Source organism: Poecile atricapillus, chromosome 5, assembly GCF_030490865.1.
Source record: "Poecile atricapillus isolate bPoeAtr1 chromosome 5, bPoeAtr1.hap1, whole genome shotgun sequence".
NCBI lineage: Eukaryota > Metazoa > Chordata > Aves > Passeriformes > Paridae > Poecile > Poecile atricapillus.
This window is the reverse complement of record NC_081253.1, coordinates 22,408,289-22,552,467: the sequence shown is the minus strand read 5'-3', so window position 1 is coordinate 22,552,467 and position 144,179 is coordinate 22,408,289. Positions and strand designations below refer to the sequence as shown.

The 144,179-nt window shown below is 39.7% G+C and overlaps 3 protein-coding genes and 1 long non-coding RNA gene across 25 annotated transcripts; 2 read left to right on the top strand and 2 right to left on the bottom strand.

The window, feature by feature from the left end:
- Positions 1 to 23,420: 23,420 nt before the first annotated feature.
- AGPS (alkylglycerone phosphate synthase) lies at positions 23,421 to 100,860 on the bottom strand. 9 transcript variants are annotated; one of them, XM_058839386.1, is made up of 23 exons: positions 100,728 to 100,860; positions 98,920 to 99,134; positions 90,474 to 90,539; positions 84,179 to 84,278; positions 62,021 to 62,110; positions 58,317 to 58,407; positions 53,898 to 54,018; positions 53,742 to 53,816; positions 52,022 to 52,093; positions 50,426 to 50,505; positions 48,747 to 48,827; positions 47,580 to 47,705; positions 45,461 to 45,569; positions 44,909 to 45,036; positions 42,265 to 42,316; positions 39,979 to 40,055; positions 38,740 to 38,852; positions 37,175 to 37,244; positions 36,189 to 36,250; positions 34,334 to 34,423; positions 33,831 to 33,930; positions 32,118 to 32,175; positions 23,421 to 24,984 (listed from the first exon to the last, which is right to left on the bottom strand). In XM_058839386.1, exons 2-23 carry the CDS (start codon positions 99,110 to 99,112, stop codon positions 24,863 to 24,865), a joined length of 2,076 nt encoding a protein of 691 aa, XP_058695369.1. In that variant the 5' UTR covers positions 99,113 to 99,134; positions 100,728 to 100,860; the 3' UTR covers positions 23,421 to 24,862. The 9 variants fall into 9 exon arrangements, with proteins under 9 accessions (XP_058695369.1, XP_058695366.1, XP_058695368.1 ...); XM_058839383.1 differs by having other exon boundaries at positions 98,920 to 99,130; positions 100,728 to 100,859; XM_058839385.1 differs by having other exon boundaries at positions 98,920 to 99,130; positions 100,593 to 100,732.
- Positions 73,355 to 84,417, top strand: LOC131579450 (uncharacterized). Its single transcript, XR_009277715.1, has 3 exons — positions 73,355 to 73,575; positions 82,892 to 82,938; positions 84,197 to 84,417. It is a non-coding gene; the product is annotated as an uncharacterized LOC131579450 (long non-coding RNA).
- A 304-nt stretch (positions 100,861 to 101,164) lies between the features above and the next one.
- NFE2L2 (NFE2 like bZIP transcription factor 2) lies at positions 101,165 to 124,566 on the top strand. 3 transcript variants are annotated; one of them, XM_058839394.1, is made up of 6 exons: positions 101,513 to 101,642; positions 107,283 to 107,332; positions 119,356 to 119,625; positions 119,785 to 119,880; positions 120,222 to 120,401; positions 122,289 to 124,566. In XM_058839394.1, exons 2-6 carry the CDS (start codon positions 107,321 to 107,323, stop codon positions 123,495 to 123,497), a joined length of 1,767 nt encoding a protein of 588 aa, XP_058695377.1. In that variant the 5' UTR covers positions 101,513 to 101,642; positions 107,283 to 107,320; the 3' UTR covers positions 123,498 to 124,566. The 3 variants fall into 3 exon arrangements, with proteins under 3 accessions (XP_058695376.1, XP_058695378.1, XP_058695377.1); XM_058839393.1 differs by lacking the exons at positions 101,513 to 101,642; positions 107,283 to 107,332 and adding an exon at positions 101,165 to 101,296; XM_058839395.1 differs by lacking the exon at positions 107,283 to 107,332 and having other exon boundaries at positions 101,483 to 101,642.
- Positions 120,287 to 142,921, bottom strand: HNRNPA3 (heterogeneous nuclear ribonucleoprotein A3). 12 transcript variants are annotated; one of them, XR_009277713.1, is made up of 14 exons: positions 142,777 to 142,921; positions 138,942 to 139,053; positions 138,424 to 138,447; positions 134,615 to 134,737; positions 134,378 to 134,524; positions 134,086 to 134,296; positions 133,760 to 133,849; positions 133,592 to 133,699; positions 133,359 to 133,439; positions 132,503 to 132,649; positions 131,534 to 131,659; positions 131,378 to 131,449; positions 128,242 to 128,317; positions 120,287 to 120,418 (listed from the first exon to the last, which is right to left on the bottom strand). XR_009277713.1 is itself a non-coding variant. In XM_058839396.1 (13 exons), exons 2-12 carry the CDS (start codon positions 139,005 to 139,007, stop codon positions 131,397 to 131,399), a joined length of 1,176 nt encoding a protein of 391 aa, XP_058695379.1. In that variant the 5' UTR covers positions 139,008 to 139,053; positions 142,777 to 142,921; the 3' UTR covers positions 129,410 to 131,291; positions 131,378 to 131,396. The 12 variants fall into 12 exon arrangements, 7 of the variants coding, with proteins under 7 accessions (XP_058695379.1, XP_058695384.1, XP_058695381.1 ...); XR_009277711.1 differs by lacking the exon at positions 120,287 to 120,418 and adding an exon at positions 125,457 to 126,464; XR_009277710.1 differs by lacking the exon at positions 120,287 to 120,418 and adding an exon at positions 125,457 to 126,110.
- Between the last annotated feature and the right edge of the window lie 1,258 nt (positions 142,922 to 144,179).

Sequence of the window (144,179 nt, the reverse complement as noted above, 5' to 3'; positions counted from 1 at the left end):
ACACAGGCAAGCAGAGTAGTCTGAATTCTGCCCTCTGCCTGTGTAACTTCACTGCAATGTTCATGGCTGTCAGTGGAGTTACTTCTGAATTACTTCAGTGCAACCGAGGAAAGAGTTTGACCCAGTTTGTCTGTATTTATGGAAGGAAGCCTAGAGAACAACATCTGTTCTTGTTTAAAGTGCAGGAGAAATTCCAGCATTGCTGAAGGAAAGCATGCAAGCCAAGACTGCAGCCAGCAGCACTGTTGCTATGGCACACCATCCTCAGGATGTTCTTAAAATGCCTGGAAGTTTGGTACCTTGCCCACTGTACCTAAGGGACCAAGGCAAATGCTAAAGCATTTATGTTAAATGACTTTTCAATTCAACTTCGACCCAGAGGCACCTCTGGAGAGACTGGGTGGAGGAGCAGGAACAGCGGATGGGAATCTGAAACAATTAAAGCTGTTCCATGTTCCCCTAGTCTGTGAACTGCCTCGTATCATGTTGAAGCCAGGAAAGTTTGGTAATAAAAACACAGCAGTTCAATTAAATAAACTCTTAAGGCACAGGAATGTAACAAAACTAGGGAGTCACCTAAACTCATTACTAGTCCAGACTGGCCAGCACTGCTGCAATGATAAACAGTCATTACAAAAACCTGTAATTTATTTTCTGTGACTTATCTTGTAAGAATGGTCAAGGGATCCTTCTAGCAAGCAGTGCCCCATTATCCACGGGAAAATTGTCACTTGCTAAGATTCTACACTCTGGATTCCCTCTGGGTAGGAACAGACACCAGTCACAGCACCCAGTGCTATTATGCATCATTGCAGCCCCTGCTAGCACAGATCCAAAGGCAGTACTGGCAGTACTTTCAATCAAATAACTTGTTTGAGGGGCTTGGAACCTGATTATAAAAATTTGTTTATAGTTAAAACTTGGTGTTCTGGCACTAGAAAAGGGAAAAAAAAATAAACTAAGAATTGAAAAATAGAGTTAGATACTTTCAAGGTAACAATGCAGAGAGAAGGAAAATGGAGCCAATCTGGAACTGCACAATTTGGATTCAGGGCTGCAAAGCTCTGACATCAGTTTTTTTCATTCAGTCCTTGACAGGAAGAACTTGAACTCTAGAAAAGAGCTGCCTTAAAAACTGAGAAATATGTACCTTGAAATCTTTGTTTAGACTTTACCACCACACTCCCAAGTTTACAAATCTCCTGAATTTTCTGGACTTATATTTGCTCCTTTCCACCAAAATTTTCTTGGCAATATGAGGAGAGGAAGCCAGTGTCCTCCTTCTGCTATGTTATATTTGCATGCTTTTCCTCCAAGTATCAGTTCTTACTATTCCCTAAACATCAGAAATGAGTGTTTGCAATGAGTGCAAAATGAGGGCTTGAAAGATTCAAAATAAAAGTTTTGCATGTGCATGTACATACTCCAAGGTGGCTTTTCCCACCCACTCTGTTAGTCCCTGCTGACTTCTTTGACACCAGTGAAGCTCAGCCAAAGCCAGCAGCATACCACCACCACCACCACCTCCAACTCCAACTCAGGCAGCCCCCACCTGAATTCTTACACAGCTTCACAACTGAGCCAAACTTGGACAACTACAAAATCCACCCACAGCTTTTCACCCCAAAATAGCTTCTCCTGACACTAGTTATCCACTCCTCAGCTGTCACCACTCACATTTCGTTCTGGAGTTGTGGCTGGGTGGAGTCACCAACCCTGGTGACAAAACAGAAATGCTCCCTCCAGAGCAGTACGAAAGGTTTCCCTGTGTGTCCCAAACATCAGTGAGTCTTCATGCTGCTAGTTGTGTGATTGGAAACAGCCCCTGCTGCACTGAGCTCACCAAGGAATGCATATAAAAGAGGCACCTGCTGAGAAAATGCCTCTCTTGGTCCCAGTAACCTTCATGGGCAGCCAGGAACCTGAGAGAGAGCTGTCCATGGGTGTTCAGGGTCAGTATAGAGTCATAGGGTGTTAGGGTACCATGTTTGCCCGGTATATTCAAGTGCTATAAAATCGTTTCAGGAATTTACTGGTGCAAATTTTCAGGTGTCCAGTTATTTTGATTTAGAGGTACTTTACTTCAGTGCAATCCTAATCCAGAGAAAAAAATGAATTGAGGTGAAAGAGTAATGCAAAAGGAGATTTAAAACACACAGCTTTTCCCTGGAGCATTATCACTTACAGCCTAGTAGTAAGAAAAATTGAACAATGGAAAATAAAAATATGTCAGTGCACATCATATCTCTGATGTTTCCAGATCTTCTGATCCCAATTAGTCTGCCTGCATAACTATGGAGACTTCTTACGGTTTTATTAATCAGAACCATCCTCACACCTGACTTGCTGTGCTCCCATAAAAGCACACTATGGTTTGGGTGGGCTGCAGGTAATTGGCATCAGGATCCCTGCAGACAGATTTGAAGTCGCTCCTGCCAGCTCAGGGTTTTTCACAGAATTTCCTATTCCAAGACCTTCCAGTTCTCCTCAGAACAACAGGCAACCTGCAGCTCTTACAGAGGATTTTGGCTAAACAGGTTTTGTTCTGCTCCCAAATGCATCAGGAGATCACACACCTTTTCCTCCATCCTGTAGCAGCACCCAGGTATGGGCAGGACCTGAAACCAAAGCACTGGGCCAGGCTGGAGCTGAGGGAAGAGGTGATCAGGAGGAGGCCAGGGAGGACCTGCCTGCTCTTTGTGTCTAAGGCCACACTGTAACTCAGCATCACAGGGAGGAGTCAACAAATCAACAAATGCCTCAGAAGAGAAACTTCATGCTTAAGTGGAGTAGATACTAAAAAAACCTTTAAAGCAAGGAAATTAAAATCTTTAGACTTAGCACAAAAGCTATTTAAGAAACTTGTTTGTGATCATGCAAAGCGCAAAAGAAGAGGTGTTCTTTAGAGAGAGGAGGCAGGAAAGTATGGGGGAAAGCAATAAAATGGTTAAATTGCAAGATATTGTTCAAGCCAAACAGGTGCCTTTCCAAAAAAAAAATATGTATATATACTCAATTTCAGCTCAACTGAAGCCAATAGAAAGGACATGTGAACTAGAACAATAAAATGTTGGATCATGAAACTTTGGAAGACAGAGTGATTATGAACAACCAATAATGAAAGACATAAAATTAAATAACTAGAAATTCTTTCAGCAAATCATCCGGTTTACCAGGGATTAGAAGCAGCATTTTGTAGTAAGGAGGCAGCAGATTTTCTACACAATTCCTTTGCACTGGGGAGAATTTCAGAAACACCTACTGCAGCTGCAGCCTTACCCATTGCTAGGCTGAGAAGCTGTCAAGAGTGGTTAATAAAACTGAAGCACTAAACCACATGGGTGCAGGCAGAGAGGCAGGGGTTTGCAAAACTCTGCTCTGGCACAAAAGGCTGGGGTCTTTCCCCTGTGGTTGTTAGTACTGCCTTAGTAAGTATGGGCAGGTTTACTGGTGTGAGCTGGAGAGGTTTGAGTGATGATGATTCATATTAGGGCAAGATGATTCATATTAGCACTCTCTCAACAGCACTTCTATCCAGAAAAGAATAATTGCACCCGGTATTGCTTTGGCAGCCCAGAAGCACACCAGTCTCCTTTCAAGAGTAAAGAACAGGGTCCATCAAGAGGCTGAACACTAAAATCAACTAAGAAAAGTCTCCAGAATGGCATTGAAAGTAGTGAATCATAACAGCACTCATTCTTCACCTACTTCAGATAACCTGATCTCAACACCCAGTCTAGAAAAGAAACCTGGTTACAAGACATCTTACATTTTTGCTTTTCCTAATTCTCTGTATCTGGTAACAGTAGTTTATTGGTAAATTCATGTCAATGAAAGCTTGGCTGCTCCACTGATCATACTGTTTAATGTATCTGTATCTCCTAGATGGTCTAGAAATAAAAGTAATCCCTTATCAGCAGTATTAAAAAAGCAATATGAATTCACAGATGATCGAAATCCTGCCAGACATAGGCAGCCAGGCATGCTCTGTATCCATTGTCACTCTGATTTCAAATTAGGTGAAATGAAGAAAAGGTGAAACAGACACAGAACATTTGGTCTGAATATCTGAAGAAAATAAGGGTTTCTGCATAATAACTTATGGTCCTCATACTTGCAGCATTTGGATTGAGGTGGCCACAAGGTGTGATTCAATTTGGTTTTTAATTCCATTTGCTATACTGTAAATGCAGGCACTGCTACAGGTCTCTGTAAAAATCAAAGGCTGGTGTGGGTAGGCAGACATGGGTAAAACATTCCCCTGGGATCTATAAGTGTGGGGACTGGATTAAAAAAATACCAAACAAGAAAGCCATCAAAAAGAAATGAGTGTGTGGGAAGAGAGAGAAACAAACCTATCCCTTAAAATTACATGAATATTTAAGAGTAGGCAGCTTGTAACTTTTGTTCAGGTTTCACTGAAATTGAAGGTCCAAAAATCTTGGTGTTGGAGAACACAACTGGACCCACACACATTCAGCTCTGAAAAGGGGGGTTCAGCTGTGGGCCATCAGCTTCATTCCTTTCTACCTGACCCCGTGATAGAAGCAAGAAAAACTGAGCAGAGGGAGACTTTTTATTTTTTTTTAATAACTTCATCTATTCAAGTACTTCAAGATTTTGAAGATATGCCAGGCAGAAGAAGGGGCTTGAAAAAGGTCACATGAATTGCAAATATCATAGCCAGCTTTAAAGCTGAAATCAGAGCAGACAGGAGAGGACTGTAGGATTTTCCCATTTGGATCATTTGTCTGAGAAGAGCAAAAAGAGATATAAATCCCTCTGGGCTTGGAATTAACCCAAATGTTAAAGGATTTTCCCTTATGTTGAAGATTAATGAGAATATTATCTTTAGCAGTAGGATGCATTATGTGTAGGCCACACCAGATAGGATGTAAATCCAGCACTCAGGCTGGAAAATGCCTAGAATTGATCACTCTGGGAAGTCAAAGTACAGAGCCAGGTATGGGACCAAAGATGACAGGAATCCTCACCTTTGCTGTCATGCTGTGTAGAGTAGAGCTCAACAGCAAATCCCACAAAGTCTGTGCTCTGTAATGATTCATGAACATTATTAGAAAAGAGGTTTAGCTTGCATTTCTACTCCATTCTGGAATTATTCTAGCTCTTTTATTTAATATAAAAATTCAGAATTAAATTTTTAAAAAAACAGCCAGGGGTAGGTTACACCTCTGCAGCCTTTGAGCTCAGAATAAGTCACCTCCAGTTGGGTTTTATCTCCAGAGAAGGAGACATCTGCCAAAGGGCACATAACAAAACTGGCTTGAAGATCAATTGTTGCAACTCTATTTACACTTAAAGAGTTGCAACAGGGATATGTCAACAACATCACTTAATTCCTGACTGACTGATTGCCCTTACAACTGGTAACTGAAGTCAACCACAGTTTAAAATTTGATGCCTGGATGCAGCAAGCTGAAGGAAGCGGCTCATTAGTCAATCTCTGCTCACTGTTGTTTAAACAGAGACAGAGCATTGTACAATACACAGATGCAAACTAGAAAATTCCTGAGGCAGCATGTGGTATCCTGGCATGTTGCTGCTTCTCAAACACCTAAGCATCAAAGACTGAATTCAACTGGCACAGCCCTTTTGAAGAAGCAGTTATAAATAGCACAAGAAAATGATTGTGAAAGACCAGTCCTGATATGCAAGCTAGTTGGCCAAAAATACCACCATGGAAGGGAGAGCCAAAAGGGGTGATGGAGAATTCATTACTTAGCAATGGATCACTCCAAATCATAGAGCTCTCTCGTTCCAATTCTCCCTTGAAGATATACAAAACTGCCATTTCTGGTACATCCAGCTCCACAGTACTGTTCCTAAGCCTGACATTCTCAGCAGAAATTGCTGCTACTCCTGATAGATGTATTACTGAGAGGAAAACTACCTACCTTACAGTGAGACTTCATGAAAAAATATTAACTATGAATCCTGCTGATTTGTTGAGCAATGCTGTGTTTTCATCAGCTAATCAAATTGAGCAAAGTCTTCTATATTAGAATAAGCCAAATCATTACAATCGTATTTCAAACGTGCACGATGTGTTTATACCTCTCATGAGACACACTGTCCACTCCATTAAAACTAACAACCTTTGTAGTTATGCATGCTAAAGTATCAGTAATCAAATCTCATGCTTCATGGTGTAAGATGATCACTAGAAGTGTCAGGAAGAAATTATTTCCTAAGAAATGGCACAGCAAGATGTGTTTGCTGCCTTTGAATCATCACACGTTGTCAGTAACAGCATACTCATGTGTTAGATCATTGATCCAACAATTTGTTATAGCAAATTCTATCTTCTGATGTTCAGCAAATCAGTCACTCCAAGACCAGCAAAATATAAATCTGCTTTCACTCAAAGTAACCAGCACTAAATGTTGAGGTGGTGAGGAACGAGAGGCTACCTTCTATGCAAGTTTTAAAGTACTTCTAGAACTGGCTAAATCAAATCTCCAGATTTAAGAATGTTCTCAAGTTTTCAGCCATCAAGATTTGGCTCTGAAATTTGCTACTTGGTGCCAGTCTCTCAGTATACAATTAACTTTTTGTGACAATCTCTATGTCTGAATCAATTTCCCTTTGTCCCCTGATTTTCTGATGATTCCTAGGGAAATTAAATGTAGTAGAACTGTCACTCCCATGCCAGACTAACACCATATAACAGCTGGAAGTAGGCAGGGGGAGGATTGCTGACCTAATGGTGTATTCCTTCACACTTCACATTAGCCTCATTTGCTACTGATGAGCTTTTGGTATCTACAGGAGTCAAGACATAATCTGTAGCTGATGAGATCCTTCCCAACAGATGAAGATATCAATAACAAAGATGCATGATTTTGTTGCTGTAATACAGATGTTATTAATCCTATTGTAAGTCTGGTATTTTAAATTCATCAATGAGTATATCTAGAAGAGAATCAGAGCATTTGATCTTTGGTAAATCTATCCCAGAAGTCTAGAAATTACCCTTAGAAAACTGTCAGATTTCTTAAATTTAGAATAGATTGTTAATTCCTGGAAATGCCTTCAGAAGCAGTGTTTTATTATCATCCTGGAACTTCTTGCTCTCATTGGCTGCTGCTCAAAACCACCTTGGCACCAGAGTGCTGGCCTAGCTGTAGCTTCACATCACCTGCCATCAGTAGTCTGGAAACTGTCCTTTGAGATAAATTACTACAGCACCAAAGAGTGGCATAAAACTGGACAATAAAATGTTTTCCTTTCAGTAAATAACTCTGATGCTATGAAGCTTTGCTGTCCTCTCCTGCCAACTCTCCAGAAGTTGTCCATGCACAGTCTACTCACAGCAGACACCCTTGCAGAGCCTGGAAACACAACTGCCCTCCAAAAAAAAGGTGCTCAAACATTACTGCAGCAGCGTGGCCCCATGTGGCTCTTCCTCTCTCACAGACTTCCATGAGGTAGAAAGTTCCTGTGGCTTAGTTTTCAGAAGATCCATGAAAAGGCTTCCAGTCCAGCATTTCCCTTCCAGCTCACTGCCAGTAGGCACTTCACTGCCAGAACGTCGCACCCGCCTCTACACCCAGTGCTTGGCTCATGTCACCCCCCATCCCCTGCACCAAGGGGGAGTGCTCTTAATCTTTCCAGTTTCCTATCCTATTCTGGGTTGTGGGCAAGAAGCTGCCTGCTTATGTGTGCTGGGCTGTCTTGCCTTCAGCTTTACATTCTTTGGTACAACTAAGAAAAAAAACCACAGGTTTGGTATCATAAGGAAATGAAGAGACATAACTCAGGCTCAAGTCCATGAAGACAAGGAGCCTAGATGTATGCAAGAGGGCTTGTCTCTGCTGAAACACCACTATTCTCAGTCTTTAGCAGCATTTCTCTGGGCTAGCTGGAAAGGCAGCTCTGCCTGGAGCCCGGTGTGCAGCCCCACACACCCACCCACGCTGGCGTATGGTCCGTACAGCTGCTGCTGGCTACCAGGGCCAGTGTCTGGCGAGGATTATCTGTAACTGCAAAGCCTTTCTGTCAGCCCACCCACGCCGGCCAGAGCTGGCAATTACATTGTTTATACAAAATACCTTTTGATTAATGGTTAGAGAAATAAAAGCTGCAGCATATGTTGCTCTCTGTATAAAATCATAAGTCTGTCAGGCTTACAGTGCATCTGGCCAGGAAAGGGGGGACAAAGATTTATTCTTCCTGCTATACCCTGTACCCCCTGCGTTTAAGTCTGAACTCCCTCCATCATTTCACTTATTACATTCTCATCTAGTTCAGCAAAGAAATCTAGGCATGGCCTCTGCAGCAAACCCCACCAGGTGTCAGAAAACATGAAGAAGGTGGGATGTGTTTATGCTGACAGACCAAGTGGTAAATCTTCAGTAGAGAAGCACAGCTGGGACACCTGCTGGCAGTGGCTGATGAGGATTCCTGGAAAGGCATTATTTCGCTCACTCCTAGGGAAACTGAGGAAGTGGTTGCCTTGCTTGTTTATGAAAATCCTCCTTTATATATGGGACTCTGAACACTTGGGGTGCACAAGCATTGAAAGGCATTGTTGTCATCTCTGCTTCATGGGGCTCAGTTATGCTCTGTCATGGCAGCCAAAATCACACACCGACGCCTGGTGTTCACACACGCTCTAGATGTCTGGAGAAAACAGACAGCAGCCCTCATCTCACTGTATCCTGAGGGAAAGCTCTCTGTGGTGCCACCTCTGCTGAACCCACACCTCAGAGGGGACCTGGCACTGCCTACCTGTTAAAACAGTCCTGGCTATCTTATTTTCAAGCCCTCTTTGAAGAGGTCTTGGGCTAGTAGTTCCAAAAGTGCATCCAAATTAATATTTTCTAATTGCATCTGATTAGTTGTGAGGTACAAACAGCAGTGCTGGACACGTGATAGCACAACAAACCAAGACTTACCTGAGGACCTGGTGGAGAGTGTAAAGTCACAGGTCCCAGCCCATCTAAGTAAACCCATTGAGATGGTTTTGTGTGCTCCCTTCTTTCAAGGGAGGGGAGAAGCAGCACTGCCAGGGAGGCACAACCAGTTACCCCACCAACCCTAACAAACAGATCAGTTTGAGGAAGAAGTAGGGTCAGCTGAATGGGGCAGTGTCAGATCTGGGGAGAGATGACCACAAGTCTTCTGTTCCCCAGGTAGACAGCTGTGACAAAAGGGGAAGGCTCAGTGCAGAGAAGAGTGCAGGATCCAGGAGAGAAAGCTCAGTGCTTCACCATTATTCACACTTTTTTCATGCATCTCTTTGCTGTGAATAGACTGTAATAACAATTTCTATGGCATCCTCAGAAGGTGAGGATACTAAAGATGTTTCTCCCTGAAAAGAATTTTGCATGCCAAAAAAATTCTGTTTCCCACCTCCCCTGCACTCTATCCCCAAATAAATCAAGGGGATCTAATAAAAGGTTTTATCTCTCTGAAAATTTTATCTCAGTTATAAATAAGACTTTGGGCCAGATTCTCAGCTGGTATATATTTTGGGTCACTGAATCGAAGCTCAGGAGAATTGCACTGATCTGGCCTTTTGTCTCTAATGCAGATTAATAGAGGGATGGGGCTCTAAAACAGTATCTGCAGCCAGGCCACAATTTCAGGCACTTCCTTGCCAGTTCCTTGTGCCGGGGGCCATAGATCACAGAAAGTTACAATGAAGATCAGAACAAAGTACAAATGGACATCCCAAGCACGGTAATTTTTGAGCAAATCTTTACAATGAATAGAAGAAACCCAAGAAGGAAAAAGAGTACAATCGACTGGCATGAACAATTCAAACATAGGACAAAGTTAGGATCAGAACAATTCTGCCCATACCCTAATGGAATACATTTATTAGCAAACCCCTGGTAATGCTGCCTCAAGACTCCACAGAGCTGCATTTCTGCATGGGAGAGGTCCTGCTAAATTTCTCAGCCTGGCAGAGCAGAAAAGCCAGCGAAAACAATGAGGTGTGTGAAACAAAACCACAAATGAACACATATTCAAGCTGTATTGGAAACAGAATGAGGCAAAGCCCCAGAGCAAACCCTAAGGCACTCCAGGGCACAGCATTGCTCTGCCAGGGCCCATTAATGCTGTGTAATCATAACCCAGCACCCATAGAAAGAATTGTGATTTTCTATAAATCAACATGAAAACCTATGTAAGCTCAGCAAACCATCGAAAGATAAATCAGAGTAGCTAATAGAACACAATTATTTAAAAAATAAAAATAAAAATAAAAATAAAAAAAAAAAAAAAAAAAAAAAAAAAAAAAAAAGAAAAGAAAAAAGGATGCAGTACAAAGAAAGAAAAACATCCCAAAATTCTGGACTGGTAAATCTGAAAAATCTCAGGGATAGTCCTTGATCCAGAGCCACTTATTATTACTATAGCTGCACAACTTGGACCTGTGTTTTTGTATGGGAAGGGAAATATCCCACAGCAGGAAATCTTCTCTTGGGGGCTGTGTGCCTGCTTGGCAGTGAGACCACAGTGTGGGAAAGACCAGGAGAAGAAACCTAGAAGTGACTATGGTGAAACTGAAGGACTCCTCGGCAGAGGTGACATCCTCTGTCACTAGGGACAGGGGAACACAACAGGCTAGCTCTTCTTTCCAACTGAAGCCTTTCTCCAGGTTTTTGTATCATCATCCCTTCAATGTGGCAGCCTTGCATCTTGTGGTTGCACCTCTAATTCCTCCCTCAGCCAGTGATTAAAAGATAGCCCTGAAGGGCAGTGTTTGTATGAAGACTTTGAATGTCTTGGAGTTTGGGCTCTTTGGAGCAGATCCTTTGGCTAAGTCTGTGAGTGAGATAAAGATACCTGTCAAAAGGGGAGCCAGTGAATTTCTGTTTATAGCAAACTGCCCTGTGTGGGCTCAATTCACAGCAGAGTTTGTCAGGGACAGTTCATTACTCACAACTGGGCTAGGGGCCCACCAAACATCTGAGGAGCTGCTGGCCTTTAGTAAGGCCATTAAAAACAAAAAGCAGTAATAAATACTGTTGTTATGCCTCCAGAAAGCCCAAAGGTTAAATGAACTGGGAATCTTCCTGTCTGACTAGAGTTCCTCCTGATCCCAACAGCCTCTGTAACAGAACTGACTGAAGCTTGCCAGCCACAGCTGGCACTTTTCTAGGGTACGCTGGCATAAGCAGTGACCAGTTTTTCCTATGAGATGCTAAGATTGCTATATAGTAGGCAAGCAATGGGAAAAAAAGGACTTTGAAAGACATTTATTAAAAAAAACCAAACAAACAACAAAATCGAAGAAGCTTGCTAATTGTCTTTAAAACTTTTGTGCTAATCTTAAGCACACTAAGTCCATTTCAGAAAACTGAAATAACATTGGACTAGTCTTTGTTGCATGGTGGAAATAGAAAATGGTTTTTAAAACCAGAGAAGTCCACCTACTCTGAGTAAATACACCATTATCCAGTTGTTGTTCAACATCTTTCCTCTTAGCAATCAAATCTGCACCACCTGACTTTAAGTGGCACTAAACTTCCTCTGGAGTTACAAGATGATCTTTGAGCTAGAGTTAAATAAAGATTTACTGTATTTTCAGACTGCTTTTGGCCAGCACTGGAGAAGACAGAGGAGAGAGATTCATTCATCCATCATGTCATTCCAGCATGGCTGGTAGGAGACAGCTGCAGCTTTATCAGTCAGGGAGAGCTGAGCTCCAGTGCAAGAGACTGGGCTTGCTTGCTCTGCCAGTGAGCCTTGAGACAGCTTTTCCTGTAGCTCCAATTGATACAATTTGGAGTTTTTCTTAAAGCGGCTCAGGAAGTAAACAGGCCAAGCTACACAGTTATGTAGCACTTGCAGGAAAGAGCATACCTGAGAAAGGGAGCAGAAATGTCCACTTTAGCTCAGGCTGGTGCATGAGAAAATAGATACATGCATGTGAAGGGGAGGGAGGACTGAGAGGCTCATATGCCACCCTGAACCACCACTGCATGGACCCATAGGAGTGGCCCAGAGCCCACCAAGCAGGACTCTGCTCCAGACACTGCTCAGTGCAGTGCAGGCTTGAAGTATGTTGGTGTATATTGTGATTCTGGTGTATATCACTTGTTTCTTTGTTTTTAAGGAAAGCAAAGAGGTCAGAAAAATAAACAGCAGTGAGTAAGCATTGCCAGTCTTTTCACAACAGATTTGTATCACATAACAGAGCTCACACCTTTTATTCTTGCTGAGCTTTGGTCAGCACTCTTCTCTGAAAGCAGTCATTTTGCATAGCAGTTAATCTTGATCACATTCATGGCTGCTTAGATATTTTCAAATCTGATTTAAAAAATAAAAATAAAAAAATCTACAAATCTTTCATGGGTAGAAATATGTTAGGCAATTTTTTACAATTTATTTTACAAGCTGGTTTGCTGGTCTGAGTTAAAATGAAAAAAAAAAGGGGGTGGGGAGTGAGAGGAATTTTCCACCTAAGAAATGTGTTTTCATTGTGGAGCTATCCATGAGGTACATTTTGATCCCAAAGTTTCCTAGTCTCAGAGCTACCAGTACTTTTTTTAGTAGGAGATACAGATCACAGCAGAAGTGCAGCTCTGTGCCAAAAGAACTTGCCATCTAAGAAACACGTACACAACCCAAACTGGTTGTTTCTGGCAGCATGGACTTTGTGATTTTGTCCAGAAAAAGGCAACAAAGCTGGTGAAGGATGTGGAACAGAAGCCCTGTGAGGAGCAGCTGAGGGAGTTGGGGTTCCTTAGCCTGGAGGAGGCTCAGGGGTGACCGTACCACTCTCTACAACTTCCTGGAAGGAGGCTGTAGCCAGGTGGGGGTCAGGCTCTTCTCCCAGGCAAACAGCGACAAGAGGACACAGGCTTCAGCTGTGGGATGTTTAGGCTGGGCCTTGGAAGAAATTCTTGATAGAAAAGGTGCTTAGATAGTGGAATGGGCTGCCTGGGAAGGCAGCCAAGTCACCATCGCTGGAGGTGTGTAAGAAAGACTGGATGTGGCACTCAGTGCCATGGTGCAGTTGTCAGAGCAGTGTTTGGTCACAGGTTGGACTCAATCTCAGAGGCCTTTCCTAAACTAATAGATTCTGTAATTCTGTAATACGGTGCCAGGTAGAAAGTTTGCTGATGTCCCCCAGTTCTCCTAGTCATTTATACCTCCTGGACAAACACTTGGAATACTTGAACACTTCAGTGTCGCTGTGCTCAGTACAGCACTCAGCTCCATGCAGCCAGGTTCATGTGCTGACTTTGTGGGTGCCCGTCTCCCTGCAGACCTCTCCCTAACAGCCACTGCCATCTCAGATGCACCTTCAAAAACAGAACTGCGCAGTCCAAAATAGCCTAATATCACCTTAGTTAGACCCAAACTGCATATTCCAGTACAAAAATCTTACCCGGTGTACATTTGTACCATTTCTCTTCAGCTGTCTCAAGGAATTTGCCAAATATATACTGAGATTTCTTGGTCTTATAAGAGAATCAACTAGATGTCACACTTAGATATCAATATATTTAAATCAGATTTAGTGAGCTTAAATTTGACATAATTGCCTTCTTTTTTTTTTTTTTTTTCATATGGTATGATCATTGGCATCTGTCTTAGCTTTTAATCTGTTTAAAACTTTATTGGCATAGTCATATGAGGTAAGTAAATATTTTTTTTCATGAGCCTATAAAACATTATTAGTTTATTTTTTCATCATGTCAGGTTGGATAAGTATCTCATGGTGCCTGTACATCTTCATGAGGATTTTATTATTTATTTTGATTTAGACTAAACTAAAATAAAGACCTGTGCCAAAGCTCTGAGCTTTTTTGACAGTCTTTAAAATATACAGTAATAAAATTGAATTAACAGGCTCCCTCAGTGATTTCCAGATGGCAATACATTGGTAACAGCAGAGAAACCACAAGAGCTTTAGCCCCCTTTGTTCTGCCCTAGCACTGCAGCCCACAGATCCATTGCATCTCTCCCATTCCAAAGTACAAGGGCCTGGGGGCAGTGGGAATGGGTCAAGTAAAAATGGGATCCAGTCATCACAATAATAACCTTGCCCATTCTCAAATGTCACAGTGGAACATGAGCTTTGTAGGCCGGTGCTGGGCTTTGCAGTTTTTGAGAAACAATAGCTCCAGAATAGATGATTTAGCATTTTACTCACACAGAGAATTAATACAGATTATCTTCAGTAATGCATCAATTGTGCTGTCATTCATTCTCTAGTTTACAAATACAGAGTTAATGTGTCTGTGTAAACTATCTTGATGTGAATTAAGAACACCACAAAGTACAGAGTTTATCCCAGATCTGAGGGGAGAAGAGCCTACATAGGTTTGTTTTCCAGCTGATGAATCCTGAGTGCTCCAGAGTAGACAGTTCTTACTCAGGACACTTTATTATATATCTCCTTTTTGTCCGGTTGAAGTAATTAGAACTATTTCTCTCCAGCTTTATAAACTGGTCAAAACAGACACATTTCTTTCTTTGGATTTATCAAATGCTAAAAAAACCAACAACAAAGGAAGATGTTGTCCTGCATGAAAACATCTGCATGACCTTGCCTTTGTACACCCAGCCAATGTCCCTGTCATCCAAAGAAGAATGATGTAACCTGCACAACAAACTCAGAAGAGTGCAGTGTTATATCCACATTGAGCAAACATGATCTGAGACCTTAAAATTGCTGCATTTCTCCTGCAGTCTTTGCTAGCCAACTCCTTATAGGAATAAGGCAATATCCAGTCTCAAAGAAGTGAAAAATTGATTTTTGTGCTTGAAAGCGACCCTTGTACCTGTGAAAGAGGTGACTAAGCTTGCTCGCCACCTGCAGATGGCAGCACTACAGATGCAGAGTAGCCTTTTGGAGTGATTGTGATGTGTGGGCTTGATCCATTACAATTACTTTGTCTTCAGAAACAAGAGTGATTGTAGGGGCTTGGTAATTGCAGGACTGAGCCCACAGTCCTACAAATAAATGGGGTAGAGACAAAGAATAAGCAAATTAAACAGAGTTAAACACTTTTTCTGAAGTAATTTTTCTATTCCACCCCACATGATTCGTCCTTTTGCATCTATGGCAAACACAACATCCGTTTTTGGTAGTAGATGCATCCTGCCCACTTACACACCTGCTCCTCCCTGCCCTCCAGCTTTCCTCACACTGGGAAGTGCACTTTTACAGGAATTCCAGTTTCTTCAATGCAAAGATAATATATTCAGAAGAATCCAGAAAGGAAATTAGGGTTCTCCCTCCTTACCCCAGCAGGTCCTGAAACAAGAGGGAAGACTTCCCCTTCATTCCCCTTCATTAAGCAATACACAGTATCAACAGGTAAAGCAATTCAATAGAATCCAAATCACTCCTGCTACAATTGCTGTTGAAGTACAGAGAAACTGTGCTCTGGACACTATCATTTAACTAAGAAGATTTGATTAACTAATAGTTAAACAGCTCCAGTGCCAGCAGACAGAATCCTTGCCCATGCAGTTTTCCCTTTTTTCCTCTTGCCCCTGTGCCACGTGCAGAACACCTGGAGGGGCCTGGGCCACCACCCATCTGCAGGACAGAGGTGGAGATTCCACAGCTGGGGCAGCTGCCTCCTCTTGAGGGCTGGGGAGGTCTGGGAGGTGTGGGATACTCAGCTCAAGGCTTCCTTCCCTGGGGTAAAATAAGGAGACTGCTGAGCTACCCTACATTGCATCAATGCCAGGTGGTGGCAGACCAAGGAGCTGTAACAAGCTCTCTGTGGTTTCCCTTTTCCACTATATTTCCCCTCCTTTCTCCATGGCATCCCAAAAGTGAAAGTCATGAAATGCACAAGCCCCTATCACAGTTGGAAAAACACTGGTATGCAACTTCAGTAAATATAACTCAGTTGTACCAATAAAATTGAAAACAGAAATGACATAAAAAAGAATGTACATTATTTTAAATTGCAATTTTTATATGTTCACTTTTATTGCCTCACTCTTTAAAATAAATCCAGGACCTGATTTACTTTAATAAAAGTTTAATTTCACATCTTGGTTTCAGTTCTGTACTCTTAATTTATTCTATGGCCAGCCTTCTGACAGGAAAAGAGCTAGAGCAGCTGGGGAGTTTTACAGTCAGGTTATACTCAAGTCACTGTAATACAGTGGTTAAAAGCAAATTCAGTTGTAGCTTCCACTGTAAAGGAATGATTTTGTCTTTCATTTTTCATATGTGTTGTTTTGAAAAAGTAGCAAATGGAAATGGAGCCATTATTTACACTTGAAACTGTTAAAGAAATGCATCAACATTTCACAGTCACATTTCAAAGTCAACAGCAGTGGCAGACAAGATGCTGAACCCAGAATACATTATACACAAGTGTCCCACAGCAGCACCAGAGAAGCCTCCTGCTTTCAGAAGCCTCAGCCAAGTGATTTCAGAGCACAAAGGCAAATATCAATTTCTCGCCTTGCTCCACAGCTGAGCACACCTCAAGCTCATTCAACACACGTTAGGAAAGCTGTGTCGAATACATGTGGGCTGGCTGCTTATAAACAAGGCCGCAACATGACTTGCTGAATGACTATCAGAAGTAACTAAGACAACTGCACAGAAGTGAAATTGCCTCTTTAAGCCATTGGAGACTCACATTTAACCGCTGCCTCATCACATCTGAAACATGAGCAAATGCCAAGACATGCCCACGGGCACTGCACCCTGGGGGAGACTGGACTGCACACAGCCACGTTCAGGGCTCCCGGTTCTCCCGGGAGCTCCTGGCTGTCCCAGCCTGGAATGAGGAGCCCCCCGAGCCCCTCTCTCAGGGGGTACCTCAGGCAGCTTCAGCTTGGCCTAGGGAGGAGAATCCTCGCTGCTCTCCATCACCTCCGAGCCTCCTGGACCACAGGGCTTCCTCAAGGCAACCTATCCAGCCATGAGTGGCCCCACCACAGACCTCCATCCCCAACCCCCACTAACCACCGGCTCCAAGCCCCCGTGTTACTATCAACGCATGGCCATGGAGGCAAAACAATCGCCAGCATCCTCATAAGCGTGTGCTCTTCCCTGGCAGAGGAGTGTGGGCCGGGCGCTGCCCTCACACGGCCCGGAGCGGGCACAGGCCCCCAGCGCAGGGGAGGAATCTCCACCTGCCCCCGGCCTGGCACCAGGACACAGCTGAGACCTCTTGCTGTCATTGGGGATGGGGACACATCAGTGGGAAAGGGCTAACAGCCTTTCAAACTGCAATGATTTTTCACCTCCTTGTCCTCTGTTTAGCCACCCCCTCGCCTCAGGAAAGAGCTGTTCCCCAGTGGCTGCCAGGACAGGACAGGGGTGCATGTGGCATGCCACTACCAAGGCGGGTGAGATTTGCTCAGGCAGGACTGGAAATCATGTGAAGGACAAAGCTGGCTCTCTCAGAACTAGAATATACACAGCCAGAGCAAGAAAAGTATATGTGGAATAAAATGGCAGGAGTTTGCAGATGCAGAAAATGAAAACAGCCCTTGTGAGGCAGCTAAACACACGCACACGGTCCAGCCTGGCAGGAGATCAGCAGACCTCTGCTGTCTTGGCATGTGACTCCTCAGCCACCGTCCTGGGAAGCCAGCACACACAAACATCCTGTTTCTGAAGAGTTTATGTGCAAGCCGTGAGCAGATTCCATCCTTCAGACTCACAGTGGAAGCACAGCATCATGCTTACAACGCGAGACGCCAAGATTCAACACGGAACATGTGGCTCTGCGGGCAGGGGGGAAGAGATGCAAGCACAACTGCTTCTGGACACTAGTCCCATGTGCACAGCTCCCTCTCAGGGAATCTGCATTTAACTGCAGTGGTGGGTATTCGTGCTCTGGCTGCTGACGGTCTTGCTCATTGCTACAGCATCCCTACAATTGCTAACTCATCACTAACGTGGCATTCACAAGGTTCCCTACCCAGCTGCTCACAGATGGTTTTAACTTTGCTCTGACTGATCTACAGCTGTAGCATATCAGCACGTGGTTTCAAACAAAAGAAAATTAAAGTGACCCTATTGCTCTTCTTTTTTCAATATTTTTGGAAAGTGGAATAGCCTATACTTTCTGCAACAGCAACAAGAATTTTGGTTTTAGTCATGTAAATCATGCAGTGACAGAGGTGAGGAGGAAGGGCCCAAAGCGCTGAAGCATGGCTGAGCAGGCAGCCCACAAAGGCTTAGCTGTAAACACCTACTTGAGCCCTGAAATGCACAGGAGTCTTATATGAACTACTGAAAAGAACAGGAAATAATGTTTTATTTGTGTGTGCAGAGCAGCACACAGGTCTACAAACAAAGATATAGTGATTCCCTCTCATCAGCCTTAAAAAAAGTACTAAATTGTAACCAAGGCAGCAGATTTGTTACCATCTGAAATTTATCATTTCTCTATAGCAACCAGCTCCCTTCTACCTGGCTGTTGCTGCCAGATGTTCATTTCACTGTAATTTAGCCATACACACAAGACACTGGCTTGCACTACCCTTGCTCTGTTTTTCTCATTAGCAATTCTCTTTGCTTCCTGGTCATGATTTCATTAGCAGTAAGTCATGCAACAGCCAGGTGAAGTTGTACAAAGAAGTTTTTATTAAGCGTGCTGGTGGGCTGTGCTGCCTGCTGAAGCTTTGCAGAGGGACAGCCTCTGTGTTCTAGGGTGTGATGCTAAACCTACTGCACAGGAGTAAGGACCTTCTTGACAGCCTTTCTCCACTGCCTCTTGGGCAGCTGTCACTCATCTCCTCTGTCTACAACAGTAACCAGTAACAACATGGACATACTCCACCCTTGTAAAGCTACAGTGGCATCCTCCAACATCTTTTCTCTTTGGCCTTGTCTCTCCCCAGTCCCTTTTCACAGCTTCTTTTTGTTCTCTGCAGACTTTTTAATGCTGTGCTTTAAAGGGATCTCATCTCTTCAGGAGAAGGCTACCAATCTCAATCCGTAACTTTGAGACACTTTGGCACAAATAAACTGAGCTCTGACACCATTTCAAGGAAGCCAGTGGCTACTAGTCTTCATCTTCCTGCACTAGAATGTGCTAACCTGTAAAACTGAACACAACTGAGAATTTAGGTATAACACAGTCACAAGACTGAACAGAGAAAGACAAAATCTTCATTTTGTAAGTGAAAATCTTAATTAAAAAAAAAACAAACAAAACTTGACTGAAAGAACAGTGTTGCCCTGTACTTCCAGAAGGAACAGTACTAAGAAGGTAAATTTGCCTTGCGGCTTACCCACTTATCAAAGTATTACATTCAGCTCACCCACACCTTGCTTTCTAACATTAGCCAGATTTACTTTCCTTAATAACCAGCTTTTATGGCCTCATCTCTAGATGTATTTACCCAGCTGCTATGTATTTGCTAGGTGAGCATGTGTGTCACTTCATGTTTCAGAAGGGTTTTTAAGCCTCGCCTCTGGGCAGTCAGGATTTCCTGCTCCGTGGCGGCAGGAACAGAGCGAGACAGGAAACACTGCTGCTGCCACGGGCTGCCAGGGACTAAGGTCAGCGGCTGGGTTTGTGCCTTCTCATTACTACCACAGCCTCAGGACCGAATCTAGTCAAGAACTAAACTTACAAAATTGCCCTTTTATGTTTTCAGTATTTGCCACTTAATTTGATTAAGTAACGTCAGTGATATTCCTTGTCTTTAAAATACTCTGAGTATCGTGTTGCTGATCCAGCACTGACTGATGCAATGGCAGTGCCGGATATCCACATGCTCAGTGTCCATGTCACTTCTGGGAACAGAGCCAAACCTTTCCAGCAGCCTGAAATGGGAGCAGTTGTATCATAACCCTGTCTGGAGACCATCCATTTTGTATTTTCCTACATAGAAGCATTGTGGGAAGCTGGTAACACTCAGACAAGCCAGATGATACTGAACAGCAGCGTTGTGACAATCACTTTACATTCTTCATAAGTTAAAAATATAAAGTATCATTTTTAAACAAAACCATTTTTCACTTATTTCCTAATTTGATCTGATGTTTTAGAAGCATCACCTTTACATGATTAGAGTCACATCATCAAATTTTGTCCATGTCTTTTAGAGCACACACAAATCCACTGCTGTAGTCAACACTTCTGTTTCATCCTTTAGAAGGCTGCTATGATGCTTTACAGTACTACAACAAATACATTATTGTAAAAGCTGCTGTGGTTCCCATTTTGGGGGAAGACCATACTACCATGAAGGTGGGAACAGGCAGAGTGCTACTGAGATATTGTTATACTGGAAATTATGAACAGTCAATTGAAATTTAGATTTATTCTGAATCAAAATGAAAAATTCATAAACTTTCCCATAAAAAGATCAATGGGATCAATGGCTTTTCCAAAGTGCAAAAACGAATTCATAAATGAAACATTTCACAGCATTTCAGTAAAGGTACATATTATTGCAATTTGTATTCTTAAATAGTGCAAATAACAGTACAATTTAAAATATTGTAGCCCCGTTTTTGAAATGGAATCTTTAATTCCAAACTAACAGCACTAGTATTTTTCAGAGACAGCACAGCAAACATCTTTGAACAGTATTTTTGACCACCTCTGCCCTTTCAGCAAAGCAGATCTTAAAGCTGACACTGAAAAAAGCAGCCACCTGCCAATCCTGGTCTCAATGGAGAGCCTGAGGAAAGACATCAATTTATGTTAAAGGTAATGTGGAATTCAAAGTCAGTGTTGGGACTATAAAACCATAAACAGTGAGCCTGTAGTATTTACACAGCTGTTAGTTCAGATCCTACTTTTTATAAAATTTATGTATTTCAAACAAAGAGAGCACTGATGGGGTCTGGCTGTCATCCTGAGACAAGTATATCATCATCTAAAATCTCCTTCAGATTGAGACTGACTGGATCCAAGTAAAAATACTGAATTTTAATGCTGTTAATAGAAGGAAAGCAGAAATCAAATGCTTGACGATGAGGTAGTCTCCTTCCTGTGAGCAAGCACACCAAAAAAAATTGGATCACATTGAGGAATTGTCATAGTTCTACATGGTGAACCATACCATTAGTTCTGTGCCCTGCATGCTGACTTCTGCAGGTTTTGTGCAATGTGTTAAGATTGAATAATGGTGCTAACACAAGACAATGCAACATGTGATTTCTTTAAAGCAACGTCTGATTTCAGCCAGTTTTGTTTAAAGGCACAAAGTCTTTATAGCAATGGTGCAGATAACTGAGAAATATTGCTTTTGCTCACATGTGATGCATTGCTGCACACAGAACTTTAACAGATTCCAGGACCTGTAAGAAGGAGGTTTTACATGAGAGATGAGCACAGCAGCAGGAAATGATATACCTATTGCAACAGCTTAATACAACAGGGCTTTGAAATATGGGGAAGCCAAGTAAGACAAGGTTTGCTTCTGTATTATATTGAAAGAACTTTCAAATAAGCAGCTGAATATTGTCCCCATCCTGCCCTCACCAAAGATGAAATTCTGAACCAAATAGCCTGGTGGTGTTGTGCCCTTCCTTCTCTGAAATTCTCTTTCCTGTTGTGCTTTACATGGGACACAAAAGCAGAGCTCCTATTAGCATACATTTATAAATTCAGTCTCTTCTCTCCCAGCAAGTGCCAAAGCTTTCCTAATAGTTTTCCTTATGCAAGAGTTCATCACCAAATTAAAATAAAGCAATATGACAAGTTAGTAGAATGTATTTGTTTAGTTTCATCACAAAAAACACATACTGGTTTAGGCTGATTTTCTTTTTATTAATAATATAAGGTTCTGTAATCTCTTAACATTACAACTGAAGCTTTACAGTTAATCTCACACTAAAATGACAAACACTGTTTGGCTTTATTTGCAGAAAATTAAATTACAACCTTGATAAATATACATTTCCAAGACTGAGAAGCAATTTGTGTTTTCTGGATTTCAGTGCTAATGTATCCCTGCCTTTGAAATTGGTTTCAGTTAATTAACATTGCTATGGAAGAACTATTTGGCCTGGCCTCTGTTCACAGCTATAAGGCAAAGATGACATCTCTAACTTAACCACTATACTGTAAGTCAAATCAAGACACGTTTTTCTTTGACTGTACGATTTAGATCCTGGATCAGCTTTTAACAGATTTGCTTCTTTTCCCTCCAAACTTTTATAAAGGTCTCTCTAATGTAAACATATTTTACAGTCAAGCCACAGTCACTCTTTGCACCTTTCCTCCTTCAAAGGGAGCAGAAGCTGTGTAATTAGAAGTTATTACAAGCTTAATTAAAACTGCTTGTAACTTACATATGGCCAAAATAGTCAAGGAAATGCAAAAGTTGTGTTTTGCATCAGCACTTCTAATCTGCATGGATCAAACTCCATGTCTGAACAGGCTGCAGCTACTGGAAGTGAAGTCTGTTGAAAGGAAGTAGGGTGTACAGAAGGAAGAGTGGTGGAAGACTATAGTATTAGAGAAAGTAAGATTTTGTTTAAATGGTGAATGATCTCTATCTGGGTCTTCTGAACTTACATTTTTTTCTATTTTCATTACCAATGAGAAATTAAAGACAGTAATAAATGTTTCAACTGCAGTTTCAACTAAGCTCTGGCCAGTTCATAAGATAGTATTTAGGAAGACGGCAATATTCATTACATTTGCAGTTAATCTCTTCCTCAGAGCTATCCAGTGACAGTGCTTTGGGACCCTTGTAGCCTGTTATTTCACCTTCCCATAGGACAACTGACATACAGTAAAAATCTTTACTGCATTTTAAATCACTTCAGAAGTCAGTGGCTATTTAAAGGTTAGAGTATAAGGAGTTTTTACCTGTGTACTTTCAGTACAAAAAAGGATGACGAAACCATAGTCAGAAAATTAAAAAATGGGGAGGATGTTATAGAGCTGTGCTGTACTTTAGTTAAAATCTTAAGAGATCAGTATTACTAAGCTATGGGTACTTGTTCTACTCTTTCTGCTGTCATTCTGCAAAAAAAGCTTCACATGCTTTCCTTCAAAATTAATTCTTCATAGCTACACAAACTTTCATTGAGGCACATAAACACCCTTCATATTTCCCAGCTCCTAGAAAGGTCTCCACTGGGGTGTGACACAAGCCATCAGCAAGAGGCCAGCCGTGGCCACGGCGTCGCCAGCATGCAGCTGAGGAAGTCCCTGCACCGCCCTGTGCAGATTCACCCATCGAGACACCTTTGTGTACTTAAGGAACACTTAACCACAGTGTGAAGGCTCAGTTTCCTACAACAGACCACACCTGCTGTTTTGGTTACTGCTGAAATACAAACTCTGGGGACAAGAAAAAATAACAGATTTTTATACTGAAATGTTGTGAAATAAAAACCATTCAAAATAAATCCAGCTGCATTAAAAATATCACATGAACATTCTTATGATCTGCAAATCATAAAAAGTTTTCCTAAATTACCTTGACAGCATTCAATTTAAAGTCATGGTTTGAGTGTCCATGTTTTTCAATCATTTGAATTGTTGCATTGAAATTAATAGCTTAGAACAAGTTCAAAGTTGTCTGATATGCAGTATTTTTTCAAGCATTTTATACTTTTTTTTTGGTATATTACCAAAATTTAAAGCTAATTAGACAGTATTCTAAAATAGTTTAAAAACAAAAATGCAGTTTTATCATTTTCTCCTCATTAAGGGCACTACCAATACAAAAGGTGTCCAAACTGACACTACAGAGCTGTGAAGCAGTTGACTAGAATAGTGTCCTCAAAGGATAATCTGTATTTTTTTCTATCTTATGCATTTACATTAATTATCAAAAAGTTGGATAATTTGCTTTAAGAAAGAACCCACCTTAAAAATGGATCATGAGTATTGACAAATATTTTGTTTATTTTACCGGTAAGTTTCAATGTAAAAATGCTTACTCTCACATGACACTGATCAAGAAAATATTTCATTTTCATAAAGTTCAATGGACAATTAAAATTGTGGCTACTTGTGAAGTAAATAAATGATTCATAAAGGCCATAGGAAACTGTACAAAACTTAAATGGGAAATCTCACTTTCAGGATGACAGTAGGTTGTCCATTTAAGTGTTTTATTAAACTGTTGTGACTGTTTCAAAAGACAGTGCTGGGCAGTTTCATTTGAGTAACTGAAAAAGATATCTTGCATCTGTGCAAAACAAACACAACAGGAACAAAACCCATACGCACTAGGACTGAAGTACAGATGAACACAAAATTTTGTTACAAACCTGTTTTCAACTTACAGTGAGAAATGTCCGTTGTACAAAACTTAGTGACTGACCTACAATTAATTTAAGATTATCCCAGCAATGCAAATACAACTCAATTGTGTAAGATTTTCCAGTACTACAGTGAGAGACTACTGAATTTTTAGTAGGTTGACTTACACTGTCTCTTTTGCTGAAAGCCTACATTTGTACTCTTAAAAGTATTTGCTGGTTACAAGTCTGTTACATACTTAATCCAGTACAGGGAGGTACTCCTTGGTGTTCTCTCATCTGTCTCTTAGCAGCTTTCCTTTAGCAGGAGGCTGGGCTGTGCAGCTGCTTCTGTAGAAAACACGGCTGTCAGTCATTGTCCTCCTTGCAGGGGATGCTTTAAGTAAGAAACATCTGGCAGTATCCAGCACTGAAAATACTGTCAGCTGTCCTGCCTAGCCCAACTTGGAAACCCAAATTTGCATTTCCTGGTTGGTACTTTCTGCCCAGTAGGTTAGAATATTGTTAAGTAAAAGTCCATAAACATTAACAGTGATGTTTACACTTTATTGGGGGAAGGGGGAAGGGAATAGCAAAAATCAATGTAAGTTACTAGTTTTTAAAGTTTAGTCTATGTTATATTTGATTACTGGGATATCAATACAATTAAATTGGAGGAATTTCAACAGTAATTTTTAATTTTTAGTACATCATTTGTGCAGGGCTTTATAAAAGATTTTTGTTTCCAAAGATGTTATTGGGGTCCACATATTCTTTAACAGATCTCAGCATTCCCAAGCCAACATCAGAGATGCTCTCCTTCATCCAGCGCTTCCGCAATTTGCCTACTGGAAAAACAAAAACAAAGTGTTTCAATATATGGCAGGATTCTAGGAGCCAATCAATCTTGTGACCATGAATGAACAAACATTGTGTGATAAATGCTTTTATTCAAAAATGAGAAATGTTTTGCTTTATTTGATTTATTGAGCCCACCAGACTATCAAGCTCATTAAGCTCAGCATACTCCCAGAGGAAGACTGTGTTCCACACTGTCTACTTTCTTTAGAAACTATGAAATTTAGATGAAGCTTAGTCTGAAATCACATGGTCTATTAAGACAAGGAAACAGTAGTAAGTTTTAAAAAACCACAAACTAATTTTAAGTTGGAAACTGTAGAGGAGATTACTAAAAAGCAGAACCCCACATTTCTTGATTACTTTAAAGTGAAAACATAACTCAATAATCAAGCTTAAATCAGTATTGGTTTAAATAGCAAAAAAATGTTTCTATGAAGAAGGCTTAATATGTTATTTAAAACCTTCTATGCTGGCTGGTAATTGCTCAATACCATTACATAAGAGCTTTGTTTCCCATGTAAAAATGGTATGCACAACATATACCAAATACAATCAAAGCTGAAACAATCTTTTAAGAACTCATTTCCTAAATTCTTACAATAGTCCTGTTAAATGGCCAAGTGTTCACATGCTAATTAACCAAATCATCAACTCTGATTAACAGATCATTCAAAACTGAGGACATTTTTTTCATTAAAGACACTCTAGCATTTAACTTGTCAGCCTGAAACCCAATCCATTTGTCAGTATGATAAGACATAGTAAAGGTTTGAGAGACAGAAGCTTTAAGAGTATCTGAAGCTAAATTCAAGCCATCTTTTGTGCCCTGTTTCAGGGTAACCATCAAACTGTCATCAGAATAATAAATTACAGGGACACCTCTGGAGAACAGAGTGTATTTGTTTATACCTTAAGGAATACGAGCCAGTCACAATGCCAACAGAAAAAGCAAGTAATGTGAGACAGAATGAAATTTGCAGTTTGCTAGAAAATGACTATTAGCAGCATGTGTGTCAAGATCAAAGATCACAACTGAAGGACAAAAAGAATTTGTCATGTGGTAGGAACCCTGGCTGTATTTTGCAGCACCAGCTCAAGAGAGAATCCCCATCTGTGAATATACTGTCACTACAATGGGACTGTCTGAGCACACTGACGTGGTTGAATTTCATCTGTTAAAACTTTAATACTACTACAAAAGACCTGAATTGTGGATGTGGCTTGACCATCCCCTCAAGTCACTCATGCTGGCTCTTACACAATTTTTAGTCATTACTATTCTCAACTGTTATCTGTAATATAGTTTCAGTGAATGTGTTCTGTGGTTATGGATGTAATTGTCCTGAAAAGACTGCAAACAACTGCTCCAACAAGATGGAGCACATTAGAATCACAGCAGGATGCCCAACAGCTAGCATGCCTGCCTCTTTTACACCTCCAGTAATAATGCAATTCCACAAGGAACTGAACTACTGTCTGAGCAGCACCAAACAGTCGTTGCATATTTAATGAAGTCGCTCACCAAGTGCTGGAAAACAGAAGGTGCTTGGAGTGCATCATTAGTTCTGTCAAAGTGATAATTTACACATCTATCTTGTCAAATTTTCTATGGTTTATACTTTTGCAATAATAAATCTAACATACATCTGATTAGTGAACTGGAAAGAAAAAAAGCTGTACTACAGTTACCAGCAGTCCTTCACAAACATGCTCAACAAAAAGATTTTAACCCCTTGATAACAGCAAAGTTGATTCCCTGCTCCTACTGTTTGTGTTGATAAAATATACATGGAGTTTTCAGCTACTCAAATTTTCACATTAAGAAAGAAAAGCTAAAAGTTTAAAAGTTTTGAAGCAATCTCTCGTAATTCTAAGCTGGTCCATCAGATAAAATGGAAAACAGACTAAACAAAGGAAAGGCTCTATGAAAATGAGAGCAGTACTTAGAAAGGTCATTTATAAATTGTTTCACTTCAGGTTAGTGGTGTGCTATACATTTTCTGGTCCTTCTTTTCCACGGGGCAACCTAAATGGCTTCAAGGATGAGAAGAGAAAAAGAGGAAGAAAATGCCATAATAGTAAATGATGTTAGTGTGAACATAAAAATAATTCCAAGTGACCAAGTTGCTTATCTCTAAGCCTAGCTAAAGAACAGCTCTGTGCTCAAGGAAGCCTTCCCTAACAATAATATCTCAGTTAAGCCTGATCTTATCCCAGACTACAGAAAAACAATTTCCTATCTCTTGCCTAGAGAAAGTAGACTTTTCAGTTTTAGCCCTACATGATGGCACTTATCTAGAACTGACAGGAGACAGTGCACAAAACCAGAACTGATACAAGCATCTACTACTTACAGGCTTTCAGCACAGTATACTTTTCACAATTAAAAAATGAGATCAAAGTCACCTGATTCTGTATGCTGCATCAAAACATTATTAACAATATATTTGTAGTGGCTTAGCACAGCAGGTTACTACTTGTCCACTCACGTATACACACCACCACATGCACAATCCTTGTGCCCCAGATGGAAACAAACACAGCCCTTCCTTCTTGCATCTTCTTCCTCTGAAGACACTTAATCTTGCATCTGAAGGGATGGTGCCAAGAGGATGGAGCCAGCCTCTGCTTGGTGGTGCCAAGCAAAAGAGGTAATGGGCACAGGAAATTCCATCTAAGCATGAGCAGTGATATCTTTACTGTGCAGGTGCCCAAGCACTGGAACAGATTGCCTAGAGAGGGTGTAGAGTGTCTCTCACTGGAGGTATTTGAGAACCTTCTGGATGCAACCCTGTGCAATGGTGCTCTAGGATGGCCTTGTTTGAGCCGGGAAATTGGATGAAATGACCCATTGTGGCTCCTTGCAACCCTATTCTGTGATAATCTTATGTATCCAAGATGAGATATGAGAGAATCAGTTCTCAAGTTTTACAGGTGGTAAGTGGCCTGTTCCTGAAGTGGGCTGAGCAGTCTAACAGTGCCATAAAACATTCACTGCTAGGAAGCCAAAAACCTGTAATCCAAACCCCAGCCTATTACACTGAGTACAAACCCCACAGAGTGGCAGGGAGCCTACTTCTCACAAGGTACGTCAGATCAGAAAGCCAAGGAGTTTGGTCACTAGCAACTCCCAAGACAGTCCAACACCAACTTTATTTGTAGGTTTTTATCTATCATTCTAGTCCACATACAAAAGAGAAACACGTAACTAAGTATTTTATATTTATGACTAAGTAACTTTTTCCCAGGTCTGATACATGCTGCTCCATGCTGGTTCCATTGGAAAAGTTGTTCATCTTTCTACTGCCCTTTCTCACTTGCGGATCTTCAAAAATGCACCTGGATGGCTACAAAAAGTCTGGCTGCTAAAAATGGAGCGAGCAAACAGCAGGCAGCAGTTGGTTTTCTCCCTTTAGGAATATGAAGTACCAGGGCACACATGAACGGTTTTGAAAGGAAAGTTTTCATGTAGCTGATTGATTCCAGGAATTACTCCACACCCATGCAGAACAGATTTATAGCACTGTGTGGTCCCAGTGGAAATAGGTTCTGGTGGCACTGCACATGGCTCTGGACTTCCTCTGCTCCAGCCCTTTCAACTTGAAAAGTCACTTACTGCATAACAACAGCTTTGCAGAAGGGGCAGCAGTGACAGGTCCTAAGAAGGATGAGGCTCATCCAGCTGTTGCTCTTCCTGAAGCTAGCTATCCCTCCAGAAAGCAGCTCTCTCTGTCCTTATAAACTGCTTAAAATGCTAGTTCAGTTCCAGGGAGAACTCCGCAAAACTGAGAAAGGTCAGTGCAGTAATGTAAAACATGACAGCACTGGAGTATATTGGACCAGTGTACACCAAGTCTACTGCATAATTAACACCACCACCATAACACCTTGCATATTTCCACTTGGTATCTTAATAGCTGAAATACTTTCAAGTTTGGTATTGATGAATCAGGAGATCCCTTCCATTTTTTGGTTTTTTAAAAAAAACACTGAAGATGACTATTCTATTAAGACTTCCAACAGACCAAGGAGGAAAATACAACTGTGTTACTGTATTATTTCACATGGGGTTATACTCCATGTCTAACAAATGTATCAGTTTCAAATAATTTTAATGAGTAGAGCAAACTCTAGTATGCTTAAGGGTAGAAGATTTTTTTCTTTTTTCCCCCTGGGTAGAAGAGAAAAGAATGTGTTCAACTCCTCCTCACAAAAGAACTTTATAATTTCAGAATTTTGTAGTTTGCCTGAGTTAATTACTGTAGTGTACACCTTAAGCCACAGCCTCTTAATGCCAAAAAACTGCAGTGTCAAACATGTAATTGAATGCAAATAAGGTGTAAGGTTTATTTTTTCTTTTTTTTTTTTGTTTTGTTTTGTTTTGGGGGTTTTGCTTTGGTTTTTAGTGTTGTGGGATTTTTTTCTTATCTTTTGTTTTCCTACTTAAACTGCCATTGATACTATAGCTAAACCCATGCAGCTCAGGATACGCGGTTAACCTTTATTCTAATCAGTTCTAATCAGTTGTCTAGAAAGTAGAAGGAAATTAGTTCTATTATGTTAAGTGGCTAAATGGGGCTATCTTCCTCAATCCCACAATCTGATAATTGTTTCCTTAAGCAACCAGCTGTAGTTAAAACAGTCCATCAAAGGTAAGCAATATATCATTACTTTTTACATTGTTCTTTAGTTTTACATAGGTCCTTGGTTTGGTAATATGAAAGGGATCAGGTACAAATCCAACCTTCCCCCTTTCTGACGGAACCAAAAGCAGTTTCTAACCAAAGGGGTTAGAGTTGTATTTACACACTAGGCATACTTACTGATACTTCTTCAGCATGTGCTATTTCATGTGTAAAAAAAAAAGGCATGTTTGATAACAGAGAAGTTCAAGTTTGACACATCATATGGGTGTTTTTAAGGCTTGCTATAATTTATTAGAATAATTATTTATCTGAACTTAAACTTGTATCTACAAGAAATTGTCATTCCTAATGCTGCTTCTTAAATGCTAAGTTTCTAAACACTATCTATGACTCTCAAATCTAAAGATACCCAGTGCCCAGAAAAGCAGAAGGATAAAGCTATGCTTGAAGATGTGCAGTGTCTTTCTGAGCATAGGACACAGTCCACAGCTATAATGGGGGGTAGGGGTAAGTAAATCCCCACACCGTATCCACAGTAAAGTCCTTCTGAAGCTACTCTTCATAAAATTAAAAGTACCATGATTTCAGTTCTCACTGTGCACCTATCTGTAGCTGGTACTTCCCCAGATGTAAAGTAATTTATACATTTACACAACTCAAACTGTCATATGTGACCATTTCTTCACTCAAGGAGTATATGAAGATTGACTTAAGCAGGCTTTGTATTTCCTATAGCCTCAAGTCCCAGACTACATCTGTTTTCTTTGATACACAAACCCAGAGTTAAAATAGGTCCATTTATCACAGTGTGATTGTAAGCAGACAAATCAGCCAGTCTGTTTCCAGATAGTGAAAACAACTGTTATTAATCACAATTACAAGACAAACACCAAAGGAAATTGCACCAGTATTTTCTTTTACCACACACAATAGACCAGTCAGTACTAAGAGTGACAAGGCTTGAAGGTCAGTAAATAAAACTGACAATATTAGGCTAATTTTCAGCACCACATCTACTAAGCACTGGAAAAAAATAATCTTTAATATTGAACACAATGAACTGCCACACAAAACCACTCAAAGTGGAAAATATGTATTAGTATCAGAGGCAGTCATGCATACAACAGGAGCACACATAGTCAAACAGGAACCCGGTTTTCATAGCTGTAGAGTCACAAGCTTCAAGCATGCAAGGGTTTGAAAATGCTACATAATTTTTTTTTTCTGGTTCAACACGTGGTAAGCAAGGTTTTATACGGTGAAGGCAAATACGTCCAAGTGACAAGCTCCAGTTGCATGTGAGTTGGATGAAATGCTAGTTACAGTGAAATAGAGCTGCCACAGCAGGGAAAGCATGGGAGTGAGTACATCAAGGGGTTAATTCCACATCAACACGTCCACTATATCACCATATTAAAGATTTAATCAAAGGACCATAAGAGCATATCAAACAAAAAATACTGAAACCTTTTCACACATGTTATTACCTACACATCCTTCAATATCCTGATACTGCCAAAGCAGAGTCCATTTCAGTTTCTATTACAAAGCAAGATGCCTGAAAACAGCCCTAGCTAAAATCTTCAAGTCTGGGAAGTCACTGACACTTTTTAAAGCACAGCTTCTGCCCTTTAGTTTTTTTTCCCACACAAAGCTTTTAGAATTACAGATTTTTTTTCTCCAGTTTTAAACCGTTACCCTTCTTTTTTGCTCTTATATCTGTGACCAGGCAATGCCCCAAGAGAGCAGAGAGATGAAATGCATTAAGATAATCAGTTTCAAGAAGGTAGCTGCACAAATCACACTGACTTCACAACGAGTCTTCCTGACATCCAAGGTTATAGCATTATATAGGACGCATGCAATCAAATTAGACTATCCATGTATGTGGGAAAAGCACAAGGAAAGCATCAGGAACAGGAAGTACTGCTTACATGTGACACTGATTCTTAATATTAAAGCACAAAGTACCTTGTGAAGATGCTAGTAACACAGGAAAAGTAATCCCCAAACTCTAAGAGAGAAACTAGGTAACTAGAACTTATCAAACAACAGGCCAGTAAAGTTAACACTTATATAAATCAATTATGCAACAAATGGTAGATTGCAACACAGTCCAGTTTAAAGTTCCTGGCTCTTTTATTCAGACACTTTACCTCAGTGCTCTGGAATTTGGGCTAACAGCATTCACAAAGCCACAAGGGACACAAAACTGTGAAACTCCCATTTGAATTCTTTGTAACTGAATATGTATCTACACAAGGATCAGTAAAAGTAGTTTAAGACAAACTGATCAAACTGGAAATAGAGTGAGAAGTTTCTAGATAAAATGCCAGGAGATCTTCTCCCTTGAACTTCCCCCAGCAACTTCAGTTAATGTCATGAAATCTTTTTCAGAATTCTACTACAAACTATTTTGTACTTGCAAATATTCAGTGGTTTCAGAGAGACTAATATTAGACTGAGAACATTACCTCCATGGTGATGTGAAAGACTTCCTCCATTGGCAAGTATTTCTTCTCTAGCAGCCCTCTAAATTTGAAAGATACAGTATTTATTCAACTGCAATTGCACAAGATTTTTGGATTTCATGAAATGCGTGCTATTGAACTCATACACACAGGTGCATAAAAAGTTTCTGAAGTAATAAGACTACTTTATGTAGGTAAACATTATAGTTCAAGCAGATAAAGGTAAGTAAGAGTCTTCTAATCAAACATTATCAAACCCAAGACATTCCAAATGACATCTCTTGTAACAAATGTATTACTCAAGAATAGAATATTCTGGATCACTTTCCCCTTGCCAAAACTTAAAATAGTCCAGTGGCTGGGATGCTCATTTGGAAGATGATTAAGTCTCAATAAAGAAGTCTGAAAACAGTCTCCTCAGAGTGATTCAAGATCCTTATTCACATCAGAGTTCAACCCAGATCTTCAAGATCTGGTTGAGGCAGTGAGGTACTTTACAACAGACAACCCTTTCATGGGTGCAGTTTGTGGCAGAAAACAAAATTTAGATTTTATGTTAACAATGTTCAAGTTGTAGAATCTTCTTTGCCATTCACTTCTGAATAATTAGGAGAGCTTATAAGGTGTAACAATGAAAGTTTTTGTAAGCAGAAGGACTACTTTTTTATTTTTTCGAAAGAGTGCACTTTTTTAGGAATAACATATATAACTGTAGCTATACCACTAAGAGATTTTTTCAGTCTGCCTTAGAGTATATACACTCAGCAAACTCACTTTGTCAGGTTAAATTTAGTCACTATGATGGAAGATGTGCATCCAGGTCACCACACAAACTAATTCCAATAAAAGTAATATCTAGGTATAAGTTTCATTAAATGAACTAGTATTACATTCTTCAGTGCCATAGATGCAATAGCATGGAAGCATCTGAACTTGTTGATAAAACTTTGCATCCACTTGCCAAATTAATGAGAAATTTCTAAAGAATAAGCATGAGAAGAATGATATCCCAGTTATAAATAGTATTTCTCTACAGTCCTATTAGCAATTTTCTGGTGCTGAAGTTTGAGCTAAGGAACCAGAAGGTAGGAAAAAAAGCAGTTTGGCAATAGTCCTAAGAATTACATCTTGAAGGTAACAAGGCTATTAGTTTCCCCTAATTAGGTAAGTACAGCATTTCAGCAGCTGAAGCATTACAGCAGAAGTTTTGCAGAGCTCGTTGGCCAATGCTGAAGCAGCTTACAACTGGTCTAACAGACTGGACTTAGAGCAGTGTGTATCTGGGCTTAACAGAAATGGCACGAGACAGTACCATTCCTTATTCTCTATATGCAGCACTATTAATTAGGTATGATAGTTTTACCATGCATTTACAGACTGAGTATAAAGCAGAAGAAGTAGCTTTGTAAATAATGGAACTAAGGAAGACTAGTTTCCCATAGATTTGGAGTTTAAGGTTTGAAGTTTCTGCCATCCATGAAACTCCAGGTCAAGCTTTTCAGAACTATTGATTTACTGGTATCTAAAACAATCACCTGGTAGTGTTTACTTGATGAACAATTAACATGGCCCTCTTATTACCGATAATGATCAAAGCTTTACAAACAGACTTTCAAGATCTTTCCTGCAAAATCCTGTAAGCTTGGCCAATGGGTTCAGAACAAAATACAGGTCATCAGTTTTTCCCCCTTTAACCGTTGTTCCTTCATACATTACCTCAATTTGTTCATAGACATGAATAGGATCACTAATTCCTCTGTAGTTAAAGGCAAAGTAGAAGTAGACGCATGCACCTGCATCATAAGTCTGTGTCACCCTGTTGAAGAGAACTGCATTACAAACAGAGCTTTATGACATTAAGCCAACCACTGTGTGACATTATAAAATTCATAAGATTATTTCCCACCTTATTCAAAGACACAGCATATTTTTAAAAAATTTTATTATCCTTTTTGCTCCTAATCCATGAGCGACTCAATGCTATGACTTTGAAAGTTGAAGCTCTTAAGTCATTACACTTGACTCTTGTCCATATAAGCAAGAGTCTAAAGTCTAAGCAAGTGCTACTGATCTCTTGAATTCTCCACTCTTCCATGAAATCCATTTGCAGGTTCAAGAGGAAAGTCAAGGGTAACTTGTAATAACTTTGTAATAACATCACTAGATCTCTTACTAAATAAGGATTCAAGAAAAATTATTTAGATTACTGCATGGCTTACCTACAGGTGGAAAGAGGAGCAAACTGAACACCCTTTTCTTTGCACTCTCGTACTATCCTTTCCTTTACATTTCTACAAAGGTCCAAAACCCTGTAACAGGAAACACATTAAAATATAAAATTTTAGTAAGAGATTTTATACAACTCCTAAAAAAATGAACTTCATCAACCTTTTTAAAAAGCATAATCTAATGCAATGCAAGAGTACCTTCAAAATCAGTGTTAACTAATTTAGACTTTGTTCTAAGAATAGTCCGCATCACAACTCAACTGCTTTTTCTGCACTTCTGAACAGCAAGTTTACTCTGAAAGAGAGAACCTGAAAGTTCCTCTTCAAAAGAAAGTCAAAAGTGTCAAAAGTGTTCAAAAAAAAAAAAGGAGGTTACCTACTTCTGCATGTCTTTACTTTCTTAGCAAAACAGTCTCAAAGTTTTGGCAAAGTAGTTAACAAGTACAGAAGAAATCTTGAGAACTCATAGGTCTGGAAAAATCTGCTAACACCATACCTTTGTGTTGCTGCAAGGCCAAAACTGGAGATCTTTCAGCTGGGAAATATGCTGCCAACTTGAAACACTATAATTCTAATATGGCAATGAACTATTAGACCTTGTCAGAAGCCATACTTGTTCTGCCTTTTTTTTAGGTTCTTCTTTGCCATTCGCCCAAATGCAAACAAAGTACTAGGGCAACCAAAAGAAATCACTGTTTTTCAAATGACCATTTCTTCAGTTACACATTCTCCCACAAAGGTCTGCAGTGCTATAATTCAGATTAAGATCTTTTACACAGATTTAAAACTACGATTTGTGAATCTTTAGATTCACAGAACACAAGAGAATTTAACCATTTAGTGAGTAAGAAAGTCAGCTAAATATTTTATTCAAGTATTGCCACCCTTCAAGAACAAGTTAATCAGTTTATGGAAAGTTACATGGTCCTTAGGAGTAAAAGAAAAAGGTTTTCAAAGCACTTGCTTTGGTGAGAACAGTAAAAATTTACTGTCTTCTGAAATGACGGAGAGGCAAAACAAATTGGTGGCTAAGAAGTTAGCATGCTTCAAAATCTATAAAGCTAAAGGAAAAGGAAGAGCACTTTTGCTTTAAAATTGTCCTCAAATTTCTTCTACACTCTTGGCATGCTTCGCCAATTTTCACATAGGCTGGAATTTACAATTGCCACTATTCAATAGCAAGGGTATAGGGCTGCCAGCTTAAGTCATCAGACTTCACATTGAATTCTGTAAAGCTTTGATTCAAATCACTTTAGATCCTATTTAAAAGATTTCAGGCTTACCAAATGGACAGGAGCATCCAAAATGATTTTGTATATTAAACTCTATTGTGGTCAAATGTTTCTCAACCATAGCTAACAGATAAAATACCCTTAGGTAAAAGATTTCAATCTCGGGCAAAAGTTATCTTTTCAGTTTTCATTTCCCTACATTACTGGAAAAAGAGAAAAACTTATTTAAATATACTTCATTTTTTTCATCTTCACTACAGACTAATCTGTTTGAAATACACTGCTGATCCCACACACGTAGCTGCTCATCCCCCACTGCAATTATTGTCATCAACGTCTTGCCACCTAAACAGGGCAATTTCAAGTCCTAAATTTGTTACAGTAAGCTAACCTAAGATGAAATACTACTGAATGCTTGACATACTGCATTTACAAAATTCTGGTATGCAAATTATCAGCAACTTTAGTAAGAACAGCTGCAAGACTTGAGGTATGTCAGGCTGCATTCAATACATGTAAGGCCCAAAATAAGCATCCTCATAAGCAAACATGAGTTAGGAATAATTTGAATGAAATCAAGTTTTAAGAAATTCTAAAGAGTAGTTAGAGTTTACCTATCCCAAGGAACAGATGTCTCAAATGATTCTCCTATTACGTAATAATCCAGGCCTAGGTCCTAATAAAAAGAGTAAGAAAATTATCAGTAACATTCAGCATCAGCACCTGGGATTCCAGTGTATGCTACACAGCTATTAGGTGAACAGCGTTTTAGCTTGCAGGAGAAAAACAGAAATTCTGATTTAGCAAAAACACCCATATGTCCCAAATTTATTATTATGGAAATAGGGAAGCTCTTAAAAGACAAAGATGACAAACATTTTGATGTCATGGCTACATTGAGACAACTTGTCAGACTGTCAGTACGTCTACACTAATCAAATATTTATATCACTATAGTAGCAAGCCAAGAGTGTCACTGTGCTCATCAGTACAATACCTAGTAAAAATTTTTTTTGCAATGAAGTCATTGTTTAGATAGAAAAAAGACAAACATCTTCCCATCTTACACACAGCCTGCTGAAATAAAGGGAGATTCAGTGATTTGTCCCTAACAAATCAAATACTCAGGATGCGCATATTGTTCTGAAAAATACAAAAATCTCAAACAGTAAGTCTAAAATTCATAAGAACAGCTGCAGCAGTTTAAACTAAAATTTGTTATGTTGGAATTCTGATTTAAACCAGTCATAAAAAGATTGCCAATGAAGAGTAAAAAGACAAGTGTACACATGAGTATTTCAAGTACACTCCAAGCCTCTGATTTCATTCATCCTGAAGATTCTTTAATCTCCCTATCCTTTATAAGAAACTATTTTCTTAAAAATAATATAAATTAATGTCTATAAGGTGTTTTGCAGATTAAATTCCATGAATAATCACTGCTCAGAAATAGAAGAGATACAACCTCTGGTAGAAGTCTGAGATACCATCCAAGGCAGCCTGCATTCAGATTTCAGAGAAAGCATCTTCAAAGAAACATCTCTATGTTTTGCAACATTAATTAACAGAAGTTGCAGCAGACAGACAAAAGATGACCTACCCGAAGGTAAGCAATGACAAATGTCAGCATGTATCCTCTCTGTCCATTATCTTCTCCTGCTGCCAAACCACTGCAATTTACAAGAATTTAATTAATTTTCAAAAAAATTAGTCACCAGTTTACAAAAATATTTATAAAGTAACTTTGATTATTAAACATATGTGCAAGTTTAGCTGCCTAAGCTGTGTTAAAATAGTTGTTAATAGTAAGGTCTCTTCACTAGAAATCAGAAGTTACTCCAGACCAGACCTTTATTCATTTCTCTTTTCATTCCATTACCCAGAGATGAACTTGACAATCTTAAAAAACTGTCTTCAAAACTCACAAAAGAGTGGAGAAACACAAGTAGACACATATTATTGGATATTAATGGGAACATGGGTAATTACATTTCTAAGCATGCTGAATTTGTGCACTTCTATGTGCACAGGTCATGAGACCTCAAGACTTAAGATCCCCAAAGCATAAGAGATCTGAATGAATTAAAAAGCTACAAAAGCTGTATCACTAAAGAAAAAGGAAGCCTTGCTTTCACTAATCTATCAAGGATTATCATGAAAGCATTTGTTTTTAGCTATTGGTTTCTAAGAACATGAAAGTTCTATGCATCTGGAATCAGTCTTCCTACAAGCTCCCAAAATCTGAGAGAGGAGAGGCTGTGGGTATGAAATCAGAAACCCCGAAGAAGCATAGAATTATAGCATTTAATACTATAAAACCATTAAATGGTTTAGCATTTTAAACCAGGTTAAACTACTAAAGACTTCACTAATAGCCTTAATATGGCACAGACAGCACCATCTTCTAATGGATCTAACACCAACAAGTTTCCCCCCTTATCAATTCACCATCACCTTGACATACCAAAATACAAAAGGATTCATGGCTGAAGTAACAGAAGCATAATAAAAGCACAGATTTCAGAAACTACAGCATTGAAATGGATAAAACAACACGTGTATTTGAATAGCTGAGACTAGTATTATCAATAACAGTACACTCTTGGCAAATCACAGTTTTAATGATGGTTTTCATCAATCACGCTTAATGAAGGCAGAAGTAAAGAAGCTACCTGATCCTTACTCAGTCTGCCACTTCAATGAGTGTTTTCTGTCCCTTTGTGGGACAGAAAGTCACTGCACTCTTTATCTAAACAAGTTTCTTGTATTCATATACTCACATGAATTCTGCAAAAATTTAATATCACCCTTATGATTTTGCCTCCCTTTCTGTAGTCAAAATATAGAGTCTAGTACTGCAAAACAAGCTGCTTCTATGCCTGTAAGCAATTAAAAGGGCTGGTTTCCACTTTAATAACATTCATTCCATGTTTAGTGAATATTTTTCACAGACAGCTGAAATTTTTCAGTAAAGTTACCTATGAGTTAGTACAATGAGCCATATGTATCAAAGGGAACATTCAGTAGCTAATTGACTGCTGTCACTTCAAACTAGTAAATTAAGAACATATCCATACAGTAACCACTACAAAAATATGGTAGGCATTTTTTTCCCGGACGGTTCATTCCCAGCTTCATATTGAAAATGTTCTTTGAAAAGCATACCCAAACTTGGTGGCAATATCATAGACTTGCTTCTCGTGCTGAAGAACCTTCTCTCTGTCACCCTCAAAGAGCAAGGTAGCTACACACAGTATGTTGGGATCAAATCCTTTAAACTGCAAAGAGAGACAAACTTCCCATTAGTCAAAGTCTATGTGGTAGAATACAAGGAACAGGTTTTCACATGGCATGTGCCCTGGTCTATAAGTGTTGCTGCAATTAATGATTGGGAAAAAAATCCTTCAAAAATTTACTCCCAAAACACTGAAGCTTTTCCTTGACAGAACAGGTCAACTGAAGTAACAGAAATTATCTGTCTGCTCTTTCCTCCTGTTAAAAAGCAGGATAGGCATAACAGCTGTCTACCTATGCTGCGGAAAAAACCCCAGGTCTTAAATGTTTTGAGCAATAGAGGCATTTATGTTCAATCAACTATTCCTATCAGTTATAAAAGCAGGAAGAAAACTATGACCATCACAAATGTGGAGGGAAGGAAAAAACTGGTCTATCTCTGAACAGTCTTCCCTAACAAAACAAGTCCCAAGACACATGTTACTTCCCACTTCAATAGTCCAGGAAAAAGCAGCAAAATCAACACTAGTCACTGTCTTCCAGAAGTATGCCCAATCTTGTAAGACAATGAAATTTTCTACATTTGAATACCCACAATTGCAGAAACTCTCTAGGTAATTTGGAGGAAAAATCAATAATAAGATAAAATATTTAATACAAAAACTGAGGTGACATCATTTTAGCGCCAAATAATTTGTAGGTTAAAAAGGAATGAATTCCAGAAAGACAAAAAAAAATTTATATGGGAAAATCTGCCAAATATCTTGAGGATCTTGCAAAATTCTAGCTCACTGTAATAACAAGGTAGATCATGCCTACAGAACATCTAGGAAGATAAAAATACAGTAGAGTATTGGCCTTGCTCCATCAGTATTCAGTGATTATCACTGGTATGCAAGATGGGTAAACTTGTTCCAGTCTTCCTCTTTCACCAAGTTTACCGTTAGACATGGCACATTAATCTCTTCTACAGGCATGACCAGTGACAACAGCTCTCTTGGCTAACTCCTCAAACACAATTTGAATTAAACCACCTTTGAACCTCAAGTTCTTATACTGTAGTATCAGTTACACTCACACTCAGCTGCATTAGAAGCAGTTTACAAAAAAATCTTGAAATTTATGAATAGCACGCAAAATTCAAACCAGTATTAAAAACCCCAAAATTACCTTTGTGATGTAGAACTTTTTCAGTCCATCCAAAAATGATGTAAAAATGGAAGCAACTTGTGGTTTAAGAGCATGACCTTTGGCAAAAAGCAGAAAAAGGCATATTAAGGCAAACAGTGTTTTTAAGATTCTTACTTCAAGGGACAAATAAAAAGTGGCTTGGTAGTCAAAATTACCAGGACTGCTCGGAGCACTTTGATTATCAAAATTAAAGAGAATTCTCTCTACTCATTTGGAACATGATTTAGGAAAAGGTTTCATTAATTTTTGAAGACATATGTACAACTGTGCACAAATATTTGATACTTTTATTAAGGCTGCCTTAGTTTAGATTTCACAAGCCTATGGCACGTGGAAAATTTTTAAGAGAGCACTTCATTAGTTTTTACACCACAAAACTGAGCAAAAATCAGTGACTTGTTTTTAAAGTTATACCAAAACCACTGAAACAAGCAGCCAAAAACGGTGCAAGTTAGGAGTTAAGCTATTTTTTCCTTAACAGTTATATCACTTGTGTGAAGTTTTCTACATAAAGCTAGTAATTGCTTCCTTAATGACAAACGGGGAACTAAAATTACCAGGATATATAAATGTGTCTTGGAGCCTGTTAAATTAACATCTCTGCCTCAGGACTGGGTTTAATTGAGATGAAAGTCTTTTACTGTTTGTTCCATTGTTTTCAGTCTCAAACAACTTCTGAACTCTCATTACTGCTTCACTTTAGCAGCCTGGCATCTGGCCTACATGCTGTGAGCCCAATTCATAAAAAGTTATGCACCATTTACATGATACATCCTTCTAAAATACTTCAAAAAGCATTTCCTCCTGAAAAACACATGAACTTCAACAACTGATTGCTCTTTTTTCCTCTTAAGCAAAGAGGGAGACTCTCTGCAGATGCAAACCCCAAAGAGGTCTTCAGTAAGCACACAGAAATCATGAAAAGTCATGAATTTATTAAACTACAATCTAAAAAATTACTTAATAATGACTACAAGAAAAATCCATATTGTCACACCTGAAACTAGGTTTACAGCTTGCAATTGGTCAAATTCCCTAATAAAAAAAGAAATGCCTTCTGTTGGACACGTCTGAGCAGGATAGTGTAACACAAAAGAGAGCAAAGCAAGCAGCTTTGCAAGCTTGCCCAGCAAGCCCTCTCAGCTCTTACAAATCACAATTTTCCTGGTTTGAAAAATGAAGTTCAGCTTTCTCAACACCATTATATTAATGCCATTTGAAGCTGAGATTCATCACTGAGGCTTCTGTGCAAAAGAAGTTCCAGAAAATCTGACTAGTTGAAGTATTATAGTAGAGGTTTTCAAGGTCAATCAACACTTCCCATTTGCATCTTCTGGGTACAATCAAAATAGCATGGTCTCAGCAAGTTCTGCAAGCTATAAGCTTTTGGGTTGTGGAACTCCAGGGTCTCCATCAGAGTGTCTTGAGACAGAACATATCTTCTGCCAAATTTCTGAGAGTTTAAAACGACAGCTTTCCCTAAGAATTGCTGAGAAATTAGTGTTCTGCATATTTGACCTTGTCCTATTTAGGTGTTTGAACTAGTTGAAATTTTGTAAAATCTTTTGTCTTCAGGAATCTTCTGGTAGTTTCATTGACTTTTGATACTTAAAGCCTAACAGCTTAGATGTACTTGCACACAGTTACAGCATTTACAACATCTGATCTTTTTTTGAAAACAGAGAGATCACTTTGAACAAATATGTCATTGCTTCTCCCACCCAATCAAACATTATGGTATCAGAATATTTTCAAAAAACCTACTACTTCTAAGGAACCTCTGTGATGCTTTCATGAAATTTAAAGGAATCAACGCACTTACCTTAAAAACAAGGTGCAGGCATTCTGATTTTTTATGGTTTTTTTCATATTCAACTTCTCATTAATACTCTCAGGAAGAAAATGTTTCAAGTACTGTATTTTAAAACTGGAATCTCTGCTCCTTTACAGCAAAATAACAGAAGTGATTCCAGAATTTCAATCTCACCAACTGACTAATTGTCAAGAATGGAAACATAGCAGAAAACCCATCTCATTTACAGGCAGAGTGAGGCTCTTTACTGACTCAAGTAGCTGATAGTGTTTCCTCAGAGACAGACAGGCTTCTGTTTCTGAAGCTCACATTATGGCACTATCTGGAGTTTGAACTCTGGGTTCACTGCCTTCTGTCTAAATTTGAGCAAAGGAATTACTACCCAAAACAGACTTAAGCTACTAAAAACCCCTTGGAAACAGATGATACTCCATGATGATCTACATACTTACCAAACTGAAACTGTGCATTGTCGACAAGGCGAATTGATGCAGGAGCACATCTCTTGGAGGCAAAGTTAGGGAAGTAAGAGAGGAAGAATAAGAAGATAATTAGTTGGTTTTAAAACTAGTTAGTTTTAAAATTCATTACAATCAGATTTTCATTTTAAAATAGCATATAAGAAAGCACATTTTGATACCAGAGACCTCTGGCCACCATCATAATTGAAACAGGGTGACTAGAAGTTTGTTTTCACTGGAATAGCAACATCTGCTAGGTATCTCTACATATAGTGCATTGAGAATTTTCAGTTTAACCTCAAGCCAACACAGCAATAGTCTAAGAACATTGATCTTCAGATGCTGAGGGTTTTTCTAAAATGGCATATGCACTAAAGATAGTACACGTGCTTAGTACATCAAGCTTATGTTTCTGTGTAATCAGAGATACACACATAATAAAAATCCATTGAAAAAGTTTAATTGTTGAGGGTCACCCTAGCATGCAGCTGAGAACTACACAGCTGCTCACTCAGCCCCCTCCCTAGTGGGATGGGGAAGAAAAATCAAAAGGGCAAAAGCAGAAAAACCCATGGGTTGAGATGAAGACAGCTTGGTAAGCAAAATGGGGGGAAAAAAACCCACAAAAGCACAATGCAAAAAGCAATCAATTACCATCAGCTGACTATGCAGCCAGTCTTCAAGCAATGGCAACACCTAGGAAACATCCCCCTCTAGTTTTATTTATGATATTATCTGTTATATGGTATCTGAATTTAGTCAGTTTGGGTCAGTTGTCCCAACTGTGTACCCTCCCAGCCTCTTATCTGTCCCAACACACTTGCTGGTCGGAAGAGAGGGACAAACAGAAAAAGCCTTGACACTGTGTACTCACTGTTTAGCAATAACTAAACCACTGGTGTGTTAACACTCTTTTGGTTACAAGTACAAAAGCTAGCACCACACGTACTGCTATGAAAGAAGTTGACTCCATCCTGGCATGAGCAGACTCATGCTCTGCTGTCAGACTTCAATTAAAATCTGTACTTGGGTGTAATCTAGATTCTGCACTGTACAGGAAAATGAAAAACTATAAGAACAGCTGCCTTCAGTTAAGTAAGTTTCTGGTCATGAATATGCCTACATCATATAATTGCTGACGGCCATGTCCAGCCATACTGAAATGTATGGCCAGAGGAATATGACAAAGTCTGAATTTTAGACTAGTCATCACCTAATCACATAGATTTGGAAGTACTGCTATTTCACTTCATTTGACATGTTCACACTTCACAATATCATTAATATGTATTTGGTCACACAAGAGGAAGAAAGAACATGAACCAAGGGAGTTCACCAGGCAGGCTGACAGAAGCTGTGGGAATGGTTTTAAATGAGACCAGCCCACCCACAACCTGCAGGCTGATTGTTCTTACATTAAAGTGGACTGATACATAAAAGAAAGAGCTTTTCAGACAGCAATCATTGTAATTACTACTGAGATTGATGCGAGGGGCAACAGAAGAGAATATGTGGTTCAGGCTCAAGTAAGCAGAGAAACAGCAGCAGCAGCAACAGAAGCTTAGAAATGGAGCAACATTAAGTGGCAAACCGTGCCTCTTTTTTCCCCTCTAAGCCCATAGACAGAAAAGACATGAGTCCCTTAACTGACTTTAAATGTTGATCAGCCATATGATTAAGCATTCTCAAAAAGTCTGCTTAGGTACCTTTAAAAGGAAGGACAAGCACTAGCAGTAGAAGCACGACAGAAAAACTGGCAAGTGCTGCTGACTAGCATATACATGTCATTCACATACCAGCTTGAACATCTGGCTTGGAACATTAAGCCATTAATTTAGACCAATCACTGGAAAAAATGTAAAGCTGTGTTTAGTTTGGCATTAATTAAAACATTTCTGAAATTATTTCCCCAATTCAGGGTACATTCTACTATTCATATATATAATTTGGTATGTTTTGCACAGAACAAAGAAAAGTTAGTCAGTGGAGAAAGAGGCTAGCCAGAGTAAGATTTGTTTGGAAGCACAGCCTTGAGGAAAAGTACTACAGAACTTGGATACCTAAGTACTTCACTACCTGAAACCATCTGACTGCACTATTCTCTATTTAAATACTACAGAGTAAGCACAACTCCACTTGGAAATATCCATCTCACCTGCCCATGTCACTGTGCTCCAGGCAGTGATTTCTAAATAGAGACCACATCCGCCCATTGCATTCCTTTTGTTCCTTTACCACTTCAAAGCCGCAAATTCAACTGCCTTTTATATGTATGCTGCAACTCAACTCCTTTTTTAACACTGGTCCCTTTTACACAGTCCTAATTAATCTGAGGCTAATGGTCTCAACTGAAGAAGATACAGGCTGCAAAGTGAAAATAACTCCTACTGAAACAAGCCATTATAAGGCTTGTCCACATTTTGGCTCAGAATACCAAGCAAAGCCATAATCCTCAACTGAGTAATTTCCAAAATCCTCAAGGGCCATATCATGCATTTCATGGACCATACATACTTATGAGATTCCTACCTCAAATTCCTTGTTATCAACTGCCAGAAATACTGAAGCATCAATACACCCCTACTGCTAGAATCCATGAGTCCTTGAGTGAAGTCAACATCCAGCTTTTCTTTACCTGCTTTGCCACTTCCCTCAAGCAGGCCACCCCTCGCTCAAAGTTGGGGAAGACCACAGAGCCGTACTTCTGGTATTCAGGGACTGGGCGAATCTTTATTGTAACTTCAGTAACCACTCCAAGAGTTCCTTCAGGAGAGGAGAAAAACTGAGCAAAATGTTGCAAGATGAACTTCTTGCAAGCTACCCAACTTAACATTTACTAGAATGTTTTAAGTTAATATAAATTAGAAATCCCAAAAATTCAGTTTGCAGTAGCAGGTGATTTATTCCTCACTTTTTACATGGTGAATTCTTACAAAATATTCTCTAAATTGTGCTCTTTGTTACTAGACTTGCAGGCTGACTCCACAGGTCCATTCAAAGCAGTGTTAAAAGGTGCAGCTTCACAGTTCTTATTAATGTCTCAGTGTTTTATCCTAACACAAGAAATTCATGCCTGCACAATGCCACCCATCAACACACTGAAAGCCACAGCACTAAAGATGCTCAAATAATCAAGAATTATGGAAGCTGAATTAAGATGCAGTAAGTGAAATTACTCTGTTTATACCTTCAGATCCCATAATGAAGTGATGGATATCAGGTCCTGTTGACATGCGAGGTACTTGACAGTTTTTTTCTACTATTCCTCTAGGAGTTACCATTTTTATATGAATCACCTGTTTAAACAAAGTGCAATGATGATAAATACTAGCATTAAGCACAGATTTTTATTACATGTATTTTCCACAAAACATAAAGTTTGATACAGTTTGGCTTTATAGGTTTTAGACATTCTGTAGGCAACCCCAAGAACCTGAGGATGGTTACCAACCATTATTTTAACATAGCATGGTTTCCCCACACAACAGATTGTTTCCATTCTATCACAAATCATATCAGCTGATGGCTACATCCAGGCAATGCCAGTTAAAACTGTTTTGCTTCTCAATGTAGAACTTCACAAATAGAACTTTATATATACCAGGATTTTAATCCAGAGGAAAAAAGTGAGGGTTTAAACTTTGCTTAAGTTTTGCTTTAGAAATGCTGCTTGATAAAGCTACTATAGTTCAGTCATTGATTGCTACAGAAATATTTCAATTAGGAGGAAAGACAGAAGTAAGCTTTGTGAAATAGATTATCAATATAAAAGCTGCCATAAGACTGACACATGTAGGGCTAGAAGGTTGTTTTTAAAAAAAATATTTTTCAATGTTATTGTTTCCAGCTTTATTCAGGCACATGCAATAGAGTTCATATGTGGGTTTTTTTAATCAATCCTCTATTCAATTCCATCCTCTATTTTATACCAAGGAAGGGTAGAGTTTCGGCTTTTCTTTAGTAATGCCTTCAAATGAAACAAAATTACTGAATTTCACCTAATGGCTTTAAAGCTTTAAAGCACAGGTAGCTAAGTAATTTTCACTATATGGAATTTATGAGCTGTTGATTCTGCAGTAAGTAGATTTTAGGCAGCTTATATAACACACTGTTTCAAGATATAAAGTTCCTCAGAAGGTAAACACTTCCTTGAAACATTCTCACTGTGCTATTTTGAAACTCATGAACTGTTCTGAATCAATTTTCAATCCTATTTCCTCCTAATGAAAATTTCAGAAGCTGTTTTAGCCTGAAGTTATGCTTCCATAATAGAGAAGCCTCCTGTTCCATAGCTCCCAGTAGAAGCAAAACTGTACCATTCAGTAACACTTCAGGCAGCAGGGGAACGATGACACTTTGTAAGTGCTACTAGTTTTACTTCAGCCAGGTCTACTGAACAAAAACTGTGTAGCTCCTGCCAGCCTCAGTCACTGACAGTGATGTGTCACATCTGTGCACAGAACAAATATGTCTGAACTATGAGCTGATGAAAAAGCCTGAGGTAACATGGATACATACATTACCTAGAGCGCGCTGCAGGAAAGAAGGAAAAAATTCACATATGGAAGGGTTGTGCAAAATATGAGAGAAAGCTGATAGTTTGAAGCAAAAAGGCAGGCAAAGTCTGAGCAGTGATGACTTATCTTCAATACAGTCAATGTATTTGTTATAACAGAAAACATAGACTTTAAAATCAAAAGGTATGCTTAAAAGTCAAAAAATTATCTGAGTTCATATAGAGTTGAACCATTTTAATGACTAAAACAGATTCAAGAGTAGAACACTACCATTCCCAGTCTGCTGCCTCCTTCCTCTGGCTTCCTACAAGCCATGTGGTGGCACTAGATCTCACCACTGTGCACCCACACGTTCAATTAGATCAGCCTAGTGATTTAAAAAATACTGCTAGCCATGGGCATGTAGGAAGGTGGGGAACTTGCATGCTGTCAGAGTTATACAGTTCAGCTAGGTACACACAAACAGCTAGGAGAGGATATGGGACTTCTGGAAGCTTGACAGGAGTACAACACTGGATTAACAGAGTCCAGAATAGTAGAAGACAGCAGCAGAGTCAGGACAAGGTAACAATTCCTTAAGCTAGTCAGTGAGTGCTCAAATGAAAATTACTTTTATATCAGTGATAAGGATTATTAGGACTAATACCAAAAGCAGGGAAAAAAGTATTTCAGTCAAGATTCAATGCCAAAACTATATTACATGAAGAACCACAATTTACTCTCCCACGAGTCATTATAAAAGTTAAGTATCTGAACAGAGAAATTATAACAAATATTAAAACTACTTACCAGATCTTCGATGTTTCCATAGATGTTTTTTTTCATGCCAGATGCTCGTGTTGCTACCCATCCTCCTAGTGAACTGAATTCCATTGAGTCTGGTTCATGGCCTGTACAGAAGCCACTTTCAGCAAGCTAAAGAAAAAAATACATCCTATAGGTCCTGCATTGATTTAGTACTCCAAATTCAATATTTTATACTTGTTTGGTTTGTTTGGGTTTTTTTTTAAATAAGTCTCCTGATCACACACGCATTTATTCAACTTCTATCTTAGATATACACATGACACGCAAATTGATTCTGCTTCTACTGTGCTACATGTCATCCTATAATACTCCTCCCCCATATTTTAAAACTGAGAACTCTATTGTTCAAAACAAGGTGCAAATTCATATACATCTGCAAAAAGTTATAACTTAAGTAACTGCCAACTTTCCACAAACGCTGTCAATAAATAAAGCACTTAATCTCTTGTTCCTTCTATCCTAATGTGATATGCAGCAGGTCTACAGAAAATTTGAGTAAATTGCCTGTACTTAATTCTCTCAAGGAGAGATGTGTTTTAATATACAGCCATCTGGTTGGGCTTCCTGTATGCAACACTGTCAACTACTTGTGATGCAGATCACGCATTCTTGTACATCAAGGAGTCACTTGTTTCTCATTTTTCTGCATTAACTTGCCTTTGCCATCTGCACAGCACCTGAGGTTGACTGGATGCCCTCAGAATTACAACACCAAAGCTGTCAAACAGCAAGAATTAAAGGCCAAGCAGTCTCACATTAAGTGATAACTGCATTAGTGCATTTGAGAAAATCAGTTTGCACTGACCAACTGGCAACAATCACGTTGGACAGCTGTATTTAAGTATACCATGTAACATGGATCACTAACTACGTTCTGTTGTACACAGTGGTTCTAGATTGAAGACTGAAAGTCACTTCTACATCCTGTCCACTGCTCATGGTTCTCTCTATACCACAGGAACTTGTGGCTTTCTAGGTTTACTGGTCATATATTTGAAAGGGTGGGTCCATAGCCATTGCTTATAGTTCTTATCAGCTGCATGAAAACACACAAGAATTAAGCTAGCATTCAATGACATAGAAAAGATATGAACAATACCTAAGAAAAATATAAAAAAAAATACTAGAAACTTAACCAGATAAAAATACCTGTTTTTCCAGATCTTGTCCAACAATGCCAGCTTCTACACAAGCTGTTAAGTTTTTTTCATCTATCCAGAGAATCCGATTCTGTCAAAAAGCCAATCAAAACGAAGAAGGAGTGTTTAAGATCTTTGTTTATTTCTTTCCCTAATGCTATAGGATCAACATGATTAGTCATACAATTTACTATTAATACCACTCCAGTTATTACACCAATGGAAGCTGAGGCTCTTCACTGTCTCAAACTTCTACACAACAGGTTTCAATTTATGAAGTCACCACTACAAGAGACTAACACATATATTCATCAATTTATACCAGGGGTGTCTACAGAATAAAAAGCAAAAAAGCCAGAAATAGTTAAATCACAACTCTTACAGGAGTCTCCCGCTCATAAAGTATGGGTTAACAAATTATTCAAAGCCAACTACTTCAGCTCCTTCAGTTTCAGCATAAACTGCTGAACTGATCTTAGATGCCTATATAAAGCAGCTTTTATGCAATATAGACCCTACATATAAGATAAAGATAACCATTAAGTTCCTGCTAAAATAGTAAAGCTCCAGCATTCATGTTAACTGCTCTGAGACACACATGTTTTAACTTTGACAATGCCTCCTTTCACCTTAATTTTCTTATTTTCCTCTTCATTAATGATTACAAGAACTGGCTGTCAGTCATTCAAAACACATAGAAGTGGTTTATTTTCTGACACAATACTTATTTACACATCTAGCTGACAAAAAAGCAAGATAGTAAGAATGAACCACATTTCCTTGCCACACCCAAACCTGGCAGAAGTCAAAAATGTGCACTATAAACCAAGGAGTTCAAACGAAGGCCTCAGTCACTATTGTACTTATTGGATGTCATTCTGCACAGACACCTGAAGAGATTCCTTCAACATAAAACTACCACCTCTGCAGAAAAAAACCACTTTGTTTAACTGAAGAACCACTGAGTGGAGAGAACAGAGCCAAAACCCAGTTTTACCTTCAAGGCTAAAGGAGTTAATAATATTCAGCAGGTATTGGAGGTAGTAAAGCCTTACATGAAAGATACAGAGATGTTTCTGAAGCATCTCATTACCAAGTACCCATAAATCTATCATTTTAAAAGTACAAAGCTCCTTCATAATGAAAAGATGAAAACTAGCAATAAATTTTACAGAACTTCATTTCTAGGCTGCCATAAAGCTATGAACTTCACATTCTCAAGATGTTATCTACACAAAAACCCCAGTTATTTCTTGAAAGTTTATCCTTCAAGTTGATTTATAGATATTAGGTCATCTTATCAATCTTTGCTTTAAGTAATTTGAAGTCTAGTTCAAAAACTAGTGAAATTCACAATAACAACTTCCTTTTAGCCTTTCATTTATCCTCAGATACAAATTCTAATATAGAAGAAGAGTAGCTTTCTCTGAGTTCGATCACTTAAAGCTGCTATAAGGCTTAACAGTGATTTTTTTTTTCTTATTAAATATATATAGGTCATATGAAGTAGTACAGGACTAATATCAGAAAAAAACAAACTGAAGGAGTACCAATTTAATCATCATGGTGCAGATTAATATTTCCATCCCTACTTTATTCTAGAAAAGACAGAATGTCATTCTTTAGTGATTACCCAAGTAACTATAGGATGATTTTAAAAAAATAAAATAAAACTTTAAGACATCATACCATTTGTGATGTATCCAGGGAGACAATTGTTCTTTTTTCTTCTTCAGGACATTCAAGGGCACTAGAGACACTTGTCCCTCCTGCAAATATGGGAATGATATTGTGATCATACAATTCTCACGTAGCTTTTCTTCCAATAGCATGCCTCTCTCCCTCCTTTCTGATACGGAACTGAATAAAGGAAGATCACTGAAGTTAACTTTTGAGGCTAGTGATTAGCCTCTTAAGGCTGCCCCTCTCCCAGACCAGGTTTCACAAAATCAAGGCCGTAGTGGAGTGCTTTAGAAGCACTCCATAACAAACATGACATCCTGTGACCATCTCAGCTGCTTCTGCTAAACCCAGCACAGAGCTTTAAAACAAAGAAGGATAAGAAATTACAAAGCCATTCAAGAAACAGAGAACTATAGTTTCTGTATATTCTTTAGATATCACTATGGAAACCACTACACTTCAATCTAATAATTTGGAATATGGAGTTTGCCTCGCACAGGAATGTAATACTTATCTGAGAGAAAAACTGAAAGGGTTTAGCTATTAAAAAAATAGGCTAAAATCAAGCATCAGACTTATAAGCAGTTTCTAATGTATCTCTATAGTATGTTACAGAACAGCCTCCAAGAAGCCTTTTGTTTCCCAAGACTGCCACAGCCATAAGAAAAGAGAAGATGGGATGCTCCAGCTCCTTAGCAGGTTAAGAGAAGACAATGGCAACTACAAAGTACCAGCTAATAAAACACTCTGCAAGACCAGTGAAGCTCATCACTTTTGTTTCCAGTGATAGAAAAGGTGTCACTTTCCTTAAATACCAACCCCCACTGTAATAACTTCACAAGTTGACTGTAGTTTACTAGAAAAAAACTTGGGAAACAACATGAAGATCTTTCTGTATCCTGGACAGCAAACAAGAAAGAGTTGATATTGCTACTTTCAGCTCTACTGGTTTATTAGTATCAGTTAAAAGATAACTTTTAGCAGTCTTGCAGCCCTTCAGATGCATCTGGCAAGAGTGACAGTGTCGAGGTTTCACAAGTTTGGTATTGTTTTCAGGTGAAATGCTTATCTTCTCTAATAGTTAATGCCCTTTTGCATAAGCAAGTACCAAGTAAAACTCACAGATTGATGCCACAGAATTAAGAGCTCTTGACAAAAACCTCACAGAATTAGGTCATGAAAGCCTACACCCCATGTATCCTAAGCTCTATGTCAAAACAAGGTAACTCACAACTCTACTTCAGCAGGCTTATAGAAGACATCCACAGTGAAAACCTGAAGTCCTTTACGAATTCTTTAGGCTGAGGACACAGATTGTACAGGCCTTTAGCTGTACTCTGTATCTCGAACACTTCCTGAAAACTCCTTGCCACAAGAGTCTCTACTGAACATCATCGATAAGGAAATTAGAAAAACCTTGAAGTAGTGGTTGACCACAATCCTCTCTGAAACTTTGAGTTTCAACACTGCAACAAAAAAACCCCTTATTTATACATGTTGTGGGAACAGAGCACAAGTAATGAAGAACACATATTTAAATTAAGTAGCAGACATTTTCACTAATAACCTTAAACAGATATGAGATTTCATTATTTCACTTACCACCGAAGGGTATTATGCAGAGATTGTGTTTGCAGGCTAATTCCACAATTTTAACTACATCTTCATGGCAAACTAAAAAAGTACAAACAGGTAAAAACCAGGATTTGTGCTTGGTACTGTTATTTGTGCTTATTACTAAATACTGCAGCCTGAATAAGCAGCAGCTCCTTTTCTGACACCAGCAAGGAATGCATTTCAAAGTTAGACAGTAAATAAGATCTGGGTGCAGAAGTAACAGTTACAGGGTAAAGTTTAGACCTCAAACAATTCTACATTTGAAGAACTAACTACAGTCTTAATCTCTTGCTCTATGCCCAGATTGAGACTGCAAATTCTCGGGGCAAGACAGGCCACCAAACAGTTAACAATTCATCTAGGTATCTTGGAGAACAAATCACATGTAAAGCTTTCATTGAAAATAGGCTGTCCAATTTATTTTAAGTGAGAAATTAGTCCCTTCTGAGAGATGAACAGCACATCTTTTTCTTCCTGGCTGACATTCAGTTTCAGAAGTGGAGCTGCTGCTGAAATCTAGTTTTTCAGGATGTGTTCTGTACCTGGTCAAAGAGGGAGGCAGAAATGCTTGTGCACAGTCAAGTAAAAGGATCAAAAAAGAGATCAAATATATTTGCATCCATGTGTTTGTACAAACAGCAAATAATGAGCAGGACTAAATAAATAGTTTCCAAACTCTGGCTAATTTGCTCTTGTCATACAGATCTGTATTAAATGAAGGTAGTCAATCATTTTGTTTCAGCTGCTTTTGGAACTACACAAAATAGAAGTTGTGGCAAGTACTGTTCACAGTCACCAGTGCTGCAGAGTACCTGGCCTCAAGTAATGAATTTCATCTTATAGTGCCTCTTTTCATGCTTTCCATATGTGATTTTTTTCCCCTTAAGTAAAGGAGGCAAAACCGAGTAGGACTAAGTTCTTATAAGAAATTCTGGAGTTTTTTATGCAGTGCAGCTATCAGAGTTATAAAAGGTAAAAAAAGAGTTAGGTAAAGAAAGAATTGGAATCATACAACTGAACAGAAACTTATATCTACTTAGATCAAATGACTTTTTGGTTCACTACTGAAGAATGGCTCATGAAGTAGTGATCATAGTGATTAGAGTCACTTGACTCAAGTAAAAAAAAAAGCATTTGTATCCTTTTACTAGACAGAAATGAGCAGGTCTAGCCTATACTCAGATTACACTGCTCTTCCAGTCATTGATCTTTTGTAAAGTGTTCTGATAGCAGTTACAGGTGTTAAACTTTTTTTTTTTTACTAAAAGTACAGCATGCAAAAAAAAAAAAGTTCTTCAAACATTTCACTACCCTTCTAGCATCATGTACACTTTAGAACCCAAAATTGAGATTGCCATTTTTGACAACTGCTCTTGCTGAACATACACATTCACATTATACTGTGGTTATTTAAGCAGTGAATTCATCTGTCAACATAAACTTCAGCTATATTAATAATAAACTGACTTCCCCACAAAATGATGGGTTTTCACATCCAAATGAATGGATGAATGTGATCCACATGGGCTGCAGTCCAAATGCTAAAAAATCATGATTACCATTCATGAGAAAATTCCTTCAGTTTCTGTAAAGACAAGTGAAGTCAGTGAACCAAGAGACATCCTTCCCCTGACTAGAACGCACAGGAGTTTAGTAAACAATGGCCTTCCAGCTCAGAATGGAGAAAAAGACAATAAAAACTTACCAGGCCATACAACTATATCAGGAATTCGCTTAAACATTCCTTCCCTGAGTACAAATATCTCATGTAGGCAGTGACCTGGAACACAAGCAATAAGTTAACAAGTTCAAACAAGGAAGCATCAAAAGCAGCACAGTTATACATATTAAGTTCTCTTACCATGAGCTCTGAATACCCTATCTTCTGCATCCTGGGAATATGAGATTTTAGTGGCTCTAAGATCCTGAAGAAATTCTTCATTTACAACGGATGGAGGTACATCATTAACATTTAAGGATGTCTACAATACAAGAAAATAAATTCATTAAAGATAGGGTCACTCTTCCAGCATTTCTGTACAAGAGAAATAAGAAAAACAGGCTAACACTGACTGATACCCAAACACACCTATTCCAGATCAGAAAGACAGCAGTTCTCCTTCACATCTTCAAACCACCAATCCAGCTTATCCTACTCTGCACACAAGAAGTTTTATTTCAGTAGCACTTTCTTACCTTTCTTTCTCCTGATAAATCTGGAGAAATACATGAGCTTATGAATGCATGCTGAACAAATTATCTCTTTTTAAGACTTCCCAACGTACCAGAATACATACTAAAGCCGCTACACACTGCAAATTCTTCTGCTTACAGTTCTGTTTTCCCTAACCCACGTCCCCTCTTCCTGTCATGTCCCGAGAGTTAAATCCAAATAGGACCAAACCCCAGTCAGAAGTCCAGTGCTAGGCAAAACTAAAATTGACTGATGTAACATAACTAGCACGCTTTAAGCACACCTCACCTATAAGAAAGATTCCATAAAATCCATGTTGATATACATACAGATGTTTCCAGAAAGCCTCCATCTAAAGTCCCAAAAAACATCTTGGAAAGTTGTTCTTCTTTCAATGAAGCCATACAGGACATTTTGACTTACCAACAGACCTTGAATCAAGATTCTGTAAGTCCAGAGGGAAAACCTCTGCTTCAAATTTTCTAACAGCCCATTCTTCCAGATTATTCCAACAGATGTCTTGTCTAGTACTCTTACAGCTTCTCAAAGTGCAAACATAACCACTTAACTCTCTTTTCTGAACTCCACTTTCAATTATTGGGCACATAAAAATGTAATTCATGTGTAAACTTCTTAAACCCACTTAAAGAATCCTTTACAAGATCCAGATTAAAACAAATACTTTGCAGACATTAAGTGTAAGACTTTTATATGCTTTGAAGATTCCAAAAAGATCATGCCTTTTTTTCTTTCCTTAAAAATGGAGCAAATATGGGTAATCTCCCTAAAGGAATATGTCCTCTATCACAAATGGCCTCTAATTAAAGAGCTTTTTAATTAGGTAAAAAGCTTGTCTGATGACTAAAATCTAACTTCTTAACTTCAAGTCTTACTGTAAAAGAAAATGTTGGTCAAGAGTCTTATTTCCTGTTAACAAAGTCCTTGAAGTCTGAGAGCAGAAGTTTTTTTACAACCATATCTTTTATTTTAAATACACTTTTAAAAATCAGTGATTGAACAAAAATTAGTTAAAAGAGTGCAATGCTTTCATACTTCTTCCATGCAAGCCTTGCTGGATAATTAACTGACATCAACCCAAAGAGAAGACTGCAACTGCACTTTTTCTATAAAGCTCTCAGGAGAGACTACAGGCTGCCTAGTGATGACAGAAAGAACTCGTTTACAGCCCTATCAAAAAGTATTGTGCAGTAAGGCTGCACCTAGTCAAAGAAACTTAAGACATCTCTTTGACAAGCCTTAGCTATGCTTCTTGGCAAATACAAAAATAGAATAATAAAATGGAATTAACTTTCCTTTCATCTTCTGAAGTTTGCCTTCTATAAAAAGTACACTCACATACTCACAAGTTTCTTTCCTAGACGAGAGTTTTGCCTATCTTTGCTCTACATAACCTCCAGAACTGCTGATACTTTTTGCCAATATATGTCCTATGATAAAATCCTAGTAGAAAGTACCAGTTAACAAGTTAACAGTAAGGAAAATTGGAGATTAATAGTCTCCCCTCTGCCATAACAGCAGTCGTCCGTTCTGAATGGATTGAGTCTAAAAGTTGTGAGAGCTGAAGAAGGTAAGATTTAAACTTATCAGGAAAGTTGTATCATTGTGATGGAGTATCCCCCCATCAAAAACTATGTAAGGTTATGGAGAAGGTTATTAAGAGTACTGACAGGAATAATTGAGAAAGACACAGCTCCACAAGATATTCACTACTGATAGCTGACATCATTCACAGGTTCAAGTGGATAGCCAAAAGTTTGGGTTAGAATTTTCATGTAGAACATACGACATAATGAAAATGCAGTGTGATTTGACTTGTGGAAAAGGTTATGTGCCATCCTGACTTGCTTCAAGGATAATGCTGTACTTATTGAAATAAGGTGTCTGCTAAAAAAAAGACCTTTTCCCTCCAATATATTCATCTTGTCACCTATAAACACAGAAGCTGATATTAAGTGTTGTTAGATGAGAGGCACTCCACTAATGAGACACCTTGATTTTAGGAGCCAGTCACAGTAAACACAATGTAAATCTGGTCTTGGACTGCTGTTCTTACTATTCTGCTATTAATGCACATTCACACAGTTGTTTGCTGGCCCAAAGAACTCCGCCAGCAACTCAGGAAATATAAGAAACAAATAGGTACCAAATAAAGATCTTTAAATCATTTGTTTTAAAAAAAACCTTGCTAGCTGTATTTACATTTTAGACTTCAAACTTTTGTTTCTTCATGGACTTCCATAGACAGAATTATTTCGTATCAAGTTGAACACTAAATGCCTGAAGATCTTTGTTCTCTGTAACATTAGCTACTTAACAGCTATAACAATTCTTTGCAGATAGTTTTAAGCATTTTGATTTCTTTAACTCTTCCACAAGTTTTTTAATCTTTTAGTTTTAATCTTCAAGATTAAAAAGTTAATATTTATCTATAAAAATCTTATGCACATTGACAAATAAAAATATACCTTTATTTATTCTCATAGGACTGAAATATTTTAAAATTTGCACCCTTAAAAGCTAGTCAGGAAACCTATGTGAACTGCTCTCTACATTGAGTCTGGTCTGAAAAAAGAAACAGCATGAACAGATCTTGAAGATCACAGAAGCAGGTATATTTATTGTTGTTAATTAAAACACAAAACTCACATGCCACATGAAACCCTCCAATCTTACATGACAGAGGCAGGAAGAGATGGGATAGAAAGATAAATGAACCAAGAGATCAATTCCCTACTGCTGTTCCTATATCCAAGTTTCCTCATGCTTAGGTGATAGCAGAAGTTGCAAACCCAGCATAGCATGACAACCTGAAATACATCTTGGAGTTATGACAGTCATGAAAAATGAGGGACCTGCAGCAGTACTTGAGACTAGCTATGAGAAGTCCAGGTATATATTGGAGACTCCAAAGAGGCCTATCCCATATCAAGGTAGTCAGCCTGCTTCAGATTACAAGACCATCAAAACCAGAGGGGCACAACATAAGAGAAAAGCACTTAACATTGCTGGCAGATATCCTGGGGAACTGGTATACAAGATGTACTGTGGAATGGGGGTATTATTAAATAATCTGTACTTATCTTTCAATTCTGTTTTGCTCTATCCTTTCTATGCATGTAAAAAGGGAACAACAGTTCTCAAGACCTATGTTCACAGCAAGTTAAAGCAGCTGCCAGTTAAGACCAACCCCGGTCAATGAAAACACACCCAGATGAATTTTTCAAAATATATTGGCAGATGGAGATCCCATAAGTCACAGCAGATGAAAGAATGTCTTGATGAATAGAAGACTGAAGAAACATTTTAAGTTTTCAGGCCCTATGAGATTACCTGCTTCTGGGAAAATGCACTCTCCAACTCACTCAAGAGATGGATACAACCATTCACCAAAGCTGAGTTGCTACAATCACAGTACAAGCACAGCCTGCTTCCAATACTGCTTTAGCAGCTATCTAGTCAGGAACCTGAAGCTTCAAAGGGATTCTAATAAGGGAGCCAGGACTCCTGACTCCAATGTAAGTTACTCTTTCTAAAAAGCAAAGTATGTATGACTTACAAAACCCAGAACATTCCAAATGTGTTATTTTTCTGAAAGCATTCAGTTCAATCTTGAGTATTCTGGTAGTCAGTTTTCAGCACACAGACATGTAAATAAAAATTACTGCCAAATAAGAACTTTGACATCTTTCAATACACCAAAAACACATCACAGTTTAACTTCCCTGTATTTTCTGTCTCTGTTATCATCAATAACATTGATGTTGTATAAACAATTCCCTCTAGGCTAACAGTTTCTAGTTTTGAAATACAAGCTACAGGCAGGACAAAAAACTCCCTGTGCTGGAAACTTTCATTTCAATAAATGTACGAAACCACAAGTCATGCTAAGACATGTAAGGTTTCATAGTATTTCTAAACCAATTTTTTTTTTCCAAAAAACTTGGAGGTATTAATACACTATATTTAAATCAATTATGTGTGACAGCTGAATCATCTTTAACAGTGTGGTCTTGATTATCCAACCAAGACTAATGTTTAAAGGAACTGGTTCAGCTATTTACTTACTCTAGAGGTAGTTTTGTGCTCCAGACTTGCTCCAAACGTTTTTTCTATCCATTCCTTAAAAGTTGGTAATACCATACCACCTAATCTGTACCTGAAAAGTCAATATTACATAGGGTCATTTTAAATTAAAAGAATGTATGTCAGATACACTTCTTTCAATTCTACGTACGCACAAACAGAAGTTTCAAATCAAACTCTTTACCTACAAGCCTGCAAGGCTTCCGTACATTTACATTTCAAACAACTGCGTATTTCATTGTATGTAACGGTTCTTTATTACACACAGAATCAGATCATTTGTCATGGTATCACTTTGCTTTGGGCACCCCACCACTCTTAAGAAAGGTCTCTCCCTGGCAGTAGTGTAGAAAGCAGCACCAGAATTTACAGGCCAGTTACAGACAGAGGACACACTGCAAGGTAGTCTCAGACACACAAACCCATTTCAGTACATCTTACGCTTTCACAAAAACAGAAACAGCATTAGAGGTTCCTCCTTCATCATCAAAATACATCAGAATCCATCAAGCACTGTAAAATTATTTCCAGCACAAACTGTTTGGCAAGAGCTTAGCCATGTGACAAATGCAGACTTACAGACAAGGGACAGGAGCTTGTTTTGTACATTTGCACCACATGTGAAAACATGAAAGGCTGGGGACACACTGAAAACAGCTAGAAACTACTGCTACTAACTGTATACATATACACACCTTCGGCATGCCCATGTGTGCAAAAGTATTCCCAGAAGAGAGGAGAGATGAGATCTTCCTTTGGTATTAAGAGCTTTCAGCAGCTGAGAATCCTTACCATGGTTTTCACCTGGGTCATTACATTAGACCTAACTGGGTCTTCCCTCTAAGATCATTCAGTCACTGTAAATCCAGTTATGACCCTGTCCTTCACAGCTGGTGCAACCAACTCTACAACTGAGTCACCTGTTACACAGAAAGATCAATTCTTTTTGTTTCATCTCAACTACCCCTCCCTGCTCCTCTATTGACAAACCCCCTACTCTACACCTAGAAGTAAAAGGCTACAACCTTAACTCAAGCTAGACTCTTCAGCATGGAAGACAGTGTTCAGTCATTCCTCCTGTGACAGCTGTTACTGTTTCATCACACCATACAAAAATTATATGAATTCTATGAAAAGGAAAGTGCAATAAGTAATCAAAGTTTAATGAAGGCAGAGACCCAAGTCAGCTTGGTGTGTTTTCTACTCCAGACCTACTTCTTAGTATTGCCAAACTATCACTGGTTTGTGAGGGTAACCTTAATCACCTACTCAAAGAACAACTAAAGCTATCAGAAACCTCAAAACTTTTAAGTCAAGACACAGACAGACGTCACAGCATAGAAGTAGTTAGTTTACTGCAGTGCATGATTGCTCAGGAAGCAAGCTTTGTATGTATACACTGGTAGTGCAAGAAGTCCCCCCAAAACCACCTGCCACAGACACACTCCAAAAACCAGCTTTAGCTGCTCAGACCAGCAAGTATCATCTATCCCTGTGGAGATGGCAGAGTCTATAATAAAAACCTCATTTGACACATGGTTTGTAGGGAAAGTCAACACAACTTTCATGAAGGGGAATCCTGTTTCACTAATCCTTGGAGTTTTATCAGGGTGTAAAAATAGAATGTGAATAAAAGAGATACAATGAACAGGAAATCCCCCGCTCCTTTATATTTCCACAGGTGTTCATCCCAAAAATTATTTAAGAAAATACACTACTACAGTACTGAAGAAAAGGTTCTTCTACAGGCTAAAGGATAAGACATGGTTAAGTTAAGCAAAGGGCAGAGTTTATTGTTCACACTGATTGGAACTCAGGACCTTTAAAAAAAACATAAGTAGACAAAAAAAGATGGAAGTTAAAATAACTGCAAAAGCTGAAAAAAAAAAAAAAGCATTCCTGCACATTTTGCAGAATTCCACTGGTAGTCAGTATCACAGCATCTTCACTGACCACATACAACAGCAGCCCACAGTGCTATGCATCAACTGGGCAGGTGTAAGAAAGAAGACAGTTCATCTCTTTCAGCAGAAAAGATACAGCTCTGTAGAACACTGCTGTTTCCACACTTTTAGCATTGCACAGTCTTTGTCCCTATCTCCAGAAAGATCCACTGGAACTAGAGAGGGTGAGAGGACTACTGTAAAGACCAAAGGGCCTTACAAGCAGAGACTGAAGGGTCCAGGACTTGGCAAGCATGGAGAGAAAATGCAAGAGAGGATATGGCTGAGCCTTATAAACCAATAACACAGTAGATAAGCTGAAGAACTATCATCCACCTAGTCCTGCAAAACAGTAAGGGATATTTGTTCCAAAACCTAAGTATTTTACATAGCAACAACCTCAAACTTGCTGCCACTGGATGCTGCATAGGCAGACTGTACAAGCAGACTTGAGGTTGCTACACAAATTTATGGACAACAGACCTGTTAGTTGTTACTGAAAGGAGGAGGCATCTACACCAACCGTGCAGATGCTTATTCTCCTAGTTTCACTTCAAACACTCTCCTTTTGCCACTGTAGCAAACTATTCCATAGAAACTCTACTGGGTGGCCCAACAACATATTTCTAATGTTATCTCTCAATTAGAGAGAGTGTGGATGGGGGAAAAAACACCATTTAGAATAGCAACTGGTATGTATCAGTCACATAGCAGTCAAGAAGCCTTGATGCTTCTTCCTGAAAAAAACCAGAAGACCTGACCTTTATCTTTTTTCTTGTTTAGTGTGCTTTGATTTTCTGTACAGCATCTCCCTAAATATTATACAGTGAACTGGCTTATACAAGGCTTTGCATTTTAATTTGGGCCTGGAAATCAAGAAATTAGCAACTGAAGTACTCAAGATCCCAGTTAGGTATTAGCAGCTTTGACTCAAGCTAATTCATGCTAGTTTACAGACCCAAAGACTAGGAAGGAATTTGTAGGAAAGACAGAATATTTTTTTCTCTTCTCCATTCTTTTTTTTTTTAAACTCTTATGAAAAGTCCATTTTTTAAACCAGGGAAGAGACTGCAAGGTTACTTCCTACTCATGAAGAAAAAAAACCCAAGCCAGTAAGATGGTGGCAGGTTTACATTTCACTGGAACAAAATTAAGAGATCCCCAAGTAGAATTAATTTTAATATGGTTTCTCAAAAAACATATTTCTCAGAAAAATATGGTTGCTGCATAAAGGGTTAGAGGATAATAAATCAGAAGTGGTGCCACTACACAGCATAAAAATAAAACCTGCTTTTGAATTGTAAATTCAAAGGATGAAGTAGCTCCATGCACAATGGTTAAGAAACCCAAAACAAAGTGGAAATTTAATAAAGCAACTAGTTGATGCTCAAGAGATTCTCAAAATTGCCCTGATGTGCTGCATGTAATCTAAAGCTTTAGAACATGGTGCAGATTCTCAGTGTGATTTCATTAACACACAGATTATATCAAGTTACAGAGAAGACTCACATTAATTTGTCTTTATAACATTTTGAATAAACATTTCAATAAGCCACACAGTCTATTTGACTGTCAGACTCCTGTGTATAGACTTAGATAAACCTGTTAAAAGCAGAATAACCTATTATATGAAATGAAGCAATTTCTTTGCCTTCTTTGAATTAACTGTACTGTACAGCTTTTAAAATCTTTTCAAATAAACTACTAAATAAGATACTTCATTGACACAAATTTTCAGTGTACCTTTTTCCTGTGAATTCTGCTTGACCCTTCTTATTGAAGATGAATTTGGAGTCATTATATCCCCATCCATTCCACTTCAAAAGTTCTTGCCTTAAAGGAAAAAAAATATGTGAGCGACAATATTAGCATATTGCAGATCCAAAATAGTTTTCTGTTATATGGTTTTGAAAAAAAGTCCTATCAGACAGCAATTCAAGAAATCAAGTACATACCAAAAATGCATAGCTTAGAGCCAAAAGAAATTCTGAAACCACAACCATTACTCCTTCAGATTGCATCCTATGACTTGAAAGATCAGACGCTCTCTAAAAACAATCACCAGCTTAAGTCATTGCACACTGTATTGAATCATAGAATCATTAGGGTTGGGAAAGACCATTAAGATTATTATGTCCAACCTTTCACCAAACACCACCATGCCAACTAAACCACAGCATTAAGTGCCTCAGGCATGGTGACGACTCCACCTCCCTGGGCAGCTTGTTTCAATGTCTGACAGCCCTTTCAGCGAAGAAATTCTCCCTGGTGTCCAACCTGAACCTCTGCAGGCGCAGCTTGAGGCCATTTCCTCTCACCCTGTGTCACCTGTCACCTGGGAGAAGACACCAACTCTGGCTACGACCCCCTGACAGGCAGCTGTAGGGAGTGACAAGGTCACCCCTGAGCCTCCTTTTCTCTGGGCTGAACACCCTCAGCTCCCTCAGTCATTCCGTACCAGACCTGTGCTCCAGACCCTTCCCCAGCTCCACTGCCCTTCTACAGACACACCCCAGCCCCTCAGGGTCTTTCTTGTTGTGAGTGGCCCAGAACTGGACAGGATTTGAGGTGTGACCTCACCAGTGCTGAGAACAGCCCTATATCTGCTGGCCACACTATTGCTGGTCCAGGTCAGGATGCCTTTGGCCTTTTTGGCCACCTGGGCACGCACTGGCTCATTCCAGCCAGCTGCTGACCAGCACCTGAAGGTCCTCTTCCACCAGGCCACTTTCCAGCCCCTCTGCCCCCAGCCTGCAGTAGTACATAGGGCTGTTGGGACTGAAGGGATTTGTTTGTTTGTTTTTCTTCTCTGTAGAGAGAGGGGGGTAGATCACTGGTAATATGGTGATATTTTCCAATTGGTAAGGGTAATGTGTGAAAGATGCTTGGTTTTCACTCTATACATAAACACCAACATAGAAATAGATAAGACCTAAATATTTTTAGAATAAGAGACATTTAGTATTTAAATTTATATTCTTGACAGAGAATAATTATTTTAGTTGCTTGTCATCAATACTGCAATCCCACAGCATTCTTAACATTCAATTGATGAGGCACTTTGAGACACATTTGGACTGAAAGTCAAACAGCAAAACATCAAGAAATGCAAGAATAATGTATCAAATACAACCAGAATGTGATAGCATAAAATTATAAATACATAAAACCCAAACTCACAGTTGCCAAAATACAAGCAGAAAATTGGAAAATCTTAAGCACAACCATATCAGAGGATATCTTAACTATGATAAAGTCAACAGAACTGTATCAGTGTAAGTATATTTAAGACTTAAGAAAGACACTAATAATAATTACACATCAAGCTTTGCTTTAAAAGTTTGCCATTTACATTACAAATGAAATTACTAACCTAGAAACTGAATTTTGGTTAAAAGAAATGTATCTCAAGAAGTCTGACAAAAGATCATTTACCTCCCTGCCCTATATACAGTAAATGTAGCTCTTACTCTTTGCCTAAGAGTAAGATGATCAGGAGTGACCATTTCAAAAAGACCTTGTGATTCAGAGAAAGCACTTCCTCAATCACTTTCAGCTCCAGCACTACATGCAAGATAACCATGTGATGATTGATTACCAAAGGTTTTCATTATAAAGATAATATTAACACGGGCTGCTGACATTCTATCAGTGTTGTAATTCAATAGACCTGGCTTAAACAAAATCTGTTTTCTTCAAGCTGCCTGTATGCAAGGTTTTAATTAATCAAACGGAAAAAAGCCACGGCCAGGTATTTCATTACAATTGTTTGATTCAGACATTTCAACCAGCCTTTGACAAATCTGGCACTTAAAGCAAACTTAATCAGTTACTGAGTACTGAAATGATTCTATAAAATTTTGTGAAATAAACAGTCTATGTTGTTCTTCCATACTGAAAACTGATTCTAAAATTTCAGCCAAAAATAAACTGAGCAGAGCTGTCCAGATAGAGAAGCCTCTTCAGCTGCCTCTCTCTGATCTTCACACATGTAGGGCTCACACAGGAAAGAGCAAGGATCTACTCGTGTTCCATAGCATGGGAATGCCTTGTGCTATTGTGCTCTTGTGAGAGATAATGAGAAAGGGTTCTTAAAGCATGTTATGCAGACTTACCCATTTTTACCCCTATTTCTATGTCTATGTTGCATATATTTATACAATGTTCCACAAAGAAACTAGTCATACACAGTGGAGGTGCTCCCAGCTGAGAAGGTGACACAGAATTGGCCAGCTCAAATCATTTTTTTTAAACTAAATGTTCCATTCAAATCCCAATCACTAGAGTCCTCCTAAGAGATTTCTCCCTCTGCTGACTAAATGCAGTATTTCTATATACCTGAACTCTGTAGTCTCTTGAATCCTGTTAAGTCAGAACAGACTTGACATTACCAAGCAAAACTGAGGTAGGCTCAAACACCTTGCCCTCTAAGTTAGAGAGGGAAGTCCTCTTGCAAGGCAGTGCCAAAATAAATATGCCAACAATGATGCATGAAACAGGCTAGAGAAACTACCTGCAGAGCTGGAGACAATCAGAGCAAGACACAAAAGGCCAGGCTCAAAAGAAACTGGTGACATGAGATAATCTGATAATGGTCAGGTTTGAAACTATCATTAGTTCTGATGTCAGTACAGACAGATACTTCCCACAAAATCATGGGGAGGTATTATTAATTAAGGACAAAAAGACAGACTCAGATATGAGGTTTTTCTTCTACACTAACCACATTCCCATCTGCTTGCCTGTTCTAAAGGCCTAATTTCCTAGGCTGGTATTAAACCACCTGGCACTTTGATCAGGTTCTAAAATACAGAACAGAGTTTAAGAATTTTAACTCCTAAGAGTTTATTTTCTGGTTGAACTATTCCTGAGTAAAATTAAGTACACAAAGCTGCACTCTGTCAGACAACATAGCTCCCATCATTGGTGTGATGATAATAATTAAATTAAAATCTAAAATTACAGTTTGCATGTTTGTAGAAGAATAGTTGCCCCAAACATCTTGGCTACCTTGTAACACAAAGGCAGGAGATTTCACACCACCACACACAATGGGTAGTACCATATCCTGTGGCAGGTAAACACCCTAACAAGAAACTTAAGCACCCAATTTTTATATTCAAAACTATATTGAGCAAGTCTGAGGTTTCTATTTGGAGACAGGAAGAGCTGTTTTTAGAATGAGTCATCTTACATTTATTCTTTCTTTTGTTCTACCACACCAGAGTACTGCCAGTTTAAGAACTGTGGTTTGATTTACATACTGCAGTTTCTAGCACCTCATGCCTACATGCTACGAACAAGTCAGAGGAAATACTACATATGGCTTCCTAAAAAAGTGAAGCCTAAAGAGGCCAGATTTTAAAAGAAAGACCGATCAGTCAGCACTGATTCGTAAATCAACAGGAAGCCTGCAGGAAGACCAAGCTGTTCAGATCTTCTTGCATTACCATCTGAACAGTGTGTTCTTCATCAGCAAGAGCAGGTGAACCTCAAGACTCAAGCGAATTACCCTTAGCAGACAGGAAAGCAGAAGACATTCAGAGGAGATCTCCAAGCCTCTATGACTGCAGAGGCAATAGCAATGTCGTACACATATAATTCAAGACTGAACGTTTTGGAAGAGTGTTACATATTAGTTGACATACTATTCAGCCCAGGTGCAAGCAGCTCTGCCAGATGAAACCAGGGCAGTGAGCTGCTCTCCCCTAGGTCTGGCTCACTACCCCAACTCCCTCAAGTAAGGGAAATACACTGTAACACACAGTGGCTCTGCATTTCCTTGTCTATTCAACTCACATTTGGCAATCAGAACTGTAATTTGAAACAGAAGGAAAGCAAGGAAAAAAAGTCTTTTAAGTATTGTAACAGCATTGCTCCCTTGGCATTTTTATACTTCCCTTGCACAGTATTATTTATACAGTCACCACTTCTTAGAAAACACTTTTCACACCCCAGCTGCAGCACAGCACTTCCACTGCCTTCTAATGCCCTGGTGCAGCAATCAGAGCTGCCTGCCAGATCAGCATCAAGCACCATGTTTACCTTGGCTCTCTAGAATGATCCAAGCTGCAACTGAGCAATCGATGTAGCCTTCTACATTTCCTAAATTTTTCACTCCCAGTACCTCATTGTTAAGAGCCAGATGAATATAAAGAGCAGAAAGGACTGCTGACCATCTGCAGACTTAAGCACACATTAAAATCTCCTTCCATCTAAAAGTACCTGATGTATCCAGTCTCTGAGGATTTCAGCAACCTATTGATCAATTGATCACCAACTAATATGTATCATCATTACACCAAACTTTTACAAATTATGTATCTGCTGACACATGGTATCATCTGAAACAAAACTATCCTTGCAGTAATAGTTTTTATCCTCATTCTTCAAAAATTCAAGGATTTGGTTGCTAAATGCTTAAATAAATAAAAAAAATAACCTGAATACCTTGTATAATATCTGAATACAACAAAATATGTTAGGAAGTTTCATGTCCCAGCTTGAAAAAAAAGCTGCTTCAGTTTGACTTAATCAAGTGACAGACATGTTCATGCTACATGTTGTATAAGTATCAAGATATAATTTGCACACCCTTCTGGTTTTCTACCCAGCCTCCTTTCCAAGAATATATAGCCAGGACTCTCAGCAACATTTGACGTGATTCTCACTTTAAACTAAACGTTATTCAGTATTGTACCCAAACTGTCTTATTTAAAGACAACACCTTTCCTATTCAGTACATTGGCTTCAACAAAATATCAAGCTCATTAACTATCTCATTTTTGATAGAAACATGGAATATTTTAGTCAGAAATAGTAGAAACTGACCAGAACTTTCTTGTCTTCTAATTTAAATTATAGAAATTCACTACTTAAATTTACAAAGTAATATAAATCAAATCTTAAGATTTTCAATGTGTATGTTTATATATAGGAATTATAACATGAAATTATATTGCCTTAAAGAAAACAAGTCACCACGGAAGCAGTGACAATAGATTAATACAGAGTGACTACTTTAAGTGAATTTCAATATTCCACTTTCATTACAATGCTCAACACTAAAATACTAGTTTGACTCACTGGGTTTTTACAGTAGGGGGCAGGAGGGTGGCCCCTGGCTCACCAGCTGAACTAGTGCTCCTGAAGAATCCAGTCACCCAGCTGGGCAGACAGAGGCATTTGGACTACACTATTTCAACAAACTGTACCTGCCAGCACTGTTCTAATCTCAGGCTTTAGTGACTGGTACAGTGGCTGGATGAAAAAGTGCTCATCTCTCCCATAGGAAGCTGCAGGGTAAGGACAGAGTCACCCACAGATAGTCAAGGCTTCTTTGGAGAAACAAGATGAATGTGCAGTTCAATCCAGCTGAAGAAACATGACTCAGGTGGAGCAAAGCCCAGATGCTCCCATCTTACAATAACCATGGACATTGTCAATTCAATCACCAGTGATTGCTCAACACTAAAATCATATACATGTAAAATATTCACAGGTGCTTCTGCTGCACAATGGAAGAACCAACAGATTCCTGGAAATCAGTTTAAAGTGGCAGTTTTAAGGGCCACCACACAGGCTTAAGCACCAGTACTTGCCTAATGTAACACAGTCTTGCAAGTTATAGAGTTGTTGCAAAACTCAGTACATGGGTGCAGTAATACTGACGCAGCATTATGGTGCTGTTACAAAACATTACCCAAGGAAGAGCTCCTCAGAGCTCTCAGAGCTCAGTTGGACTTTGGGTTGCCAACCCAGCCCCCCAGCTGGAAATTCAGAACCCTTTCCACAGGTGGAACTAGAAGATCACTCTCCCTCTCCCCTGGAGCAGTGTCTCTGTTCAGATTATACAGTCACACCTCCCAACCAAGCAACACTACAGAGGGTTTCTGAAGCCAGTAGTAAATTAGCATCAGGTGCCTGAAATAAAGAAAGAAAATGCAGCCCAAGAAATTATTTCAAGAACTGCTTTGTGAAAGCATCATTTATCTGGAGAGGAGTGCCATGCTGCAGACAAGAGTGTATCTGCTGTATTTGTCTTTCTTATATTTTTTCCCTCCTGGAAGACTCTTCCTGCAGCAAACCTAATACAATTGTTCTCAAGTCTGAAGTCAAATAACACCTGTTTTATAACCTTAGACACATTCAAGTTCTGTAGCCCACACTTTCAGCTAAGCCCCTGCAGCTGCACATGCACCGATTCAATTCTGTTTGCTGAATACGTAATACAACAACACAAACCTGGGCTCATAATTACAGTCTAAACCTACAGTAAGCAGCAAATGCAGACAACCAGATTTTAGGCATAAGACATCAAGAGTTTAGGCACCCAAAAGCAGAGTGCTTTTCTTTAAACTATTGTGATAAAGCAATTGTTCACTTTCCTTACAGATATTCATAGCTTTGACTATTTCATTACTCTTCACTTCACCACAGTGTAATAAACAAAGCCCCAAGGAATAAGGAAATTAGTGTTTCTCTAGTGTTCTTCCATAGTAAATAAAGTCAATTAGGGGGAATTAAAGATCGTGGAAAGCCAAGACATTATGATCATTCTTCTCAACAGACACTTGGCCAAATGATGATTCTTATGCAACAGAATACTTTACTAGAAGCTCTGTCTATTCCATCTACTACTTCAGCTGACACCGGTTTCACTTTTATCTTTGACGAGACTGCTCTACTACAAAATGCACACACATGGCATACACTTCCAGGCAGTAAATGAAACAGCACAAAGAGATCAGTCCTTTGAGAAGTATTTTCTAAAAGCTTGCAAAACCAGGAAATCTGCTTTGCTGCCTTAAAAGAAATAACTTAATGAAGGAATCAGCTGTCTGCCATTTTTCCGTGCAAGTAAGTTCAGTTCCTGGAAACCTTTCTACTCGTCCCATAGAGAATCTTCTAGCATGCTTTGTAGCAAATACATCACAGCTCAAAAAAACTTTCTGGCCTACACCATCAACCCCAATGGTGTTGCACAAAACAGCCCAGTTTTGGATATAACAATATGTCAGAAGTATTGGGCTTGTCCATCACACTCAACCTGCAACTGATTTTTAATACTCCACATTATTTATTTTCTACAAAGAAGTACGGTAACCTCTAGGAAAGTCTAGTTGACTGCAGACTGCTACAATACTGATCTCCTTACTTTGCTTCAGCTCAAAGTAGATTCTAGTCCAATTAATTACTTTAGCCTATTGCATTATCAGATTATTCTAATTCTATTCAGTTTAAATAAACACATCAAGTTTAAATAAACAGCTATATACACATTCATTTTCTTGTACATAACAGATCAGATCTCAGTAGATACCAAGCAGCTAATCTATAAAAGTCTTTCAGTATTTGCTGTAAACCGCTATTTGCTTTCATATAATAATCTGTATTGAGCTTCACATACTAAACACTTCACACTTTCATCTATGTTCTTTTTCTAATAAAATTTAGCTAATGAATATATCCAGTTTGGCTTGGCATCAAATGATCTAACAATAAATACTGTTAAATATGTTAAGTAACAATACTGTGTTACTTAAATTCTTATAGATGTTCTACATTTCATCTTCTTGACATGCAACTACTTGGAGTTACATGTTTGACAAGAATTGCTGTCACGCATGAAGTCACTTTTACCATCAGATTATGACACTTTTTTTCATGTTAATGTTTCCATGAGAGAATCTTCTTTATCTGTTCCTCAAGTATTAACTTTGACTAACAATTAATTGCTTTGATGCAATCACAGAACCTCCTGTGAACTGCCACACCCTCCTCAACACAACATGTTCTTAATCTTCTGATTTCTTAATCAGTGTGATTAAGAAAGGGCACCAGCCCTTTTTTTCTTCACTCTTTTTCATCACCTTAAACTCAGAAGTCAGCTACACCAGGATACAGCTTAGCACCATGTGTTGTTTAAACACTCTTCTCTGAAGGATGAAGTCTTCATTATAAAGATCACTCTGAGTACTGGGAGTAAGACACAAAGCCTCTCGGAATACACTTGTTATATTCAAGTAGTACCAATTCTTTAAGAGTTAATTAATGTTGCTGCATAATAACATCATGATCGCTAGCAGCAAGAATTGCAAGTGTCTATATGCAGAAGGTATGGCCACATTAACACATTACCCTGAACAATCTGCCTGAGAACTCGACACACAGCAGTCAGCTGGCTACACACTCATCCCTTAGTTTACCCTGTGTAACAGTATGTCCGTAATAATTAAAAGATATTCACAAGCCTCTCTTCATCCCCTAGGAAAGCAGCTTCTCCACAGAGAAAGAGGATAATCAGGAGATCCTGCCCTGCTTTCTGTCGCTCCAGGACAGTATAAATTTTAAGCCTACAAGCTACTGAGTCAACATTTAGTTAAACTAAATCAATTATCCCTTTTAACAGAGACCAAATTGTTGAAAGTTTAAGTTATACTATACAAGCTGTACTGGTGATATCAGCACCAGTACATGCCCCATATCTGAGGCACTCTTACTTTCTAGCACACCTAGCAGTTTTTCTGGTACAACTGTTCTAGGAAGTTGTAGCACCTGACTGCTTCCTAAGCAGTATAAGTTGAAGACTTCATGTATACACAGTTATTGTAAAGATTAAGTTTTTAACTCAAGTTTCACCAGCAAAGTGAGCGTACCAGTCAACAAAAGTCAACAGCATAACACAAAAGGACGGGAAAAGTAAATTCAAGGAAGAATTATTTTCCAGCTCAATTGATTTACCAACTTTTTCAGCATGCCTATCATCCTCTTAAGGCTTCAACACACATTGTGTAACTATGATTCCATCTGTCACTGCAACACTCAATTAAAATATTACATTCAAGCCAGGAATGCCACTGAGAAGTAACATCTCTCTACTCTTAGAGTACCTAAGATTTCCCTCAAGAGGATACTCAGACAAATAGATAGTTGCTTGTCCTTTGAGGAATTTTCCCATCTCAATAACTATAACTTGAAAAAGTAGAAAGTGTATTACAATCATTAAACACATTGATATGCAAATGCAATGCTCAGTCTTTAAGGCATTTTTATTTGGAAAAAAGAACTGGATGAGACCCACAGACGTTCAATACCATGTACTCTCCATCCACCCCTCGCTGGTGAGAAATAATGTCTGGATAAGATCTTTAACAGTTTGGTCACTGAACCATAAACAAGAAAGCCACGTTTCTAGAGGCCACTGTCTACTGACTGTTAGAAAAGCAGACAGAAAAAAAATTCTGTGATCACAGACCTAAAGTACTACAAAGGGTTTTTTCACCAAAGAAAGCCATTAACTTGCAGAAGAAATGAAACGTGAGGAGAGCGCACTTAAATCTGCTAAAGTAGTGTCTATAGCTTTGCTGCTATTTCAAACACTATAGGGAAGATGCAACTGGTGTACAGAACAAAACTTTTGCTTAAGGTACTTTTGCCTATAGCAACAGTTCAAAAGAGGCAAAAGAGCTGAATCAGCATTAACAGACTACAAGAAAACAGCATCCAGCTTTGCATTGCCCTAATATTACCAATAAAAGGCATGCAATGTCTCTAGGTCAGTTATTTTTACTGTTTTTTCCCATAACTTTCTTGGTTTTCACAAATAAAACTCAGGTCCAGATTAGCTGGGAGTCACTAGAACAAGACTCAGGCATTCATCACTTGCCCCCTCCAAATCAGTGTAGGCAACAGAACTTTCTCCTCCATCACTGCAAAACCTGGCCATTATCCTCAAACATGAGCTCAACCAAGATCCTCACACCCTAGCAATACTGAAGTATCAGAATTTTCACATGCAGCATCTTAGGTGTGTTTCAGCTATATCTCAGATGTTCAGACAGAAACTTAAGACAGAGATAAAGCTCCCTTTAAGTTTTCCTTGTTTCTACACATACAAAAAGGCTGGGCTCTAAGTACAGCAAGAAAGTTGTACCTCTGGTGAAGAAAAAGCTAAGCTTTCCAGCAGCTCCCTTACACTCCCACAGCAAATTTTTATTCTGAGTCCAGATTAATTTATTAGAGTAAAAATACGATCCTATTACGATCCTATAGCAAATCCTCATAGGGGAGAGCAACGTCAGTAATTTGTAGAAGTACAGGTGTTAAGTTCCTGTATCCTGTTAAGTTCCCAAGCCTATGTTTCCACGGAGAAAGAAGCTATCTTTCAGGTCACAGGCATCTTCAGAAAAGTTTGTTTCTCCTGCTCTTCACAGATGCGATATCTGGCTGCAGAAATTACACAGTAATCCATTTTAAATAAATCCCTGAAAATTAGCTAAACTGGTATTTTTTCAGAAACAGTGTTTTCTTCCTAGATTCACACCAAACAAAAACTCAATATGGAAGGCAACAACTTCAGAACAACCTATTTGTCCCAGTGACATATATCCTGCACAAGCATCAAATTCCCATCAATGAGAACTAAAAGCTTTTAAAGTTGTTCACATCTGACTGCATGTGCATGACATCCCAGTCCTCCCAAAGCAGGCAAGTTCAGCTTGTGACCATAGGCCACAAATTGCCTGTTAGGAGAATCCAGGCTGTTCCTTGCTCTCTTTTTGAAAAGGCTGAGAGCAAAGCATGGGCTGAATGGATTTTCCTCAAAGGAGGAACAGCTCTTCTACTCACTGCTTGTCCAGTCTGCCTCTGGGCTGCCCCCATGCACTGACAAACTAGTTCTTGTCCACAGTTCAAGACAGAACAGGAGATTGTCTACAATCTAAGACTAAAAATGCTCTTATAAGACAGCAAGCCAACAGACATATAGAAAATCCACATCTGAGAAAGGGGGAACAGTAAAAGAAAGTCACAAAAGTAAAATTAGTACACCCCAGCAGAAAGGGTGATAATGATAATAAGTTACATGGAACAACATAGTATAACTATAGCATTTTTTTAAAAAATAGCAGAAAAGAAATTTCCAAGAGCCAGTGAAACAACTCTGAACTAGAGAATTTGACTGTTTGTTTTTCCCTGGTGTCATGTGACCTGACTCCTCACTACTATAGGCAGCAACAACCAGTAAAGGTAGTTAATAGCTCTAAAATTATTCATATCTAAGAAACTTTTGTTAGAGCATAATGTATGAGCATATTCTGCCAGTATTCACATGAGTTGAAGGTTTCTGTGAACAGGATAGGACTGAGAGACCAGACACAGACCTTGCTCTTCACATGTGCTGCATTAGAGCAGCCTCAAAGTATTTTACAAGTACAGAATTTCTCCATCACATCTAAAGATGTGATTGAGTTGACCATGAACGACTTTTAACACCATCCCACTTACTACAGAAACAGGTAAGAGGCTGAACACCGCCTTCTTTCGGTTTCCTCTAGTCCCCAGAGCGGTGAATGGCTTCGGCGCATCACCCGCGCCTGGGATCTGCCTCACCCTGTCCCCGCCGCTCCCTCCCGGCCCGCCGGAGCCCCGCTCCTCCCGCAGAGCCCACATGGGGCCTCCCCCGGCCCCGCCGGCCCGCGCCCGTCCCCGGCCGGCAGGAGAGAGCTGTCAGAGCGCGGGCGGCCCCGGCCCCGGCCCCGCGCTCCGGGAGACCGCCCGGCCCGACCCCGCCGGTGCGGCCCGCGGGGACCCCCGCCCGCACCCACCGCTTCTTCGGGATGGAGCCGGAGGCCGGCCCGGCGGAGCCGCCCTGCGCCTTGCAGGGGCTCGGGGAGAGCGCTCCCCGCCCCGGGGCCCGCGGCGAGCCCCGCAGGTGCCCGGAGATGATGAGCAGCCGCCGCCGGGCGGAGGACGGGGAGCCGCCGCCGCCTCCCGCTGCCTCCCCGGCCGCGGCCGCCATCGCTTCCGCGTTGTGCCGCGACCGCCGCCGGGTGAGAGGGCGCGCGGGCGGAAGGCGCCGCCCGGCGCTCCCCGCGCGGGCCCCGCGGCACCGCCCGCCCCCCGCGCCCCGCGGCCGCTCGCTCCCGTTCCCCGGCACGGCCCGGCCGCGTCCTGCCCGAGCCTCCTGCCTCGGCAGCGCTGGGCTCGGTGAGCAAACCACAGAGAGAGAGAGAGAGAGAGAAAAGGCGTTTATCAAAGATTTCCCTCCCCCGGTGCTGTAATTACAGCGCCTCTGGGTCGCTGAACAAACTTGAGAGAACACAAAGGTGTCCTTTAGAGATCAGGATTGCCTAAGTTAATGATGAAATGCTAATTAATGGCAATAGCATAGGCGGGTTACTTAAGAAATAGGTCGGTGAGGTGGCAGATAATCCTACGGGTGTTGCAGATTTTGTCATCGCTGTTGATAGGGACACAAGGCCGTGGTGAGTGCCGGGCTGCCGAGCCAGGTGCCTCTCTCTGCCCGGCTGTCCTAGAAGGGAGGATCCACGTCCCGGTGATCTGCTCCTGCAGTAAACCCGCACCACGGAATGAATGCTGACTGACTGCTGGGAATGCATCCCCTTCTGTAGCTGGGATAGCCATCACTGGGCCAATCCTTGCAAAAACTGACAATCCTGACCCTATTTGGGCCCTGTGGGAACATCTGGCATTCACTTTGTAGCATCACTTTGAAGAGGGAGAGGAACTGGCATTTAAGGGGAAATACAGATTTGATGCCAACCTCAGGTGTGAAAACTGGAAACATTTTAAAGTAGAACAGATGAGAAGAGGATTTTTTTCCCATCAGGGAATGAAAAAAAAGCTTAATAAACGGAGTCCTTTACAAAAGACTAAGGAAGACGGGTTATCTGTCTTCAAATATGTAAAAGACTGCTACGGAGTGAAAGGAAGCAATCAATCTGCCCTTCATGTCCCAGCTAGGTTGGTGAGAAGTAATGAGCTCAAACTGCAAGATATAACTTCAGTATTAGCATTAGACTACTTTCTAATGGCAGTGAAAATGAAAAACTGTTGTAGTCTGCCTAAGTAGAGAATAAAGTCACCTTCATTAGACAGAGTTAAGAACAGACAACATACATCTATCAGACATATCATTATGAGCAGTTCTGCTCAGGGCAAGGTGATGGGCTAGATGACCTGCTCAGATTAATTCCAACTCTTCCTCTATGACATGAAGTGTCTCACACTGTTGAAGCCTACTCAGTCGTCACACGGGACCTACTTTCATGATCGGCTTTTGCCACTGAATGGCACTGACCAGCTTTTTGGGAGTCCTGAAGTGGGTTACTGGGATCTATGTGATGACTGATACTTTGATAGTGGCATTTTTTTCTATCGGTGTTGTCTTATTCATTTCTTCCTCAGATGCTTGTTATGTATGTGAATAAAATCCTGTGAAAATGGATAAAACTCTTACCCTCTTTCAAACCTCTTTTAGAGACCTGTTTCTACCATGACACTTCAACATGGTACCTTTCCATTAACTAAGCAGGAAGTTCTCCAGGGAGCAGTATGCACTGCACAAGCTATGAGACTTGGGCTCTGTTCCTTACCTCACATGCAGTATTGGTGCTTCTTTGAGTCATAGCTCCCTGTATATAAACCAAGCTGTCCCTAGAGAGACTGGTCTGAAATACACCATGGACTGTGTGACAATGTAGAACCAACTCCAGTAATGCCTACTGATGAGAAGGAGTTCATAAAAGCCACCCAGGTGTTATTATTGTTTGTTTTGCTTTTATTCTCACCATTGTTAATTGATTTTATGCCCTTTGTGTACTTTGTCTAGAAAATAGTCTGCAGTTTTCCTGGGGCAGTGATTGCACTAGTTACAATGGGATCTCAACCTTAAGTTAGGTTTCTCGTATTAGAGGAACATAAACAGCTGTTGTGGCAGTTTGATAGTTTGGTTATGGAGTTAAATTTTCCCCCTGTGAATAATTTGTATACAAGTTTCTGGATTAACTCATGCATACCCACATTTAGCTGTCTGTAGGGAACAAACATGGGTCTCGACTGAATTTCCATTCACTTTGTTTACTGAACTTCTGGGTATAGCTGGGGGGACTTGCAGTCACAGTTACCTAAAACTTTCCACATTGCTGAACGCTGCCAAAGAGATACTAAATCCCCTGTAGTAGGCTTCAGATTTTCCTAGAATGTTTCCTTGTATCCCAGTCACTCTTAAGGAACAATAATGAGTCCTTTGGTCATTTATTTGATCCTAATTGTAGCGTTTCACAGTAAAAAATTGACCTCAGCTAGAATCTGATAAGTAATATTTGTCACCACCTCACAATTTATTTCTCAAAAAAGTTCCAAATTAATTTTTAACTATGTGTGTGAATGAAGATTTAACTGGCAATGCTAGAGACGTAGTGGTATGATTTGGAAACTATTCAGAGCCTTGTCTTTTGCAGAGCAGAGGAATAGCTGAGTCACACCTCATTTTTGTTCAAGAGGGATCTTTTCTTACAATAAGAATGCTAAGCTCCTGCCAGTGCACTGCATGCAATCCCTGCTTACCTTGGAAGGATGGCAATCTTCATAAAACACAGCAGTAACATGTGCTGCCAGATTGTGAGGTCACTGTTTCTCATTTGCCCAAAGTGAACCACTGGCGTGTTTTTAAAAATTATATCTAATGTAATTATATAATTCATTCTGATAAGCAGTAGTGCTGAGAAGAAAACTTAGGGAACAATATTTTGAAAGTAGTATGTTGTGACACCAAAGAGAACATAGATCAGTAAAAATACCAGCAGATCTATAATGCAGTAGTTGGAAGTATTCTAACTGCTGTTGAGCCAAAGCAGCAGCCTTTACCATTCCATGAGCTGTCCTTCCCACAAAACTGAGTGCATCTGTAAGCATAAGTGAGATGCCAGCTCAGTGTAACACCTCATGTCATCAAAGGCCTGCATTTCCAGAATTCTACACATTGGCATTTTCAAGAAACATAGTTTTAAAGCCAGTTAACAGTGTAATACAAATTAAAGTTGCCAAAGTATTTTAAACTTTCAGAGATATCTCATAATATGGTGTCTCAGAGTTCCAGTATGCAGTGGTCCCATAGGAGACCACGGTGGGAACATGGCCTCAGGACAAACATTTGTATCAGGTGCAAAATATTAATTGATGGGAAGCAGCAAGTGTACATACATCTGGGAGAGAAGGTAAAGTACAGTGTTCAACCTAAACTGTAGTAAAATTTTTGAAATATTTCAAAGAATTTTTATTGAAACATGAGAAAGTTCCCAGTCCTGGCAGGAAGCGCAGTGCTGCAATACATGTCTGTGCTATTCCTTTACTGACTAAATAGCAGAAAAAAGTTGTGGGATTCTTTTTGTTTATTTTTCATTTTAAAGTTACACAGCTTTGAGCTACAATCCTTATTTCACCTCACTGCTTCTGAAGGCAACAGAATATTATCATAATACTGGGCTTTAAGAAAATAGACATAAAGAAGCCTTTGCTTTCTAGAAAAATTAAAAAGTAGAAATTAATTTTTTCAAGACTTAATTTCATGGTGCTGCTTCCAAGGTTTATACAGAAGGAAACACCTGTTGAATAAGGCATGTTCTAGATGTTCTCGCTTCCTCTCGTTCAACCACTATTAAGATGTGATTGATTTATTATCTAATTATCTAATGTATTAGAACACCTTTTTGTTCTGTACCCTGTGCAAAAAGACACCGCCTACAGAAGAGGTGGGGCTTTGGCTGCCCTAGCTTTAGAATGGGTGTGGGACATCCAAAGCTGAATCATGGACTCAGAAGAGGCTGTTGAGGCAATAAAAGGGGGAAAAAGGCATAAGCCCTTGAAATAACCTCTGGATTAGTCATTTTTTCACCAGATAGAAACAAAAAACAAGCCTACACACATTAATGAGCATGTCATTCAACAGCAAGTAATTCATGCTCTGGAAGGAATTTTGTTGATACAGAATTGGCCAAGAATTTTTCCTGAAGTAGGCAATTTCTCTAAGGCCTACTTAGCTTTGTGTCACTTTTATAACATCAGCAGAGTCCCTGGGAAAAAGCACTGCATTCATCCTTCAATCCATCCATCCACTACCAGCTCACAGTGCTATGAGCTCAGCTTGTTGGCCTTGGTTGTTGGCCACAGAAGAAGAAATGCCCAGGTCTCAGAGCTTAAAGCTATGGAGAAGCTGGCAGGACCACAAGTCATTGGCAAGGATCAGCCTGGATTTGAAAGGTTACACAAGGATAGGAGTGATAATAGGGAAAAAGTCGTAAGAGAGAGCATGAGCCATGAATGAAACCTCTAAATTAGCAATATCCAACCAGAAGCTGACTTCTTTTTAATATAGAAAAGGTTAGTGTATGTTCTCTTTAAACAGTATGTTCTCTCTTTAAACATTAAAAAAATGCAGATGTTTTTGTACGTGGTGGTCAGCTCTCTCCTGTTAAAGGGAGAAAGTGTAAGAAGAGCTCAACTAGTTCAGCTGTCAGTCAACAAGATGATCTGAAAGCTTAGAAATGCTAGAACTTAAAAGTAAGTCTGTATCTATACAAGGGTGATCCCTGAGAATCAAATACTAAGTCATTGTCCATAGTATATTTAAAAATGCTTATAGGCTCCTCAGTGAAACTGCTGTGACTTCGCTAAGCCTTCCACTGGTGCTCCAAAGCAGAGTTATTAGTGATATATTTTTACTATCACTCTACTTAGTAACTCCAGACCTGAATTTTCTGTATACCAATTTTGCATGGAAGAAAAATACTTTCTAAATTATTAGCTGTATGCAGGGATAAGTTTGTGCATACCTCTGTTCAAAGCCAGCAAAGCTGTTTGCCTCTGCAAACTGAATGAGATGCATCTCTGTTTCTTCTGATTACTTCTGGTAGTCCCACCAGTTGTGCTCTGTCACTGGTAGGTGTCACTAGTGGCAGGTGTGTTTATCAATGTACATACTTTGCAGGTGCACAGTGGACTCATTTCACCTTCTTTGTTCTACTGTAATGACAGTCCTGCTGCATCCAAAAACTAAGGGAAGTGAGACAAGCTTCACAGAAAACTCTGCATAGAGATGTAAAAATCTGCCCAGTTTCAACTCTTCCACAGTGTATGTCAAAAACTTGTCAAGAGAAAAAGCTTTCATATTTACTTTTTGAGTCAATTCTGTAAAACCAAATATAGTTACCACATATGTCCTCTCATGGCTTGGTCAGTGAAATTAAGCATAATTTGACATTTACAATTAGCTTTCAAGGTGCATCCCAAAGGAGATCAAGTGCACACTTTTTTACTGCCCTAAGACTTGCTCCATTTCCCCTTTTTTTAAGAGAGCTGTCAGTTAAAGTGAAATGTAGCTGCCCAGCATGACAAGTCAGCTTTGTAGAAACTATTTGCCTTTACACTTTCCTGCCCGTTGCAATTCCGGTACACCTGCATTTTGGTGACATTATCTCATGACTATTCTCAGTTCTCCATATTGGAAAATAGATTATATTACAGCATTTTGCTAAATTATCCAGTCTAATGATGTAGTTAGATGCACTAAAATTTACATTAAATTTCTCCCAATATGCTGCAGTTTCTCAGAATCTAGAGGAGAAAAAAGAAATTGTGTAATAATGGCATTTGCTTAATTCTGTATTTTTCTTGTTCATGTCCCTAGACATATTGGTTCTATTAACTATTGTTACTCCTAAGGGTATATTACATACAAACTGTATTGTGAAAGAGAATGTTGCTTGTGTTTTACATAGAAACTCAATCCTTGTATATGCTTTTGAGAAGATTATAGGTAATGACAAGAGCACTACAATTTCTGGATGAGAACAGCATCTCAGAAGGAGGCTAAATACAAGGGCATGAAGAGGGCTGATTGTACTTGGATGCAGTTTAAGTCAGTTGAATTTTTACTTCCTTAATTAAAATATAAAAAAGGTGTTGATGAAAAAAGCCTAGTGTATTTGTACAGTTCTTGATTCTTATTACAGAGTTCTTTACTGCTGGGATAGGGACATTTATCAGGTAACTTGGCAGAAATGTTTGACATATTTCAGTTAAAACTCTAACATTTAACTGTTGTAGCTGACTCACAAAAACGCTTTCCTGGATCAGATAGCCAGGCATCTTAAGAAACAAATCAGCTATTGCAAATTCTTGGTGTTTAAAGAGAAAGAACATTTTGTTTTAGTGTTTATTACATTTTAAGACAATTCCCTAAGTATGCTCTAGGGAATACTGAGGTATGCAACATCAGACACACAGCTGAGCAACATAATCATGTAAACATCATATTTGGGACAGGCAGAGTGTTTGAACAGATAATGCAAAAACTTCCCAAATGGAAGCTGACAAATAATTATGTGACTCTTTATAATGAACAAAACACACCTGAGGTGTTTGATTCTACTTCTAGGCCTCCCTTCACATAGTGCCATTGGTTTGATAATTTTCATGTGAAACAATGTCTTTTTGCTTGCTTAAAACAATAAGTTTTCATGATCTTGAGGAAACTAGATGTCAAAACAGAATAAAGCATTTACTCCTTAGATTAAGCCTGTCTCAATAATTCTTGTATCATATCATATTACTTGATAATTATCTCCCACACAATAGTAAAATTGTCCTGTAAAGGTAGTGACTAATGGCAAGTCAAGATTATACAACTTAATAAGAGGGAATTTTATTAAACAGCTGAATTTCCAGGTGCTTTGTGAAAATGAAAGGCAGTTTACTCTGAGGCATCTGTATTTGTTCTGATATATGCAGGCACCCATATCCTTTTTATAAATCAGATGCATAGTCTTTTAACACACAGCTAAGAGTGGAGACTATCACTGTCATTTAAGGTCTGATGGGGAAATGGTTAGGCTGAATCCTGATGTTCTGCAGATTTGCACTTTATGCACTAAAGTACTTTAAGATATGCTTCCCCAAATAGCCACTTTCTCCCATCCCCTGAATTTATATATTTTTTCAGCCCTGAGTGATATCCAGTTCCTTCTTAGTCTGTTCCCCCAAAGTTTCTCCTGATTTCTAGTAATTTGGCTCAAATTCCCTCTGGACTGCCAAAGCAGAGGTGCTCTCCCATACGTACTGAAGAAATGTAGGGGACTAATACAATTCATTTTGAGGGACACACTTCAGAATGAAGACATTGAGGAATAGATGAAAAGATAATGAGAACAGATTAGGTGAGAGTGTAGCAGAGTGTGGACAAACACACACGGTGATATTAGGTATTAATGGTCCCTTCATATGCTGTGCCAAGAGGACACTGAGCACCCTAAGCAATTACATGGCAAGATAATGGAGGCAAACTGAGCATTTAGAAATGGCTTTTTTTGAGCTTGCCACAGAAAGCTTTGCCAGGAGACTGCCAGTGCCATGAACATACCATATTCTGTTGCCTTGTACCGTGTTTCTTTTGTATCTCTCCTGTTGCTCAAGGGATGGAGAAATGGGAAGGAGGAATTGCAGTCAGCAAAAGAGGAACCAGTCATAGAGCTGTGAACAGGGAACTTAAACACAAGCTAGTAAGGCACATCATCCACCATGTGGTGTTGCACTGGTGGTCAACCACAGCAGAAAAGTAGTGATTTAATGGTTTACGGGCAGCTAAATTATCATTATGCCAGTACTAGGCCATTTGTATTTTGTTTGGGGCAGAAGCATGAAGCTTCCATAACTTATTCTCCTATTCCTTGGAATTGGATCTAAGTTGTTCCATTCTGCCACTTCTGAGATTGAAAGAACAAAAGGAGGAGGCAGACTGAATTCTGAAGAATGAGATGAGGTAGTAAATCATGGCAGTTTTAACAAATGTAGCTAATTCTATCATTATGTGAAACAAAACAAATGTTGATTCAACTCTAGTTTAGGCTGGGGCAGTCAAAGACAGCTGAACAGAATATCTGAATGTGTAAAAGTAACATTTCTGCTCAGATGCAAATCTGTTGTTGTTTTTAAAACACAGTTTTAACATCAGAATGCTGGCGAAAAGGGTTGATTTTCAGGATTTTTCAAATTACAGCACAGTATATTAAGAGAAATGAGTGGCAATTTATCTGAATATGCAAGGCCATAAACTGGAGCAGTTCAGCAGCTGCTCCACACACAGCTAAACTGTCTTTGTGATGAGAGAGAGACCCTCCTGGAGAAGAGTAAAGTGGACACTCATGGGTAGAAACCATTAAAAAGCATCATTACCTATAAGTAAGCAAGCACTGCTAAAGCAGACAGAACAGTGAGAGTCACTAGCAAGCAGCCTGGCTGTCTGTCTCCCTTCCTTACGTTTTTAGAAATACCAGCTATTTGTTGATTTTAGCTTTTTAAAATGTTGTTTCCTTCCTGATAATGATGTGATTTGAATTCATCTGCATATTTGATTTTCGCCTTGTAGAAGTTTAATTAAGTATATACAATTAATGACTGGCGCCGGCTTATCCTGTGGAATTTGCAGCAGCAAGACACCTTAAATGCTCCTGGTTCTGCTGTCTTACCAGACCTGAGGACTCCAGTCTCGGGCTCTGTCAAGCCAATGCTGTTTTCCAGTGCTTTGTTTCAGTAGAGAAATGTGGCACATACAAGGGACAACAAAGGCAGCTCCTTTTTTGAAGAACACAAAATAGATTAGGCTGGTCTCAGCTGAAAAGGATGCCATCAATTTAGACAGCAGCCTGCTCTTTCAGCTGAAAACACGGGAAATGGAGCAGCACAAATGGGTGAACTGCTTGATTCTCCAAAATATTTGTGAGATAATTAATCTCTGCTGCTTGCTTTGTTTGATAGGGGACCAGCTTACTGCTCCATTACATGCAGTGATGTCGCTGAAGAAGGTAGGCATTTTCAAATGAGAGAAAAACAGAATTTATTTTCTCTTTAACACAACATTCTTTGTGTGTTGAGAAGTGAAAAAACAAGCTGTCCTTGTGTTCATGGCTCCTCAGCGCTGCAGCGCTGGAAGTTTAGGGGCAAAGGAACAGTTGTAAAACAGAAAGTAGGGGCAAAGAAAGCAGTGCCAGACTTTGAGGGGAAAGTACTACTGTAAATATACCTAATGACCAGGCATAAAAAGAGGTACTAAGTGATTCCTCATGCCCTTGTGAGCTGAAAGCAGCTTGGTGAGAAACCTCAGGGCAATCATTCCCAAGCTTGCTGGAACATCAAGACTCTGGAATAATAGTGTTGGCTCCCCTGCTAGAGCACTCCGTCCTGGCCTATGGATGCACTAGCTTTAAGAGGGCAGTTAAGGAAAAGAGTACAACCTCATGACTGAAGGAAGAATAAAACCACAATAATAAATTCAACAGAGAGAGAGTTAGAAAATTGAGACATTTATCAGGACAATTATCTTGCTGTGACAATGGTAGCACTTGCTTGGACTTCTTGGTACAAAGCAACTTGGGCCAAAAGCATTAAAACTGCCTTACTCCAATTAGAATAGCAAGTTTCAGCTGAAATTGAGACTGTGACTCCTGGTACATAGGAAAACAAGACAGAGCTAAAATGACTGTTTTTGAGCCCATAATCTGAGTCTTTCTTCTGTGTTTGAATTTTTCCTTAAATGGCTAGGAATCATTTCTATTTTATGGCTCCAATAAGATGTTTAAATTCCTCATTTAGTGCTCAGTACATCATTCAAATTCTCCAACTCACAGAGCAGAAAGCACTGCTTTTGGATCTTCAGTGGCTTTTATGGAAAGCTTTTTAGCAATTATTTTGTAATCAACTGAATTGTGTATTTATATATCAGCAAAGTATCTTCTAAACACTTTTGTTATAGTATCTAAATAGATTTTACTACAGCTTCTAAGCAGTTTCTAAAACCCATTAAAAATTAAAATGGAAAAATTATTTGCCTCAGATTTATTTTCTGGGTGATACTGTGTATCCCAGAATTGCCAAGTGTTTCTGCCTTCCGTAGCTCTTACTTGAGTTGTATGGCAATGTTGGCTTGAACATTTTGCCTTGTCAATCTTACTTGAGATTTGAGTCAGTTATGTTTTGACTGGGTTTAAAAGAAAATATTTCCAAATTTGGGGATTTTTTTACCCTTGATTTCTCACTCCATCTTACCTTGTACGTTGCTTCCAGGACTCTTCAAAATGTACCAAGTGTTGGAACAAGACTCTGGAGTGAGCTGCACAAGCATCCCTCAGACTTCTGGAGTGCTGGCCTGTAATGAACTGATTTGAATCAGTGCCTCTGTGGCAAATTTTGTGTTCAGCCCTGCAAATCCCTGCAGGAGGTTCCAGCACAGGGCCAGCTGTGGGTCCTGGAGTCCCCAGAGGCCACAGACATCCCCATCTCACATTCTGAAACACAGAGGCAGAAGCTGGACCCTGAGACCTGGCGACGTCTTTTCATTTGACCTACTACATCTGGAGACAAGTATCTTACATAAACAGCATCTCTGTGTGAGGGCCATTTGAAATTTCATGATTCTGAGTTCTGATCTAAGGAGATGTGGAAAGCTGAGCAGGGTGGATTAACAAGACATTTTCTGATCTGTCATAGCCTAAATGTGTCATTGGCAAAGGACTGGAAGGTGCTGTTTGTGACCTTTGCTTCCAAATGCACCAAAGCCCAGCCTTCCTTTTACCCAGCAGATGGCCAACTGCTCTTGCTAACAGAAAATAAACCTAAGCAGAGGCTTCCTCACTAATGTTTATAGCCCTGCAGATGGACACTTTAAAGGAAAGGCAGTTTTGTTAAAAAGTAAAACAAAAACCTATGAAACTTTAAATTCAGGACCTGTTATTTTGTGCTCAGCGGTAGAGCTCCTTTTTCTTCAGAAAAGTATGCTTGAGTAATAAATTACATGCAAGGCCTCTGGGAAATGTAGTGTGTGCTCTAGGGATGTGGGGTAGTTTACTTCTGATAGGAGAGCCAAAGACTGCAATAACAGACATGGTAGGCTTTTTACCCCGGAAAAACTTAGAAATATTAATTACAGGATAAAATATAAATAAACGTTTTGAAGTCAGTGCAGCTCTATCTGCCCTTCCCTGATGCTGTTCTTCCTCTGAGTGTTCTTTTATTTCTCAAGGATACTGCTGGTTTAGCTGGACCCAGCCGCACACAATTTTCCCTAATGGTTGCAATTTTCCCTAATGTTTGTGACTTTAGGTGGTCAGGGGCACTCTTAGATGGGAATGTGAAAGTCTAAACTTGAGCTAGCATTTTCTCCAAAGTGCCAGAAGCTCAGACATGGTACTGCAGCATGTAGTAACTCATCCAGAGGGGACAGGTTCAATTCACATACTTAGAATTATCCCTAATATTTTGTCTCCCACCATCAATTTCTGCTGGTGGGTAGTTACCAAAATGGGCCAGCTGATGGATAGGCATCTTCTAGCATCAGTGGAGGTCTCACAGTGACAAAATGAACCAGCTAATGGAAAGCAAACTGGAAATGGAAACAACAAACTTTCATCCATTCCTAGGACATTATGCAATCTAACACATTATGACAACTGTTGGCAGACACTCAAAAGCTGCAGCATGGGGTGTTTGAGAGACTTGGAGTGACCAGTCACAGGCTGTATCAGCCAACATCTCCAGGAGCTGAGGACACAAAAGGCATCAGTTCTCCTCCCAGACCTGCTTTTCTTGCAGTAGTTTTCCCTCTTCTGCTTTCCCCTAGTTTTTGTAACTATTACAGCCACTGCTATTCAGTCACCAGGGAGGTAAATGCACACCCATCAAAGGTTACAGTAGAGCAGAGATTACAGAAAACGCTTTCCTACCTAATTTTATGTAACTTCTAGCAGTATTTGAGTTACTGTTTTATCATTCCTCATATGTAGCCAATTACCTTTTTCTATCTGAAAATCTCTTGGCTAATAACACAGCAAAGGATATAAAGTAAGGAAGTATGACTCTCCATTAGAAAACTAAGAAGACTGGCAGGAGTCTTATGGGTAGATAAAGTAAATAAAATAGCATTAACAATCTTCTTAACAAAGCATTCCAGATTTTGAAATGACAAAGCTCTTTTCAATAAGCTTTTTGTGTTACTTAAACACTGTGTTGTGCAAACAGTTTTAATGTTCTCCTGTTACTGAGCAGGAGGTTATGCAACCAGGCCGCAATACACACATTGCTTTTTGAAGACAAGTTCATAAAGCAGTAAAGTATTATAAAAGTATTGTTACAGAAGCAAAAGCTCTTTCAAGTCATTATAACTGCTCATGTCACAAGAAAGGGAGGTTCTTTAAACTCTGTGTCATTGTATATTATGCATTTAAGGCATAAAAAAATGACCTTGGGAGACAGAAGTTCCGTTTGCCTCAGACAATAATGGGTGCCACAAGTGTTTGCCTTTCAGAGGTGGCAAATAATACTGTAGGTTAGCATACACAAGTATGTGCACATGGGCTACGAAATGCCAAACAGGTGGAAAGAAAAATCTGTGGCATGGAAAGCCACTAACTGAGGCAAATGTCTGAGCAGGTAAGGCAGGGAGCACTTCTGTCCCCTACTAATGTCCTCTGCCATTTTACCTTGGCATCTATTACCTTGCTAGGCTTTTACTATTTTCTGCCCTGCCCCAGGTGTCTCTAAGCTTAGTATTTGATTTTTCACCCTTTTCCCTATCTTTCTCCCTGTGCTTGTTTCAGGCAACAACAACTGCATGGAATAAATCTTTGGGGTTTTATAGAGCCATTTTCAAAATTGTTTGAGAGTGCTCCTACGCATTTACAATAATAAACAACAAAAGAAAGAAGCTAAAACTAATAAGAACATAACAAAAAGGCAGAGCTAAATACTGTTACATACAGTGAAAGCAATTGGAAGTATGAACATACAAAAAAGGCTTCTTTCAATAGCATGTTATGAGGGAATGATCATTTTTAGAGAAGGAGCATGCAGTACTTATTTCATCCACCAAAATGTCATTGGTTTTGTGTTTTGAATCCAGTTTTGAATAAACACTTTGGGACAGAAATGTTAGATTCACTTTCTTCATTTTGTAAGTACATGTCACTTTAGGTCCACCTGCAGCCAAGTGCCCAGTCCTCTGGTGAGCACTGGAGCACATTCAGTGATGGTCTAGTTATGTTCAGACCATGGCTGCTCCAAAGTGAGAGATTCCAGCTAAAAATATGTCTTCACTCTTTTTTATCATACCCCCTTTTGGCAGAAGAGAAGCATTTAGCATAGAACTGCTCTGGGAACTCCACACCAGCTCAGAGGTTGTCTTGAAATAGAGCTATACCTTGGAGTCTGTGTTGGACCTTATAACTGGAAGAGAGAGTGGCTTTGCTGTGGCAGAATTTTCTCTGTAGCCTTTTTCTTTTTTTTTTTTTTTCTTTTTTTCCCCTTTTTTTCCTGGTTTATGCACAAATCACTAACTAAAGGGAATAGATCCTTAGAACAGATGGATTTAGAGTTATCAGTCAGACTTGCTATTTTAATGACTATTTAACATTTTACAAGGAAGAGAAGGAAATTACAGCAAACATCTTTTGACAGCCTTGCAGATTCCACTCATATAGCTAGCTCCTATTTTGTAAAAAGCTCTGTCTATATTGTGCATTTTTATATTATCTAGAACTTCAGGACACAAGATGGCAGTGCACATACTAGTGATTCAGGCTTCGAAATGCTCCTGCTATTTAAACTAAGCATATAACATTTTATTTAAGCCTATATTAATCTGATCATATAATTGTGGTATTAGAAATAAACCTAAAAGTATCTGTCAACAACAGAAACAAATGCAATTTGCCAATAAATGAGTATTGCATGAACAAGTGTTAGGTAAAGCTTAATTCAAGATTTTATTGTACACAACAACACTCTGGAGACATTAAAAGCCTCTTATGAAACTCCTCAATTGCAATAACAAGAGGGTATCCCTTTATGAAGGAATGGAAGCTGGCTCAGTCGTAAGAGCTTCCGAGCAAAATTGGCTGCTGGGGAAAAGCACATAAGAGAGCTGGCAGCCTGAAATACGTGGAGAGCTCAGGGCTCTCGGAGGAGTAGTGCAGACCACTGAAGTGGAACAGGCTGAACAGTATCTAAAATTGAACAGGTGCCTTTCTGTGAAAAAACTAACAAAGCGGACAACTGTTTGGCATGACAATTGAGAGAAAAAATATTTCCACTGAGAGGCATCAAATTAGGGGATAGGTCTCTGGCTGAGGAGAAAATTGCTTAAGGAACTGTAAGGAGTTGAACCTTTCCATGTGTAACTTCAGAGGAAGTTCATTCAGAGCCTCTCTGGGCACCAGTGGGTAAAGAGAACTGCAGTAACAAGCTTTCAAGGCTGGTACCCAGAAACCTCTTTGGTTGAGTTGAATGCTGGAATTAGAAGGTGTAGCTAAGAAGTTTTGGCTGCCTTTCCTATAATTTGGTTCTGCAAACATGGTCTTGGTACATAGTAAAAAGAGCCCTTAGAAAAACAGTAATATTTCAGAGTATAAAATAATCCCCAAAGTCATTATCCCTATGGGATGTCTAATGCTGACAAAATTCTAGACTGTCCTCCTTTCTCCTGAGGAATGTTCAGGTGACTTTGCCTCTCTGTACATAAAGTCATGGTCCTAATGGGCAAGTCAGATTGAGCCAGGAGATCCAAACTCAGCACCAAGGCTCATTATTTCTGGACACAGCTCTTAATTTCACATAGTTATTAGGAATTAGATAATGAAAAAATATATATTTATCTCAAGCAGGTGTGATACAACTATTTTCTATTTTTCTCTCCAGAATGGTAATATTTGTTATCGTCTGTTGTACTGCACCATGGAAATCCTCCCATTGTGAGTGGAGATGAGTGTACTGAGCTTGACCGGTGTTTTTGACAGAAGGTGGAATTTGGGGAATCCTGGTCCCTGAGTCTACTTTTCTTGTGGTCATTATCTATGAGTAAAAGTATCACCATGTTCCCAACCCCTCAATCACAGCAGCTCCAATGAAAAGTAGTCAGATTTTTCATGGTGGGCCACTCCTCTCGTTACAATTGGCCAGTTGCTGTTTGTTGTGGCCTTACATTCCCACACATAAATCACTGGGTTAATACTGGGACTTCTTTTCCCTCTCTCTTTCTGTGTTTGCATAAGATTGAATTTGGCATTGATTCAAATAAAATAATTCAGATGCCTGGTATTTTAACTATGGATGGGTGTGGGTTCATGACTAAAATAAAGTGTATCACCTAGCAGTTTCAGTCATTTAGTCTATTTGTCACAGTAGATTACAGAAAATGTGGCATGCACAGAATTATGTATGCACTTTTCAACCATCTAAAATGGAGGATAAATTGAACATGTCATGGTTCTAGGAGAGTAATTTATATTGAGTACAAGCTGGGAAGGGACTAGAGCCAAAACCTCAGATCTAAATTACTTGAGTTCCAGGGAAATTTTAATCCAAATAAAAACTTCAGAGCTGTTCATTATATAATTAAGTAAACCAACAAGAGACCATATCTCAGCACTCACTCCCAAGCTAAGGAATTTACCCCAAAACTGAAGTTTTGTGGTTAAGTCCACAGATGCTTAATACTGACTGTGATCACTGTATGGAGCTACTGCCAACTGTCTGTTGTAACCACCCCACATGTCTCTTTTGGCTTTGCATATAACCCTGTTCTTCATAAATGAACTTTTCCAGCCTGATAATAGTTCCTCATTGAAAGTATGTTATGAGGACTCACAAACCCATATTTTTTCATGCATGGACCATTGAAGTTGGTCTCATTGTCTTCTTTTCATTGCAGGTGCCACCAATAATGTCTCAGGACTGAGGAAAAAGGTAAACACTATTTTTTCTTGCTGCTTCTGCATGATCTTCCCGATAGTCTGTTTCATCTTCTTTTGCCTCTAATCAAAACCCAGCTATTTTTATCATGGCAGTAGTCAGCCCATGTAGACATTCAGTGAAATTCCATCTTTAGGTAAAACAGTTCTTACTTTTCTATTCAGAATCACTCCTAATTTGACCTTCTTTTACCAGGTATAACCAATTTCCACCACATCAAACATAATCTACCCTTTTCCTACAATAAAATGTAGCTGTAATACCCCACCCCAAGATTAAGTCCTCCCTTCCCAGTATTTTACAAAAGCACCTCTTTGACCTGACCCAACACAAATCAAAACTAATGTCTTTCCTGCAGTCCAAAATAACTTCTTCTCCCCAGAATAAACTCTTCTCTTGACATTAAAATGTAATGACCCCCACAAATTCAGGAAGTCATGGTGCAGCAGAGTGACTGTATTCCTAAAGATACTTTAACCTTTTCATTCACTGCAAGCATCATCCTTCTGCCTGTTGTCACAGGCAGAACCCACAACGTAAAAGGTGAGGTTTGGACTAAGAGGGATGGAGCAGGAAATGTTGGCAGGCTGGAGATTTTTACCTTCTGGTCCAGCACAGGCACACAGGTTCCAGCTAAGGCTTGAGAGCTGATCAGAGCAGGCAGTTACTGGGGGAAAGGATATTGGGGGTTATCACTACTGCTCATACATTCCCCAAGTAAATATTGATGGTCATAATGAAAGTAAAAGGCATTATATTTAACGTAAAAAATAATGTGCCTGTGAAGCCTGCTGGCAAATGGTATCATTGAGGCCAAGTGCTTAGCAGGATTCAGTAAAAGGTTATACATACATATTCATACATTTGTGAGGGGAATTAGATAGGACCTGATAAAAATTCATAATGGATATAAATGTTCACAATTCAGGGCATAAATCAGCCACCAGCCTGAGGTTAGAAAATAACTTCCCCTACAGTCAGGCTATTACATAATTATCAATTATACTTGCAGAGGGGCGAAAGGAGGTTGAAGAATAGGGCAATTTCCTCAGAGACATCTGGGAATTACTATTGGCAGACAACTAATTTAGATTTTATCTGGTATGGAAGTTCTTATTACATCAAATAATGTAATTTAGAATTAAAGCATGTGATTTATTTTGTATTTTTTATTCTTCATGTAATCAAGTTCATGCCTAAGGGTAACTGCAGGCCTTTCCATTACAAGCCAGCCTAAGTTAGTGAAATTCACTGCGCTGTGTTTTCTCACCAATTCTCCTTAAAAACATCTTCACATTTTGCAAGGAAATCAGGAAGATTCACAGCAATTTAGTTTATCAAAGCTAACCAACTAATACAGCCAACTTATGATCTATATTAGCAGAGAAAAAGTTACATGTGTGAACTGCAGAAAAATCTAATTTCAAAAAGTTCTCATTTTCATTGTTTGCACAGTAACCTAATGAGACTTGCAAAGGTCCTCAACATCTTGATTTATATCATAGGGGCTACTCCAGGCCTACCTTTTTTGCTTGGTATTATCAGCTCACCTAAGCAAAAACTCATTGAACTCAAGTTCAATGGACTTGTTTCCATCAAGCAACACACCTCTAGCTCTTGTTGCACTTGAAAACAGTCAGTGAGCTATGTAACACACACTGCATGCTAAGAAAAGCAGCCTTTATGACCTTGCAAACAGAGTGCTTGACGGAAAATCAGATTTCTAATCAATTGATTAAGAAACTGCAAATGAATATAGGCAATCCTTTATGTTTGCTGCATTGGAAGAGTAGCTGCATTCTGCTATAGTTTCTGGAACACATGATACACTTATTGCAATTACAACATAAATTATCACCACAATAGATGTGGAAACCTGAGAAACATCAATTAACAAAACATCTCACCAATTTTCACAAGAAAAAGGAGTGGTACTTGGCATCAATCTTTCCTAAGCATAATTTCTGTTCCTAGTGAGTATTACTAGAAATATTGCACAGTGTTTGCTCAACATCTGGAAAGTGCTAAGGCCACAGTCTAAAAATACTGTGGTCTTATTAGAAAATTTTCACTGTGTAAACTCTGTAGAGTGTAAACTCTGTTCAGACAGATTCATAAAAGGAACGGCTGATGAGAAGGCAGCAGATTCAATGTAGTAGATTTTTTAAGAAAGGTTTCAAAGCATATTTTGTCAAGATTTAAGTTGAGAAATGCATTCCAGCTGGCTTTGCTGTGCAGGCTGTGAGCTGCCGAGGACAGCCGTGCCCTGCGTGCCCAGCTCAGTGCGGGTGCTGCAGTGCCGGAGCATTGCCGGCTCCCTGCCAGCTGCCCCCGCGTAACGCAGGGCTGCAGAAGCAGCGCCACTGCTCCAAGGCTCTCTAGGAACAAACAGGGCAATTCCTTTGAGCACAATTAGCTCTTAACAGTGGCAGCCTTATCAGCCCTGCAGCTGAATCAAAAATGAGGATTACAATCGTTTGGGGTGGCTCGTGTTGGGACCATTTGACACCAGTCTTCTGCCAGTCACATCTGCAGTTCTGTCTTGTCTCCTGCCTCCTCCTGTCCTGCTGCTGCTGACACCCTGCCAGCAGCAAGCCATTTCCCTGAGATGCTCTCAGGCTGCTTACAGCCCAGCTGCCTCGCTCTGCCACCTACCAAACTGCTGCTCCAGCTCCCACATCGGCTTCTCCTTCTTAAATGTAGTTTACCTTGTGCTGGCAACCCCAGCATGTACTGGGAACCTCAATACAGAGCTGCAAAGACAAAGAGCACATTGAACTGTGAGGAGATGCTTGGGCTGTGAGACATATAGGGGTGAGGGCTGTTTTGGTTTTTTTTAAATATTTTCAGCAGGATAATTAAGTAAAAATCAGAACACTGCTGACATTTACAATTGTACGTCTCAAAAATCTGCAAATACTGATGAAGAATTATAGATGGGGTGTAAAGAAATTACGTGCTCAAAAGTGGTAGTTTTGACCCAGAATAAGGCAAATTGATAAATAGTGTACAAATAATCCAACTAACTTTCAGTGAACAAATAACTTGAAAAGTATGAATTGGAGAAGAAAATTATGGGAAACTGTCCTTCTTAGCAACTAGATGTGAGTTTGCACAGGATATGGCAAGGCAAAAGAGCAATGTCATTTTAGACTCCACATGAAGAGCTGTAAAATCATCAGGTTAAGTAATTTTATTTTTAATTTAGGCCTAAAATATTCTGTTGTATCCCCAGTACTGTCAAAACAAAAAAAGATAAATGAGAAAAAATTCTGAAAAAGCCAGAAAACCAGTAATTGGCAGGAGGCCAAGCTTATTTGGAAATATGTGCATATGTTTAACTTGTCCAAACCTTTAGGGGGGATTAAGGGGAACTATAATAGTGGATAACTTCTTCTGGAACAAGCTACTCAAAAACAAAAAGTAGAAAAAAGTGGTTAGCAGGTCATGGGCTGCCAGAGATACTGACACTGCTTTGTTAGCTGCTGCTGCTGCTGCTGAGCAGCCACAAAATTATTCTGGTATCAGATCTCTAGAGCACATAAAAACCAGGATTGAATTTACATATTCTGAGAATCAAGCTAACGTTTTGTTTTCTCAGAAACTCACTCCCAGAGACAAACCTCCCATGTTTCTAACAGGTATTTAGATAAAAACAAGGCACATGGTCGAGTCCAGTGCTAGGGACCACACTGATTCTTTGATATTGCTTCCTATTCAAATACAATCTTCATTACTCTGGGCCAGAACCTGTGTGGCTGCTCCAGGAGCAGCTCCTGCAGAACAGATTGTTTAGGTTTTAGACTTGGTAATGACGAACTGCCTGCTGCATTAGCAGAATATATGGGGCATGACAAGAGGCTGAGGGAGTAAACAGTGTTTTATATTCCCATGTCATATGACAATCAGGAGGAAAATCTAAAAAAAAAAGGGCAAGAAAAAATTAAGGGTGGTAAAGCAGCCAGCTTGTCCCATTCTCTATGAGAATCAGAACAGTAAATAACATACAATCTCCCCTGTTAAGCAAACACTTTTTTAACAGAGGACACACAGAATGAAAAGTTACAAGATAAAGAAGGTATTCCCTAGAAGAAATTATCAACAAACCATAGATTAAAGACAATTTTTGTTAAGAGTTCTATTTGTATAGATTTAGTATGCTAAAATACTTTGATAGAACAGATATCCTACCAATACTTGTATTACCTCTTGCGTCAGAAAATGAAAGTCAAGGGGACCTCTGCATTATTCTCACTTTCACGCTTTCTGGATTTTTTTGGGGTGTGGAAGAGGCAACAAAAAAATCCATGAACAATTATAGTGTGCAGTTCAGAAAAATCTAGGCTCCTGGGAATGCTTGGGAATTTAAAAAGAAAGGCAGGCAGGATCTGGGTCAGCTCACCTATGGCATAATTGTATTCCAACACATGTAGGATAGTGGGGGGTTCAACAGCATATCAGACTTGGGGTTCTGACTCTAAAGCCCATGATGCTTTTAGAGTCTTTGTAAAATATTAATTTAGAGTTTGGCTTCAGCAGTTGAACTCACAAAACTTAAGTCTTTTAAAACTCCTCCCACTATATTCAATGCAATGCAGGCTGCATTCATTTCTACTCACACAACTGAACCTGTATTGTAAATAGTAATATATACAAGGTCATTAATTCTGGAATAAGTTCCTTTATCTATATTAGCATATTTCAATATTTATTTCTAGAACAGTCGTTCTATTCTAGATTTATTCTAGAACTGTCTTGGCTCCAGAAAGTCATAAAGTATCATCCATCTCAGGCATATTGATATTGTAGTTTGCCCTGGGTAAAACAAGCATTAGAATTCTAGTTTGACTGGGTGCACAGATCATATAATTTATTATTTGCAGATGCCAGGACATTAAAACTTTCAATTGTTTTCCCACCAAACTGAATAAGGCAGTTTGTTAATACAATTACCTCTGTATAATTGGAAACTAAATCAATGATGACTGCATGATTTGAATGCTACTTTAAATAATTTCATTTTTATGATGCTGTTTTGTTGCACATGGTACCACCAAATAGCTTATTCATTTTCCTCCTGACTGTGATTTGAGTTTGCGTATTTCTCTGTGATGGAAGAAGTGCGTTTTCAACCTTCTAGTTTTCTGGGATACAATGTGCATTGTTTTTAATTACTTAGGCTTACACACATTAACAGTAAAAGTCCACAGTCCACAGTGAGTGAAACTAGAGGGAAGGACTGCAGTAGGGTGGACTATAACTTCCCTGGAAGAAAAAAAAGCAGCCACAAGAGGTCTTTGGCAAAACCCTTAAAGAAAAACAAAATGTGGGGTAGACAATGTATGCAGAACTGAAGTGTTATGAAGGATTTCCCCTACTCTTTTCAGGGGAAGATACCTAGTCACTGCCTGTTTGCTTCTGTTTTAAAATATTTGGACAGGCAATAGGGAGAAGGCCCACAGACTACTCAATCTGTCATGGCCTGTTTGGATCGCCCAAATTCACAGGATAACGTACTTTGAAAATTAAACTTTATTTTATAAGCTCACTAGGAAAGAAAGGAAACATGGTGAAGAAGGGCTCAGTCCCCTTTGTACAAACTAGTCTAGGTCACAAATTCACTCATCACATCAGTCATGAGGTTTCTAACTCACAAGTTCTCTAATTCATAACGTGCAATTCATTAACTTGTAACTTGTGCACTTTGCATAGGAAAATACCTATCCAAGGGTGAGAGTGTTCATCCTTCCTCCATGGTGACAGTGCAGGTGTTCCCTGTGTCACATGAGAAGTACAAACATTAGTGTTTTATCAACACTGTTTTCATCACAAATCCAAAGCATAGCACCATACAAGCTACTATGAAGAAAATGAATTCTATCCCAGTCGTAGCCAGTACAATCTCCACACCTTATTCCCTACTATTTATATCACGCTCAGGTCCCATATTATCCTCATCAGTCACCTTCCTCTTCCCCATCCTTTGATATCTTCACAGATATCATTCCCTGTAAAATGTCCATAAAATGCCTGTGAAATGTCCATTGAATTATTTATTCCAGGACGTTAGGCTCCATCTGTTCTGGTGGTCACTCAGGACCAGAGAGCTGCTGTGCTGTGCGGAGTTACTGGGCACCAAAGCCAGCTCAGGTCACTGCTGCACAAGCCCCACTTCTTGCAAGGCTTGTTCTCCACTGGCAGTTGTTCCTGCTACAGTAATCCTATCACATGCAACTCAGATCATAGCTTACAATAATTTAAAGGTGTATCCATAACGGTCTCCATTGCTGGTCCCTTTGGACTCCTTCCCTTGCCTCTGCTCCAGTGTGGACTTATCCAGTCCCTTAGGGGTGGACCAGCTCCATTGTGGACCTACTCATGGGCCACAGTCTCTGCAGGGTACAGCTGATGTGGCCTGGCCTTCGGCACAGTCACTTTGAGGTACACCTCCTCCAGCACAGCCTTATCCAAGGGCCACAGTCTCTCCAGGGTGTACCTGCTGTGCCATAGACATATCCATGGCCACAGATGCTTCTGCTCCAACATGCTCTTATCCACAACCACAGACACTTCAGGTTGTCCTGCTCCTGCAGGGACTTATCCACAGGTCAGGTCCCTTCAATTGAAGCTGCCACTGGAGCTGCAGCCCAGGCCATGGGCCAGCCCAGGCACATTGCCATGGCTGTTATCAAAATGCTGCCAGCCACAGCTGGGTAGGATGATAAGCACTACAGCAAACAGCCAGAGTGAAAAGAAGCCACTAACAAGCTCTAGACAAAAGTGCAGCGTGGCAAGGACAGCACCCTGACAATTAATAGCTAAATAGCACTAAAAGCTATAAATTCAGTCTAGCAAACTCCGACCAAACCTGTCTTTACCTCAAAGCATTTGAGCCCCAAGTTGGTCACCAAAACAGGACTGTCATGGTTTAACCCCAGTGGGCAGCTTTGCCCCACACAGCCACATGCTCCCCAGTGGGATGGGGGAGATAATTAGAAGGGTAAAAATGAGAAAATCTGTGGGCTGAGATAAAGACAGTTTAATAGGGAAAGCAAAAGCCATGCACACAAAGCAAAACAAGGAATTTATTCACTTCCTACTGGCATGCAGGCATACAGCCATCCCCAGGAAAGCAGGGCTTCACTACAGGTATGGGTGACTTGAGAAGAGAAACACCCTGTCCAAACATCACCCCCTCCTTCCTTCTTCTCCCAGCTTTATATGCTGAACACAACGTCATATGGTCTGGAATATCCCTGTGGTCAGCTGGGGTCAGCTGTCTCAGCTGTGTCCCCTCCCAGCTCCTTGTGCACCCCCAGTCAGCTCCCTGTTGGGGCAGCCCAAGAAACAGAGAAGGCCCTGACACTATGCAAGCACTGCTCAGCAATAGCTAAAACACAGGGACGTGTTATCTTTTATCTGTTTTAATACATGGTTCTCAAGAAGTTTTCAACTTGAAAACAAGTTGATTTCTAAGGTTAAGTCATCAAGCTGTAACGAGACAGAAACTCTAACAATCACACATTCAAATCATATCAATGCCAGCTTATTCTACAAGATGAGACAAGTACCAGCAGAAGATCAACTGCTCCTGACTCCTCTGAGTCAAATTTAAAGCTTTCCTCAGGAAGATTAAGGTTTTATATTCTACTTATTCATATTAATCTATGAAGTCTTACCACTTCCTGTATGTCCGTGGCTCCCAGGAATGAAATCATAACCAATACTTAATGTCTGGGATGTGGGCAAAGGTTGTAAGCATATGGTAACTATTTCACTAGTCCTAGAGACAGGCTCTTCTCCATGAAGACATGAAAGAGCCAGTACTGTACTTCAGATTGTATGTTGATCTCATCTAACTATTAGATGGTAGGGATTAGGGAAGATGAATTCCAGCCATGGTGGCTGAAAACATGCCATTTTATGCTAATTAGCAAGCAGGGGTCTATGGTCCATCTCATGACTCCGTGATGTAACACGGGAACAGAACTTGTGTCACATATGATGCTAGTTTCAGGCTGCTTGATTGAGATCTCTGTAACACAGAGGATGTCTTCCTACCACTGAGTGAAAAATAAATGTTGCTTCACGGATTCCTTTTGTCAGTGTTCTTCTAGGAATATCACAGGGATTGATTTTAAAATAAAATTCTTTATTAAAAATGTAACATCAAAAAAACTCAAGATCCCACATCCTCAGAGTCACTTCTCATTACAGTTTCGGTCAAAATAGTCACTGGTTGAAAGGTCAGAAATTCAGTGACTGAAGCTGACTTGGCAAGTCAGGACTTGTCTCCCAACATTTTTCAGAGGTTTGAAAGTTGTTATTTCAACAGATATTTTCTTACATTGCCCTTTAATCTGAAGATACCAAACTAGCAAGTTTTTTAAAAGTTTGTTTTTCAGCAGTAGATGGCACTATCAAGTTTCACAAATATTTTAACATAAATTAATATAAAAATCTATGCTCATAAATTATTTTTAAAAGAACATGAAAATATATCAGTATAAATTCTGATAATGAAACAAATACTTTTCTATATATTACAATTGAGAAAAAAATCTAATGCAAGAATAGGAATGAGAATGTCTAATATCAAAATAGGCAACACGTAACTTTTAAAATATGTGTCATAAAAAGTTCTCTATCCTCTTTGTAAAGTACCACCTTGAGTTGTTCTTGAATATACTACTTCAGCTACTTTGAATTTCCCAGAAATTATATGTATCTAATTTGCATAAAAACTGTAATACTGCAATAATGAGTGTCAATACATCTTGAATAAGCTATGTACTTTTAATAAGGTAAACTGATCTATAGAAACAGGATTATGGCAAATGGAAAAGAACATTTGGATTTTTCTTTTGCAATCAAAAGTTTATACCTAACAAGCAGAGACTAGAGCAGTACGTGTAGGGCCAGATTCCTCCATGTATATTATTTGGAATTATATCCCAAATAAACTCCAGGATTAAAAAGACGTAATGTTAATTTAAAATATTTTCTTCAAAACTTTAGTATATAAAAATCTGTAAAGGGCAACTCACAAATAAATCTGTGTTTCCAGGTATTCCAGATAATCTGATGACACAAAATAACAGTATCACAAAAGCACTGCAGGTAATTTGTTTCAGAAGCTCCCAACGGCATACACCTCATTCCGCAGCAGTGTACAGCAGGAATAATCCAGTGCAATGCAGCATTTTCATTAAGCTGGTTTTTGGATGACTGACTTCCCATTAGAAATGAAGTGCTGGTCTGCCTGAGCATAAGGTGTGAAGATAAGGAAAGGGGAAAAGAAATTAAGTAAGGAACACAAATGAAATATATAGTCAATGCTCTTTTATCTACCCGACCAGAAAATGTCCTTGCCATTTTTTTTTCACCCCAGGCTCCAAGCAAGCATACTCTCCAAGCTCTGAATACTACTTCTGCACTATGATACAACCTATGCCAATGCCTAAGATTCACGCTTTCTTTTATTTTGTTTTCTATTAAATAAAGCATGCCTAAAAGACACTTTTATAGCTCCACAGCATTTTTCTCATGAACTGAAATTGTGTATTACTCCTTTTGTGCTAATGTGGTCTGCTAATTGTTTCTCTTATAATACTGAAAAAGTCAAAACCTGGTACTTAATAAAAACATAATTTGCAAGGATCTGGCAGCAGCTGCATTCAAAAGGTTTTTTTAACTTACTACAGCCCGTTTCCATTTCTCCAGAATCTTCAACAAGAGTACTTGTTGGGTTCACTTGGGCTCACTTTCAGACCTCAAAATAAAGTGGTACTACAAAAATAATATGCATATACTTTAAATTTTGCTGTTTGTTCTCCATTACAAATGATTCATTATCACCTTGCATTCTACCTCCATGGAATCAAAGCCATAGCATTGTAAGAGCTGCTTCAATATACCTAATTCATTCAGCACATCTCCTGCTTAGACCTCCACAACATGTTTAGTGGCTCCATGGATGTGCTTTAACTAAACTTTCATTATAAGGAAAGTTCTTCCACTACATCTTGTACAGTTATCAAATATGCATATAAGAAATCTACCTAAATTACAGGTTCTTCTTCCTTCCAAGGGATATATCAATTTCATATGATTACACACACAGCTGCAACATCAAGGTGCAAAGAGCTTCTAAATTATTCAAGATGTATCGGATTTATACATTTGTGCTATTTTTTAAGTTGTAAAGTCACAGTCTTGTGCCTTGAAGTGCAAACCTGAAAATGAGATCTTCACCCTAGCTCTGTTTAAATGGCACCAACAGCTCAGCAGCTGTGCATACCCAAAGCAGGGCCTGAGAGAAACTCAGGGCAGCGCTCTGGCTGAAAGCACAGAAACGAAACACCCGCAAAGGACTAGGGAGATTTCTCAGGTTTAGTAAGAGTGTCCTAATTCCACACTATTTGGTTCAATTAGTCATTGAAAGTAGTCTCAGAAATGGGCTCAAGGAGTGACCATCTGAAAGGTACATATTGTCATATGCCAGGCTACACATAATTGCAGCAGACCCTTTCCAAAGTGATATTCAGTGCACTGAATTGATTGACTGTTTGACTTTCAAGGGGAGTTCAGCTTGCTGAGTAATGGAATTCACCATATAGCGACAGGTGCTTTAAGATAAGACACGGCAATAATTTGGTAACTCTGACACGCGTAAGGATGCCAGTGTGCGGCCTGTCTGCTCTAAAGCATCCCCCCTTACCTTTAGGCACACTCTGGCACAGTACTTTGTTACTCCTGAGGAGTAGATGTGTCGGGGGCTGTGATGTGTTGTTTTAATGTGCGTTGCATGTTAAATAGCCGGAAAAGGTTGATAAAATGGTATCAGGACTAGTACCATTGCCGCTCGAGGGGAACCTCGCCCGGAGCTACCAACTCTGAATGTTTTGTGAGTGCCAACCCCGAATCTCCCGATGTTTGTTTCGGCTGGTTTGATGGCTCGTTCGATACCCCCTGCCCGGCAGCCGGCGCGCACGGGGCCGTTCCCGGGGCTCTGCCGTGCCTCCGAGCTGCCCGCCGGGTTGCCGGCAGCGCTCCCTGCTCCAGCGCCGAACTCAGCTCCTCCACTCACCGCCGACACCCGGAGCGGGGGCTGCCCCGGGGGGGGCGCGGGGCCCGGGGCTGGGCCGCGGGAGCGGCGAGCGCGGCCGAGGTGCCCGGCCCGGCCGCCGCCGCTGCCGGGAAAGCCACCGCCTCCGCGCGTCCCGCGGGCGCTGAGTGGCTGCGCGGCCGGGCCGGGGCGGAGCGCGGGGACGGTCGCTGTCCCGGCGCGGCCCCGTCCCCGAACAGCGCTGGGAGAAGCGGCGGGCGGTGCCGAGCCAGCCGCCGCCGCGCCGTGCCGGCCGTGCCGGCCCTCGCCGACCCCGGCCCCGCGCCATGGAGATCGAGGCGGCCGCCGCCGCGCAGGTGAGGGCGGTGCCGCGGCCCCGGGCCGGGAGGCGAGGGGCGGGGCGCCCGTCACGAGCCCGCGGAGCACGTGGCGCTGGCCCGCCCCCCGGAACGTGCTGAGTCACGGTAGGGGCGGGGCCGCGCTGCCCGCGGGGGCCGGGCCGGGCCGGGGTCAGCGAGGGCCGCCCGCAGCCGCCGCCTCGGGAGCGCGGGGAGGGCCTGGCCGGGCCGGGCCGGGCGAGGGGCCGGAGCCGCCCCCGAGGGAGCGGCTGGGGAGGCGCCGGCGCCGGAGGGGCTGCCCGAGCCGGGTGCAGCCTCGAGTCGCTGCCCCCGGCGGGCCCGAGCGCTCCCGCTTCGCACTCGGGTGAGTTACCGCCGCTTCTCGCTATTGCAGCCCGGGCCCGCTCCACGCGCTGTCCCGGGGCGGCTCCGGGTTCGCCTTCGGGTCCGGATCAGCCTGGCACCCGCGGAGCCGAGCCGGGCTGCCTCGGCCGGAGCGCGCCCTGGCACCTCCGGCGGCTGGAAACACCCGCCTGGGCTTCGGACACAGGGCAAACCGAGCCGGGGTGGCCTTTGCCAGGGCGAATATCCTGGAGGCTCAGAGGTGTTTGTGGTTTGTACTCATGTGCTGTGGAGCCTCTTCTCTCGAAGCCTGGGGAAGTTCAGGACTGTTGTGTTGCAAAGTAGTTGCACAAGAGCTGTGTGAATAACTGAGAACATAATTGAACTCCATTATAAATTTATATAGTTGTGCTTTTCTTGGGCGTTTGAATAGAAACGTATCCTTATCAAAAAATGCTAGGTTTAAAAAAGTAATACTTAAAACTTCTTCTAGAGCTGTTTTAATTCGTTTCATACTGCAAAATTAAGACTCAATTGTTCTGATGCTCTTCTAGTGTGTGTTGGTACAATATATGCTATGTAGTAGAGTTTTTTCTAACATTGTCCACACTTTAGGATACATAAGTGGGTACTTCCTACAGGTACTATCACTTCAGCAACATTGGATGTACCTTTTTCTGTCCGTTAGATAGTTCCTTTCCAGTCTTGAGCTGCTCGTAACACTGCTTGGCCCATCTGTTGTTCCAGCCCTGGGTTGCCCAGGCCAGGTGGAGGCCATGACCCCCACCTTGCCTCCTCAGTTTGTTTGCAAATACTCCAACAGAAATCACTGTCTTGGCCTGTGCTACGTAAACAGCCTGTGAATTTGGTTTTGCCTGTATTATCCAGGCACTTTTGGTCTCATTCCTGAGGTACGCTTAATAGACCAATTCCTGCGTGTATGATTTTGTACCTTCTTCCCTAATCCACTGTGATTTCTCTTCCAGAAACCTCGCTTTTGTTCCTCATTTGTCTGCTTTGTCGAACCCTTTCAACTAAGCCACCTGTTGCACTTTCCTATCTGAGCTCAGCAGCTGCTGCTTTCTTCTCTTGCAGACCTAGCCTGAAAAGGCAGTGTGTTTTCTAGATAGTGACTTATCATCATCTTTGACCTACAGTCCTAAATGCATTAAATAGAAGATTCACATACCCTGTACCATAAAATGTTCACTCAAAATGAAGACAGTCTGTATTTAGCCCCTCAGATTTTGCAAACCTGCAGATGGGAAGATATTCTTGGTGTCTGTGTGCCTGGTAGCAATAGTCATAGCAGTAAAGGTGAGTGTCTAGGGATTGATCAAACTCCTTAACTAGACTGTAAAACCTCCACTGACAGCTGGGAGAGTTAGCAGAGCTATTACCTGCAAAACTCCTGTAAAAAGTACATATCCCCTTTCTGCCTGGAAAGAGGATACCTACACAGACCTCAAACCACCCACGAAAAGAGATTGCAGTGGAGCAAGTGGTCTGCATGTTTCAATTCACGCTTGAGAAGGTAGGACTTAGTAGCTTTTCTCTTCAGTAAATGTGAAGTTATTGAAAAGGTTTCTTGTAACGTTGTAAAAAAACTCAGCAAGACAGTTTTTAAATTTTGAGCCTCACAACAAGAGAGCAAAAAGAATTCCCTTTCCAACACAAATAATGAAGCTGTGGGTTGTGCTAGATTGGAAGTAAGACTAGTTGTAACAACTGGCAAAACCAAGTAGACAAATAATTGAGTGTGCATGCAGATGTATCTGTTAGGGTTTTTCGACCTGGAGAGTTGTCCTGAACAGCTCAATTAGTGTGATCTTTTCAGTATAGAGGGCTTTAATGAGGAGTTACACATACTTTTCATTTTCTTGACCTCCTGCATTAAATTGTCAAGTGAGTAGATTTAGTTTTATTTTCTAATAGCCTCTCATTTCCATATGAGGGTAGATTCTGTGGGAAAGTTGAAGAAGTACCCCACTCAGGGCTGGCTGCAAGTCTTTGCTTATTGGTTATGTTGTTTTCTGGTTGGTTTTTTTTTTAGTTTATTGATAATGAGATTTAATAACCTTATTGAATAGGAATATCTGATCAGTATAGTATCTGTAGCCATATCTATTCATGTATCGATGTGGATAAAATTCAGAAGTTCCCATATTTCTGAATATATTGTCTACTAAAATGGAGGACAAGTTTGGAGGAAGTAGATGAGAGAGTAAAACAAGCACTTTCTTAAGTAAAAATGCATTTATTTTGACATTCCCAGTAGTTCTGTGCTCACCTTGATACTGAGCTGTATTCGTAGAGTTTTCTTTCCTTCAAAGCTCACAAAGAATGTCTTTCAGTTAAGCCAGTGTTAGATACAATGCAGTGTAGCATGTTTGGCTGAAATGAATGTGGCCTAGCAGGAGCTGATCTTGTCAATCCATTAAGGAGACAAATGTGCCAAGAACTTACAGTTGTATTGGAAACTGGGGGAAGTGCAAGTTTGTTGTCTCAGAAAACCTGACTATCTGACTTGAAGAAATTAATTTTTAGCACTCAAAACTGGGGAAGAGATTGGTTTTGAGAGTTAATTGGGAAATGCTTGAAAGAGACCAAACTGGAATAAAAAAGAACATTCATTGTAAGCAGAAGACCGCTGGATGTTCTTGTGTGCTTTAAAGAAGTTGGATGTTCCTGTGTGCTTTAAAGAAGCTGAGATGTTTTTGTAGGACTGTATGGGTGGTTATAGGAAGGTTTTTGTTCACTTCCCACTAATGTTCATGGGCAAGAATAAATTTTGGCTTTCTGTCTCTTACTTTATTATTTTTCTTTTCTGATTGAAAAAATAGAGATGTTATAACAGTCGTCCTGAATAGTCATTGTTGCTCCTGAACACTGTTTTGATTTCTTTTGCTTTCTTTACCTCTTGAATTTGCAAAACAGAAAAATACCTGTTTGATAGGTACTGCTACTTCCGTGATCCCGACTGAAATGAATGTAGCAATAGCATCTTGAACATACTTACAAGGTTTGTTAAAAAATGTCAGATACCTTTGTGGAGTATGCTGGGTTTTGTGAGGTGATGTTGAGGAATATTAAGAGTGGAAGGATCCAAGTGAAGTATTTGTTCTGAGTAAAATCAATTCATACTATTCCTTACTAGAGTTTTTCATACATAGTTGCAAAATTTTGTTGTATTTGTTCCTTCAGTAGAACTAAGAAAAGTCAAAACAGCAAAAGCTGTTGGAGTTTGTCACTGAAAGTTTTTGGAATGCAGTAGACTTTATAAGGAGAATGAAAATAGCCAATTGCAGGCTCAGAAAAGGGTGGAAGGCTCTCTTTCTTGAGGGAGAAAGAGAAAATATAGGAAGTCCAGAGGAAGATGCCAGTAAATGATGCCACGTCTACCCATACCTGTAACACTGGGTGTGTGACTCATTGTGAAGAAGAAATTTGGTTGATTTTTATACCTCGAGCACTGCTTCTTTCTTTTTTTTTCTCTCTTTGCAATTATATGGATAAACTTTAAAATTACTAAACCATTCACTAAATTTAGTCCAATGTGCAAGTGTGATGTATTTCCAATGATTGTCTTGGCTGAGGCCAGTGCAATACAAGTTCATGCAGTAACCCATTGGCATGAATTAAATATTAATCCCCTGCTGATTGAGTTCCAGCCAGCAAGAAGTCCTGCAAAGTCTCTAGGTTAATCACCTGGTTAAAGTTTGCTTTGGCCTCCATCTCATTCCATCCCTAAGTAACCTATTATTTTAATGTAGCACATTCTTAGAAAACTTGAAAGGGTTTGAAGTCTGTTCAGTTTTCTTATCCAGTATATTATAACTAAGTTGGACTTTGTGCCACAGAATGCTGCTTTAGGTGAAGGGGGAAAAATATGACACATTGGCCAGCTTAGTCCATTTTCAGCAATAAATTGATTTAATTGGTTTTGAAAACACTTCATTTGCTACCTCTGCAAGTCTTTTGATATACTGATGAGAAGCTGTGGAGGAGGAGCTGGAAGTCATGACTTTGAATTTGTGTTGTCCAAGGATGACTGATATACAGTGAACCACAATGCCGCTCAGAGTTGCTCAACTGCAATTCTTTTATGGCATATTTGTTTCATTAAGGTAAACAATTAAACCAGCGGTAAGAACTGAAGGCAGCAGTGCTATCTGTGGTGGATAGAACTGCTGAAAACTGTGGAAGGCTTATCTGGAACAGATACTGGCAAATGCATTCAATTAAAGATATGCAATGTGTACTTTTAGCTTTCCTACTCAGTAACTGCTTTCTCTATGGGAAAAGCTAGTGACAGTCACGTATTAATTTGCAGTAACAAGAATTTAATTCTCTTATAGCACTTAAATTTTTCTAAAGTAAAAGAGCAGTGTTACTGCTCTGTGCAGCACAGTAGTGAAACAATCAGAGCAACACCTATTTTTCTATTTCTAGATTTCTAGATACATACTTTTTAATTTTTCTTTACTATTCTTTAAATTAAGGAAATTTTAAAAATACATTTTGCCATTATGTTATCCTTTTTTAATATTACTTTAGTTTTACTTTGATGTGTGTATGCCAACAGTGGCCATTTCAAATGGAAGCAAAGTCTCTCAGAACCATATATTTAAATTAAGTATTAATTTGGCACCATACATTTAAACGAAATATTAATTTGGGTAACCAGGCACTCTGTAACAACATCCAGTACGGATAAAAGTGTTTAATTATTTGACTGCTTCGGAGAGGAGCATTTGTCTTTATCTTATGAAAGATCTGGTTTTTGCCTTTTGCCATTTTGAATTTTTGATGAAATATTTTCTCTGTTTTCTTTAAGCGACACATTGATTTTTCAATGTTATATGTCTATACATTGGCTTTGTATTTGTCTCTTAATTTATATGTTAATACTCACTTTAAAATTCACTTTAAAATACTTAGATATTTTGACATGTTGTTCTGGAGATCTTGGAAATCTATTAGGAGATAAGAGTGTTAATAACTCGAAGTTGAGTTAGCATTGTCCTACCAGCAGAGTATAACTGCTGCTCAGTAGTATATTATTAAACCCTAGCACAAGTACCAATTGGCACAGGTCTAAAAGAATGGATATAGCTTAGAAATAATACTTATGTGGCTGCAATTTATGCACTACAGATACAGTTGAAGTTTTTTATTAAGTCAGTTCAGATTCCTTATTTTGGCCTGATTAGCTGCAGTTTTTATACTGGGAAGAAGGAATGTAAAACAGTGTTTGTTTAGCAGTTTGGAAGGTGCTGTAAATGACTATTAATGTTTTCTATTTTAAAATGTGAACTAAACCATTTCATAAGGTATGTCTTTGTTGTGGATGCTGTTGCAGTACTGAGGGAATTGAAACCACTCAACCTTGTACATGTCTTGCAGTTAGACTTTAAGCCTAACTTCTACAGTATTAACAATTAATTAAAAAAGAGAAGAGAAAGGGAAAGAAAGTTCAAGATTGAAGTTGCAGCAAAGTTATGTAAGATCAGCTTGAAACCATCTCTTTAAAACCTTTTAAGGAAGTATCTGTATTGCTATGTAATACAGTATCTATATGTAATATAGTATCTGCTATAGTATTGCTATGAAATGTAAAGAAATGAACTTTTCCCTCCATGCCCCCACTTTTGTCTTGGAGTTTCAAAGTTTTATTGCTGTTTGCTGTATTGATTTTACATGCTGTGTCTTGTAAGTATAACAAAAATTCCACTCCTGGAGACAGCTTGCGAAACAAGGTTTGCATAGTTGGGAAATTGACTCAGAAGGAGTTTGGTTGATAGTGTGCCTGTAAGAGAAGGTTTGTTTTATGATTAAGGGTGTGTCTATTTGCTGTGTTTGAAAATTAATACCTACAAAATGTTAAAGCAGTGACTTTTCAACAGCTGAGTTATGTGAAAAGTTGCTGTGACTTTGATTTATTTCCTGCTCAGGTCAATACCACCGTTTTGCTGTAAAGAGCTATAATAAAAAGATCATGGGGTTTTTGTTTGTTTGAAACCTTGTGGTAAAATCAGTATCTTCCTACTTATTGCTGTAATTAGAGTGGAAAAATTCCTGTGCTGCTTGGGCTCCCCATTGGGAGATCCCCATTCAGAATTCCCAGGCAGCACATGGGTGGTGTAGGTCTGCCACTTGGACTGCTGCCTGCTCCCATAGGAGGCCAGTTTTAATGTCTGCTCTGCAGCTGGCCACCTGGGCAAGGGCACTTCATCATTTCTTCTTTCTGCCTTCAGAGCTGTTGGCTTGAGTTAAATGCTGTTGGGTAAGAAGACTGAATTTTGTTCTAAATCAGGGTATTTCCAGTTGGATTGCGTGCAGTTATGTGACCAGATGACGTGTTCCACAATCAGCTGGGTAGCAGAACAATGAACAAGAGAGGATGACAGGGATGAGTGGGTGGCTCTGGAGGCTGGTGCAGCTCAGCTCTGAAGGGTGAGATTTTCAGATGCTTCATGGCTGGAAGAAGGTGGGGACCGTAGCAGCAGAGGTCATCCAAGACCTGTCAGTGGGGGTATTCCATGCCAGTTTGTGACACTAATGCTTGGCTTCACCACTGTCAGCGGAGGAGTCACTGATATGTCTGCACCAGTGCAGATAATAGAGTCATGAAGTGTCCTCGGTACAGGTGTACAGTGAATGCACTCATGTGAATGGTGCAATCTGCTGTGAATTACTTGACAGGAGATGCATGGACATGTTTTCCGTTTTATGACACAGAATTATATTCACAGTTGACTTTGTTTCTACTGTAGATGGGTCTTGAGCAAGTCTGTGTCGTCTGAGGAATTTCTGGAAGATTGTCCCACTGATATTTGTAAAATAAATAAAAAAAACCAGTAAACTTTTGAAATAAGTAGGATTTAAGACACCAAAGGATGAAAATAGAAATAAGTCAGTAACAAGGATGGTGCTAGTAAAATAAGATAATATGAAAACCAGAACTTATATTTGAATCTAAATCATGATTTCTGACAGCTGGTTTTCCCAATTATTTCGGTTTAATTATTTGCTTATGGGAATGCACATCATATCAATGTGCCTTAGAGCTTTGTAACAGCTATAATAGGTTGTAACAGAGAATTACAGCCCAGTAATTCTGATGATTCTGAACCCAGACTTCTGATACTGTGCTTTCTATTTTGGTTTTCGTATATGAACTAGAATGTTATCAGGTTAATTCTTCAACTAGTATGGATTGTTGTGACTCAGTGAAATGCTGTAGTGCCATGGAATGTTTTCTGGTTTGATTTGTAATCCTTTATCATTGACCACTACAGGAGTCTAGTCTGCACTGACCACTCTTGGGGATCTTTGCTCAGCTGACAGCTAGTGTGTAGATCTCTAGACATCTTTCATCTCTCAAAGTTTCTTTACGTAGGCAAAGTGAAGAATAGAAGCCGCTTAAATAATAAAACTGTTAATGGAGTGCTTCAGATTAATCTGAAACAGTGTCACTAAGGTCAGACCCATAGAATTAATTTAAATTCAAAATGAAGCTTGGGATGAGAGTTTTTGATGAAATGGGCTATGAGTCTACTGTGTAATCCAAGGGGGCAGGCATGGAAGAAGCCCCAAGGAAAGTGGTAGGCAGTGGAGGCTCTTGATTTAGATGGTAGGGCAGTTACCCATGGTTGAGTTTTGCGGTGTTGTTGCTCTTTTGAAGATACTGAGCATTTCTTTGGCAAGAGGTATAAAACCATTTACATGCTCTGGTTTATGCCTTGAAAGATGAGTTAGATTCTTTTGCTTTCAGAATTTATAAATGGAAAAGTGAGGACTGGAATGCACCACACAGACAAAGCTTTAGTTTTCTATCCAGTTATTGATTACTTTCTGAGTGAGTTTACCTTTTTTAAGCAAAAGCTTTCATTGTGGACAGAAATGATAAATTGACATGTAGATGCCTGACTTGTGGGCCCTTATTGAGCTTTCTGATTTAGTTGTTTAACTTTGAAGGACCTTCATGTGAAATAAATTCCTGAAGCCTTTGTGAGGGCTGATGATTTCTAGAGGCCTGCTTTTTGCAGATAAATGTGTGGATTACAAGTGCTAAAGAACATGAGTAAAATCTACCATTGCTTCATTCTATGGAAGGATAACTCATGTATCTTGGTGTGGCTAGAGAAAAGGGCAAAGCTATAGGAACTCCTTTCATGCAAATTAAATTATGATTTCTATAATGCTTTGTGTAAATTTAGGCAAAGTGTTGTTGCTCAGCAGTGCACAGTAGAATGCTATTCCTGTTGACTGAAGTATGTCACTAATGAAGGCTGTTCACAGTGTCAAATTAAGTTCACAGTGCCATTTAACCATGATTTACTCTTTTGGAAAAATATTGCCAGCACAGCTAAAACATGCTCCTCTGGGTATCCCTTTCTCAAATCTGTTATGATTTTGTACTGCCCAGTGGTGAGCAGTTGAATAGCAATATAATTTTGGCCTCTTTTCTGGGTTTGGTTTCCTTTCCCCTTGCAGAAACTGAATAATAAGTGTGCTAAGGGTTGAGCATTCAAAGAAACGCCTGCCCCTGCTTGTTTAGCGAGCTGTGCACTGACTGAATTCCCTGTCTCTATGGATTATGTATGTGAAAAGGGCACGTTAATTGCGGGACTGACTCACCAAGGTGTTTAACACCTGTGCCCCACGGACTGCAGTGAGAACTGTGTACCTCTGTACTCTGCCAGATGTGGGCACACTGAAGCAAACACTGTTCTCTGCAATATAACCCTATTCTTAAGCTTTTAGTCTTAAGATAGTACTCCTGGCTGCTGAGGTGTTCGTATGGAATTTCCTTGATGCAGCCACAGTAGCTATGTTTCTGAAAGAGGGCTGCTGGGCATGTGCAGGTGGGACACTGGGTGAGCCTCATTGCTTTCTAACTCACCCGGGCACTCTGATTGCTTGCCACTGTATTTGGCTCCTCAAACAGCAGTAACAAAGCGAGCTGCTTGTGAGATGAGTGAGGTGGAAGTTGACTGGACGTGCCTCCAGTAGTGTCAGAGCATGCGGTGTCCACATCCAGGCCGTGGTGCAGCTGAAATGACCCAGCCGGTGCTGTCCCTGTAACTTGCCCAGCCATCAGCACAACGACACCTGGAAACGGGGATTTTAAAATAAGATGCCAATGTGGTGAAAATGTGTAGTACAAGAAGGATATAATCGTGGAGAATATATGGACCCTCAAACAAACACACAGTTTTCCTGTTTGGTTTGAAACATGCTTTTCCAAAAGGTATGAAATCAAAATAGTGGCTGATAGGTTATAACCCAGGATTTATGCAACCTAATATTATTTGCAATTTTTTAGGTTTTTTTCTCCGTTCCTGTGTTCATTTTGCTTCCTGATTTTTTGATTGGACAAAAGAATGTGCTATAATTTGACTGGATCATATTTCCCAGATGACAGAGCCATTATTATAAACAAATCCTCTTGTGTATAAACTAGTGACTATCCTGTGGCAATGTCTGCAGAGTACATATTTGGCTGGGTACAGCAGAATAGCTGGAAGATAATAATTGAACAGGTGACTGTTTTTCAAATATTGTAGGTTAAATATAGAAAATAAAGTGGGACACAAAGGCTTTTGTATGCCTGTGGTTAAAAGATCAGCAGTATTTTTCTTATATTATTTGTTTACATATAGGGTTTTTTTTTGTTGTTGTATAACTGACAAAATTCATATCAGCATCATATGATGCTGTTTTAACTTGGGAAGGAAAAAACCTAAACACAAATAAAGCCATTAAAGCCATATTTCATTTTAGGAAGAGCTCATCTATCTGAGATGGCTGCTGTTTGAACACCTTTCCAAGTGGAGTTACGTGGTGCAGTACAATGTGATTAAACATCTAGAAAGTCAGCCACAGCAGAATTGCTCACTTTACTTGTTGGGGCAGCACAGCAGAATTTTGTTGATGTATCAAGCAAAAACAAATAGACAGACTAACCCACTCTTAGAAAACAATCCAGTATTTTTGCCAGCCTCCTAAGTTCATTATGCAGCTTGTGTAATAGATTGTAACTTGAATACATATTAACTTTTTGTGCTTATTGACTTAGTTTTGTAATGCTGCTGATGCAAGATAAAGAAATAGCAAGTCAATAACGCTGTTAAGCTGAAAGAGGGATTCAGAATTGGAGTGTAAGGGACTGCAATGCTACTAACCAAATATACTGTGGAAAAGTGAAAATTGGATTAACACAATATAATTAAGACGGAACAGGGAAAAACAGAGCCCATTTAACTAAAACAGCAAAGCTCTGAAAACATGTACTCATTGCTTTGGATACATATACTTCAGAAAGCACTCTGGAATGTCAAAAGTTTTAGGACTAAGTTTGAAGAGCTGGCATGACAACCATGGCCATTTTTAGCTTGTTCTGAGCAGCCACAGTAGCACTTGTAAATATGGGCATAATTCAGTTTATTCAAGAAAAAGTCATTGTCATCATTTCACCATTTTAGACCTTACTTAGATCTTTTCTTTATGACTAAGGCAGAAATAAGGGAATATGGAGCAGATACAATGCATGATAGATCTGGTCCTCAGTACTAGAGGATAACTTTGGAAAAAATAGGTGCTGGACAAAGAAAATATGTACCAATGTTAAATTTAAGATTTTGCTATTGTAAGCCATGTAAATGAGACAGTGGAATTGAGATTATTTATTTATTTATTTATTTATTTACTTGAATTTTTTTTCCTTTAAGGTATGTCAAGGCAGGATGAGTCCAGACCCCATTCAGCCCCTGGAAACCAACACTCTATATTAAACTCTTACTATTTTAAACCTGCCATCTAAAATACTTATTGATTAAACAAAGAAAAGCATAACTGCTTTTGGAGTGTCTGAGATAGATCATGAAACAATCTTCTGCAGAAAGATCTGCAGCACTGAGCAACAATTCCATGATCTGTTGTACCATAAATGGTCACCTCAAAGCAGAGCAGCTGTGGTGGGAAAAGAACATAGGTGCGTGTTTCTGACTATTGATGATGAGATTGAGCCGGAGAGGAGAGTGTGGCTCCTGCTGCTGTGCCCCAAGCTGGGAGTGCTGTGAGGCACTTGCACATGTCCAGTGTTTTAAGGAGTGTCAGGGAGGTGGGGATTGATGGATTTTGCAGAAAAAGGGAAGACTTGCCAGAGTGAAGAAACAGTAAACTGTTCTGTGTTCTTCCTTTTCCTCTTTGCTGTCTTTCTGATGAAGGTGTTTTTCTTTATCTGCTTTGGACTTGCCTTACTGTTAGTATCAGGATTTTGTAGGTTCTGGAATAAAGTTAGTACATTTATGGCCATAAACAACCTTCAGCAGCTATTTTTTACTGCAGTTACAGTCTTGCTCATTTTATGTTCTTCAGGTTTAAAGGAACTTGTGTTTTCACTGTACAGGGTGTGATTTTTACGATGTATATACGAGGTATATTTTTTCCCTGGCAGTTTGGAAAGCTTGTTTGCTGTGGGATGTGTTCAAGAAAACCATCATGTTGAGGGCTGTACATAACTTACAGGCTTAGCCTTTGTTGCTACCATTCCTGGAAGATGACATTTCAGGTAAAATACATAAATAATCAGCCTCTCAGAGGAATTGTTTCTGGAGTGGGGGTTGGGAGAATGGGTGGGTAGTATCCAGAATTGTACTTCCAACCAGGCAGAACCTCTCCCAGTCTTTGTCAGAGTAATGCCCTTAGGCAATGCTTGTAGTGAAGCTTTCTTAAGAATGCTGGAGAATCCAGCCAAGGATTTTTTCAACTAATCTAATTTAGAAGTGTAGATCCTGACAACTTGACATTTATTAAGAGAACTTGCTGTTATACAGTGGGAGGTACAGTCTGAAATAGGAGATGTGTGTTAGGAGAAAATACAAATTTGCATACATAGACTTAACATTTCAGGAACTGATCTTATTTGGCTCTGTTGGGGCTGAAGAATATCTTAAGATGCACGGTTGGCATGGACAGCATTTAACAGGTTTATTTATACAGACAGGGAGTGAAAATTCTCTTGCAGTATCACTTCTTTAAAGCTGGGGCTTTTAAACCCTTTCTGAGTCCTTTCCTAGGTAAGTTAGCCTGCCAGGGCTTTAAGAGTGTGTTGTGACTCAGGCATCCAGAGACTTCAGGACCAGGAAGAGCAAATGGGAAAAGAAAGAGAAGCAGGCTGTAGTAGTCTCAAAACATACTGGCTTAGTGTCAGTACAGTCACACCAGTGTTAGATGGCACAGGTATGAAAAACAGAAAAAAGACATTCCCTTGCATCTATCCAAGCACCTTGTTTCATCCCAGATTTCTTAGAAGGTCGCAGTGAAAAATGTGGGACAGCAGACAGCTCTGCAGGGCAGTCAGGGATTTGACCTTGTGTATTCACAAATCACAGGTTGCCGTCAGGTGGCATTGTCTGACAGCTGTCTGTTCTGTCACACTTCCAAACCCTGAATTCAGACGTCTAAAATTGCTGTAGTACCCCTCTGCCCAGCAGTGTAAATAACTTCTGTCATTCCCTTTTCCCCATTTTTCTCAACTGTTTTTAAAATGTTAGGGTGTTGTGCTAACTTTATCTGCTTTCTGTGCCTTCTCTTAAGCATAAGGCTTATGTATCCAGAATTTTGTTCTGTAATTGTAAGCTGTAATTAAGTAACTTACCTTGAAAAAGATTCAGAAAACTAAACAGTAGTTATGGAGATGCCAGACATCATCTGAAAACATTAAATTATTTATAAATAATTCTTAAAAACCACTTGAACAAAATCAGTTCCGCCAGAGGATAATGAGGTGAAAAACCTTCAGCTGTTGCTTCCACTGTACTTTTCTTAAGCGGTAAGATGCTTCCAGTTCCTCTTGTACTTGCCTCATTACTTGGTGGCCTCCTTTTCATTATTGCCTTAAAGTGTCTCAGATCCTTGAGCCTGTCTCACTTCCAACACATTTCTTTTTATTAATGGAGAAATGTAAAGTGCTTTTTTCTTCATTCCCTTCACTTTCTGGAAAACAGGTAAGAATTGAGGGATACTTCACCCTGTCTGTTTCTGTGAGTAAACTGCAGGAATGCTTTCCTGCTCCTCGTGTGGTGCTGGTCTGAGCTCCCTGCTGGATGCAATAGCCATTGATTCTGGTGCTCTTCTATTGACTTATGCTGGCATGTGAAATCATCTGCCTTCCTGGGGTTAGGTGCTAACAGATCATGGGAAAGGAAAACAAATCCTTGTCTGGTGAGAGATTCTGCTCATGTTATCTCAATTTATGGTGCAAAAGGCATGACTTTAGAAGTAAATGCACAAGCCTCACAATATACTCTATATCCAGGGGATAGCTTACAATGGGTTGAAGGTGCTGAGATTGTTTCTCTGCTGACACTTGGGCTGCTGGATGTTTCCATTCTAGCAAGGCGACCTGTAAATGGCTTGTATTCCAAACAACACCAAAACCAGTCAGATAAATCAGACAGGGATGAAACAAAAGATTAGCATTTTGTTTAAAGCACGGAAGTCAGTCTGTGAAAGTAACATGAAAACAGGGTCTCTTTCCTTTGTTTACCCTTCTGCAAATGTTTGCTTAGGAGCAATAAGAGTTAATTGTCAAACTTTACAATGTAGCCAGAGATTTTCTCATAAAATGTATAACAGACTCTGCCCAGATGGCAAATGCTGATATGTAAATCTAAAACATGAAAATTTCCATTGGGGGCCAGATGGTGGCTTAATGTGAATTGTTTAACATTTATGTTTATCTTATTAAAAGTGCCTTTATATGTCCAAACTAAGCTATCAATGTGGTTGGAAGAGCATATCACTAAATGAACAGAAAAATCAAACCATCAGTACAAGCCACCTCCTGCTTACATGGATCATGGGAAAGCAAACGTGTCTTCTGTTGAGAGAAGTTGCTTCTCTGTCTTCAAAATTTCGAAGAAAATCAGACCAAAATCAACCAAAATCAAATCACTGTCTGCTTGGGAAAAGTCTTAAACCCATACCATTTGCTCCAGAGTTAAAAATGTTGGAAGGCAGTAATACACAGGTAGAATCCCATAATGTATGTGCCCTTGGCCTGGGCGTTGGTGTTCAGAGGGAAAGAGCTGAGCTCCAGGCGAGGGGGAAGCACTGTGGCTGCAATCCCTCCTGGGCACAGGCCGGGCTCTTCCTGCACGGCCTCTTGGCTCTGCCAAACCCATCGTTTCCTCTGATGCAATCCAAGGAGTTGCACAACAGAGGAAAGAACAAGTGGGTGCTTGTGGAGGCTGTCACATGAGGCTGTGCCTTTGCAGTAACTGTGTCTGATATTCAGGGAAGTGGTCAGCCTGGCTCTGCAGGGCAGCTGCCAGCTCTGGGTCAGATGAATCTTTCACAGGACTCGGGCTGCACGTGTTCCAGTTTAGATGCCAGTCTGTGCTCACTTGTCCCTCCAGTGAGTCTTTCTGAGACCTCCTGAGCACATCCTCTTGAGGCATCTAAAATCCAGCGGGTCATTCTCACACAGGTTTAATAGCTGTAGTTATAACACTCCAGGCATCGGGTACACACTTACTTCTGGGATACTTTCACAGTAGAAGGGGAAATTGCTTGATTGATGAACCTAAAATGGAATGCCTGCCTGTGTGGGTACCTCTGTGTATGTGTGTGCTGGTGTTCAACAAGGCGGGGAAATAAAGAGGAAGACTGTGGGGAGGCTAAAGGAACAAAATTGCAAAATGTTTGCTTTAAACTGCAAGGGTTTTTTTCAGAGTTCTTTGCCATTACCTCGTGCTTGTGGTTGTGATTCATTCCTTAGTGAATCACTGGTCAATGTTGACTCCCTTAACTTTGACCTGAGGCTTTGGACTAATGACCAGAATACTTTTTTCCCTTGGAAAGGGAAGTATTACTAAAAGCACTGGCTGAAATTATAGGTAAGTGTTAAGTGGCAGGTTAATACTTAAATTAGCGTGCTGTTAGATACTACATATCAGCATATTGACCAGAAGAACACTTTCTCCACGTAGCCCATTTATGTTAAGAGAAATTAATTAGTCAAATTGTTATTCAAAGTTAATATTGCTGTGTTTATGTACAACTTTTCAAAATGAAAATAGGAGGGCTCTTTTCCAGTTACACAGTGGTAACAAAAACAATACAACCCATCCCTTTGGTTTTAAGTGTCACTAGCACAATTAAATAAAATTTAAAAGTGCTCCTGATAAGCATTGCCCTCCAGGTAGAGCATGACACTGTTTGGCAAAGCTTAGCAGATAAGATACTGACCTAAATATGATCCTTTGAAAAATGGTGACAGGGGCCAATCAGTGCTGTCGTATTTGTCAAACAACAGCTCAAGATCCTGACAATCTTGATAAGTATTCAAGCATATTCATTCAAAAAAGAATCCTGAACTGACTGCTGTATGCACAAGGAGGCAGTGGTGTACAGCCACAGCATTTTCTTTGGTCAGCTGCTGTCTTTGGAGACATCCCACAAAGGAGGCAGCACCCAAAGCTTCTTACTTGGTAATGAATATTGCCATTAGAATGGCTGAAAGATGTAATAGCTGGGTTTTAAATTTTTGTACTAAGGCTACGTGGTTTTCTTCTTAAGGAAAACGTGTTTTGCCTTCTGTAGCTACAGAAAGAAAAGCTTTTGTTTTTCATGATTTAACCTGAAACTGAGCACCAGTTCTGATACTTTTGTGCATTATACACACACATGCACAAAAAAAGTCTCCTGATTCACATTTTTAATGCTGCTTTGTAAATGAATAATTCAGAAGTGAGCCCTATATTCCAGATCCTGCAGTTTTATCCAGAACATATTGCAAATGCTCAGAGACTAAGAAACCCTTTTGGATCTGCTGCAGAAGGAGACATTGAGCAGCTGGTAAACTACTGGCCCTTAATGAAGCTATACGATATTGCAGTATCTCCAATTACTGCAGAACTTAATTAGTTCATTTTAGCCTGCCAATCTGGAAAGACCAAACATTGTCTTGGGCAGTCACTGTAATAATTTCAGTTACTTCATTGCTGGCCATTAAAACTAAGTTTGGTCTCTCCCAGCAAGGTGTATTAAATATGTTTTAGATTTGGAAGTGCCTATATTGTGTTACACAAAGTTATTTTATGTTACTACCCAATTTTAGTAAAAATACATTTTTTTAGTTATTAGTAGAAGTTATTCATGCCATGTGGAATGAGGGCACTGAATTGGTTTGTTCAGATGTGGACTTGGCCTAAAGCTCATTCCCATAGCTGTTGTACAGACATGATCATTTTGAATGGCAGCTTGAGCTGGCATTCAGGTTACTTCACTTCTCTATTTGAAAATAACCTTCAGGGAGAAGGGAATATTTTAATTTGGTATGATGGCAAAAAAAAATCTGTCTTGGGTGTAGAGCTGCTGAATGAATCAGGAAGGTTCTGTTTAAATGAAAGGCAGTGTTTAGTGTATTACTTGTAGTGTGTTAATCTGATGAGGATGACCAAGACTGAACATTATTTTCACATGCTGACCCAAAGGGTAATTTGAGTAATGTGGCAAACAAGTATTAAAATTCTATATCAGCAGGCATACAAGTTGATAAATTTTGAGTGCTAGGTTTTCTTCTTAGAAGAAAATAGTCTGGACTTCAGCCCTAAAAATATTGACTATTTGAACAGTAAAAAACTAAAACAAAAGAATCCACTAACCTCCCTGCCCTCCCCCCCCCCCCCCCCAATAAAAAAACCTAATGCAATAAATTAAAAGTAATTGTAGCCAAAGAAGCAAGTAGTATAAAGCAATTGTTTTTTCCTCAATAGTAGAATTCCATTTGGACTCTGTGATGAGTCAGGGGCCAACTCATTAACAGTACTTGAGACCCTGCAACCACTGTTTATACTCAGCTGCTCCAAACCAGCCAAATTTAGCACATCAACACTAAGACTAAGATAAGACTAAGACAATTTATAATAATAAGTATTATAATATAATAAGTATTATAATTATACTTATTATATATACTTATATAATATATATATACTTATATATAAGTATATATATATACTTATATATACTTATATATTAATATACTTATTATAATATACTTATTATAATATAATAAGTATTATAATATAATATAATAAACAAATAATAAGTTCTTAATGCAAAGTGATGTTATGTCACTTGGTGTCATTGAAACCAGATTCTCTTCCAGCTCTGAAGCTCTGTTCTGCTGATCTTTTAAGATTAATACCAGAATGGGACATTAATATTCCATAATACATTTTTCAGTATGGCTATTATAGTTACTTTAGGAAGCCTCCATCATGTTTTTAGTCAGTTTTTGCAGTTATGCAGGAACATTTGAAAAAAAATTTACATGGTCAAACTTTTCTATTTCTCTATTTTCTCCTAAAAATTACTTTCTTGGTGACAAAGTCATTCTGTATCTTCATGTTTTCTATGAGACAAGTCAAAAAAGAATATATTTATCCTCTGGCTAGTCCCTGTATTTCATTACCAATTGCAATTAATTCTTGGTTTCTGTGAGCCTATGTCTGCGCCACAGAAACCAAACCACCAGATCACACGCTTCAGAAAGGTCATATAGAGCCATGTTTTATTTTGGTAATTTTGTAGGATTAAGAGAATAAGCTTCAGTTACATGAATCTACCCATTTGACACAGAGATCAAAAGCTTTGCTGTTGTTCTAAATCAGTTCTGCTGTGGAGGAACTTTCTTAAAAAAAGCATTTCTGTTGCAGGACATGAACTTGATCGACATCCTTTGGAGGCAAGATATAGACCTTGGGGCAGGACGTGAGGTTTTTGATTCTAGTCAGCGGCTAAAGGAGTATGAACTTGAGAAGCAGAAGAAACTTGAAAAGGAAAGAAAAGAGCAGCTCCAAAAAGAGCAGGAGGAAGCCTTGCTGGCTCAGCTGGAGTTAGACGAAGAGACAGGTGAATTCATTCCTGTGCAGCCAGCTCAGTGCATTCAGTCAAAAGATACTGAGCCACCTGCTGTTTTCTCACAGGTAAACTCCAGTGTTCTGAGTGTGTTTAACCCTGTTTGCATTCACAGGAAAGCATAATACTAGTGGCTGCTTAAAGTGAATTTGCATGTCTTGCTTTAATGGAAGATCTTCTGTTGCTCAAAGATGCAGTAACCTTTTTTTCATAACTTTTCTATTTAGACCACAGAGCCTTCAAAACCAGAAGCAGAGGCCTTGTCCTTTGATGACTGCATGCAGCTCTTGGCAGAAGCATTCCCTTTTCTAGATGAGCATGAGGTAAAAATGCACAATTTAGTGGTTCCATGGGTGGTCTTCCTCGGGGTCAATCTCATGTCTTCTCTGACTAAGATTTGTCTTCAGCATAAGACTAATTTGTGATCTGAGTTTTGTCCTCAAAACTCCAGCTGGCATAAAGCAGTGAGTAGGCTTGAGCCTATTTTTATATTATTCCATTATATTTTAAAAAAAACGCTTCTCTTAAGAAACCCATTTGTTCTGCAGAAATGGTAGGAGAAACTAGAGTTTTTACTTTGGAAAATGCACATCTGATTTTTGAGTGGGTTTTTAAATTATAGTTGTTTTGTTCAGCTTTTTAATTTTTTGTTTAAACTCTTCAGGCTTCTTCAGCTGCATTTCAGTCACTGGCTCCTGCTCAGGTCAATAGCAACCCAGCCTTTGTTTCCTCTGATCAAACTCAGCCACCTGAATCCTCTGATCTAGTACAACCCGCTGATGCAGAGAATATGCAGAACATAGAACAAGTTTGGGAAGAATTATTGTCCCTTCCAGAGTTACAGGTTGGTATGATAAGCACCTGAAAAACAATGCATGATATCTTTGAAGGACTATAGTATTTTGGAGAAGGCAGTACAATAGCATCTGAACAGATGGTGATTATGACTTGGTTTCTATACCTGTAGGGTGCTTATAACTCAATATAAGCTTTATTTTTTTTTCAAAAAGAGTATCTTGAAAAACATGTAGAAAGAATGAAATGAGTTGTTTATGGATAAGCCTTAATGAAACACTTCTCAGTCAGACCTTCCTCATGTTTAGCAAGTCACTCTTCGCTTCTGTGTGCAACTTGATACAACTTGATCGTTGTTAAAATTCAGCTGCTAAAAATGGACACTTGTGAGTCATGGATCTACAACAGGAATTGTTTTCACAAGTGTTGTTGTAAATGTTGGGGGCGTTTTGGCAGTGTTTCGTTGTGTGAATATGATTACTTTTGCATTCAACTTTTATCTAAGGAAAAGGTTTTTTAAAGTTGATAATAGAATATATATTTAGGTACACAAAAGAGTCAGGTGTATTTATATGAATGCTGCTCGTATATCTTCATTAAGAACAACTTGTGTAATGTACATGAACTGGATGTTTCAAAGGAAAATCACATTTCTAATACAGAGAATATGTAAGGATTTTATCCTATGTTTATATTTCAATTTTCCTTAGATTTGACTATAAAATTGAATAAATTTATTTTCAAATATATTACTGTCGAATGTCTTTCCAACATGCTGCTGCTCTGCTTTTTGCTATTAATACAAGAGATGATTTCTTGGTGGAGTGCCCATAAATCTGAATCATGTTTCAAGAAACTAAAAGTGAAAATTTGCAGGAGCTGAATTTTTCCTGCCACTCTCCCTTTTCCCTTCATCTTTTGGTATTTTTTATATTCTTCTAGTTTTCTAACCTGATTACTGCATTAGGTTTAAAGGCCCTATGTAAGTAACAAGGGCAATTGGCTGTGAAGAGGCAGCAGTGATGGTGAAATACATTAAGAAACCAAACCAAAATAATCTATTGCAGTAATTCTGAATAGTAATTGAATAATTTTCTGGAAAAAAAAAGATAATTAAATGAGGGCACTGCCTTTTACAAATTATTTTTAGAGAAATGGAAAAATAGAGCTCTCACATTGAAAATCTTAGCTTAAACCACGAGCAGCCTCTAATTAAGTAATTCCTGGGGGACAGCAGGCCTGCTTATTTCAACTTCAGTTAGCCAGCTGCCACCCCGTTGTAAAGTTGTTCTTGTAGCCAGTGAAAGCCCATCAGTGGAGCAGTCTGATGCTCACACTGGTGTTAGCCAGCTGAACTAACGTGTTTGCCAGGCTTCACGTTAGCACTCTTACTTCACCAAGAATTACGTTGCTCTGTGCTGAACAGCTCCTTCATTCAGTAAATCCTATGAGAATCTTGCTTTTGAGGAACTGTGATGTGGAAGTAATAGTGTTAAAAGTAATTGTTCGGTGTACATGTTCTTTAAGTCTCATTCAGGAATTTTACATTTCTGTACTCATGCCATTCCTAGGACTGGTGCTCATGAGTTCAGACCTGGCAGCTCCAGGATCCCCACTAGCAATTACCAGAACAGGAGGGCTTCATGCAGTTTCCATAACACATTGGAACAGGTGTCTTCAGCATCTTGCTCTGAGCCTGAGAGGCTCTGCTCTCTTAAACCGCTTTGTCCAGGACAAGTTGTGCTTTGCTCTTGATTTGCTATCAGTCATCTTCCTCAACTGCCTCTTCATAGCACAAGGGTGCTGTAGTCAAGACTGTAACAGTGTTATAAAACCCCTGTATGTCCATGTTGATTGCTATTTAATGCTTTTGGGTTGTAAAAAAGGGTTTTATTGAGATGTGTCACTCAGCTTCTCCCTTGCATTCCACATCTAGTGCCTGAACATTGAAAACGATAACCTGGCTGAGGTGAGCACAATCACGAGCCCTGAAACCAAGCCAGCAGAGATGCACAACGGCTACAATTACTGCAGCTCATTACCCATGCTGAAAAAAGAGGTTAACTGCAGTCCAGATTTCCTGGATGGTATGGAGGGCCCCTTCTCAGGCATTTTGCCACCAGAAGACACCAGCCAGCTGAATGTGAACTCTTTAAATGACACATCCCCTTCAAACCCTGATTTCTGTGAGGATTTCTACACCACGTTTATTGACACAAAGGTGAACGGTGATGCAGCAGCAACGAACGCTATCAGTCAATCCCTGGCAGAGATTCTAAGTGAACCTATTGATCTTTCTGACTTTGCACTGTGTAAAGCTTTTAATGGCAGCCACTCAGGGACCAGAGCAGAATGTAACGATTCTGACTCCGGTATTTCACTGAATGCAAGTTCCAGCGTAGCATCGCCGGAACACTCTGTGGAATCATCTGCTTATGCAGATAAGACTTTGGGTTGCAGTGATTCTGAAATGGAAGACACGGATAGTGCTTCTGGAAGAATGCTGCAGAGCAGTGCTGGCATGTACTCTTTGCACCTCCAGGATCAAGTGTATTCTTCCTTAGGGCCAAGCACTCAAACACCAGGTTTGCCATGTATAGCCACACCAAAGAAAGAACCCCCTCCTGCTCCTGGCCAACCCAAAGCTCCCTTCACGAAAGATAAACCTCCAGGCCGCCTTGAAGCTCATCTCACGAGAGATGAGCAAAGAGCAAGAGCTCTGCAGATCCCTTTTCCTGTTGAAAAAATCATCAACCTCCCTGTTGCGGACTTCAGTGAAATGATGTCTAAGGAGCAGTTCAATGAAGCCCAGCTCACACTTATTCGAGATATACGCAGGAGAGGCAAGAACAAAGTGGCTGCTCAAAACTGCCGGAAGAGAAAACTGGAAAATATAGTAGAACTGGAGCATGATTTGAGTAACCTAAAAGATGAAAAAGAGAAATTGCTTAAGGAAAAAGGAGAACATGACAGGAGCCTTAATCAAATGAAAAAGCAATTCACTACCTTGTACCTCGAGGTCTTCAGCATGCTACGTGATGAAGATGGAAAGCCTTACTCTCCTAGTGAATATTCACTGCAGCAAACTGGAGATGGCAATGTCTTTCTTGTTCCTAAGAGCAGGAAGTCAGGGACTAAACTTTGAAGGGCAGTACAGCTGGCTCCCGTTCTCTGAGTTGCTATTTTTGTATCATTATCATGATAGTTTTTACTGTGAGGTGGAATGCAGAATTAAGTAACATTTGTCAAGTAAGTCTATGCAATGATAATTTTGAAGTTGTTAATTAGTTTATGGAAGATGCAAGTTGAAAATTAATCGCATAATGCAGATGGGCATATACAAAATTTTTAATCTGACTTTAAAACAGACATTTCTTTCTTATAGCACAACTTTGACTAGTTTCCATATATATGTAAATATTTAAATATGCCATATTTATATACTGTTCCTATCTATTGTTATATTAATAGATTTTATATATATATATAAATGATTTTAGCCTTCTAAATATAATTTCTTGCAAGACAACCAGGATTGCTTCTGATATTTTTTACAAATATGCAAGCAATAGTGCTCCCCATTTTTCTTACACGTTTATACTTGCTTTATATTTAATATATTAATTTAGTAAAAAAGTTGACACTCAGTGTTTGATTTTGCTTTTTCAGCTCGTTAAACTTTTTAAACTCTACTTCACATGCATTTATTTCCCTAAAGAAGATAAATCCTTGCTAGTTTTCCAAGGCTAAGTCTTCCTCTAGCATGATAATTAATCACACAGCAGTGTCAGCATCACTAACACTTCACTCAGCTTCTTTTAATAACCTTTGGAAAGACCATGTAACACCAAATTTCAAGTCTATGCTAAGCTCACGTTTTTGTTTTCCTCCTTGAACACTATGTAAATTCATGAGATCTTTTCACCAAAGGCATTTAAAATCTTATATAAAAAGCATTAAAGCATTGTCAGCATTATGCCTTTTTCCAGCTAAAATTTCTGTAGGTTTTTGAGCAATTCTCCTAGAAATACACTACTGTGCCTGACTTCAATTGATGAGCATCATGTGTCCCTGCTGTTACTTTGGTGCTTATGGAAAACTGCATATTAGCAGCCAGCCACTTGCCCTGTTTGCAATCTCTGCTTAGTGAATTGAAAAGCTTTGTGGAGTTTAAATTATGATTTATAAAAGAATAAAAAATGGGCAAAAAAATAGCATTGTTTTGTTTACTACTCAATGGAGTTCATTGCACTTGATCATTTTGGATTTTTTCAATACAGAAAATGCCTAATTTGTAAGACATGTTAATCTGAGCATTAAAACTATCTTCATCCATGTGAAAGTTCTAAAAGGCATGCTTGAACTAAAGTGACTTTTTTCTTGCCACTGATGGTCCATATTATGGGCAGGCATTGGGGGAATGCAAGACACTGCTTCCACTGAAAGCAGGAGGACTAGTCCATACTGGAAGATGGGAATTTTAGAGCATAGGCATCAAGGAAGAAGCACACCATGCCACGGCCCCAGCCAGTCTTTCAACACTGATACACAGTAACTCTTAAACACAGCCAGGGGCTGACGGCAAAGCACAGAGAACCTAAAAAGCTCCTGGGTTCCCCTTTAACTACCATTTCTACCATTAACTACTACTCTCAAATTGTCTCAAATGTCAGACAAAATGCTCTCTACAGCTGCAATATAAATACTTTTAATTACAAATTTGCTATAAAACAGACATCTCAGTAAAATCCTGCCCTGCATTTCCATTTGTTCCTTAATTTGTTCACTAATGTGAAAGCCAAAGGCAAACCAAATCCTTACAGCCTTTGCAGGGACTGCTGTATTTGTACCATCCATTTGTCTACAACATAATACAAAGATACTTCTTCCTTTACCAAAACAAAAGAGAATGGCAAAAAAGCTGCAGTTAATCCAGCAGCCTTGTCTGAATTTCATCACATGAAGGATCAGTCTAAAGAAACTTGGTCTGTGATGACTTGCATTCAGCTTAAACCAGTGTTTTTCACATCACCAACATGGTACACGCTGCTCTTGCATTGAACCCAATATCACTAAGGAAAAAAAAATCCACATTACTCATATATATAGAAACATCAGATTGCAAACTATAACCTTCATTTTATTTTTCTTATTATTATTACTGAGGTACAGAGAATGTTCCCAAACCCGAGTAACTAGTGACACTGCCAAATTGAAAGTATCACAATGCTGACCTCATACACTGACAAGTTGCCACGTGGAGACCGTTTGTTTCTTGATCAAAACATTCAATTTTAAAACTGTTAAAAATAAAGCTAAAAGCTGGCCTGAACCAAGGGCTTTTGGCTTGCAGTCCCAAGTTGCAAAGATGATCCTGTAAGAAAATGTGTTGCAATAATTCTAGACGACTTTGTGTTCACAGCATTAAAAAAAGGTGATGCCAATGCATTTTAGATTGTAAATCATTTGACAATATACACTTTATTCTGATACAAAATTGAAATATTTTAACAAATTTAAATCCATTATGGACTATACTGAAATTTTAAATTTCCATGCTATTTTAACTTGTTTAACCACAAGTTTCAAGATGTGTCAGCACACTAGCACCATTGCTCCTGAAGTCTTTGCCAGTTTTACCATTTTATTCTGTTTCCAATCTTGCGATATTATCTTCTACATGAAGGCCATTTTTTCTTCTATGCAGATACTTGGATTACTTTAGTTCAGGAAAAAGCTAATAAAGAGAGATGTCAACCTGTAGCACCCATAGCAGAGAAAGAATCATTCATCAGATATGTGAATTTCAGTGATACTCAAGATCTTACATGCTCCACACAATTTAAGGTACACACACTTGTCAGAGACCACACCCTGATTTGTGAATATTCCACCTCAGTATAGACAGTACATGAAAACACATTAATGTCTTAAACACAGGAACCAAAGACAGCACATCAGTACATCACACAATCAATGCTTGAAAAGATCAGGAACCTTAAGTATTGAAAGGATATTGAAATTAAGATGCTGTGTTTAATTTCCATTTTCTGTAATAGCATTAGTTACCTCCAGCAATCTGGGTTGCTTTTGGGGAAACCCCATTCTCTACCTGGAAGTATAATTTTTGTTGTCAAGTAAATTTCTGTACAACTGCAGCTTAGGGACCAATACTTTGCTAGCTTTGCATCTTTAATCTCCATCTCTATTTAAAGCTGCTATTTTCCACAGAAGCCAGTAAACAGAAACATGGCCATGAAACTGCTCCTAACTCCTTAAAGTGCCCCTTGGATGGAGATACAATTGACCAAGCACTCCCTTAAGAATGTATTCATTTTGGTCAGTTATTTCTAAATGGATTTTGCTATAAATGACTTTAAGCAAATTAGTCTTAACAAGTGTATTATAAATCAAACTGTGAAAATAATTCAAACAGTATCTATTTCTGTATATGGTTCAAAAAGACCCATCCAGGGCACAGAACAAGTCTGCAGCAATGTGGAACCCTCTAAGGAAAGGTATTTAAATTTTAATTAATTTAAATTTTACTGTTAAAAAAAAATCCAAAGACCACTGCAAGTGCAAGAGCATTTGCCTGCACCTGAGGGGCAATGCTGTTCCTCCTTCCCTGTTGTGCAGATGCTTGTGGGACCTCTGCCAAACAGAGCAAAAGCATGTTTCCCACTTTTAGGTCCAAGAAAGCAAGCCTGTCACCTCAGCAACAAGCTGGCACATTACATTAAGGCAATGTGACTGTACTGCTGCAGTTTCAGATTTAGGCTCAGCCTTGGCTAAACACAAACTTGTCTCAGTGTTTCTTTAAAAAATATATGCAGTCATCAGGAGATTTTAAATTAAGTAGCTTCAGATTTTATGAACATCTCTGTATGTTACTTCCAAATCACATTTAACTGTGTATTACAATTACAAATTACAATCAGGAATTACTGTGAGTCTACAGGTAGCAGATAAAAAGTTTAGGTACTTGAAACAGTTTGTGAACATGCCTCTGCCTCTGATTAGGCAGGTTCCATTTGGCTACTTTCAGAGCAACTGAAGTATAACCAACACTAAAATAGAAACTGACTTCCTAAGAATGCACAGGCTCAGAAATGTATTGCAAAGTTTAAATAGATGCTGAAATACTTTATAAAAGGACCTGTGACAATCAAATATGCAGAAAAGGAAACAATACATGTTCTAAGACTTAATACATGTTCCAGTCTGCATAAAATCAAGATTCTATGAGAAGCTTTCATTGCCATTCAATTTGCCTGTATAAATGCCATTGTGATTTCAGCTGGGTATCATGTAACAGTATTAGCCTCAACTATCCTGCCTGAAAGCACCCAGAATCTGGAAGGGAGCTCTTTAATTGGTACAGGTAAACACAACATCACCTGGTAAACCAGGACCCACTACCCCTAGTAGGAGGGAAATCCCAGCTTTCAGCAATACCAAGCTCCCTCCCAGAATGGGTGCAGCAGCAGCAGGTCACACATGGCTGAGAACTGAAGAACCACTTCAAGTGTCACTGCCTTTCTGGGCTTCTCTGGGGCACCTCTTTCCATGGCAAGGCACAGAACAATTTCCCCCCACTCCCCACCCCAGCACACTCCCCAGTAACCAAAGCAAGTTACTTCAAAACATCAACTTGTCTGGTTGATCTCGGACACGAAGCAATTTTGTATCTGCCAGGAACAGAAGATTCTTGAACAGGAATTCTGCCAGCAAGCAGCCCTCATCCAGAACCGGAAACACTGGATGACATATGCTGGAATATTTGCTGCTTAGTACTTATAGCTTCCCTTGATATTTAAAGGCTGTCAAAGGAAAGCCTAGAAGGAAGTAAGGGTTAAACACATTTTACTATACACTACAAATCTTACCCAGTCAGAAACCTTCATTTGAAGAGGATGTGCAAGACATTCCCCATTTTGTCAAGCAGCAGCTTCTCAATTCAACCTGAAAATTAAAGAAATTACTCTTACCTTGTTTAAAAACCTCCCACCACTCTTTATAATTCATGAAAAATTTTAAAGGCAAACCTTACCTATGCTCATTGCCCTTCCTTTCAGGTCTAAATGCTAGACCTATTGATTTTGAGTCAACTCAAGTAGCTATCACTCAAGGAGGTTCCAAAAGGTGAAGAACTCTTGCTAGACTTTCTTCGATATTTCAGCTGTGATAAGCAGATTTAACTAGCCTTGGGAAAGCTGCTCACTATCAGCACAGTATCTTATTCCTTCACTTTTCTGGAAGTTGAAGCTGTTGCTCCTGCTGCCTTGTCATTCTTTAATTAGGCTGACTTCTCCATACTCAATAGGCTGCTGAAGTCCTGTCTTACGAGTCTCCTTAGCAATGTATGGATCAAAGAAGTACATCCTAGGTTCTGTAAAGCTGGCGGATCACTGTCCTCATGGCTTACACTTTTCCACGTCACAAACAACAGCTAAGCTACCCCACCCACCTACAAAGCGGTCACTTACATCCATCTCTTAAAAGGTTGCATACAGATCTTGTTCATAAAGTTTATTATGACACTATTTTTCAAAGTTAACATTGTAGTCACAGTACAGCTACAAGAGGCCCTGTTAAAAAGAACACTGTCAATACATTCTAAAAAAATTTAGAAATACCAGATCAATTATCAGAAGGGACATCAACCCCATCCTCCAGTTGTCCCTGCAATCAGATGCAGGCCCCAGGTGCAAGTCTACACATCTTCTAGCGTAGTAACGTACAAAGCATGTCAGTAGTTAGGTGTCTCACTCCCTAGTGAGTTGTGGTTTAGTTTCCCATGTTTTCAAACTCCAAATGGGTTGTTTAAAAAATGCCTTTATTGAAGTACAGCCTCCCCCCCGCCCCAAGCCCAAATGAACACGTACAACAACAGAAGCGTTCACTAAACCACCAATTCTTGCTTTAACTTTTGAGATCTTTCAGAACTCCACAGACAAGAATAAGCAGACTTTGAAATCCATTTTGGAGACTACCATCTTGACACTGGTTCCTTGTTTTAGCATACTGCAGTCTAAATACACTCCAATAACAGCGTTTAAATAACATATGTTTAATTTTTTTCAAACAACACACTTATTTTTCTACCACTTCTTAAAAATTATAATTCATTATTAATATGACTGATTATGCCTTAAGCCATTTCATACATCTTTGCAGATTCATTCCTACACTGGAATTGCATTTACCTTATTCTGCACATTGACCCAGAAGTGAAACAGGTGTGAGTAATTCCAATACATATTGCCAAGTGTCTGAGTATTTCTTTTATTGACTGGGTCCCTACTCTTCTGAGTGAATTTACAGCAAGCACTGGCCTGGCAATAGTCAAGAGAATTCACATCAGATGAGGACAGGACAGACTGCAGTGCCTTAATTTGGAGGTCAGAAGTGAGAATGAAGTACAATTGCTAGCCACGTGTACTGGTCATATTTTCTACTCCACTGCACCAAATCCAGTTGTAGCACACTATCATTCTACCTGTGGGAACTCGGGACCGTACCCCTCTATGTTGTGGGAGTGCTTCTGGTCGGTAAAATACAACTAGATCATGTTTTATCTTTTATCTTTGAGCTCTCAGCTGAGCACAGACATCTGCCAGGGAAACAGCTCAAGAACTCTATTTAAGAGCCCATGGGGAATGGGCTTTTGGAACGCATTACCTGGGACTGTCAGTGATTACACCTGTGCTACCCTTGGCTCCCAGTCAGAAGTATGTGTCCAGAAAATTGCCTAGGGTGCATGCAAGAAAGTATATAGCCATTAAATTATTGAGTAACATACCTATTACTCTCACTATGAAGCCTCATTTAATTGAAACAGTGCAGTCTGGTGCGAGGGAAAAGGAAATGGGGACAAAGGGGATGAAAATTCCAAGCCACCCTCCCCAAAGTATAGTTTTATTGAAACAGAATCATTGTATATCCCAAGGAAACAGGCACTTGATTCCCCCCACCTTAACTTCTCGGGAATTACAATAAATATAAAGGTAAAAAGCAAATTTCTTTTTCTCTCCACCCAAGACTTAAACAACTTCAGTTATCCCTTATGCATCTCAAATGAGACGGGAGACAGCTTTCATGTGTCTAAAGTTGGTCTTGTTAAAATATTTATCATGCCTTTTTTTCTTGAAGCGCTAGTACTAATACAGAACTACAAATTAAAAAAATATGCACAAACCAAAAAGTAATTTAAAGTTTTCATTAAGATAAAGCTTAGTTCTATGATTCACAAACACTAATTTGAGTAACTCAATCCTAGTTATACATCTAAACAAACTATAATGCAACATACAGATGTTTTCCCTCTGTATGCCTATGAAACTCATGTCAATGACAGTTACGTATATACACTGAGACTAGACCCCTTAAGACTGCAAATCAATAGGTGTTTCTATTGTTAACTTTAAATTAATACAAAATAGTAATTGAAAAATGCATTTATCTTCTCTATTAACTAACAAGGAAACACCCTAAACTACATTTCATTTCTGTTATAGAGTTCTCTGCACTAAATGTGGAAAAACTGAACTACACAAATATTGAAAAGTTAAAAATTCATTGATTTGTTTATTCCTGGTACCACTACCACAATTTACAGGGCAATATACCTGATGTAATGGGAAAATAAAAAGAAAAAAGAAAGACAAAGCTACAACAGAGAAAGACCTCAGGAATGTACATCTAATCGACACTACATTGCATGAATCAATAGCTGCACTTTTTGCAAACTGTGGCTATGACAGTCCTGATCAAGAAGGGTTTCCTGTTTAAGCTGCAGTAACTTTTCTGACTATGGATCATCGTTCCTTCTGTGGCAGATTTTACAGTTCCTCTAATTCATTTGGGACGACTGTCTCAAAGTAACCTGCAGCTTTCCTGACAACTCCTCGCTCTCTCTCCTGCTAAGAACTGTAGCCTGTTGAATACAGGATAAGAAAATTATTACTCTCAGTGAACAGTTGTACATTATTAATCATCATTATAAATATACATTACACCTACCCTTTTTCTAGTAGCATTTTTAGAATCTTCTACCACCATAGCCCCCACTTCCACTTCCAGATCCATAGCCACCTAGAAAAACAGTGTGTATGCTGAAATACATGAGCAACAAGGGACTAAAACTCAAAAATATTTTCTGTATAAAATCATACTTACCACCATAGGGACTGCCTGAACTTCTGCCACCAAAGCTGCCACCACCTTTCATGGGACCATAGTTAGACTGCTGTTGTCCACTGTAATTGCCAAAATCATTGTAGTTTCCACTTCCACCATAATTACCTGAAACAAGGAATTTATAAAGCCATGTTTGTTCAACGCTTAGGACACAAAACCCGCCAAATTCCAATATCCAATGTAAAAATAAATTGTAGTAGTTTAGAACAATTCCAAATGAAGTTCATTTATTTTGATGCTACCTCTATGCAAAATGCAAAAGTAACAGAAGACCCTTGGTATTTTTATGATTAGAAATTGGTATTTTATTGAAAATGAAACACATTACATTGTTAGCATGTTTAAGTAGCTTATCAATGCAAATTTGATGTTATTTCTCAATAGGCCAAATTAAGGCCCCCAAAATCAGAAAACCGTGAGTTTCACCATTATTCTTCTACTGCACAACTTGCATGTATGACAATAATGTAAATTACAATTTATTTGTTCCAAAGAAATTATAGAAATGTAATGGGCATGCTGCATACACAGATCAGGAAGTATAGTAAGATATACAACAGTTTTTGCAGCTTAACTCCCCAAATTTGGGGAAAGCAATAAAAAAAGCTTATGAAAATCTGGATTTGTAGTCCTCACAAAGGAGGATGTGATCCACACGTTGTGAACTGGTATCCAACAACATACTGGAAATGGTCAAAACCATTAAAAAACCTGTATTCTGTATTCGTGTACAGATTTATAGCCAAAGCTTTTTGAAGAATACATCCCTGGCAAAACAATGTTGTAGTTTATCAAAGCTGATCCACATGAAAAAGAACTTTCCTAATGCAACATGGGCATTCTGTACTAAAACCTAGACATACAACTAATTTTATGAATTACTACATTTCAAGCATAGCGAAATGAAACCTAAGAACCATGGATGTAGAATTAAAGCTAGACTCTTACCACCACCAAAATTTCCTCCTTCATTGTAGCCATCATATCCTCCTCCCCCACCTCCGTATCCACCACCTGGGTTTCCATATCCTGGTCCTCCACCACCACCATAACCTCCTCTGCTGCCATAGCCAGGACCACCTCCATAGTTGCCACCTTTGAATAAAAGAAGAGTAAAACTTAACACACCAAACCTAAAATACTGGCAAAAAAAGACCCATTTAACAAAAAAGCCCAAACCAACACACTTGCACAATAAAATGCCCCACCCACAGTGTTTTCCCTGTATTATATTCATTGTGGTTGCATAATTTATCTAAACCATTTATTTGATAAAAAAAATCCCCATGCTTATAAAATCAAGACCTAAGTAATTAATTACGTGCTACTTCCCTCATCCCTTCTTGCTTTCTGGTAATTGCATTTTTTAGCCTTTTGGTAATTGCTGCATTTCTCTTCAATGCATTCTGGATACTCATTCTAACTGCATCATGAAAAAGATACTACTAAACCACAAGAAGTCTAAAGAGTTGACTGAAAACAGTTGTTCATTGCTTTACTCAGTTTTAGTCATCTCAGCTGACATCAGAATCTTCACTTAGTTCTCAATAATAAACAGCTCCCTCATGACCTTGTGATGTGAGATTTTTTAAGGGTAAATAGAGATGAATATTTTTTTCCACCCATCATTTTATGGGGAGAACAAAAAAAAAAGTTAACTCTTCACAGCTCTACAATGTAGAAATTTCATTTTCATTATTGCTATTACCACATTATCACCAAAACAGATTTCACTTCCAAGGTGAAGGCAAGACTTACAGCTGGTTCTAACATTGGGGGAAAAGGAAGTGAACAATACACTTACCATCACCAAATCCATTGTATCCGTCACCACCCCCAAAGCTTCCTCTGCTCCCACCACCGCCACCACCACCCCCATAGCCTCCTAGAACACAAAACAGATGAGAATGTTTTCCTGAACAAACATATTAAATGTTTAAGCCAACTAACACAGGAAATTAAAAAAAAAAAAAAACCAAAAAACAACACCAAACCAAAATGTAAATCATATTCTATACTAATATTCCAATCATTTACCTCTCCCTCCAAAGTTTCCTCCTCGGCCAAAATTCCCTCCACCGCCTCCGAAGTTTCCACGGCCCATGAAGTTGCCTGAGCCACCCCCACGACCTACAAAATATTTCACTTGAATTACATTAATTGAAAACCTGTTACACAAAATAGCTATGCACAACTACAACTCACCTCTCTGAGAGCTAGCAGTCTGCATCTCTTGTTTTGAGAGTGCTTTTTTAACTTCACAGTTGTGTCCATTTATAGTATGGTATTTCTGAACTATGGGAAACAGTGAAAAAGGAAAGTTAAAAACTCACATCTCTGCAATATGCTATAAACTTTCATAGAAAGTTACTGTGAGCATGTGGCACACTTTGAAAAGTAACATTAAACCAACCCCATCCTTTACAATAATAAAGCAGTTGATTATGTAATCATCTCATTCCACATACTGCTCTTCTGAGATCTTAACACTTTTATCCTGTAAGTCATTTCTCACTGAAGAGCTTACATACCAACAATTTTATCAACTGTATCATGATCATCAAAAGTTACAAAAGCGAAGCCTCTCTTCTTTCCACTCTGCCTGTCTTCCATGACTTCTATGGTTTCAATCTTGCCATATTTTTCAAAGTACTCCCTTAAATTATATTCTTCTGTATCTTCTTTAATTCCACCAACAAATATTTTCTTTACTGTGAGGTGTGCCCCAGGCTTCACAGAATCCTGCAATGCCAAAATTGACAATCAGTGCTTAAAGTAGTAGGTAAAGGTTAAGATATGTGGTTAACTGGAACACAAACTCACCTCCCTTGAAACTGCTCTCTTTGGTTCAACCACGCGTCCATCAACCTTATGTGGTCGAGCGCTCATGGCAGCATCCACCTCCTCCACACAGGAGTAAGTCACAAAGCCAAAGCCTCTGGAACGTTTTGTTTGTGGGTCTCTCATCACCTGCAAACACACAAGGAGGCACTTTGCATTTCTGTGCTACTTTAAGTACCTAACTATTTCAAAAGCACAAACAAATAATAGAGACTTTACCACACAGTCCGTGAGTGTGCCCCATTTCTCGAAGTGCTCTCTCAAGCTATCATCTGTTGTTTCAAAGCTCAGACCTCCAATGAACAGCTTTCTCAACTGCTCTGGCTCCTTTGGCTCATGGCCCTATAAAAGCAAAAAATCAGAAAAAGATTTTGAATACAAATCACAGAATTAAAATTTTACTGAATTACTAGAAATTATTTGTGCACATTGTAACTACAAATAGGTGAAATACATTTATGTAAAAACAATGACTTCTAATGGGTTTAGACAGCAGAATAGTAAACACTTAATGAGGTGTGATTTTAATTAAAATACTAACAACTTAAAGAGCGTTAAATGCAAACAGTAAAGGGATTTCAATATACTAGATAACTCAGCTGCTCCCCACCACCCAGAAGTGCATTCATTTTGTGCCTATCTTTGAGTTGCAGATCGCGCAACAGGGGATGAAGCACTGCTAGATAAAGGGAAGTTCTAACACTTTATGAAGCATAAATATGCAGAACTACAAAAAGTTTAAGGACGCAGTATACAAGAAAAAAAGGTTGCTGCTTGGGCTGAGTGTCTTCTCTTTGGGGATGTCCATTTTTGAAAGGTTACTTTCATGCATTTTTGTTAAACACATCAATACTAAACTCCTTGAAATTATAAATTCTGTACTTTGATAATTTTATTATTGGAGTACATGCAAGCAAGAAAGGGCAAATATATACGTGGATTTTAGTTTTATGGGAAACGCCTCTTAAATGTCAGACAACATGGACCTACATCTTACAGACAAAAAAATGCCATGAGTAACAGGTCACCAATGACCAGTAGTGGGTACAACTACTGGAATCAGATTGTTAACTTAACAAGCATCACAGAACCAACAAGTTTAATAGTTTTTGGTAACATTGTCTATATATGACCAGTTACACTTTAAAAGATGCAAATTTCCAGATCCCAGTTTTTAATCATGTGACTGAAATGGGCTTAAGAGTACAACTATGTTTCTGCTCTGTTTCAGTGCTGCTCTTTTTTAGCAGACAGGCAATTTCCACATACATTTGATGAGTTCACAAAAAATTTTTTCACAACTGCCATTGTCAGAGAAGTCTTACAAAAAGAAACCAGAATAAAATCTTACTTAGCAAGTGGGTACTTTTGTGCGTGTAAAACACTGCACAAGGTGCTGGCCAGCAATGCTGTGTATGACTTCAGTTCTGCAGCATCAATGTTCAACAGGCTTCACTGTTTCTACTGCAGTGCATTAAACCAGACTAGACACAGCATTATCCTGAGGTGAATTACATAAAAACAGCCACAGACTTCTATCTGTAGACATTTCACTTCAAATCTGAAGTACTTGAACTTTTGCCATGCTGCTAGGGTTGGCCAGGAAGGCTTAAGCCCTTTTCAGTAAGACTTTCTGTATTATATAGTGCTTTAGCAAACCATTGGTTTATAATACTCAAGACTGTACTACAGCAAACAGTAACTGAGATTATGAAAAGCTGTCTAGGAAGTAAATCCCTGCCCTTGCACCTGCTGAGTTTTCTTAGAAAGAACCCCACCATTCTTGTTAACAGCCTTCTATTTAAGGTTTTGTTACCTCAGGATCATCATATAAATTATTAAGTCAATGGTCCCAGGACAACAAAATTAAGCTTCTAGTGCCTTCCAAGCGGTCCAGACTATAAAGGTATTAAAGAAAAAAAAATCACCCTTTTCACTATATTGAAACTTTTAATTTTAGAGGAATACATTCCTACTGCATACAGAAACTGCTTTAGGTCGAGAGTTACCTGTTGCTAACTGCAATTTTTAAAATCTACTGTTAATGTTTAGTTGGGTTATGTTAAAGCTGGGAACACTGTTCCAAACTGTTCTACACATATTGGAATAAGTTTTTATGTGACACTGTCAAGTTTAGACTCCTCCAAAATAAGAAATCTATGTAAGGAAAAACTGGACAGACTATTTACAGTTCTCTGATATTATTCAAGGCTATGAGGGTTTCCAGCTAACTCAAAATACTTTTATCTTAAAAGAATGACCACAGAATTTTTCAGTTAAGGAGAAGTGAAGTTCTTTTCTGCTTATTGTTTTTATGTGCACAAGAACAGCTGGTCTCATTCAGGAGTAACACCTGCTGTTAAAGCTTCTATTGGACCAAAATTATCCTTAATACGTGTACAGTTTATAGGAACTCTGTGCAAAAACAGAAGGTAATATTTTCTCAGAGAATTAGGGAATTGGTTTTTTTATGCTGTTTGTTCCCACTGGGGTTTTTCAGAGTGCTGTCCTCTATCACACAAGATGCTGTTTCTCAATTGTTCTGCTGCCAGTTACTTCTAACAGCAGTCTTTCCTATACAGAAATTCCTGCAGAATGCATCTCTCCCTCAGTGTAACTTCCACCCTGCTCTAGCAGAGTCAGGCTGCCTCCTGCTCAGCTGACACGGCAGGAGAGCGCGCCATTTTGCAGCACTCCTCTGGTAGGAGTAGGGAGAGCAGCTGCAAGACCACCCAGCCTGCCTGTAGACGGCAAGACAACGTTTCTCCCCCTAAGCTGTCAGAGCGGCTTCCAGACACATTACAAGGCTCTGCGGACGCGCAGAACTTTCCTTCTACCCCGGCTTTGGCCTCCCTCCGCTACAACCCAAGCGCTGCGCGGGCCGGGCCGCCTCCATTTTGTGCTCAGCCGCTGCCGCCGCGCCGCCAATATGGAGCCGAGGGCGGGGCGGGCGGCCGGCGCCACAGTGGCGCCATGGGCGGGGCCCGGCCGCAGGGCCCTCTGCTCACCTCCTGCCGCCAGTAAAACCACACCGCTGCTCCCAGGCCCTACCGAAACCCCCAACACTCGGCGCGGTGCAATGTATCTCCCGCCTAACAGGGGCAGGAAGGAGCTAGGACCCCCTGGGAGTCCTGCAAAAAATGCTCATCTTTGCAGAAATCCTGTCACCTATTGAGACAACGCTGCTGCAGATACATACTGCTTCTACCCCGAGGTTACCATCAATTGGAATTTCCTGTGGCAGGGGTTCTGAATAAACAGCCTTTTGGACTTGTAGTATTTCTCTCTACAGGCGGTTTTTAGGTGGAGCTCTCCCATGCATTCTACCTCTGAGCAGCAGCAAATGTCCACAAAATGCCTGTCACCAAACCTACACTCAGCTGTGGCTGAACCTGAGACCACCCTATACCCAGCCAGTACAATCCTAGAATGTCTTCTGAAACGGGAAAGCTTACAGGCAACTGGGGCCTCAGCAACTTTCCCTGTGAAACTTGTTCTCTAGAAACTCAACAGTTTTTAAGATCACTGCAGGGCAATTTACTTTTGTGTACAAGAGCTTATTTACTATGCGGCTGATCGACCCCATTTACACTCAATTCAAAGTCCGAATGAGTGAGAGTTTCAACATTCCTTCCAGAAGGACTTAACACACTGTACTTCAATACAAAATAATAATACACTACCAGACACATGCAATTCGGAAAAGGTTTGTTTGTAATTCAAGTGTATAGGCCCTCGCACATTGCAGTAGTGTATCATTCCAGAAAAAAAGTTGGTTCGAACAAGCTAAAATATTCAGTCAACCTGAAAAAGTAATGTTAGAAAGCAAACAAATCCAAATAAACGAAGAGAAAATGCCTCTGTTATAAGCTATATAAGCACGTTAAATACCCTTTTTGCTGATCTTAAAATAATTTTCTGAAGGGTATTAAGAACTTTCCCCCCCTCCCACTTCCACACCCTGCCCCAAAAGTAACTAGCTCCCATCCTCCCAAAAACAGCCCCGACATCTTCTCTATACTACGCACCTTATTCAGTCTACGGTATTTCTGCTAGAAGCAAAAGAAAACAGTTATTTTTACTTAGTACAGCTCGCTTTCATTTGCAGTGACTATCAGGCAACCATTTTTACTTAAAAAAAAGAAAAAAATAAAAAAAAGAAGAAAAAAAAAAGAAAATAGGAACCTGTCTTCATTCCCACTAAAAACAGGACTTTGAAGGTAGGACGTAATCAAGTTCCTGCTGATACTCTGAGGATGCACGAATTTAATAATTACACCTTGCTTTAATCAGAAACGTATATTTAATCAGTTTGTTAGAACAGAAAGCTAGACAAGCAAAAGTTCCCCATTATGCTTAACAACCCACCCCATTAAACTGTAAGTAATAAATTGCAATTTAAAGTTACTCCGCTAATACGGGGATGAAGAAGGTAGAAAAAAAAAAAAGGATATTAATATAGCAGATAGAAATGGTTAACTTGGGAGTTTTTCATCTTTTCCCCTTAAAATTACTTTATTTTTAATAAAATAACCCATCCTCTCACCTGTGAGGATCGTCTTCCTTTCCTCTTGTAGTCTTCCACTTCTCTCTCTTCCTTAATAGCAGCCATTTTGGAAGGGTACTCTAACTCAGCCTTTCTTTTAGATCTAGGAAACCTAGAAAACAGGTTGGATAAGTCAGTACTTACCCCAGTTCCTGTGACACAGGGCCTTCTCTGGGTGCAATGCACAGGTGTGGCTTTACAGGAAGAAATGGGTAAAAGCAAAAAAAAAAAAAATTCCCAAAAGTATTTAAATGGGTAGAATAAAAAGCCTCAGCCTACATAGCTAAAGATTAAAAAGAGCTGCAAAAGAAACATCTGCTATCCCTATCAAGCTCACTTCACAAACTAATGCTAAAATCTGTAGCAAACCTGTATCTATTACTGTCTGACAAAACTACTGTGAATACAACTGATACACAGCAAGCAAATTCCACCTTTGATACCCAAACCCACTATATAAATTCTGTTTCTCTGGACTTTTAACCCCCAAAACATTTAATTTTGCCAATACTTCTTCTCAGTTACTGCTTACTTCTGATGTGTAACCTCTTGTAGTCAGGTATCCAAAACCATGGAACACTAGAGAACGTTCCTGTATTAAAAAAATACTTTCCACTATGAGTAATCCAATCCACTGCTGAGGATCAGCAGTGTGTAGAACTAAGCATCTACATTACTTTTGCTCCCATATTATATATTTGATTACTGATCTGTACACTATGTAGTATATGTGCCACTACAAATAGGAAGTCTTTTACAAGATAAGCTCAGTGAATGAACCCAGACCTACACATTCCAACAGAAAAAATCATGTTCCTTTTGGCCTTTTTTCTATAAAATTTTCTAGGATCCTTCAGTTAGTCCTAACATTAATGTACTGGTATCTTTGGCCAATATTCATTACTACTTTGGATGTTGCTTGAAGCTTTACTGCACTAGCCAAAAGGCAATACTGTTAACTACATAACATACTTGAGTAAAACTATACTTGTGCAGCATTTAAAAATACAGATATTCACAATATTATGTGTATTTCTGTGAGAGGTTTGTTTGTTTGGGTTGTGGGCTTTTTTTTTTAAGTTTTCTTCCTCCAAATTTTGTTCCTGCACATGGAAAGGTAGGTAGGTCTCTACTAATGAGCAATATATGCTGTTACTCAAAGCAGAAATTCTTAAACATAACTTCATGTTGAAATCCAGCTTCAAATTAAATGCAACTGTGAAATCATGAGCACCAAAATTAAATGCATTAACAATTGTAAAGGTTTTATTAAGTAACTTTAAAGTTACTTATTATCTTCAGTTCCTCTCTACACAATGCTAAAACCTGCTCTTGAAATCCTTTAAATCAAACATGAGTTTGATTTAAGAGGTATTAGGATATTAAGTACTTTAACTGAGCTGTTCAGTTTTTTAAGTCATATAAGGGAGGTATGAAACCGAACATTACCACTTCAAGGGCTTTTTACAAACTATCTGTATGGCAAAATAAAGCTTCAGGAATTGTTAGGGAGGAAAGGGATAAGCTTTTCAAAATAACGGAAAGTATGAATCCCCTTCTGAAGCTGCTTTCCCCAGTGAGGCTTTACAATGGCCAACATAAAGCTCCTGGGCATGGTCTCTGCCCCAATGGCCTCTGATGGTTGAGGGTTAAAAAGGGAGTTGTCTTCTTGCTAATGCACACCAGCTCACGTGGAACCCTGCTCAGTCCTATTCCTATTGTGCCTTACAGAAAGGCTGACAGCACTAAATTTGTTAGTTCTTATCACCAACAAAATACTCTCTTCAACTCGGAATAAAAACATTCAGAATACTTTTGTTATTAGGTGCTAGTTAAACTAGCATTGAGCAAGTATCTACTGCAACTCAACTACAGAACTTAAAAGCAGTCTCCAAGGAAATCTTTGAATTATAATGATAAAGAAGTCACCAGGACATTTCTCATTACTCACAATACTGCTCTTACAGGAGAAAATAAACTAACAAGAGATAAACCAAATATTACCAAGATGGAAGTTCACCCATCCAATCAGAGAATACTATGGAAATGCACTGGTCTTTTCTGTAAGCAACTGAAGTTGGACCTAAAGTGCATACAGTAGGGTCTTCCAGCAAATCTAAAAGTCAAAGCCGGAAAAATCTAATTCTCAGTTTTAAGTGTGTTAGTAGTGTATTCCCAACACCAACAGGAACGTGCGCCTGGGAAAAACCCCAAGATATTAGCTTTATACCTGATGTGACACGTTTATTGAACCACGTTCAAATGCTTTGAACACATCACCGCTCTCAAGCTATTAAACTCCGAAGCAGCTAAAAAAATTGGTTACATGATAAAGTTATTTTTAGCTGCTTTGGTAAGAGATCCAGTTTGTTCTGTTTTTAATGCACGAAGAGAAACTAGTGTGAGCTGTTGGGTTTCTCTGATCTTGATTTTTTAAGGTTTCACCTTTCAGTGTAGAAAGTAAGATACAAAATACCACACACACAAAAAAAGGAAGCGCACTATTTTTGCTTGCCATACTCTGAAACACTTGAACAAAAAAAAACTCAGGTTCTGAGGAAAGGAAAGCAAGGGTAGGATATCATGACTACTTCCCTCCAAGAAGGGAGAGGATGATTCCTCTACATTTGTGCAGACTGCTTCGTGCTGGTCACCAGGATCATGGCAGAATGCCACCGAATGTCCTGGGTCTTTTGCACATGTAATTGTGGGAGAGGAGAAAAAGAAGAGAACTCTATATTTCTTCCCCCACCTCCCCGGGCACTAAAGGCTCCTGACACGCTTTAACACCCGCTGGGCAAAGGTGAGAGATATCAGGGAGGTGGTAAAAAGTGAAGCAGCATTCTTCTCACAAATGCAGCGTACTGCACTAAACGATTTTAATGCTTTTAAAAGTTTTCCGAGAAAACTAAGTGTGTCCAAGAATACCCCTGCCGCACTACTTCGGGTACCTTACGCTGGACTGGGGGGGGGGGGGGGGGGGGGGGGGGCAGGAAAATAAACACTGGGAGGGCAGAACAATGACACACGCACGTGTAGGGCTCGCCTTGCCCTACTCCTGCCTGAATACGCGCCCAGGTGTTTTGGTGTCCCCAGGACTGCTGCGAAAGGCTCTGCTGACCACAGCACTGCCCCAGGCCGAGGGCTGGGCCCCTCTCACCCACGCGCCGGAGCGCTGCGAAATGGCGGCCGCAGCCCGCGGGGCCGCGCGGCGGAAGCGCCGCCTCTCCCGCTCCCTCTCTCTTCCTGCCCGCACCGCCATTGCAGAATAACGCGGCGTGTCGCAGAGGAAAGTGAGTCTGGAGCGCGGCAGGAACGCTACAAGGAGGCGGCGGCCGCGGGAACTGCAAGGGGCTCCATGACGTGTTGCCGCCAACCACCCCTTTCCCACCGCGCTTTCCCGCCCGCAGGCTCGGGCGGAACTCAAGTCGCTCCAGCTTCGCGCGGCGCGGCAGGAGCCGCCTCGCTTCCGCCCCCACCGTGGCCGATGGCAGCGAGCCCCGCGCCCCGCGCGCAGTTACCTCCATTTTGTGCCCGGGCTCGGCCAGCGCAGCGCCAATATGGAGCCGGGCGGGAGAGTAGGGGGCGGGCGCGGGGGGGGTCACGTGGCGGCAAGGCGGCCTCGGGGCGGCGCGCGCGCTGCGGCCGTTACCGCTTTTCTTCTCTGGGCCCGCCGCCCATCCCCCACCCCCTTCCTCTCCTCCGCCGTCCGCGCGCCGCGAGCGCCGCGCGCCGCCTTCCCCGCCGGGAGCGCAGAAAGGGTCGGGAGCGAGGGGAGGTGAGGAGAGGGAAGGTGCGGAGAAGGGTAGGGAGGCGAGGAAAGAGAAGATATCACCGTGCCGGCGTTCAGCGAAAGCGCCTTCCCGCCCTCGTCGGTCCCACGCCGGCCGCCGGCCCCGCGCACGAACCGCCGCCCGCTGTGGGGGTGGCGGCGCCGGCGCAGCCGCGACGGGCGCGCGGGGCGGCCCCGCCTCCCCTCAGTGGGGCCGCCCCCGCCCCGCCCCCGCAGCCCGGGCCGGGGCCGAGCGCAGGGGGCCCCGCTGAGGGAGCGCTGTGCGCCGAGATCCGCAGGGGACGGGCACACGGGGGGCACGAGGTGCCTGGCAGAAGAGAGGAGGAAACGGGGAAATGCCCTGCTTACTGTAGGGGACATCTGCAGGAGTATCAGGGTGTCCCCGAGGTGCACAGGACCTTCTAAGAGAAGTTATTTGTCTCTGCGTATTGTTTTACGCTGGAGGTGCTGCAAGGAGGCAGCTGAAGATTGGCTCTCCAGAGCTCGTTCAGCGCTCCCTCAGAATTGAGCGTAGCCTAGTCAGTTTCCGGATAAATACCAAAGCAAGCCCAAGCAGTGTGTTTCTCAAGCTTCCCCATTCAGTGGCATTGCCTGTAGCTTTTAATGGTTCTTGTCATCACAAGCTAGCAGAGAGTTCAGGAGAAAGGGTATTCTGCGAGAATTTCGTATAGAGTGGAGCATAGTTAAACACATAGATTACAAGTTTGTCCTTACCAGAAAAATGGCATCAGGAAAAGAAGTATTATAAAAATTTACTATTAAGTCAAGGTTTCTTCAGTCTTGGTTATCCTCTCATTAGTACCAGTACCTATTTTAGTATGATGACCTGACCTTAACAGGAGTTGGCACTTACCCCTTCAAAAACACCTTCATCCTATGTAAAGAAGTAAAACAGGTGATGAGGTTTCACTGAATCACTGGAAATTTAGTATTAGCTGTTAATTTAATTTCTTTATTTTACCCTGATGTTTCTAAAAAATACATAAAATAATTTAGACAAAAGTTTCCAAACCTTTTTGATTAACTAAATGTAATATTCCTAATGCATAGAGAAATTCCCAGCAGATCTAGAAAGGTTCTTGCTGCTGTCATGTACAGGGATTGAAACAAGTTTATAGATCATTTCTATATCTTTGAGAAGGTAGATGTCTACAAAGAAAGTAAACCTCAATGAAAATCTCATAAATTTATCTATTCTTTGCATTGAGGCCAAAGCCAAAAATTTCTCATCTTCCTTTTCTCAGCAGAATAAACACACAATTTAACTTTCTATTTAAAATAAAATTCTTCCTATATGTTGTTTGTTCTCTTGCCTCTGTTACTCTCACAGTGACAGTACTGAGAGAGACAATGATACTGGCTAAATACATCTCTTAGTTTCAAAATTTTTTGTACTTTACACAGAAGCTGCCTCACCAAATTTAAAGAATTCCTTTATTAGTTTG

Coding starts and splice junctions, on each gene's coding strand:
- NFE2L2 (XM_058839393.1), top strand. CDS start 101,267: ATGGAGATCGAGGCGGCCGCCGCCGCGCAG. Junction 101,297..119,355: donor AGGCGGCCGCCGCCGCGCAG/GTGAGGGCGGTG, acceptor TTTCTGTTGCAG/GACATGAACTTGATCGACAT. Junction 119,881..120,221: donor CTTTTCTAGATGAGCATGAG/GTAAAAATGCAC, acceptor TAAACTCTTCAG/GCTTCTTCAGCTGCATTTCA.
- AGPS (XM_058839383.1), bottom strand. Junction 52,094..53,741: donor TGATATAGTTGTATGGCCTG/GTAAGTTTTTAT, acceptor GTACTTTTTTAG/TTTGCCATGAAGATGTAGTT. Junction 24,985..32,117: donor TCTTTCACATCACCATGGAG/GTAATGTTCTCA, acceptor TTGTTTTTCCAG/TAGGCAAATTGCGGAAGCGC.
- HNRNPA3 (XM_058839396.1), bottom strand. CDS start 139,007: ATGGCTGCTATTAAGGAAGAGAGAGAAGTGGAAGACTACAAGAGGAAA. Junction 134,525..134,614: donor GCACACTCACGGACTGTGTG/GTAAAGTCTCTA, acceptor GTGTGTTTGCAG/GTGATGAGAGACCCACAAAC. Junction 131,660..132,502: donor AGGAGGAAATTTTGGTGGTG/GTAAGAGTCTAG, acceptor TCCTTGTTTCAG/GTAATTATGGTGGAAGTGGA.